Source organism: Lynx canadensis, chromosome D3 (assembly GCF_007474595.2).
Source record: "Lynx canadensis isolate LIC74 chromosome D3, mLynCan4.pri.v2, whole genome shotgun sequence".
Classification (NCBI taxonomy): Eukaryota; Metazoa; Chordata; class Mammalia; order Carnivora; family Felidae; genus Lynx; species Lynx canadensis.
This window is the reverse complement of record NC_044314.2, coordinates 40,670,789-40,777,165: the sequence shown is the minus strand read 5'-3', so window position 1 is coordinate 40,777,165 and position 106,377 is coordinate 40,670,789. Positions and strand designations below refer to the sequence as shown.

General features: G+C 39.6%; 2 protein-coding genes and 1 pseudogene across 3 annotated transcripts; all 3 read left to right on the top strand.

Moving 5' to 3' along the window:
• Positions 1-6,016: 6,016 nt before the first annotated feature.
• RNF138 (ring finger protein 138) lies at positions 6,017-37,785 on the top strand. Of its 2 annotated transcripts, XM_030336375.1 has the most exons (8): positions 6,017-6,091; positions 6,411-6,604; positions 18,121-18,286; positions 19,466-19,581; positions 31,057-31,113; positions 31,945-32,056; positions 33,605-33,712; positions 35,517-37,785. In XM_030336375.1, the coding sequence occupies exons 2-8, from the start codon at positions 6,495-6,497 to the stop codon at positions 35,583-35,585; spliced, it is 738 nt and encodes a 245-aa protein (XP_030192235.1). In that variant the 5' UTR covers positions 6,017-6,091; positions 6,411-6,494; the 3' UTR covers positions 35,586-37,785. The 2 variants fall into 2 exon arrangements, with proteins under 2 accessions (XP_030192235.1, XP_032451265.1); XM_032595374.1 differs by lacking the exons at positions 18,121-18,286; positions 19,466-19,581.
• A 9,452-nt stretch (positions 37,786-47,237) lies between these two features.
• LOC115528024 lies at positions 47,238-52,170 on the top strand (annotated as a pseudogene).
• A 549-nt stretch (positions 52,171-52,719) lies between these two features.
• On the top strand, positions 52,720-105,480 carry MEP1B (meprin A subunit beta). Its single transcript, XM_032595330.1, has 16 exons — positions 52,720-52,728; positions 78,281-78,337; positions 80,639-80,657; positions 81,516-81,560; positions 81,647-81,690; positions 83,593-83,671; positions 90,522-90,639; positions 91,688-91,866; positions 93,204-93,422; positions 93,983-94,135; positions 95,969-96,184; positions 98,075-98,518; positions 100,020-100,199; positions 102,372-102,498; positions 103,135-103,339; positions 105,361-105,480. The coding sequence occupies exons 1-16, from the start codon at positions 52,720-52,722 to the stop codon at positions 105,373-105,375; spliced, it is 2,109 nt and encodes a 702-aa protein (XP_032451221.1). The 3' UTR covers positions 105,376-105,480.
• Positions 105,481-106,377: the final 897 nt, after the last annotated feature.

Here is a 106,377-nt window from a genome sequence, read left to right as displayed (position 1 = left end):
TCATAATAGTTGTATTTGTTCTACATTGTGGTACACAAAAGGTGGTTGATAGGGACTACATTTATGATTTAGTCTAAGGCTGTAGGATCATGAGATATTAAAACTAGATCAGATTAAGATTCAACTAAAGGGATAAATTATTTGGAGACTGGAAAAATAGCAGTCTTGTAACATTGCCTCTTGGAGCACAGCTGGAAGGTACTTTGGATTGTCTCCTTTAGAAGCAATATATGCAATATGTATTGAGGGGGAATGGGTGGAATAACTGAAATTTATGTATAGAAAGAAGGGTGTGTATTTCTGCTGGAGGGTTCTTCTACTTCTCTAAAATTTAGGCTTTGTTTGCTTTTTAAAACTGGTGTCAGGCTTTTGCCTCTATTTTTATAGTGGAACTAATCTTGTTATGGTTGTCTTTATCTAAGCCATGTGCCCAGAGAATGTCGATACATGTGTGAAGTAAAGGGGGCCCGGGAAGGAAAAAAAAAAAAAAAGGTGGAAGAGAAAAGAAAGATGTTTAGATGCTTTAGCTTTAAATTTACATTTCTCTCAAAGATTAAAAAAAACACCAAAGAAAAGTTGAAATGTGAGTTAATTTGTTGGAATCTATTGCCATTTCTGGTCTAATTTATGGTTCTGCTTCTTAGGATGGCATATTTGATTCCCTGAAACGATTTCAGCTGCATTCAAAATGTCTGTTTCATTTTTGGTTTGGTCTCTCTACTGATTGGCTTTCTCTTTTTGGGCAAAGGAAGAGGCTACTGTCCCTTAGATGATGTTAACATACCTTCCAAGTTAGGCACTAATAGAAATTGACTAAACTATCGGGATCTCAATTCTACCTTCTTGAGAGAGTATAACTGGCACAAGTTGGGTCTATATCCCCTCTATTTTAATCAATTTTAACATGGAAGCTCGATTCAAAATAGGGCCACTAGGGCTACTGGTAGGAATATTAGTAAAAAATGATAGCTGTACAATAGCACATAAAATACTGCTGATAGGAAATTAAACATTATTAAATAGCACGAAAAATGCATATTCATAGTGACATTTATGAAAGAGTTGAAACTTAACTGTCGTCCCAAACTAGGGTGGACTAAAAAAGGGTAAATTCCTTTATTTTCTATACTTAATTTAATCTCACTTTTGTGTTTCCATTTGTGCTAATTTGCAGAGTTATGAAGAGAGTCTCTAAACTCACAATGACAAGTAACTCAGTTCCTTCTCTTTGGGGAAGAGGAACCACTTTTGCAGTGTTTCATTCTCCTCTGCCTTCCTATTTCCTCCTAAAGTGTTGATTCAATTAGGAAAATGGGTTGGAATCCAGTCAGGAAAGAGAGCTCTCAATAAGTAGTTCAAAAGAGGATGTTTAATATGGAAAACAATTACAAAGATGTCAGGAGAGCTGAAAGACCATGTGTGACAGTGAGGCAAACACAGAAGCTGCTGAGGAAAGGCAGGGACTGCCCAGCTGGCTCGAGGCTCCTGAACCGTAGAGCAAAGGGTGGTCTTCCAGAAGTTAAAACCATGGCAGAAACAAAGCCACAGCCAGAAGCAGAGACGAGAAATGTTTTGGCTTCTTCCTTCCAGTCTCTCATCAGTGTCTCCCATTGGCTGAATAGAGACAGAAGTCACTTAGCTGGCAAGGGAGAATGAGAAAATCTGCAAGGTTCAGCTCTAGCAATATAGACCAAAATGGGTGACAGGTAGGGAGGCAGATCTGATAGTCACCAAGCAAATGTCTGGCGTAGACGCTTTCTACTACAAGTAACGAAACAGCCAACTGACAATGGTTTAAACTAGAAGGTCTTAACAGGAGACAGGACAGTTTCAGGGTTGATTAGATTATTAGAATGGCTCAACTACCTAAGGATCTACATCCCTTCCATCTTTCAGCTCTGCCATTGGTCAGCATATTGGCTTATTCTTTGTCATGTCCTTTTCACAGTTTCATCATGGTTGCAGAGTCCCAGGCAGCACAGGTTGACAAGAAAACATTCAGATGTAGCATGGTATTGTTTATTCCTATTTGTTTGTTTTTCAGTCAGCAAAGAAAGGCACTTGTTGAAGCACCTCAGAAGAATCCCTCTCACACCTCCTTGGTCATAACTGCCCAGGCTGAAACCACTGGTAAGAAGAAAGGACCCATCCAGACTGGCTCATCTCAATCATGGTATTTCCCCTTGAGCTGGAAATGTCCTCCTGAAGGGCATAGCCAGGAAAAAGAAAAGGTACCCGAACAAAACTTATGATTTGTTACAGTGGGGGATGGAAATAGGGTTTATAAATGTTTGTTGATGGGAACATGGTGCCCTGTATGGTTTCCCTTCCACATTTTTATTCACTTGACCTCCTTCTTACTCAGCCTGAGTGTGGGATGAGGTGGGGAAAAGAAGAAATTAGGATTAATGCATCAGGAATGTAAAGAATGTTGTTTTTTTTTTGTTTTAAAAGAACATTTCCAAAACAGGCTTAATAATTAAATGATATGCCTTCAGCAGATAGGTTATTTATGTACATGACCAGGACTAATGTTAAAAATATTTAGCCACTAGAACCAAATGGGCATTGGACATTCAGGACAGACTATTTATTGCCCAATCAGAATGGGCAAGCTGAGAATGGGCACCAGAGCTGTGCTGGTGCAAACCAGCTGAATGTTGACACGGTTGACAATTAAAAAAGATACCAAAGGGTGGACAGTGAAACGTGAGCCTCACTCCCATTCCATCCCCCAGCTTCCCAGTTCACTTCCCCAAAAGCAACCACTCTTACCAGAAAAACAGACTGTTGAGGCTCTGTGGTAAGACAAAGCGAGGCTTTGTGAAGACAGAAATTAATTTTCTGAATTCACTTATCTCCTCCTTTTAGTACATTAATTGCCTGGCCTAGTGGACTTGGTTGGAGAGTTTTGCATATGGGAGGGCCCAGAAGGCAGTAAGTGGCAAGGGGGAAAGGTCCACATCCAGTCTAAGGGATTGTGGTTGGAAAAGAAAGGAGAAGTAGGGAAAAGGTTAGGTTGAGGGGAGTGCTGGGGGCCTGGGAGCTGAAAGCACATTACCTTATAGGTTGTGCAGAAGCAAACTAGGGGTCAGCACTACATGCAAAGTCAGGGACACAGAATGGCTAGATGAAATGATTCTCCCTCCCAGGCTGGGAGAGAAGAGGGCCCCAAGGGATGCCACGGATGGTGGCTATGTTGAGAGCAGAGCCTGAGGGGCCTTCCGTGTTGAGGGTCAAGGAATTAGAAGAGAATTGTGACAGAGCTACAGAGGGCTCTACGGTGTTGGTGAGGCTGAGTCAACCAGGGTACACACGACCGCGCCTTCGCCCAGCTGAATCAGGCAGAAGTAGCCTTTACCAACAGCTACCAGCAGCAGAATGTCCGGAACACAACGCATCTCAGAGTAGAGCCAAAATTAGCCTCCCTGCAGAATAGTCCAGCAAGAATTCAAAGGAGACCTTGCAGATGTCAGGACCAGGGTTCTCCAATAGTGTCTCAAGTTCATGTCAGCTACCCCTTGTCCTCCGTCTTATCCTCCCAGATGCCATTTTGAGGGGAGCAGACCGAGAGAGATGGGATATTAAAAGCTTAAGTGTTTTAACCTAAATGTAAAGAAACTGATTAAATTATGGCAACAGAGTTTAAACTAAACTAAAAAACATTTAGAGTTTTTCCCTTACTGCCCAAAGGCTGTATTTTATTTACACAGCTGAATGTATTTTGAGTAAATCTGTGACACTGCCATAAAAATATCATGTAATTTTTCATGTGAAATGCTGCCAAGAGAGAAAATTATGTCTTTTGGCTATTATGGTTTATTTGTCTAAGCTTAACACTCAGAGGGTAACTACATTTTCCTTATACCCACATTTGTGGAGGATTTCTACATACTATCAACTATATGTATGTAGAAATCCACCAAATAGTATGTATAAATTCACCAAAAATGTGGGTATAATGACTTCTTAGACTATGAGAAACAATGCAAACACGTTTGGATTAAGGCATGGGTAAAGCTGACATTGTAGAGGAAGAATGAAGCAAATAAAATTAAACTCACAAGATTAATGTTCTGGTTAAAGATTCCCAGTGAGTAAAGGGAAACATTATTTTTAATAGAAAATACGCTTTCCTGGGTGCCTGGGTGGCTCAGTCAGTCAAGCATCTGACTTCGGCTCAGGTCATGATCTCACAGTTTGTGAGTTTGGGCCCCGCATCGGGCTCTGAACTGACAGCTCAGAGCTTGGAGCCTGCTTCAGGATCTGTGTCTCCCTCTCTCTGTCCCATCCCTGCTCTCACTCTGTCTCTCTCTCTCTAAAATAAACAAACATTAAAAAATTTAAAAAAAAGAAAAAGAAAATACACTTTACTTCCTAAAGTGGTCAAAATGAGCAAAATATGATTGGAAATACATCAAAAACGTGAAGTTTGAAATCCAAGAACCATTTTATAAGTAAATTTGAAAAGTACCTGGACTAATGCTATTTGGTGTCTCTCCTGTCAACACCTGTTTGGTGTTTCTCCTCCCAGGAAATCTGAAGCTAAAATTAGCTTTCCTGCTCTGCTTCCACTGTTCCTGCTAGGGAGGAAAATGTTGTAGTTTGGTAAAGGGAATTAGCTGTTCATTGGACAATTCAGTAAATATTATTCTATGAATTGTCATTTTAAGATGCATAGTGAGACCCACTTCCTCCATAAGGTTTTCTCTAAGTCCATACACATCCAGTCATCCCACTTTCTATCCTCATTATAGTCACCGTTTATGAAAAACAATACTTCGGCAAATACCATTTTTTTTGTCCTTTTATTTCATCAGACACCCAAGAGTGTAAACTAGTCAAGAGCAAAGTTCAAGACACCAGCATAATAACATCTAACAGTTCCAAGGACAATGGCTTCAGTTTATGATTCACTTAGACTGTAGTGGAGAGCCTTAACAAAGCATGGCAAGGATAATTTTCTTTTCTTTTCTGAAACTAATTGAGGATGCTCTATAATGTTCCAGATTTTCCTTAGCTCCTTTCATGCGGTTGTGATCCCATCCAGATGTATCTGGCCCATAAACAAAAATATAAATATTTAAACTAGTGAATAATGATGAAATGTTTAGATCCAAGTTTCTACCTCAATTTTCTTCAAAGCCATCAGAAAACAAGGTGTTGGGTGGTGGAAGAATGCATCTGCGAGAGTAACCCGTCAGGCTGTGTTAAGGGGGAAAGTTCAAACCCTCTCAGGGGAGCTTATTATTTAATTTTTCCTCCTCAAAGGATCGAAATTGCAGAACGGATATTTACTTGTTTCGTAACACATCTCGACATGATCAAAACATTTTGTCAGGGACAAATAGTAAGGTCCATACCTTTAACATTAGGGAATATTTTTTGAGGAAAAATTCCTGGAAAACCCAATATATTTGATAGAAGCGGCGAGAAATGGTGTCCCCGCTAGGGGGAGACGTGGCGGGGGGGGGGGGAGCGGTGTACAGGTGGGCACCCAGCTGTTTATGTCACAACCAGCGGCGGGCGCGACGCGCCGGTTGCTATGGAGGCCGCTCTACCCACCCCGCCCTCTCCCCACTCCTGGGTCAGGTGTTCGCCGCCCCCTGGTGTTCGGCAACCCGCCCGGCTGGCTGCAGGCAGAGCAATGCCACGGGAGGGCTGCTGGAGGGGGCGGTGGGATCCCGGTGCACCATGAGCCTCGGGCCCGGCCCCCTTTCGGGCCGATAAATGCTAAGCACTCTTCTCGCCAGTCCCCTCCCGGCCTCGGCTGCCAAGGCAGCAGCGGCCGGACTAGAAGACCGAGGACGGCGCAGGGCCACTTCTCCACCGACCCGCGCGGGGAAAGCAGCTCCAATCCCCGCGCGTCTCCCGGGCTCCTAAGTGAGCGGCTACGCATGCAGAGTGGAGGGGCGGAGCGGAGCGGGGCGGGGGCGGTGTGGGCGGGGCAGGCAGCCTTGGAACTGGCTAGGTAGCGGGGCGCAGCTAGACGGCTGTGCGGGCGGGGCCAGGGGGTGGGGGTGGGGGGGAAAAGGAGTCAGGAGGCGGAGAAGAGGGCGGGGGCGGAACCGCGGACGCCTCGTGGAGCCAGGTAAGGGAGCGGCCTCGGGCGGGAGGCAGCTGCCTGGGGGCGGCCTTCGTTCTCGCGCGGAGGGGCGGCGTCCCGCGTACTCCGAGCCAGGGTGGAAGCGAAAGTGAAGCCGCTGACCGGTTTCTCCACCGTGGCCTCCAGCCAAGCACCTCGCCCCACCATTCCGCCGGGAGGAGCAGCCCTAAAGGCCGGCCCTCGCCCGGCGCGTGCGGCCGTAGCGTCTTAGCGTTCGGCCCCGCCCGGTCCCGCCCTGCCCCGCCCCCTTCCTGGCGCGAGCCGCTTCCTGACGCGATTCCCCTCCCCCTTCGGGTTCGCGTAGGGAGTCGGGCCCCGGGCCGCCACCGCCAGCTCGGCCGCTGTCGCCGCCGCTGCCGCCATCGCCTTGATTCCCCCATCCCCCGCCATGGCCGAGGAGCTCTCTGCGGCCACGTCCTACACCGAAGATGATTTCTACTGCCCTGTCTGTCAGGAGGTGCTCAAAACGCCCGTGAGGACCGCGGCCTGTCAGCACGTGTGAGTAGACGCCTCCTCCCCCGCGGGGAGCCGGGTGGTCGTTTAGGCCCGGCATCCAGCCCCGGACCCTCGGCTGCGGCCTGGCAGGAGCGGAGCCCACTGCGACCTGGCTGAGCTCCCCTCGGCGCGGAGGGCCTGTTGCCTCCCGCCCTCCTCCCGAGCTCCGGGCCAGCTTCCTGCGCCCGTCCCGGTGCCCGAGCCCCCGGCCCCCGGGTATCCATCCCTTGCTTTCGCGCCCCCGGGGTAGTGGCCAAGCTTGTCTCGGTCGTGCCTTCAGGCCCCGGAGGCCCCCTCTCCTCCAGGCCCGGGAGGAATTGCAGGGAACGTGGAGCCTTTTTGTTTCCTAGCAACCCGAGTGAGGGCTGGGGTGTCGAGTGTCAAAACCGGCCGAAGGTGCCCGCACCGGCGCGCTCGCCTTCCTCGCCCCACTACCCCCCACTCTATGACCTGCCTTGCTTTAAAGTTTTTCCTTCTTTCGGAACCTTGGTCCATTCTTCCCAGATCCAAGAACGCTTATCTAACTTAACCTTTCAACCCTGCTTCACAGACCACTCTTGAAAATGTTCCCTCTCCTTTAAAATTCAGTACATGTTAGAATGATCTAGAACGGGTTTTCTTCTCTCACGTTAGAACTGACAGGATTTCCGGGTATTGAAGTGATAGTTTCCTTTTGTTTTACCCTTCTGCTTATTACTTGGTTACTATGAAGGTGGAGATAGGAAAGGAAGATTGCTGTTTCGTGGAATGAACTGAAGATAAGGCAGTAACTCCAGGAGTGAGAGAGAACACAAAGGGATTAGATGAGGTGGCATGGTGCTGTTCGATTTGGCATACTTACAGGAAGTACTTCGATCATCCTACAGATAATTTTGGTAGAGTGTCAGTAAGAGTTGGAAGAAGCCCTTCTTGTAAAGATATGTAGCACATCTGACAAACCTGGCTGCCGATCAGAGTCCTTGAGGAACTTTGTAAGTAAACATACCAATACCTAGGCTCCATTCCAAATTTACAAAAGAATTTCTGGCAGGTGAAGCTTGGAAATCTTTATTTGAAGAAAGACACTCAGATTTGAAAGTTCTGTGTGCTTGCAAATAGCTGAAAAGAATGGGACACATTTATTTATAAATATATTTCTTTTTCCTTCAACCCTTTTTTTTTTTAATTTTGAGAGATAGGTTTTGTAATTTCATAAAGAATGGAATGAATTTTGGGTTCTTAATCAGAGATTTTATTACAGTTATTTGATACCCATTTTTCTCACTCTGATCCTCAACCTTGACTGCACTGTCTACCTTACTCCTATTATGCGGTCATTGTGTGAGCCAGGAGTATGTGACTTTATAGGAGTTGTGCCAGTTAAGTTTTGTTGTTATGGGACATGAATGACCGTCTGAAATTGCTTTATTTGGTGCAACAAATGCAGATTGTTGGAGAAATATTTTGAGATGTTATGTTAAGGGCACAATGTATGCTTTATTGCCTTTAATCTGTCAGTGTTCATTATTATAATTTGATGCCTTTCCTATGCTTGTGCTGGCAGTGGGTGGACAAAAGGGAAGGTAGGTCGAAGAGGAAGTGTTTCTGGACAGAATCCTTACCCTTTGGGTCATTGACCTCATAGAACTCATTGTAATCTGCAGCTCTCCTCAAAATTCCATGCAGTTTGCTCTAGTTCGCTTCCCTTGTGGGACATTTAAAAAAATATTTTTTAATGTTTATTTAGTTTTGAGAGAGACAGAGACAGAGCGTGAGTGGGGGGGGGGGTGGTCAGAGAGAGAGGGAGACACAGAATCTGAAACAGGCTCCAGGCTCTGACCTGTCAGCACAGGTCAGCACAGGGGCTCGAACTCAGGAACCGTGAGATCATGACCTGAGCTGAAGTCGGATGCCCAACGGATTGAGACACCCAGGCGCCCCTCCTTGTGGGACATTTTAAATCAGACTAATTTGGCTTGACATCTAGGGTATGGAAAAGAGTGGAGATGGTTGTTGAGGATCTTTTTCTAATCATCTCATTGAACTTGGAGATGACTAAATGTTACATTTACTAGACTAAATGTAAAAATGAAATGTAGGGTAGATTTTATTGGTAAGAAGAATGAACATTTACTGCTTTATCACCCCATCTCCTCCCTCCCCGCCCACAGACACACATGCTCTAAGGTTCTGCCTGAACAGTGAATTAAAGTAGGTGGTGGTGGGGGGGGAGTTTTATTTGGAAAGGATGGTAATGGTGGAACAGGGCCTTGATTGACTAGGAGTTTGGAGGGGAAATGCAATTGTTTTAAATAATCTAGTTTACCATGTCATTTGCTCTTCCGTTTTCACAAAAGGCAAACCTATGCCTTTAAAAGTGCTTATTATATTTAGCTACAAAATCAGTTTTTGATTCATTGATAGTAAGAAATGAGTGATAAGAATTTTGGATCACTGTGGATCTGTTAGAAAGTAAAAAATTGTCACTGCCATTTCAGTGACAGCAAAGGATTTGCACACTGCCTATTCTAATCAAAGGAGCAGGTTCATTATCATTAGAATAATTGCACCAAAATATAAATTCCTGTATAATCCTCTTTAGTTCCTTCAAACAGGAGATGTTGAATGTTTTCTGTATGTCAGGTAGAAAAAATACAAAGTGCTCTTTTCCTGGGGACTGTTAATAGACTAGTGGAGAAGACCTAAGCATGAATATGATCTGGAAGCAATTTAAGAGGAAAATTTTATGTGAGCATTGAGAGCAGGTGTCAAAATCAGCCTATGACTAAAGGAGAGATTTCCTCGATGAAGCAGTATTTTAGGTCAGAATTGATTATTCAGGGCTTATTGGGGAATACCCTGGTTAGGTTTATGGTATATTCAGAGGCAAGGAGGAGTTCTAGAGAATGACTATTTCCAGACTACAAATTTTGGCTGGAGCCAAAGGATGAGTGTAGTAGATAGAGTTTAGAGGTATTGGCAGGAACTTTCTGTATAAGCCAATTCGAACTTTTTCCTGAAAGCCAAAGAGATCTGTTCAATAATTTTTGGCAGAGGAGCAGCGTGATCACATTTCACATGATTACTTTAGTAGCAGGATCCAGCTTTGGTGTAGTGGTGAGACTAGTGAAGAGGTCAATCACTGATATGTCAGAGAAAAAAAATGGTTAGAACCTGAACCAAGGTAATGATAGTAGGAATGGACAGAAGAGATTCCTGACATTTTAAGGAAACCCATGTAAGATTTCATGATGTCCCATAGTTAAGTGTATGTATGTGAATGTGGAATACATGGAACTAAAGCTATGAGTATGGATGGTAGCCACTGAGGGAGGTCTGTAAGTTGGAAGATAGCAGAGGACCTAGATACGACAAAGTGCTAGAGACTATGTATTTAAATCTGGAGTAGAGAAAAGTGCAGCTTGAGAAGGAATGGACAGGATAGGGAGAAAACCAGGATAGAGTGTGACATGGAAGCTGAGAAGAAATACAAGGAGACAGTAGTCAGCAGTGTTAGTGGCCTTAGAGTGGTCAGATGCAATATTTTAAAAAGCAAGTAAACATAAATTAAGAACATTAAAGTTGAGCAGGTATTCAAAGTAAGGTTTAAGAAGAAGGTACCGTGCTCGCTTCGGCCGCACATATACTAAAATTAAGAAGGCACAGACTGGCATAGTAGTAAGGTATTTCTTTTGGTGTTTTCATTTGTAATCTTCAAAGGCTCTTTGAACCAAACCTCTCTTCTTTCCTGTTTTGAATGGTCAAGGGAATAACGTTTGTGCATGGTTAGAAAGTAAGCTTCATTGTGGTGAAAATTACATAGAATACATTGATGCCTTGCCATACTCTTGAAGTTGGAAATCTAATGTTTGTTTTTGTGCATCTCTGTAAGGAGGCATCTCTAAAACTGAGATAAGGGGAGCTTAGATGGCTCAGTTGGTTAAGCATTTGACTTTGGCTCAGGTCATGATCTTGCAGTTTGTGGGTTTGAGCCATGCATCAGAGAGGCTCTCTCTCAAAATAAATAAACTTATAAAAAATGATAATATAGGGGCACCTGGTGGTTTAGTGGGTTAAGTGTCTGACTCTTGATTTTGGCTCAGGTCACTGTCTCATGGTTCGTGGGCTCCAGTCCCGCGCTGGGCTCTGTGCTGACAGTGAGGAGCCTGCTTGGGATTCTCTCTCCCACTCCCTGCCCCTCCCCTGCTCTCTTTCCCTCAAAATAAATAAACTTTTAAAAAATGAGTTAATGTATCAGCTTTTACTTCTCATTAAGCACATACTTGTATGATTCCTTATTGACCTGCTTTGTATTGTCCAGTTCCTGAATTTTCAGTTTATATTTCTCATAATTTTAACAACTTTATTTTGTTTGAGCAGTCATACTCTAAATATATACTTTAAACTTTTCTTCTTTCCTACAGACTTATTATAATTCTGAAAGGTAGACTTGTATAGGTTTTTGCTGACTTAATGAATGCTGCTGTAAACCATCTTTTTTCTTTATTTTTTTAAAGATTTTATTTTTAGGTAATCTCTCTACCCAGCATGGGGCTTGAATTTACAACCCCCAAGATCAATAGTCACATGCTCTACCAACTGTATTTATAAAATGACATAATTAGAAAACAACTATGCTATTTAATTATGTAACAGAAGGTTGACTTAATTTAAAGTCCTGAAGACTAACTTAAAATGTGTGATTTTTTTTAGTTTAAGTTGTTATGGGGAATGATTTTGACTATAGACTAGGAAGATACAGGGTACTAGATTTTTAAATAAGATGTGGTGTATATATGCATAAATACTGGAATGTGTGTATATGTGTGTATATATATATATATATGTATATAAAAAGTACACACACATATACACATACATGGAATACTACTCAGCCATAAAAAAGGTTGAGATCTTGCCATTTGCTACAACATGGATGGATCTAGAGGGTATTATGCTAAGTGAAATAAGTCAGAGAAAGACAAATACCATATGATTTTACTTAACATGTACAATCTAAAAAACGAAACAAATGAACAAATACAAAACAACTCATAAATACAGAGAATAAACTCCTTGTTGCCAGAGGGGAAGGGTTAGGGGATGGGCTAAAAAGTGAAGAGGGATTTAAGAGGAATAAACTTCCAGTTACAATGTAAGTCATGAGGATGAAAAGTACAGCATAGGGAAGTCAATAATAAGGTAATAACATCCCATGGTGACTGATGGTGACTCTTCTTACTGAGGTAGGCATTGACTAATGTATAGAATTGTCCACTCATGATATTGTACACCTTGAATTAATATAGCATTGTATGTCAGCTATACTTCAGTAGTAAAAATAAAAAATCCATTCTCAAGAATACCAAAAACTTACTTTGACAATTGCAGCTTTATTTCTTTTGAAAATTAAAATAGTTTTATTTTTCTGTTTATAAAAGTGACATAATTTATAGTGCAAAAAGATACAAGGAATGAAGTGAAACTGACAGTGCCAGCACCCTGATTGTAGTTGAGAACAGTATGCTGTATCTGTTCCAAAGGGTGGCTGGCTAACTGATGGCTTTAACTGATTTATGTATCTTTATCTTTCTATCATCTATCTATTAATATTTGATTGACTAAATGGGATTTAGTGATTTAGTAATTTAGATTTGCATCTTTTTCCCTCCCCCTTCTACTTTGTTTTGAAACCAGTTCTATTTAGCAAATTCAAATAGTCCAGCCAAAGGGAGGTGAGGAATAAGCAAACAAGTTCTATTTACTTATTTATTTAGTTGGTTTATTTATTTATTTTGAGAGAGAGAGAAAGAGAGAGGAAAGAACAGATAGAGAGTCCCAAGCAGGCTCCTCACTGTCAATGCTGAGCTGGATGTGGGGCTGGAACTCACGAACCCCAAAATCGTGACCTGAGCTGAAGTTAGACGCTTAACTGACTGAGCCACCCGGGTGCCCCAAGAATAAGGAAGTTTTGTATCTGAGGAAGCTTGGTGCTTGGTGGTACAGAAGAAGGAACAGTAGAATTGGATATAAAAGACTTGAATAACTTTGTACTTAGAACATTTTTGGAATCAGCTGATTTGACTAATGTCCTCACTGTAAGCTCTGTTTTAAAGGCAGCAACCTAAGTCTCCTTTTACTTACTGAAGCCTACTATACACATTCACTATTGAGTAAAGGAACGAATGGGCTCCAGGCTCTGAGCTGTCAGCACAGATCCCAATATGGGGCTTGAACTCACAAACGGTCCTATCAGACCTGAGCCAAAGTCAGATGCCCAATGGATTGAGCCACCCAGGCACCCCTAATTCACAATTCTAAAAGTACGAAAGGAAATATGTCTTCCCAAATCACTATTACTTTATACATTCTTTCAGAGATATGTATATAAACAAGGTTACAAATATTATTTTTTGTTGTTCACAGAGCATTCTATATGCAATTTTTTGTGTCGTACTATTTTCATGTTATTATTTTGAGGATCTTTCTTTTCTCTCTTCTTTTCTTTTCTTTTCTTTTCTTTTCTTTTCTTTTCTTTTCTTTTCTTTTCTTTTCTTTTTTCTTTTTTCTTTTCTTTTCTTGAGAGAGAGAGAGCGCACATGAGCAGGGAGGAAGGGCACAGAGGATCCGAAGTAGGCTCTGCCCTGATAGCAGCAAGCCCCGTGCAGGGCTCAAACTCACAAACCATAAGATTGTGACCTGTGCTAAAGTCGGACTGAGCCACCCAGGCACCCCTGGAGATCATTCTATATCAGTACATGTATACATATTATGGTTGTAGAGTTTTCTTCATTTATTCAACCAACATTAAGTATCCATTATGTGCTAGTAGTATTATAGATACTAGGTCTGTAATATTCAACAAACCAGATAAAAATCCCTGACCTCATGGAACATATTTAGTGTTCTAGTATTCCATTGTTTGATGTATCATTATTTAACCAATTTCATATTGATGAACATTTAGGTTGTTTCTAATCTTTTACTGTTTTAAATAATGCTGCAGTGATTAAATTTGTATAAATGCCATTTCACATGTGAAAGTTTTTTCTGTAAGATCAATTCTCACAAATGAAATTGCTGGGTCAAAGTGTAAATACAAGGGAATTTGTCAGCTCAGTCACTCACAGAAGATGGCCACTCTAGAGTCTTTTGCATAGCAAATGTTTTATAATTTTTATGAAGTCCACTATATCATTTTTTTCTATTTAGAATGTGCTTTTAACATCAAATCTGTGTTGCTCTGTATTGTGAATATTTTCTCCTCTTTTTTTCCCTAAGAGTTTTGTAGTTTACTATTTTACATTTACTTCTGTATATTAGTTTCCTAGGGCTGCTGTAACACATTCCACAACCTTGGTGGCTTATAATAACATTTATTTTCACGTAGTTTTGGAGGCTAGAAGTCTGAAACCAATTTCTGTGGACCACAGTCAAGGTGCTGGCTAAGGCCTGAGGCCCTTCAGAGACACTGCTCCAGTCTCTGCTCATCTGAACTCTGTATGTATGTCTGTGCCAGATCTCTCTTTGCCTCTCTTACAGAGATGCTTGTAATGGCATTTAGGATCCACCTGGATAAGCCCAGCTAATTTCCCCATCCCCAAATCCTTAACTTTAATCAGGTCTGTTGTAATATAAGGTAATATTCACTTGTTCTGGGCATTAGAAAGTGAATATATCTTTAAAAGTTTCTTTTTTCTTAATGTTTTATTTATTTTTAAGAGAGAGAGAGAGAGACAGATTGTGAGTGGGTGAGGGGCAGAGAAGGAGACACAGAATCTGAAGCAGCCTCCCGGCCTGTCAGCACAGAGCCTCTGAGCTATCAGCACAGAGCCTAACACGGGGTCAAACCCACGAGCTGTGAGATTATGACCTGAGCTGAAGTTGGACGTTTAGCCGACTGAGCCACCCAGGCACCCCTAAAGTGAATATATCTTTATATGGCAATTTCCCAGTTTACTACAATCCAGGATCTGTTTTAATTTTTGTATAAGGTGGCAGACTTAGATTGGGGTTCATTTCTAGTGCCTATGGATGTCCAGTTGCTCTAACATCATTCACTTGTTGCACCTTTGTTAAAACACTTTTGCTTTTTTTTTTTTTTTAATTTTAAATAAACTCTATGCCACCCACACACACATGGGCCTTGTACTCACAACCCCGAGATCAAGAGACACATGCTCTGCCTACTGAGCCAGCCAGGAGCCCCAGTCATTTTTGCTTTTTAAGATCTATTTTTGCCAGTCTTTAAGAAGTTTCAGTATTTATTTAATAAAACTCTGTTTTGCCTTTATTACTTTATAATGTGTATTTCTACTAAAAATCTTTATGTCTATATTTTGAATAAAGTTCTAAGTTAATTTTAAACCTGATTACTTTGTTTAGTTTTTTATATGAATATTTTTCACTGTTTTTGACACTATCAGTAATCTTTAGTAATGTTCTTACTATTTGGAGAGTTTATATTGTACAGTTGTTATGTGTTGTAATTTTGGAGGTTAATTGAAGATTTTCTAACCAAACATTTTGTCATCCAAAGTGATTTTTATTTCTTGCTTTTCTGTATTTTATGCCTTTAAATCTTGTATTTGTAGCCATGTCCATATTTTTGAAAGTAGTAATTACTGTATTTGTTTCTACTTTTTAGTAAAACTTCATTCAGCATTGAAACATGTTTTATACTTTATAAAAATAGAATCATGCAGTTGTACTCTCTTGCATCTGGCTTCTTGAGCTGAACATTATGTTCATCCATATTCATTCTTATTACAGTATCCTATAGTTTTAATTTTGTGAATATGCTATAATTTGTTTATTCATTCTTCTGTTGATGGACATTTGTGTAATTTTCAGCTTTTGGTTATTACCAGTAGTGTGGCTATGAACTTTCTAGGAAATTTCTTCAGATCATATTTGCAGCTCTGTTGGAGATAAACTTTGGAATGGAATTACTAGTGGGTACCGTCAGTTTTCCAAATGGTTGTATTCTATCAGTTTACACTCTTACAGATTGAATGGGAGTTTAGGTTGGCTCACATCTTCCCCAACACTTGGTATCTTTCATCTTCTCCTAAAATTTTAGTTATTCTGTTATGTATGTAATGTTATCACATTTTTATTATTTTAGTTATTTAGTTAATAACTGGGCTTTGAAATTTTACTTTATTTTATCCCCTCCCTCTAAATATAGCATTTTTGCATCTTGGTTAAGATCTTCTAATGTTCTGTGTTTATATTTTATTTATAATTGTTAAATTAGCATATTGACTAATTTACCTTTAATTGTTAACTGTTCTACTTGATTTCTTTCATTCAAGCATCATCATTCAATGATGGTACATGATTATCTCTTGTAATGAATTTTGCTGGTATGAACTTTGACAGTTTTCAATTCTTTATTTAGAAAGTTAGCTTAATAGTTTGGTGACAGTTTTGCTTTCATCTTTTTATTATTTCTCTTTGGTAGCTTATTAGACTTGGCTTCTCTAATATTACTTATCAGTCTCTTCTTTTTCTCTCTTTTTCTCTGAACACTCCTTTAAATGTTTATATTTCTCTAGATTGTTTCTTTAGTGCTCTTTTGCACTTATCTGCTCTCCATATTTTTCTCCCCTAATTTCCAGATCCTTATTTCCAGGTCTTTACTGGATATCATGCATTGAGATATTTGTAGGCCCTTTGTACCTTTCCTCTGTCAAACCAACTCTTACAATATTTTTTAACTTGGTTAATATAGTCACCTTTTACTCAAGTCTTCTGGTTATAAATGCTTATTTTTCTCATTCTCCCACAAGTTATTCTCAAAAAATTCTGTTGATTTTATTTGTTAACATATGAAGCTCCCTGATAACTGTGTCTCTAAAATAGAAATCCCATTTCTCCTATTCCTGCCTTAGTGCAGACCTTATCATGGTCTAGACTGTGGCTCCAGTTAGTCTTGTTTTTTTGTTTTGTTTTGTTTTTTGTTTTTTTAGTCTTGCTTTTTTGGTTGTTTCTGATTCATCCTCCCTTCTTTTTTTTTCTCTTTTATGGTCCCTTTGATTAAAGAGTGCAAACACTGAAACAAAGAATTTAAGTTAAAAGTTTATTAAAAATTTACAAAATATATAGACCATTAAATTTTAGTTTTTAAACAATTGAACTTACAAATGATGGTTTTGTAACTTTGTAGTTTTTATACTTTCTGAAACTACTAAAGCTTGAAACAGCACTCAGGCTTTTGGGATGCCCTTTCTTTAAAAATGATTTTGATAAGTATTGACAAATTGTTACCCAGAAATGTAGAGCACTCATTTCCTTTTATCTTCTAACACTGGTTATTATTTCTAAAACTAGTTTTTAGTTTGACGGCTGAAAGATAGTATCTTGGTTGTGTTTACTTTGCATTTTTTGACTCCAGGTTATAATGAATATTTTTAATAATTTATGGTCTTAATTGGTAATCATATCAAATGCTATGTTAGTGATATTAGCTACTATTTATGGAGTACTTTCATAACTGTCAAAAATACTGTGATAAGCATTTTATTGTATTATCTGTTTTAATCCTCTGAATAACTGTATCAACTGTAGATACTTTTCATTTTGTGGGTGAGGGAACAGATTGTGGGGGAGAAAAGTGACTTGTTCAATGCTGCATAGTTAGGAAACTTATTTCCTATGATCTGTTACACTAGTCGCTCTCAACTTTAGTTAGATGAGGAAGATTGAATATTTGTACTTATAGGGGATTGGATTAAATGTATATGGACTTTGGACCCCATATATGATGGCTATGATTTATCTAGTTTTTTTAAAAGCAAAATGATCAAGTTGGGTATTTGGCTAGGTTAGGAGAGAAGAAATAAAAATTTTAGTGAGTTTGGTTCTAATTAGAATGTTGAGAGATGGTTAGAGCAGGATGGGTCCTTAAATATTTCTCAAACTATGTTTCATTGCTCACTACTGTGGGAAGTTTTCCTATTTCCTGACAATACAAGTTTGGGTAATACATTTTCCCAAGCAGAGAAACTTTAACTTTGTTTATCCTAGAATTTCCCAAATTTGTGCACTGTTTTCTGGTAGACCTATTCATATTCATGTCTTATGGAATATCTTGAAATACATCAACTTGAGATAAAAGTTGATGTAGTCTATTCTTTCATTTTATTAGGGGAGGAAATGGAAATCCATTGTGGCCAAACATGTTGCTTGAGATCACACTGCTAGTAAATGACACAGTTAGGATAAGCCAGTCATTCCTTTGTATCATGCTTCCTTTAATAATTAATATAATGTTAATACTTATTTTTCATATATTATGTTAAAAAGTTTAAAGCATAATTGAGTGTAGTTTCTTTTATATTTCCATCTAGTTCAGTTGTTAGCCTTATACTCTGAGAAATACGTGTACAGTTTTTAAAATTCTGCTGTTTATGTACATATGAATAACCTAACTCATTTAGCATGAATATATATCCATAACCACTTGCTTGTGTTTAATCATAGAAATGGAAAGAGTCTTTTTTCTGTAGTTAACATGTCACAAATGTTTGGTTTAGTTTCTGTAGAAAATGTTTCCTGACTGCAATGAGAGAAAGCGGAATACATTGTCCCCTCTGTCGTGGAAATGTGACTAGAAGAGAGAGAGCATGTCCTGAACGGGCCTTAGACCTTGAAAATATCATGAGGAAGTTTTCTGGTAGCTGCAGATGCTGTGCAAAACAGGTAGAGTAACTGTGACATAGCTCTTTGAAAATGAAGGTTCTACTCTACTTTGAAAATGAAATTCCTGTTTGAGTTTTCTTGGTAGGTGCTGGTTTGAAGAGAAAGAAGTTACTTAAATTAGGTAGAAAGGTGAAAAAAACCACCTGATTATAGATTTTACTAGATTATAAATGTATTGAGAACAGAGACTGAGAGATACAATCTGTGAATTTGTCATAATTTTTAGCATGGCATCTTTCTCAAAGTAATTGCTTATTGATTACCTACTAAGTAAACTAAATGAACAAACTGGCATTTAACTCATTTAAACCCCATTCTGGTACAAATTGTGATGGTAGCATCGTTATTGCAATTTTGTACATAGAAATGAGCCAAATAGAGGAAGTCTCTGGTTGCCCACTTTACTTGTGTATTTATGTGTGTAAGAAATTACAAAATATTTTGCAAAGACTAATTAATTTTTAAGGAACAGGTGAGAACATCAGGTGTTGGCAAATAACTGGCATTAATTCCCCAGTCTGGATTTTATTCTATCACTTGGAGAGGGAGTGAAATAGGGGTGGTTAGGCTTTGAGTATATCCATGTGTCTATGGATTTATTGCAGCCACTTTTTCAAACGGCTAATAAAGTCAGTGAGCAAAACCAGTTGCTATTTCATGCATTCACACAAGTCAGATCTGCTTTTCCATCTCTTTGAGGGAGGTGTTAACTGACAGGGCAATGAAGCGAAGCTGGAAAATACACTTGAGAGATTCTGGCTCTACTCCTCAGTGAGAAACTGAAAAATGTTCCAAGTGTTAACCTGGGAACCTAATTTTTTTTTAAAGCACTTTCTAACTCTGCCAAGTTGCAGTGAAGAATAAAGATATGCCCAATACTTTCAGGCAGTGTATTACTGCTTTTAATGTATTTTTTTTGTCTATTATTAGTAGTAGAGTTTCAAATATAAATTTATTTGCTAACATTTTTTGCAGTAAGTTCACATCTGCATCTAACAAACGTTATTACTTATTTTCAGCTTCTACTTAAGAATTAAATCATTTACTAAAAAAATCTTGTTTAAATGGAATACTAAGTTGGTAATGTTATATTTTGGTTTTTGGCTATTGATAATATCTCAAATTTATGACTTCATTTAAAATTAAAAGTCACATTACATTTTGATCAATAATTTACAGATTAAATTCTATCGCATGAGACATCATTACAAATCTTGTAAGAAGTATCAAGATGAATATGGTGTTTCCTCTATCATTCCAAACTTTCAGATCTCTCAAGATTCAGTAGGGAACAGGTAAGCAATATTTATTCTTAAAAAGAGAATTTTTATAGTTAAAATGGGATTGTTTGGGGTAACTGTGTGATAAGGTGTTTTTTGTTTTGGGGGGTGTGTGTGTTTAAATTCCCAAGTAACAGAAATATATTTGCCTTCAAGCTTGTTTAACTTCTCTAAGATTGCATCGGGGAGAGTGACTTCATGTTTAAGATTGCATCGGGGAGAGTGACTTCATGGTATACTTAAGCTTATGTTATTCAAAAATAATTCTTAAAAAAAAAAATCTACATTTCTTTGAATAAAAACAAACATGAGGGTTGAAGGCTGTTTTCTTTTGCAATTGAAATTACTTGAAAACTAAAAATCCCTTTCAACTAAAATCTTTTTTATTTGCTATTGAGCAATAGAGTTGTTTGAAATTTTAATTTTCATAGTAAAATGTCATATAAAAGTGAAACTTGGTACTATTAAATTCTTAGCCCTATTTTAGTTCCCCTCTTTTTTTAAAGTAGATTTTGTTTTTATTTATGTTTTATTGTCTCTGATGTGTGTATATTAAACATTTTTATGAAATGTATTTTACACAGAATAATGGCTGAAATGTACATGTGTGATTTTAATAGCATTAAGACAAATATCCAGTTACTCCTGACACAAATTAAAAAATAGAACATTCTTCAGGGTCTTAGAATCTTCTTGGGACCCCATGTCCTTTTGAACTGCATATTCCCCGACGTAACCACTCTCCTCTTTTTTAGGTTATTTATTCCCTTGCTTTTCTTTATAATATTACCACCTTTGCATATATCCTTGTGTAAGGAAAGGCAGTATTGGCAGTAGTCTAGAAAGGCTCCCAGGAGACAATGTGTTAAGCAGTCTCTCTCAAGATTTTATTTGAGTAGCATTTCATTTCATGTGTTGCTAATTTTCAGTGATTAACTACTCTTAAGCACTCATACTGTATGTAGCCTTCTCTACTCCTTATTTGAAACTGTTCTAGTGTTTAGTAATTTTCTGATTGCCTAGTCGACAATTTTTTTAATTTTTTTTTTAAGTTTACTTATTTATTTTGAGAGAGAGCAAGCGGAGGAGGGGCAGAGAAAGAGAGGGTGAGAGAGAATACCAAGCAGACTCCACACCTCCCCACTGTCAGTGCAGACAGACCCTGACATGGGACTCAATCCCATGAACTGTGAGATCATGACCTGAGCCCAAATCGGGAGTCAGATGCTTAAATGACTAAGCCACCCAGACGGCACCCCCCCCACCCGTTTTTTAAGTAGGCTCCGTGCCCAATGTGGGCCTTGAACTCTTGACCCTGAGATCAAGAGTCACATGCTCAAAGCTCCACTGACTGAGCCAGCCAGGTGCCCTTGCAAGATTCTTTTTAGATTCTCATTTTACTTGACTTAGTGTCATTAGATGAGATGGGTCACTCCTATTTTACAATTTTTTAAAAAAATCCCAGGTTCCTTCATCCCTGTGCTTTCTTTGTTATTGTACCTCTGCTATATTGAAATTACTCAACAATTTGTTATTAACCTAATAGATTATTCTTAAGTGTGAGGTGGTTTGTCTTGTTTAACATTGTCTCTCCAGTGCTTAGCAAAGTTCCTAGTATGTATGATTTTTGCAGTCACTGCTTGTTAAAGAACCAAAGTTTCTTCTCAGGAGTCTTGCCTTCTTCTGTCTTACTTGTCAGATCCAGTTTGATTCCTGATAGCAGTGTTCCTGTTCTGTGCCTTTCTTCTAAAAGTAGTGTCACTTCCCTAGCTCAAGCCCTCATCATCTCTCACTTGAACTATTGCAACAGTCTTTTTGTGGGTGGTCCTACTCGAATGTGTTTTACATTGCCAAATTGTTATTTCAGAAGTGCAATTCTGGTCTCTTTCTCCCTGTCCTTAAACCTGCCTCCTTGTACCTTGTCAGTAACTTAGCCATGCATGACCTGATAGCATTGTTTCTCATCCTGGGTTCCAAGGGCCACCAAGGACTCTGTGAACTACCTAAACTACCAAATGTTTTGTGTATGTGCATTGTTCTGGAGAAAGGATGTTGAGATTCTTAAGAAGTTCCATGATCTAAAATCCAACAACTGGTTTATAAGACAGAATTCTTTATTCTAAAGCCCTTTTTGATCTGGCACTTGCCTTGCCCCTTTTGGCCTTTCTCTTTCTTGGTTACCCATCATTGCATCATATGCCTTAGCCATGTTGAATTATTCGTACCATTTCCTTGTCATCCTTGAGAAGCAGTATGAGTTAGTGATTTAAAAAAAAAGTGAACCCTTGGAGAGACTGCCTGGGTCCCAGGCTCTGTCACTTAGTAATTGTATGATTTTGGCAGGAAACTATACTTCAGTTTTCTCATCTGTTTTAAAAAAGTGGATGGTAATGATACTATTAGTACCTCGTTGGGTTGGAAGCCAATAAATAGGTCAATAAAGGCAAAGCATATTGAATAGTAGTACCTTGTTCGGTAAATGTTAGTTTTTAAATATCACCCTCATTATTCCCTCATCTACATAGTTTTACCAGTAGTAGTCCCTTTTCCCACCACTCCAACTCACACTTTGCCAGTCAATGGACTTTTTCTTCTCTTTGAAGATTTAGACCAAGTGTTAGATCTGTAGAATCTTTCTGATCTCTAGAATTTCTTCCTTTGTTCTCCCACTAGACCCTCTAACACTTTATTTATTTGTTTAGTCTTTTTAAAATCTAGAATGGGCTTCTTGGTATTATTCATTTTTATATCCTGTGCAAATTCTAATTGCAATGGAAAAATTGGGTTTGTGTACGGATTGTTAGTAAGGAAAGTGGTGATGGAAGGAAAAGAAGGTTTTTTTTTGTTTTGTTTTGGGGGGTTTTTTGTTTGTTTTTAATGGCAGGGAATAGAAGATATGATGCCAGGATATAGTAAAGGTCTTGGGAGGAAAGAAACAGTATGTTCAAATTAGGTAGTTTGAGGAGAATTTAGTAAAGGGACTGTTTTCAAAGAGTAGGGTGTTGGGTGAGCAGCTAAATCACAAGGAGTGGTGAGTGATGTACTCTGGGTCAGGGGAGGGGAGGAAGTAAATACCAGAACTCGGAGACAGAAAGCTATAAAGCTATATGGAGAGGACAGTTAGTGAGGATGCAGCCAGCTGAGGCAGTTTTGCTGGGAAGGAGTCTGGGAAATAAGTGTCCTAGCTCTCCTGTTTTACCTTCCCAGTTGCCTGCTGGGCTGAACCCAACTGGGAAGCAGAGAGGGGAGCCTGTTGATGCAGGTTAGTCTCTCAGTACACAAAGCATGGTGCACAATGGAGAGAAGATCTGGAGGGGCAAAAGATACCCAGTATATAAGGATTTCAGTTAGTAGCCAAATATATTGTAATATCCTATACACTATATTTCTCAGCTTCCAAGTAGCTAGGACAAAGAAGAAAACATCCATTAAGTTATTGACATTATCAATGATATTGTAAACAAAGTAGTTTCTAATAAGAAACACAGCTATTTCTGATACTAAAAAAGTGATACTGAAATGATTTTGCTCATAGCATCCTCGAAAGAAGAAACTATGCAGTTAAATATCATCTTTCCTGTGGTAAATACAAAACACGTTACATAGGACTCTAATTTAAAGACCTTCATTGTAGCATATGATAATGCCTTATTGCAGTGTATTAAAACTTTCCTTCCAGAGGCTTTTCTCTGAATTTCTGATATTCTGGCTTAATCTAGGGGTGGTGGTCGAATGGACAGGATCTATATATTTATGCAGTTCTCCATGAAGATTATTTGCTAGCTGCTAAGTTTTTAATAAACATCTCAGTTTGGAGAATTTAAGGTCTTACTCTCTGTCAAGTAACTGGAGAGAGGATACATTTTATATTGCTGATAAAGAGCAGAGCCATGTAATTAATAGCTGAGGATTTGGTGGCATTTTATGAAAATTCATTGCCTTTTTTTTTTTAAGTTTATTTGAGAGAGAGAAAATGCACCTGTGGGAGAGAGCAGGGAGGGACACAGAAAGAGAGAGAGAATCCCAAGCAGGCTCTGAGCTCAGCACAGAGCTCAATGCAGGGCTCCATCTCACAAACCATGACATCATGACCTGAGCCAAAATCAAGAGTCGGATGCGTGGGGTGCCTGGGTGACTCACTTGGTTAAGCATCCTACTCTTGATTTTGGCTCAGGCCATGATCTCATGGTTTGTGAGTTTGAGCTCTACGTCTGGCTCTGTGCTGATAGCTTGGAGCCTGCTTGGAATTCTCTCTCTCCCTCTCTCTCTCTGCCCTTCCCCCACGTGTGTGTGTGTGTGTGTGTGTGTGCATGCTCTCTCTCTCTCCCTCTCTCTCTCTCTCTCTCTCTCTCTCTCAAAATAAATAAGTAAACATTAAAAAAAAAAAGAGACATTTAACCGACTGGGCCACCAGGCACCCTGAAAATTCATTACTTTATTAATAAAGACCTCTCCATGGCAAAGTCAAGGGACTCCCTAAGAGTAGAGCACATATGTTTTCTCAGGGTACAGTTCACAGTATTCCTTCATAAGTACAAATGGATGATTTAAACTCTGACTCCATGACTGTGGAAATTTTTTTTTTAATTTTAATATTTTTGTTTTTGCATTTATTCATTTTTCGAAAGACAGAGTGCGAGTGGGGGAGGGGCAGAGAGAGAGGGAGACATAGAATCCGATGCAAGCTCCAGGCTCTGAACTGACAGCACAGAGCCCGATGTGGGGCTCGAACTCATAGACCGTGAGATCATGACCTGAGCTGAAGTCGGATGCTTAACTGACTGAGCCACCCAGGTGCCCCTTGACTGGAAATTCTTAAAGTGGTGTTTGCATGTACCTATCTCAGTAGTAACAAAATTTCAAAATAAATCCATAGATCATTTTATTAGTTCAACATAGATTTATTATACTTTCTGAACTACTGGGCACACTCTACATGTTATAGAATGTACAGGGATGAGCAAAACAGACACAGTCCCCTTTTCTGTGTATGTAGTAGTATAACTTCCAGTTGAGTAATCCAAAATAAACTAGCCCACGAGTTTCAGTCAAATCATTCAGGGTAGAACTATGTACTATGGAGTAATAAATATTGGAGGATGTTTAACAAAATTATTGCATTAGTATGGGGTAGTTCATCATAATAAATATATAGCAGTGCTAGTTAAGTCCATTTGTAGCTCACAACAATAAAATTCTCGTTTTAATGTATAAGACTGCATGCTTTCTGTTTTCTTTAGCCTCCAGAAGTGAGGATGAGGAGGAGTGGGAAGGAAGATGAATGTAATCATTAAGATACCAGACACATTTTATCTTCCTTGGAAATTGTTTGGTCTGTTTGTAGGCTTTTCCTACTAATTTTGACTCCTTGTAAACATTAGTAAGTAGGTATCAGTGGATTCATACAGTTTAGTCCAAATATAGCTCTTCACAAAGACTGAATTGAAGTTGAAGGCAATCTTACATTGTCATCTTTTCTCCAAGATGTTGAACATTTTTAGTGGCTAAATCTTTATTAAGGTATCTGGTACAAGTATTATATAAAATGGGTTTTCATTATTCATAAGCCTTCTTTATATAATATGGATGATAATCCTTTATTACATGCATTACAAATATTTATATATATATATATTTTTTTTACTCAGAGCTAAATATTTTTTTGCCATTTTGTAAAACACATAAACATAGAACTTGAGGTTTTTCTTTATATTTTTAAAAGACTAGAAATGGGATACTGTAGTATTTTGAAAACTTTGCTTTAAGGACTATCACAGTTTAATTTAGCATTAAATGGCATAGTTATACATAATTTTAATTCTTTTTTTTCCTTTTTTAAAAAAGTTTTATTTAAGTAATCTCTACTCCCAATATGGGGCTCAAACTCACAACCCTGAGATCAGTAATTGCACGCTCTTCTTACTGAACTAGTCAGGCACCCCCTTACCTTTTTTTAAAATTTGGAAAACAAACTTAATATGAGCTAGCTAGCTATCCTCTTAACTGATTTTTAAGTGTATAAAATAGTATTGTTATCTGTAGGCACAATGTTGTACCCCAAATCTCTAGAACCTGCCTTGCGTAACTTATGTTTTATACATGTTGATTAGTAACTCCCTATTTCATCCTCTTGTAGCCTCTGGCAACCACCATTCTATTCTTTGCTTTTATGAGTTTGGCTAGTCTACTTAACTTCATGTAACTGAAATCATGCAACTGAAATTGTACTGTGACTGGCCTTATTTAACTTAGCATAACATGAGGTTCATTCATGTTGTCATCTGCAGGATTCATTCACTTGCAGGATTTCCTTTTAAGGGTGAATAATCCATTGTATGTATATACCACATTTTCTTTATCCATTCACATCTTTGTTTCTTTATGCATTCACAAGATTGTTTCTGCCTTTTGGCTATTATGAATAGCACTACAGTGAACATGGGAATGCTAATATTTCTTTACTGTCCTGATTTCAGTTGTTTTGGTGAGATTGCTGAATCATATGGTAGTTTTGCTTGTTTTTTTTTTTGTGGGGGAACCTCCATACTGTTTTCTATAGTGGCTGCATCATTTTTGCATTCCCACCTACAATATACAAGGGTTCCAGTTTCTCCACACTCTCACTAACACTTGTCTTTTGTTCTTTTGATAATAGCTATCATAACAGGTATGAAGTGATAGCTCATTGTGGTTTTGATTTGCATTTCCCTGATGATTAGTGACCTTGAGCATTATACCTGTTGCCATTTGTAGATTATCTTTGGAGAATTATTTATTCAAGTTTTTAGCCCATTTTGTAATTGGGTTGGTAGTGTCTGCTGTTGAGTTGTAGGAGTTTCTTATATATTTTGTAAATTCACTGTTTATCAGGTACTTGGTTTACAAATATTTTCTTCCATTCTGTAGGTCATGTTTTCACTTCTTGTTTCCTTTGCTGTGCAGAAGCTTTTTAATTTGAGACAGTCCTGCTTGTCTGTTTTTGCTTTTGTTTCCTGATTGCAAATGCGTTTGTTCAGTTTTTGGCTAGTCTTGTTATGGTGTCTTTTGACATACTAAAATATATATTATATTTCTGTATGTATATATAGAAATATAATTATTTTCTTCATGATTTTTGCTTTTTGTGTCATGCTTGAGAAATCTTTTCCTACATCAGGTTATAAGATATTTTTTTCTTTAACATTTTAAAGTTTTGCTTTTCACATTTATTTTGGATGTATAATGTGACAGGAAAATTTTTCCTCACGTGATTAGTCATTTGTCCCAGTACCATTCATTGGGTCCATTTTTTCTCACTGAATTACAATGCCATTTCAGTCCTACACATTTCTGTATTCTGTTCTATTGGTCTATTTGTTTATTGTCTAGTATCAGGCTATCTTAATCACTATGACTTTAACAGTGAGTCTTAATGTCAGATAAGGAAAATTTCCCGCCTTGTTTTACTTACAAAACACTCTCTGCTGTTACTGATCCTTTGCTATTCCATATGAATTTTAGGATCAGACTTTTGAGTCTCCTGAAAATCTCTGTAGAGATTTTGATCAGAGGCGATATAGAGGTTGAATTTATTGAAAATACATTAATTTGGAGAGAATTGACATCATATGGTACTGATTTTTCCCACCTCTCTCTCCCATTTTTAAAAAAATATGCTGGAAGAGGGGCGCCTGAGTGGCTCAGTTGGTTGCGCGTCCGACTTTGGCTCAGGTCATGATCTCACAGTTCTTGGGTTCGAGCCCTGGGTTGGGCTTTGAGCCCACAGCTCTAAGCCTGGAGCCTGCTGCACATTGTGTCTCTCTTTCTGCACCTCCCCGCATTGTGTATGCGCTCTCTCAAAAATAAACATTTTAAAAATATGCTAAAAGAAATCCGTTTAGAGCATGTGTAAATGTTTTATTGTATCTTTTCCGAAAAGTGTATAGTTTTTATTAATATACAAATGGATTTTTTTCCTGTTTCATAATCTAAGTGGTTATTCCTAGTGATTAGGATTAGTACAGGTTTATACATTAAGGTTGTATTTTGCAACTGTTGATTTATTAGTTCTAAGAGTTCCAAATAATGGTAGATGTTTTTAGATTTATTAAATGGAAAATTATTTTGTTTTTTATACAGTTTTGTCTCTTAGTGCTTCATGTCATAATTTATTGCATTAACTAAGATCTCTATCTGATATTAAATAGGAGGCACCTTTTTCTTGTTCTTCATTTTAAGTGGGAATGCATCTAGAATTTTCTATTATGTTTACAATGTTTTTTTTTTAACCTAACATAGTTATTCTTTATCTGTGTCATGATGCTATCACTCTCAACTTAAGATTTCCTCCTTAAATGGTTCTATTCAAATCAGAATCTTTAATGGAATTAAAAAAATATATATATATATATATACATCTGGCTCCATTCCCAGATATTGTGATATCTAGAGTCTAGGCATTTGTATTTATTTTTTAATGTTTATTTATTTTGAGAGAGAGAGAGAGTGCAAGCAGGGGAAAGGACAGAGAGAGTATGAGGGGAAAGAGGGAGAGAGAGAGGAATCCCAAGTAGGCTCCAGGCTGCCAGGGCCGAGGCCTGCGTGGGGTTCCAACCCACGAACCATGAAATCATGAACTGAGCCGAAATCAGGAGTTGGATGCTTAACTGATTGAGCCACCCAGGTTCCCCTAGGCGTTTGTACTTTTAAAAGCTTTGTGAATGATCAGAGGGATTTTTTTTTGTTTTTGTTTACATTATGGAGATTGAATTTTATTGGATGATATTTTTCTGCATCAAATGAAATTATCTTTTTTAATTTTAATTGTTAATATGCTGTCAGTGATAGATTTTCTGTTATTGAACCCATTGATGTATTTCTGGAGTAAATGAGTAGGCTACCAGTAATAGACATGATACAAATGACTAGAAAGGGCTGGAATGATGATAATGAGAGTTGTAATGGAAAACAGAACTATATGGGCAATGGAAGAGAGAGAAAGCATTTTAAAAGAGCGTTAAATTTGATATTAAAATGTTTTAAATCACTTTTGTGATTTCATATCTCATCAGTGAAAAAAATCAGGCATGCATTCCTACTGTGTGTATGTTTATTTAAAAACTATGCATGTATTTTTACAGTACTGATACTTTGTCATAAAGCATGCAAAATTTAAGTGAGATAAAGACGAAATCGTTATTTTAAAATAAGTTTTGCTTTATTTAATGGTATAAAATATTTTATTCTTAAAGTTTTATTAATACTTTCACTAAAACCAGTGTTGTTGACTGTACTTCCTAAATTTTTTTTTAATCTTAAACACTGTGACATAATCAGAGATTTGGAACTATGTTCACTTTATGTTGATACTTGATTTTGATGACTGTCATAGCTGAAAAATATACCTACCATACAAAAAAGATACAGATCTGAATGGAAGGAGTATGTCATAGGTTGAGATTACTAAAATTTTCAGTTTCACTCACTAAATGTCAAAAGAGCTTTTGTTGAAATTTTCATCTTCCTTAATGATGTTATAGTTGTTATTACAAAGCAATCAGAAGTTGTAACAATGTTTTTATTTTTTTAAGTTTGTTTATTTATTTCGAAAGAAATAGAGACAACACGAGTAGGGGAGGGGAAGAGAGAGGAGAGAAAGAGGATCCCAAGCAGGCTCTGTGCTGCCAGCACAGAACCCGAGACAGGGCTTGAACTCACAAAACTGTGAGATCGTGACCTGAGCTGAAACCAAGAGTTGAACACTTAACTGACTGAGCCACCCAGGCACCCCTGTTAAAATGTTTTTAAAGGGCACCTTCAAAACCCAGTGATTGTGTTGATTTGGAAGATATTTTTAATGTTCTTATTTTATTTTTTAATTTTATGTGAGAGAGAGCCCAAGTTGGGGAGGGACAGAGAGAGGAGGGAAACAGAGGATCCAAAGTGGGCTCTGTGCTGACAGGCTGACAGCAGCGAGCCCCATGTGGAGTTTGAACTCATGAACCGTGAAATCATGATCTGAGCTGAAGTCAGATGCACACCTGACTGAGCCATGCAGGAGCCCCTTTATTTGGAAGATTTTTGTTTACTTTTTAATTTTTAAATTTTTAAAAAAGTAAACTCAGTGCCCACTGTGGGGCTTGAACTCATAACCCTGAGATCAAGCTGCATGCTGTACTGACTGAGCCAGCTAGGTGCCCTTATTTGGAAGATTTTTAAAGCAATTAGAAAAATCTGTTACAAAGTTTAAAAACACTGATGTGAGATTTTTTAAAATAAGTGATACATACTGTTTTTGGTGACAAAATCGTAACATCTCTTTAATAAATGCAGTCTCTGACTGAGTTATTTTAAAAAGGTGTTTAGTCTCCACATTGTTAAAATACCACCTTTACCTGAAGAGACAGATGAGATCTGCTGGAAAGGTGCAGAAAATAGTGGTTTAATAGTCTTTTTGGGTGTAGAAACTGGGAAGCTTGCTTGCTCGCTCAGCATAAGATCTGTGTGGAGAGCTAACATGGTTTATCTTCATAGAAGGAGCTGTCATTGGAAGGGTGTCTACAGTATATATACAACTTTCTTGTATATAGCTTTATTATGAAAAACAAATTTTAAAAAATCAAAAAGAAAATTACATCTGTTATTGAGATGGTATAGTAGTACTGCTTGTTTTTTGTTTTTGTTTTTGTAAAAATATGAATAACCAGTTTTCTAAGTTTAACAACTCTTTTAACTCTGGTGTTGAGATATAAGAGAAAATCTCTGTAGGGTACAGTTTTCTTGCCCACTTCTTGTTTCATTTCTGTTTTAATGTTTCTGCTATTGAAAGGCCTTGTTTCTATAAAATTGACCACACTGATGAAGTTCTGTAATGCCTAAGTGACAGTTCCCATTTAGAATATACCCACTCCTTCCTCTGGATTTCTCTAATGCTGCATATGACATTTGGCTCTGGCACAGGGTCCAAGTGAGGATGTCAAATGGTTCTGTATATTAAATGTTGGAAAGCCTAGTTCCTTTTTGGAAAATATGAACATAATGATTTTCTTAAATATTTTCAAAAATATTTTCTTACGCCTACTCCACGTTGGAGGCCATAGCTTTAAACCATATCCTAGTTACAAGTCAAAAAGTTCACAAATTCTTGCCTCAGCCCCAGCATTCAGTAACTTAGTAGATTAGGTAGAAGAGTCTCTTACTGTGAAAGTCTGAAGGACCTGGGGAAATATTATCATGCTATGGATTTAAGATAATCCTGAAAAATTCTATATTATTTATTTGCAATTGCATAAATTAATTTTAAAGGACATAAGGACTTAATAAACAGTTGTCTTACTCAAACTTATTTAAAAAGTAAATGATGCCATAATTGTTTCATAGTTCAGAACTATTTGAAGTTCAGGCTTTAAAACAAATTCAGACTAGTCATTCTCATTAGCAATTCAAGTTAATGAATCTGTAATGTGCTTTATTACTTGAAGTATTAACTATTCCCCCTGTATGTTTCTTAAGTAATAGGAGTGAAACATCTACGTCTGATAACACAGAAACTTATCAAGAGAATACAAGGTAAGCTTTTGAAAATTCTGCTACTTTAGTAAATTACATCTATCACTTTATAAAAATAGATTTTTTAAATTAAACTTTCTTAGTGAATTCATCAGACAATGCTAGAAGTTGGGAATTTAGAAATAAATGCTGCAGATGCTTTTACAGATCACATTAAATTAGAATAGCTCTCCTTTTTAGCTCTCCTTTTTCACTGTGGTCAGGTTTCTTCCATGCATAATTTAGGTAGAGTTGTCAATATTGAACTGTCTCTTGTTGAAATTCTGAGGTATTAAACATTGATGTGTGATCCTCAAAATGTTTTGAAATGTTGATCATTCTGATGATTGATGCTTTTGTTTTTCACTTTTCTTATGAATTTTGTATGTTTGATTGCTAGAGACTGGGATAAGCTGAAAGATATGATCTTGATGGGAGTCTTTTAAAAGTTTTGAGTTCTTAGATAACGGGGGTGTCCAAACTGGGACACCACAGGATATGTACAACTTTCAGGGGAGTTATAGTGACATCTGTTGGCCTTACACAAATGATTAAATTTAAGTTGTTTGGACCTAACTGCTTCATAAGTGGGACAGCTAGGTTTGTTTTGTTTTAGGCCTTGAGGCACCATGAAAAAAATGTACTGAGACATTTTAAGGGTATGTAAACTGAGATTGTTTGGGAACATCTGTTGTAGATGATTTATTGAAGATAGTTTTTTCAAAATTTTAAATAGTCTAATAAGTATAACTTTTTAAAAAAGAAACTTACAGTAATTGGTCAGAATAGGAAAGCATAATTTTTATGTTACAATTTCAAATTAAGTACAATTCATTTAAAATTGTTTTATAGCTCTTCTGGGCATCCTACCTTTAAGTGTCCCTTGTGTCAAGAATCAAATTTTACCAGGCAGCGTTTACTGGATCACTGTAACAGTAATCACTTATTTCAGATAGTTCCTGTGGTAAGTACATATGTTTAAGATGTTCTTCTGCATTTTTAAATACACTGTTTCATTTATTTCATTTCATGTGTACAAGGGAAAGGAGTTGATTTAAATTTGGATGGGGCATTATCATTAAGGTAGGTTTAGGTCAACAAAAAATTGATGACTGTGAAGCAAAACGAGATATTTAAAATTCCAGTAACTCACTTATAAAAAGGGAGATGCTTATTGTAAGGGTAATGTAGGAGAATAGCCCGGAGGAGAGTGAAATAATGAAAGGTGAGCTGGGGATTCATTTGAGGAGTGGCAGAACCAAACTTTATTGGGGCTTCTCGGTTTCTTAGTCTAGAGAATGCAAACGACTGGGTCTGATCTGGTGGATCTGCTGCAGGTGAAAACGCTTATAAATAAGTACAAAGTCAGTAGGTATTTTTAATTGTATCCTTGCAGAATCTAGTGTATGAATGCATAAAGTAAGGAAGGAAAAGAATTGTACTTTCTTTTTGATGCATACATATCTTTTTGATGCCATTTTGAGGCTGTGTAAGAAAGGGGTGAGACCTTTTTGATGAATGAGGGAGACAGAGTGGAGTGCGGGATTCCAAGATTGTGGTAATGGTCCTACAAGTCCTCTTTTGGAACATGAGTTACATAGGTAAGTGATTTCACCTGTGGATGGAACAGGAGAAACTGAACTGAACTGGAAGAGATACTTCCTTTTCAGCTGTACATTTTGATACATAAATATTTTCTTCAGAAATAAGAGTAGAAGGAAAATTTTATAAATTAAGGATTATAGATATTTCTACGCAGTTTTACTGGATGTACTAGAAAAAAGTGAGAAAGAATACACCTCAGTAACTGTTGAGGCCGCCCTTAAACTCTCACATAGCCCACTAAGGGAGATACCACCTACTTTGCTCATTAGGAGAGGGTCAGTTACTGTTAAATACACATACAATTGCCAAAGATATCTCCAGGAGAAATCTCACATTTAAGAGATTTCATTTGTTTTATATCACACTAGCAGATTTTTGTTTCTGCATTGTATTTAACACAGCACAGACTTTGGCTAGAGTCCAATTACCAAAAGTTTCTTCTTATTTCATTTCAGTATATCATACATTCACTTTTTAGTATGTCCTCATTAAAACCTTAAGGATACAATTTAAAGTTTACTTCACTTTCATTTTACTTGTAAAGAAGTCATAATAATTATAGTTCTTTGTGGCTCAAATGAGATTACGTACTTGTTAATGATAGCAACTATGATTGGTATTAATTAGCAATTTTGATTGGGTGTGTTGTTTCTATTCAAACAGTTGTGTAATCAGAGTTTAAACTAATAAAATGTATAAGATCTTTTTATTGTGTTGAATTATATTACTATAATTTATCTGAGGTAATTTGGTCCAGAAGTGATCTTTTCCTAAAATTTGGATCTTAGAAATGGTTTTCATATAAATGTTTTCGGTAACATAAGCCTGTGTTATTTTAATACTTTCAATTATTTGTATGTTTGGTTATTTTCATTATTTTTTATTTAAAACATTCTGTTTCTTATAGACGTGTCCTATTTGTGTGTCTCTTCCTTGGGGAGATCCTAGCCAGATTACTAGAAATTTCGTTAGTCATCTAAATCAGAGACATCAGTTTGATTATGGAGAATTTGTGGTAAGTGAAATTCTTTAAGCTTAAGAAAATACTGCTTAAATATTCAAGTTAAATTAACTTTTTCGATCTAGACTTGAGTTTTGAGACCAGCTGTTGTATCATACTGGATGGTTATAGAGCAGGTTCTGTTGTTTTTGTAATCTAGGTGAACTTTGGTTTGTGGGAGTGATAAAAGGTGAATTTACTATTCACATCCTATACTAGAGAGATAATTAATATAAGAAGAGCAGACTCCCAGATTGTCCAGATGATGACTTATATGAAAACTGTCTAGATTTAAGGGATAACTGTACCTGCTTAGAGAAGTAAAAATGGTTCAACAGATGGAGAGTGTATTTCTCAACTTATACTAAGTTGCTTATTATAATAGATTTCTTGTATCCACATGAGGTACAGTCTTTTTTAAAAGTGAGGGAGCTTAATTATTAAGTAGAGCCAGGTTGAGTAGATTCTGGTCTTAGTTGATGGCTTTTAACAGGGTGCACAAGGGAAGTTACATAATGTAAAAATGCATCCCTAAAGCAAAACATGTGGTTACTTTCTACCTTCTAAATGTGTCATAATTTTTTTAAAAAATTAGATGATTTGTTGTATTGTGAAATTACATTTTATTCAACTTCAGTGAATTAAAACCTTATCTAATTCAATATTGATCCTGACAAAGAATGGCTGATACTTGTTTTCCAGTTTAGGAAATAAGCACAGGTATGTGCAGTTCTGACAATGGAATGAACAGAATTTACACTTTGCTCTCCAATGTTGCAGTTATATCATTCTTGATAAATGTTTCTTTATTTTGTGGAATTTGCATATTTAGTCATATTGTTTAAAAATAACTCAAATGTATGTAAAATTCAGATGTACTTATAATTTTAGCATTTTTATGAAATAATTATAGATTCTTAAATTCTCATTTTAAGTAAATGTTTACTGTGGAGAACTATGATTTGAAAAAACAAAAATCTATCTTATGAACCACTTTTGATCTAATTGTCAGATTGGGTTTTTTTTTTTGCCACAGAAGAGTATGTAATTTTAATTATTAGGACTGTCAAGTGGAAGCCTATTAAAGCAAACCGATAGGACATAATTGATAGTAAGCAGAATTGTTTAAGTGAAAGTAGTGATATAACTAAGATTGAGCAATAGTTTTTAGCTTTGTGTTATTATTAAGAAGCTGCTATTCGGGGTGCCTGGGTGGCTCAGTCGGTTAAACATCTGACTTCAGCTCAGGTCATGATCTCACGGTTTGTGGGTTCATGCCTTGTGTCAGGCTCTGTGCTGACAGTGCAGAGCCTGCTTGGGATTCTCTCTGGCTCTCGCTCTCTCTCTCTCTCTCTGCCCCTCCCAGACTCACACTTTGTCTCTCTCTCAAAATAAATAAACTTAAAACAAACAAACAAAAAAAACTGCCATTCAGTGCTCTTAATTCAGTAAATGCTCATTTTCTTTAAAATGAATTTATTTTTAGACATTTGGCATTCTTTTCTAGAGATGACAGAATTTATCACTTATGATTGTGGGTTACCTTTAACTGTACTTTTAATTAATGGCCTTATCATAAGGTCATTATAACTTTGAAATTTCATTCTCTGCTGATCCTATGTATTTATCAATTATTCTTAAATAATTACAACTGAAATTAATTACTTATTAAAGTTCAGGTATTTAAATCTTATATTTTAAAGGAGAGTATATATTATAGTATAAACATAAACCATTTCAAGTATGTGTAATGTATTGGGCAAAGTATTGAGTAGTAAGTATGTTTTTCCTTTTGACATGTTAATGTCATTGTTTTTAGAATCTTCAGCTAGATGAGGAAACCCAATATCAAACTGCTGTTGAGGAATCTTTTCAAGTAAACATCTGAAGGCTGTAGACGTCTCTGCATCTTTGTGCCTGCAAGTGCCATCTTTAAGGGGAAAACTACATGAAGTCACTATTTCAATAACTTGATGTGTGTATTAATAAAAGTAATTCAGTCTTTTGATTTAGTTTTTCAGTTAAAAAAGGTGAACCATCTAAAAGTGAAAGTTAGGACATATTCTTTAAAAATATTGAAAGGATTATATTTCATTAATGGAAAAAAGGGATTCCCTGTTGTACTTAACTTTTTTATATTATACATTCTTGACTTTTTCCTTATGTTGCTTTTGGAATTTGGTGCAGTTCTCCCATTGATGTTCTTGTACACAGGTAACACACAGTAGCACATCCTGAAAGATGTGATTGATATAAACCTACCAAATCTGAGCCAGTTATCAGAGTTGCAGAATGGAGACTTGAAGTGCTAAATGAAACAATCCAAAGGAAACTTTTTTAATACAGATTCTAGCTGAAGAATTCAACTATAAGAAAATTGTATTTATATAATGTTTAGTATTTTTGAAGACTAGTGAGATTTCTTTAATAATTATAACTCTTTAAAAAGTGAAAGTTCATTGTAAAGATATTTCCTTTTTGCTCTAGAAGGAAATATTAAGAGAAAAATTTCTTTGGTGGGCAGTTGGTAATTTCAAATCCTGTTTGTTTGGCTGACTAATTTGTAAACCTAAAGTATATTAAGCTGAAGTACAGCTCTTTGGCCTCAGAGTTTTCAATTGCCAGTATTTCTCTTTAGCTAAGATGAAACTTTTGTTAGAAACTTTCAGTTGGTGATATCATATTCTACGTCTATGAGGTTTGGCTTCATCTCAGTTTAGAAATTCATTCAAAGCTAAAGATGTATATGTATATATGCATATGCTTTTGTATGTATATATACACACATATGCATGCAGTTTGTCAGGTTATCTACAGAATTTCTATTAAGGTTTTTTAAATATACAAGCAATATGGGATTGACGTATTTATCTGATTTGATTAAAATTTTGTATATCACCCAACTTTTAAAAGGTAACAGTCAAATGCTAAGTGGTCTAGTTGGCTACTATTACACCTTAAAATTGAATTTACACACGTACATAATTACCTTGTTTATATGGTGCTCATTTGTTAATCTCAAAGATAATGCATGACTATGAAGTAATGAGATGGATGCTACCAGCTATTCTGTTTCACTACTTTTTAGTCAAAACTGGGTTTGTTCTTCATATTTATTAATGAGAATCATAAAATAACTTGTACTAGAAGGCCTAAACCACAGAATGAAAGATAAAGAGTGTTACTAGTTGACATTCCATACTAACATGCATTGTTTATGCTCTCTTTAAAATAACTAAAAGAACATAAAAGAAAATCTCAGAAGTAGTTTGCTGCTAATATATACATATATTGTATGAAAGGGTATATTTTGGTTTTGTTAAAACCCTTGTTGACTTTTCTACAGTGAACGTTTTTTTTAAACTTGATTTAATAAAAATGTTAATTTTGGAAGTGGAGTTTTGTAAAAACCTTTTTCAGTCAAACAGTAATGAATATGGGTAGTAATAACAATCACCAAAAAAAGCCATACATCTTAATAACATATGCCTTTGTTCTGTCATTCGAAAGAGTGATGTTTACTATGTGCTTGAACATTTTCTCTGCAGTTACAAGAGTGTAATTGGAAGAATAGCTGTTTAATGAACTCTTTTAAAAAGATTTTTGACCATAGGTTTTTCCAGTTTAAAGCAATAACTTTAGTACTTTCTTTCAAAGTTAATACTTCCAGTATATCAAGTTAAACCGTTCTGAGATTTGAGAACTTCTTTAAAGGACAATTGTAATAGAGATCACCTTGATGAAATTGTGTTTTGAAGTTTGTGGATTAGTTAAAATATCAATAATAGTCTTGTGTGTCTTTCCTATAAGCATTTTCAGAAGGAAAATATTGACTGCTATTATCTGGGAACTCCTCAGTATGGAAATGTTTGTTTAAAATCTCACCTTTTGTCAGTGGATTAGAAATAGGGACAGGCTTTACAGATTTACAGCTTAAATTCAAGGAGGGAAACTCTATTGATACTCTGATACCTTAAATTTCACAATACCACTTATATTTCCCTCAGCAAATTACAGTTTATGTTGTTAAACAGAGTCTTATTTGAGATGTATTACTTTATTTTTCAATTAAAAGTGGTTTTCTCCTACTTGTGTGTCTAATTAAAATTTTGTCTAGAGGCAAACATGATAACATTTAATTCTCATAACTCACCCTAGAAGACATGTAGGAGATAACCCACCATTTTGTACTTAAAAAAGTGGCTAGGAGAAGGCTATGCTGATGCAGTATGTTGGATTTAACTTGATAACCCCATTTTACTTCAAATGGTAAGTCAATTTAGAAGGCTATTCTGTCAAGTGTTTATGCAGCAAGATTTCCAAGCCCTGTTAGCAACCAGGCAGAAAGCTAGTTAACTGGTTAATAAACACTTTTATATGGAGAAATTACCCTTAAGTAAGATATCAGGGCTGTAAGAACATATTGCCAAGTACAATGTCAGGTATCTTTTGGGCTGCTTAACAAGTATCAGTTATCTTCATTGAATCTTAACTTTTATAGAAATCCAATAGGGCTGCTACTCAAAGAATAAACCCTTTGAGGAGGTGATGACATTTTAGCCTTTGTAGAAGGTGTGACCCAGAAAACATGTAAATACATGTAGTATAAAACTCATAATAGAAATATGAATAAAGTACTCATTCCATGATACCACTTAGTGTCAATATAATTTTCTATTATGCAATACAATTTTGAAAAAAGGTGTGGAATGGAGAGGAGTTAAGCAATTAGAATACAGGAGCCTCAAGAAAATGGGTATTACCACCTGATTCCCTCCTAATCCAACATCAGTTGTCCAGTCCTGGGGCTGAGAGAAGGGACAGTCACCACACTCACATCCCTGAAATTAAAAAAAAAAAAAAGTGTATTGCATTATGTACGTTAACTTACAAACTTGCATTAAACTATACTATACAGTTTCCTGTATTAATAGGAACCCTGGAGAGTATAGGTGAGGGATCTACCATTACAGAATTCAAGATGATCAGGGAAAGGGAGTGAATGTGGAGGAGACCTAATCAGATGAGTTACAGCCACTCTGTGCAAGGGAAGAAGAAACACCTGAAACGTGAATGAAGACATTTCCTGTCAAATGCAAAACAACGCATGATAATGTGCACAAAGTGAACAATTGCCTGTTGTAATTGGAGCTTAGATCAAGAGAAAACATTACTAGAATCCCAGAAATCCCCTAATTTCTACTTGCAGTCACAACTGGCCACCGCCACTAACTTCTAATACCACAGATTCTGCCTGCTTTTATGCTTTATAGGAAAGGACGCACACAGTAAAAATCTGGCTACTTTTGCTCAACATTGTTTTGAGATTTTTATATGTGGTTTTAATTTAGTCAAAAGCAGCCTACAGTAACTTGTCTTTTGTCCAGAACAAAAAAGCTAAAAAGTAGCTTGAGAAGCTACTTTTTAATATATGTGAATGTTAGATGCATTGCAAGTGGTTCTTTGATGTATGCTGGCACTTGTGGGTGCCAGATCTAGGTAAAAGCTGAAAACTGGCTGGCCTTCCCCTCATGAAGCTGCAGAAAGACAGGTGGACAGTGTAACCAATGACGTTCCACAGCTTTTGCCTGACCTTTCTCATAAGCTATGTGTGGGATGTTCTTTTTCCAGGGCATTTTGTAGGCAGTGGATTCTAATAAGTGTAGGGACTATTTTCCCTGGGAATTGAGTCTAATGCTACCAACAGAGTTACTGTGAATACACAAGAAGAGATACTGAAAGTGTTTAAAACAACCAAGACTAGTTTCTCAGGTTAGCCTGGTTTTGATGATTCTGCAGGCTGATCCATGGTTTTGGACAAATTACTTAGCCTCTCACATTTGTGGGTCTGAGGATTGAGTGAGTTTATACACAAAATTCTTGGAACACAGCCTGTTATCTTACTGTGTATTCAGTACACTTCTACCAATTATGTTTATATCTGTCAGGTTCTCTCAAATCCTAGTAGGAAAGTCTGGGATGATGTTTCTTTCCTTTTAGCATACAGGTTCTAAAAGGTTATGATTAGTCTTTGTTATCTGCAACTTTTGCAGGAATATCTGAGACCTTGTGTTTGTCTCCAAGAAGTACAAATACTCCAGGTAATGAGGACTTCTAAGTAAAAATATCTTTGGGGTGCCTGGGTGGCACCCCAGTTGGTTGGGCATCTGACTCTTGATCTCAGCTCAGGTCAGATCTCAGGGTCGTGAGTTCTGGTCCTGTGTTGGGCTTCACGCTGTACAGAAGCCTACTTTAAAAGGGGGGGGGTGGAGGGGGGGCACGTGGGTGGCTCAGTCAGTGAAGCATCCCACTCTGTTTTGGCTCAGGTCATGATCTGGTTTCGTGTGTTTGAGCCCCACATCAGGCTCTTAGCTGACAGTTCAGAGCCTGCTTGGGATTCTCTCTTTCCCTCTCTCTCCACCCCTCCCCCACTCATGCTGTCTCCGTCTCTCAAATAAAACTTAAAAATATATATTTTTTAAAGTATAATCCTTATAAAGAATAATCAGCTCATAATCCTACTGAGCAATCAGATATATGTCCAGGATTTATTTATTGATGAGAAATTTAACCCCCTACACTCCTCCCCGGTTTTATTGAAATATAGTTGATGTACAGCACTGTGTAAGTTTAAGGTATACAGCAAAATGACCTAGATTGTGAAATGATTACCAGAGTAAGTTTAGTTAACCTCCGTCATCTCCTGTAGATACAAAAAACAGGGTTTTTTTCCCCTCTTGTGATGAGAATGCTTGTGATTTACTCTTCCCACTTTCAAAGATACCATACTACAGTGTTAACTATAGTCCTCATGTGCATTATCGCCCACTTTATTTTTAACATGCCTGGTTCTTAGCCAGCAATTAACTTGAAGAAACCACTGTCTAGGAGAAAACTTACTTTGAAACATTAACAAATCACTTGAATAACATATAAGTTTGGGTTATTCAGTAGTATTGAGAATATTACTTCATCTAACTTTGTTTTTCTGTTTCTAGATACAATTGATATAATACACTTTTGAAGCATTTTTTTTTATGTTTATAAAGTGATTTTAGGTTCATTAGACCAACAATTCTCAACCTTTTTGGTCACAGGACCCCATTACACTCAAATTATTGGTGTAAAAAAATTCTGCCATAATTATGATCCTAAATATAAGAAAACAGTTTTCTTATATTTAGAACAAAATATTCATAGAAAATGTTTTTGTAGAACTGACACACTTCCTACCTGTTATCTATTCCTCCACCTAAGCAAGAGGTTTCCTAACACAAATTTATGTATTTATTAATTTATTCCTTTAAAAAAAAAAGCTTCCAACAAACATCCTACTAAGGTAACATCCTTTTTTTTAAAAAAAAAAATTTTTTTTTCAACGTTTATTTATTTTTGGGACAGAGAGAGACAGAGCATGAACGGGGGAGGGGCAGAGAGAGAAGGAGACACAGAATCGGAAACAGGCTCCAGGCTCTGAGCCGTCAGCCCAGAGCCTGATGCGGGGCTCGAACTCCCGGACCGCGAGATCGTGACCTGGCTGAAGTCGGACGCTTAACCGACTGCGCCACCCAGGCGCCCCTACTAAAGTAACATCCTTAAGCAACTTGGTATGCAGTTTCTTTTAAAAACTTTGTACTTAAAGTCTTGATTATCAATCCACACATGCTTCCACTCTCTACCTGTTTGTTGTGGGGGACTTCATTTCTGTGTCCTAGCTGGAGCTTTTTGAAATTTAGATACCTCAAGAAGGTGCTTTAGGGATTCTGCAGAAAAACAAGTATTGTATACCAGATTAGGGAGATATAAGTTCCCAAGAACTTCCTTTCTTCCTCCCTCCATCCCTTCTTTCCTTCTTTCCTTCCTTCCTTCCTTCCTTTCTTCCTTCCTTCCTCCCTCCCTCCCTCCCTCCCTCCCAACCTCCCTTTTGGAACTTAAGCTATGTCTTTAGTTGGCAACCTGCAGAACTCCAGCAGTTTATGGGGAAGACTAAGCTGAACAGAGATGATGATTTAGCAAAAAGAAAACAGGAATTAAGTCTGTGAAGGTAGTGCTGCGGAGCTGAGTGGAAGAGCACTTTTCTGAGCTACTGAGATTTTCCAGAATGTTTTCAGGCTATGGCATATCACATCCAAGCAATCTCCACAAAACAACTTCATGATTCTATATTTTAGTCTGATCAAAGGTAACAGGATCACCACCTGTGATTATGTGTTTTTGAGATATAATTGACATAACATTAGTTTCAGGTGTAGTAATGAAATATTTGTATATATTGTGAAATGATCACCACAATAAGGCTAGTTAACATCCATCACCACACACAGTTGCCAGTTTTTTTCTTATGATGAGAACTTTTAAGATGAATTCTTTTAACAAAGTTCAAACATACAATACAATATTATTAACTATAGTCACCATACTGTACATTACATCCCCATGAATTACCCGTTTTATTTTTAGCATTTATTTATTTTGAGAGAGAGTGGGGGAGGGGCAGAGGGGGAGAGAGAGAAAATCCCAAGCAGTCTCCACACTGTCAGTGCAGAGCCCAACATGAGGCTCAATCCCATGAACCGTGAGGTCTTGACCTGAGCTGAAATCAGGAGTCAGATGCCTTGCCGACTGAGCCACCCAGGCGCGCCCCGACTTACTCATTTTATAACTGGAAGCTTGTACTATTTGACCACCTTTATCTGTTTTGCCCATCTCCCCCTCTTCTGGCAAACGCCAGTCTGTTCTCAATTTATAAGTTTGGTTTTTGGTTCGTTTGATTGTTTATGTTTATTTTGAGAAAGAAACGGGGAGAGAGGGAAAGAGAGAATCCAAGCAGGCTCCACACTGTCAGCACAGAGCCTGACCCAGGACTGGAACTCACGAACCATGAGACCATGACTTGAGGCAAAATCAACAGTTGGATGCTTAATCAATGAGCCACCCAGGCACCCCTGGCTTTTGTTTAGATTCCACATAGAAGTGAGATTATGTAGCATTTGTCTCTCTCTGACCTATTTCACTTAGCATAATGCCCTCAAGTTCCATCCCTGTTACAAACGGCAAGATTTCCTTCTTTTTTGTGGCTGAATAATTCCTCTGTGTGTGTGTGTGTGTGTGTGTGTGTGAACACTTAAGTTGTCCCATGTCTTGGCTACTATAATAATGTTGCAATGACATGGGAGCGCAGATATATCTTTGAGATCCTGATTTTATTTTCTTTGGATATATACCCAGAAGTGGAGTTGCTGGGTCATATGGCAGTTCTATTTTAATTTTTTGAGGAAACTCCATACTGTTTTTCACAGTGGCTGCTCTGATTTATGTTCCCACCAACAGTGCACAAGAGTTCCCTTTTCTGCACATCTCACCAACACCTACCTGTCTAATTTTTCAAAAATCTTTTAAGTTTATTTTTTTATGTTGAGAGAGAGAGAGAGCATGAGTAAGGTAGGAGCAGATTTGGTATCAAATAAAAGAAATTATCACCAAGACAAATATCAAGGAACTTTCCATTTATGGTTTCTTGCAGGAGACTTATGGTTTCAGGTCTTATGTTCAAGTGCTTTAAATTTTGAGTTAATATTTGTGTATGGTGTAAGATAGTGGTCCGGTTTCCCCAACACCATTTATGTATTTTTTATTTTTTATTTTTAGTGTTTATTTTTTGAGAGAGAGAGACAGAATGTGAGTGGGAGAGGGGCAGAGAGAGGGAGACACAGAATTTGAAGCAAGCTCCAGGCTCTGAGCTTGGTCAGCACAGAGCCTGATGCGAGGCTGGAACTCATGAACCGTGAAATCATGACCTGAGTCGAAGTCAGATGCTCCACCGATTGAGCCATCCAGGCGCCCCTCCCCAGCACCATGTATTGAAGAGCCTGTCCTTTCCCCCACGATATATTCTTGGCTCCTTCGTTGTAAATTAACTGACCATGTATGTGGGTTTGTTTCTGGGCTTTCTATTCTGTTCCATTGTTCTATGTCTCTGTTTCCATGCCAATACTATATTATTCTGATTACTATTGTTTTGTGATATAGTTTGAAATTGGAGTGTGATGCCTCCAGCTTTGTTCTTTCTTAAGATTGTTTTGGCTGTTCAGGTTCTTTTGTGATTCCATGTAGATTTTAGGATTGTTTCTATTTCTGTGAAAAATGCCATTGGAATTTCAATAAGGATAGCATTGAGTATGTAGGTGCCTCTGCTTTTGAATTCATAAAATAAGAAACTCTTGCAATATCAGGAAGATTTTGACTTCATCTCAAGTAAAACTTCATCGTTTTCTTCAGTCATTCCTCATGACCTGGTTTTAGTGTCACTTACCTTTTTGGTCTTCATTAGCTGATCCCAGTTCAGTTTTTTTTTTTTTTTTAATTAAAAAAATTTTTTTTTCAACGTTTATTCATTTTTGGGGCAGAAAGAGACAGAGCATGAACGGGGGAGGGGCAGAGAGAGAGGGAGACACAGAATCGGAAACAGGCTCCAGGCTCCGAGCCATCAGCCCAGAGCCTGACGCGGGGCTCGAACTCACGGAGCGTGAGATCGTGACCTGGCTGAAGTTGGACGCTTAACCGACTGCGCCACCCAGGCGCCCCCCAGTTCAGTTTTTTTAATGCTCTGAATTATTGGCTCCATGACTGGGATACAGTGCTTTAAATTTTTTCTTTTTTCTTTTCTTTTTAAGTTTATTTATTTATTTTGAGAGAGAGAGAGGGAGAGCATGAGCTGGGGAGGGGAACAAGGAGAGGGAGAGAAAGAATCCCAAGCAGGCTCCACACTCAGCAAGGAGCCTGATGTGGGGCTTGATCCCATGACCTTGGAATCATGACCTGAGCAGAAACCAAGAGTTGGCCGCCCAACTGACTGAGCCACCTAGGTGCCCCTTAAGTTTTTTTCTGATCAATGCAGAACGATTTGGTACTGTTGTATGATTATATTAGAAACCATATTTTAATCAGAATTGCTCAATGTATCAACAGTAGCCAAATTGGAAAGAACCCAAATGTCCATCAGCTGATGAAGATGTGGTATATATGTATACATATAGTAGTATTCCATTATATATATATTTATATATATATATACATTCTTTTTCATCACCAAGCAGTATTCCATTTTATATATCTTATTTTATTCATATATATATATATGTATATATATATGTATATATATATATATATATATATATATATATATATATAAAATGGAATACTATATAATGGAATTCTTTTTCATCTCCAAGTAGTATTCCATTTAATTTATTTTATTCATATATATAATGGAATACTACTTGGTGATGAAAAAGAATGAAATCTTGCCATTTGCAACAGCATGGATGGAACTGGAGGGTATTATGCTAAGCAAAATAAGTCAGAGAAAGACAGATATCATATGATTTCACTCATATGTGGAATTTGAGAAACTTAACAGATGATCATAGGGGAAGGATAGGAAAAATAAGATAAAAACAGAGGGGAGGGGCGCCTGGGTAACTCAGTTGGTTAAGTGTTCGACTTCGGCTCGGGTCATGATCTCGCAGTCCGTGGGTTGGGGCACCGTGTCCAGCTCTGTGCTGACAGCTCAGAACTTGGAATCTGCTTGGGATTCTGTGTCTCCCCCTCTCTCTGCCCCTCCCTGTTCTCTCTCTCTCTCTCTCTCTCTCTCTCTCAAAAATAATAAAACCAGAGTGGGGGGTGAACCATAAGATCTCTCTCTGTCTCTCTCCTCAAAAACAAATGAATGTCAAAAAAAAAAAACAAAACCCAGAGAGTGGGGCAAACCATAAGAGACTCTTAAATACAGAGAACAAACTGAGGGTTGATGGGGGTGGGGAAAATGGGTGATGAGCATTAAGGAGGGCAATTGTTGGGATGAGAACTGGGTGTTATATGTAAGTGATGAATCTCTGGAATCTACTCCTGAAGCCAAGACTACACTGTATGTTAGCCAACTTAAGAATAAATTAAAGAAAACCAAATTGCTCAGGTATACGAACATTGATAGCAATTTATATCAGTTACAACCTGTAAAATGTTTTTCATAATTTAGGACCTTCCATTTATGACTAGTGAATTTTCTTTTTCAGTTTTGGCTCCTTGTTGCTGCATACATGTTTTGAATTTTAATTTTGGTATTCAACATATTAGCTATCACTCCAAGATGTATTTGCAAATTGGATAAATGAGGCCTTGACCTTGTTGCACAGGACGAAACCAGCCCAGGAGCAAACCATTAAAGACGGCTTTAGTCAGGTTTCATCCATTAATAATAGAGTATGGTTATCAAACCGCTTATGAATAAATTTAAACCCTCTAGTCTCCAGCTCTTGCACATTGTTCACAAGCCTAACAGTTCTCAATCTACTGGTCCAGTAAATGTGTTCAAAAAAGAAACGTATTCAGTTCAATTTGTCTTAGTGACTATACAGTGGGTCCTTTATTTTACTATTTTCTAATTGCTTACAAGCCAGTTACTCTAGAATTTTGCCAAGCAACATAATTCTCACTGGTAATTTCCAGAGAACTCTGCCTCTGTCTTTGGAAAGTTGGTTCTATTAAGAATTCTTAAAGGTGTCTGCATGTGGGATGTTGTATGCTCTTCATTAGTGATAGGTGTATGATTTCAATAGAGCTGGAGGTTTTTATTTCTTCCGTTTGTTATATTCTTGAATATTAGGGAGGACATTCTGGTTCTGAAGAAGTATTTCTTGCACAAAATTCAGCAGTTTGATCCAGATAAGGTTTCTTAGGTACTGAGTGGTTGGTGCTTATTGAGGGCCTATGATATCATGAGTACAACACTTTTCAGTGCAAGCATGTCTAAACAGAAGTGAAGTTCAATGTCAGGCTTATTCCTTTCAGATTTCTGATAAATGACCCTGCAGCTTATTATGTGATGTAGCCAAATATGATGTTAAGGAGGTAAGTTGATCTGAGGTTAATGAAAGCTAGAATACAGGAAAGGTTATATTTATTTCATAACAGTTTGAGTTGGGTTTAAGACATCACATTATTTAATCCAGGGATGGAAATGTACACATGAAATCAAGGCCTGTCCTTTTGTTATTCTAAACCTGGGACTTACTGGGGGCACCTGGTTGCCTCAGTTGTTGGAGCACGTGACCTTTGATCTTGGGGTCGTGAGTTCAAACCCCACGCTGGGCATGGGGCGCCTAGGTGGCTCAGTCGGTTAAGTGTCTGGCAGGTCATGATCTCACGGTTTGTGAGTTCGAGCCCCTAGGCTCTCTGCTCTCAGCACAGAGCTCCCTTCGGATCTCCTGCCTCCCTCTCTCTCTGCTCCTCCCCCACTCACACTCTCTCTCTCTCAAAAATAAAATAAAAACATTAAAATAAATTTAAGCCCCATGGGTTGGGCATAGAGATCACTTAAAAACAAGAAAATAAAAGAAACCTGGGACTTACAGGCTTGTCTCTTGTCTTGCCCTTATCATTGCTCAAGGATTATTTGTGGTAGTTCCTTGATAACATCACAAATTTAAAAGTGATTATTGTCATGATCATCATAGATTGATATTCAACCCACCTTGGGAACATGACAGGGCTGGGCCCCCGGCGTTGTCTGTCTTGGGTTATCTGTGGACCCAGGTCCAAAAATCAAAATCTTGAGGTGAAGCCAGAGGTCAGTTCATGTATGACCAGTTCAAAAGCACTGAGCCAAGAGGGAAGAGATGAACTGCAGTGCTGTGGTTCGGCGATGGACATGTTAGTCCCGGAAGCAGACCCAGAGCAAGAAAAGAAGGAATGAGGTCTGAGCACGCGGTGCTGTGGGGTTGGCTCAGGTGAACCTTAGCAGAAGTGGATTCTCAGAGCACGGGCATCCCTTTCATTGTTTTCATGCCACCTTATGATTGGATATGAAGCTTTCACATGGGAGGCTCTCAGCCAACAGCTGTCCTTGTCACCATTGTCATGGGGTTGTCCCTCTTATACTGAGACTCGGTTATCTGGAACTAGAGATATGAATACACATGAAATATTATTTACTTGTATTCATGTATCTTGAGCTTCAATTTCTCTAGTAACTAAGTGTATATTAAGTATTATTTTCCTTAGTAGAAAAGATGGAAGTCAGGGTTTATATCCTGAGAATCTTAATTCTGAAAAGTCCCTTATTTCCTAGATGGCGGTCTCAGAGCTAGTTAGTACTTGTTTTATTTTACTGTGTTGAAATACTGCTTTCTCTTGGCCTATGTGACACTCAACTCTCCTTGGTTTTCCTTAGATTCCCCTCCTACTCCTTCCCTGCTGCCTCACCGTCTTTGACCAGGCACTTACTTACATGCTAGAGTTCTGGAATGCTCAGTCCTTTCCCCTCCTCTTTTCTCGCTGCATTCTTTGTCCCTAATCAGAGATCTTATGTTTGCACATCAGTGATCATATTTGTGCAGGTTTCAGTTACCGTCTTTATGTTAACCGATCTCAAATTTTCCTCTGTGCCTCTCCTCTGAGCACCGGCCCTGTATGTCTATTTGCTTAGCATCTCTGATTGTCTTGCAGGCACCTTAAGTTCACGATAGCTATCTTCTCCTCACACCGAGATTTCTGTGTTCCAGAACTCAGAATCATAGTACCTTCTAGCACTTGCCTAAGCCGAAAAAGCCTGGGAGCCATCCTTGGAACTTGTCTTTTCCTCACCTCACATATCAATTCATTATCAAATGCTGTTATTTTATCTCCTAAATAGTTCTTTGCTTTTCTTCCTGTCTACTCTCCTCCCACTACCCAAAGACATCATCCCTACTTGTGGACCGCGATCAGTCTTCCTGAATCTGCTTTTGCTCCCCTTAGTATACATATCCTCCAGGTGGTCATCATTTGCTGGTTAAAATCATCCAGTGTTCTCACGAGAAAAAGAAAAAAAGTTCTTAACGTGGCTACAGACTTCCCCGGTTTGCTTTTTCTTTAACCTTCCCAGCCTCATCTAACACCACCCTCCTTACTAGAGACCAGGGTGGGATAGCCACAGATTCCCATCCCCTGAAGTTGCCACATGCATCCCCAACACAGTCTTCACACATGCTGTTTCCTCAACATAGGACACCTCCCCCCTCATGCCCTTCCCCGGCTAGCTACATACGATCTAATCATTGGAAAGCTCACTTCTCACCTTATTTGTTCACGGGCGTCCTGACGTCCCTATGCTCTCAGAGCACTCACGTCCCACCTCCCCGACAGCTGTTTTCTGTGCTTCCCAATTAAACTAAGTACTTACACTTGAGTCCTTGGATCAGCGTCTACTTCTTATGAACCTCAAACCAAGATATGCAATAAATCTCACAGTGTGTCTCAGAGTGTGGTGCCTGGCCTCACGGTCTCAACATTATCTGGAAATCTGTTAGAAAAGCAAATTCTTTTTTGGAATACAAATTTTTTAAAGTTAATTTATTTATTTTGAGAGAGAGAGAGATAGCGTGAGTAGGGGAGGGACAGAGAGAGAGAATCCCAAGCAAGCTCCACGCCGTCAACACAGAACCCAATGCAGGGCGCTTGAACCCACGAACCATGAGATCATGACCTGAGCTGAAACCAAGAGTCAGATGCTTAACCAACTGAGCCACCCAGGCTCCCTAGAAAAGCAAAGTTTTAACCCAGACTTCTGATATAGTAGCTCTGAAGTTGGGGTTAGCAATCTGTGTCTTAACAAAGCCTTGAGGTGATTCCCACGCACCTCGAAGTATAGAACCACTGGAGTAAGTGATACTTTGTGTCCCAAACAGAAAACCCATCTCTTTCCCCCTTGTTCCAAATATATCTCTAAAAAGTTAAAAAAAAAAAAAAAGGGGGGGGGGTGGTGCCTGGGTGGCTCAGTCAGTTAAACATCTGACTCCTGATTTTAGCTCAGATCGTGATCTCATGGTTTCAGAGTTCAAGCCTGGCGTTGGGCTCCATGCACTGACCCTGTGGAGTCAGTGCTTGGGATTCTCTCTCTCTCCCTCTCTTGTCCCTCCCCCACTAGCACTCTTTCTGTCTCTCTCAAAATAAATAAATAACTTTAAAAAAATAAAAATAAAAAGTTAAAAAATATAATATTCAGAATTTTTAAAAGAATCTTAGCTATTTGGGGGCACTAACCATTTTGAAAGGATTCTTAAGAGTTTTAGACCATCACTGCTTTTTATTCTTCTATACATTCCATATACAAGACTGATCCCATTAAAAAAAATTGATGTTATTCAGACATGCAGTTACTTTGATTTCTTTAACTATTTCCCACTTTCCTTTCTTACTGAGATCGGTTTATGATAACGTTATTAAAATTTCCTTTCTAATACCTTTTTTGTTTTTAATGTCTTTGGTCTGGGGATCATGCTACCTTTATCTGAACTCTTGAAATCTGATTCTGTCCCCCACTAATTCATGAGTAATTTTCCTTTAAAGATTTTTTTCCCAATCTATTAACACATTCCATTCAAAGTTCTTTTCAGTTGTACCTTGATAATTTGACAATCTGCCTTTTTTTAGGAGATATTTATTCCCAACAATGTTACATATTTTCACTGTCTTCCAATATTGAATCTCTAACTGAATCTCTTTCATATCTTGTGCTTCTGTAATGAAGCCAGACACTTGCCAGTTTAGCTTCTCTGGTCCAAATATTAGTGGAGTTTTGAACCCAGGAAGATTAATTTCATCAACTGTCTTCCACTATAAAAACGGTGGCAGACAGTTTTCTTGTCCATAGGAATGTAAGAACATAAGGAGAAATATTTGATAATCTTAGAATTTGTTATTTTTGAAAACTATAAATTGTGTGTACTGTTTTGTTCTTTTGTTCTTTGGTATTTACCAATTTCTGCACACTATGAAAATAATAAATTCCTTAGCATGGAAATCAATGCAATTTTCCACTAGTCTCCATTACACAATCTACAATCTGGTTTAAGTTAACTGTTTGAAATTCTCCCCAAATACTCTTCACTTAGTCTCTTTTCTTTTTTCTTTATAGTACCTCTCCTTTAAGTTTTTTTTTTTTTACATTTATTTATTTTTGAGAGACAAAGAGAGAGCGCAAGTGAAGGAGGGGCAGAGACAGAAGGAGACACAGAATCTGAAGCAGGCTCCAAGCTCTGAGCAAGCTGTCAGCACAGAGCCCGAGGCGGGGCTTGAACCCATGAACCATGAGATCATGACCTGAGCCGAAGTTGGATGCTCAACTGACTGAGCCACCCAAGTGCCCCCTATAGTATCTCTCCTTTAAATTCTTTTCCCATACCTCATTTCAAAATTTGATTCATTCATAGCTCAACAATATAAATTAAATGACTAACCTAGATATGTTCTAGTGCTTACGATGTATCAATGAAAAAAACAAAAATCTCTGCCTTCATGAACCTTATATTCTGCTTGATCTTTAGGCAGAATTTATTACTCAATAGCAATTTATTTATACCTCTAATAGAACATTACAATTAATTTGTATTAAGTCTCTTTCCCAACTAGACCAGTTGTTTTCAACACTGCCTGCTCACTAGGACCACCTGGGACCTTTGGAAAAACAAGCATACTCAGATTCCATCTCCAGAGGTTTTTATTTATTTGGTTTGGCGGGGGGGGGGGGGGGGGGGGGGGGGAGCGGGGGGAGGCCCACATGATTCTAATATACAGCCGGGGGTTGAGAACTAACCACTGCACCAGAATAGACTATGAAGTTTTTGAGGGTATGATAATGTTGCTCATTTGGTATTGCCCAACCTAACACACAGTGGGCAATCAACACGTGTTTGTTGAACTGTTTTGTGGCAGTAAGGAGAAATGGCACCGCTCTCCCTTCACTGAGGGACTACGATGTTGAGATAATAGTCTCTAAGGGGACTTGAAGGAATTGGATTCATTTTAGGTAATGATTACGATGCATAATCAATAAAAATTAACAGGCAATATCCAGCTCTTCCTGTAAGTGGCCTGAGGTCATCTCTGGAAATGGTTTGCTATTCACTTGACCAGAAGACCCTGCAAAATGATTCAAATCAAGAGGTTCAAGTCTTCGTGTTCACCTTGAGAACACACATGAAGCTGCCCAAGCCATCAAGGGTATGCATATCTGAAAAGCCACCAAGTACCCAAGGATGTCACTTTACAGAAGCACTGTGTGCCATTCCATCACTACAACGGTAGAGTTGGTGGTACATGTGCCCAGGCAAACAGTGGGGCTGGACACAGGGTTGGTGGCCCAAAAAGAGTGCAGAATTTTTACTGCAGGTGCTTAAAAATGCAGAGAGTAATGCTGAACTTAAGGGTTTAGATGTAGATTCTGTGGTCATTGAGCACATCCAGGTGACAAAGCCCCTACGATGAGACGTAGAACTTACAGGGCTGGCTCCTGGTCAGATTAACCCTACATGAGCTCTCCGTGCCACAGTGAGATGATGCTTGCTGAAGAAGGGCAGATTGTTCCTAAACCAGAAGAAGAAGTTGCACAAAAGAAAAAGATATCCCAGTGGCGCACGGGTGGTTCAGTCAGTTAAATGTTCGACTCAATTTCAGCTCAGGTCATGATCTCACAGTTTGTGGGTTTGAGCCCAGCATTGGGCTCTGCAGTGATGTGGAACCTGCTTGGGATTCTCTCTTCCTCTCTCTCTGCCCCATACCCCACTCGTGCTTGCTCTCTCTCTCTTTCTCACAGAATAAATAAACTTAAAAAAAATTTTTTTGAAAACCTGTTATAAAAAAAAAAAAAGATACCCAGAAGAAACTGCCTGTCCCCAACTCGTGCACACACACACTCTCTCAAAATAAATAAACATTAAAATAAAATAAAGATTACATGGCAACTGGGGATAGAGGAGAACTCTAATTATGTGTAGACTCCAAAAAAAATGTGCAACCTTGCCATGATTTTAAGCTTTGGGGACAGTTATCCTGAAGGATATAAAGTGTTGTGATACATTTTCATGATTCTGTGACAGGAAAACTGGCAGCTCTGGGGGAAGGAAGCACGCATTTCTACTTTTTATCTGTCACCTAAGTAACGTCTTGTTCCTAAATACCAGGTGGAGTTAGCTGTAGCGACGAACATGCAGAAGGTAAGAGGAATGGCGTCTAATTAAGGGTGTAGGCAAGCGGCACACTGAACAGGCCGGCTAAAGCACATCCACTTAATAGCCACAAGGTGGCAGCCTAGAACTAGGACATGACGGCTGAAAGGTTCGAAGACCGAACACCTTGAACACTTTCCAGAGCGGAGAATGGAGAGCAGGTCTATTGAGGCAATCCAAAAGGAAAAGAAAGAAAGAGATTGTAGTACTTACAGCATTCATCTTTAGAATTTTGTGTCCCCTGGAATAAAAGCCAGACACACACACACACACACACACACACACGGCAAAATCTCATCGAATGCACGCTTAACTTGCCTCGCTCGCTGAGATTCTTTTATTTATTTATTTTATTATTATTTTTAAGTTTACATCCAAGTTAGCTAGCATATAGTGCAACAATGACTTCAGGAGTAGATTCCTTAATGCCCCTTACTCATTTAGCCCATCTCGCCTCCCGCACCCCCTCCAGTAACCCTCTGTTTGTTCTCCATATTTAAGAGTCTCTTATCCCCCTCCCTGTTTTATATTATTTTTGCTTCTCTTCCCTTGTGTTATGTTCTGTGTCTTAAAGTCCTCATATGAGTGATAACTTGCCTCACTCTCAAGAAGCCCTACATGAGTTTGAGATGTTTCATGCATGAGTTGGCTGTTTCCTCACGTGTTTTCTCAGGTGGACGTCACTTCCTTTGTACCATTTAGGGTATGATTTTTCAAGACTATTTAAGGACTTCCTGAGAGAAGTTGTGCTTTTATTTGATTTTCACCTAACATATTTACTTTTTTTTTTTTTTTTTTTTTTTAGTTTGAGAGAGAGAGAGCATGAGAGGGGGAGAGGGGCAGAGAGAGAGAGAGGGAGAGAGACAGATTGAGAATCTTAAGCAGGGTCTAGATCCCACAACCCTGGGATCATGACCTGAGCCAAAATCGAGTCGGATGCTCAACTGACTGAGCCACCCAAGCACCCCTAACGTATTTACTTTTGAGCTTAACCCTCTTATAATATGTTACTCTACTCTGCTTATGAAAATATACTTTTACAAATGTGTATGTAGATTATACATAAATATATCTTATGTGTTATAAATATATCTAACATATAATGATAAATTGGGAAACCAATGTTTTCCATCATTCCTTGCATGCAGTAGGTGCTCAATGTGTGTTTACTGAACTGGAGGGGAACAGAGGTAAAGTGTCTAAGAAAAGGAAGGTACAGACTTAGCAGCAGAGCAAAAATTCAACACAACGTAGAAGTCATCGAATGTCATAGAGCAGAGGCCACGGTACAGAGGGTCATACACTACTCAACATAGTGTAGACAGGTAAACAAGCAACAGGGGAAAAAGAGAATTCCCACTTCTCTGCCTCTTCTCAGAGCAAAACTACCACATCCAGGAGGCCGAGAGACTCAGGGTCTCTTCCTCTGGTTGGATTCAAACTGTCACCATGTCTACATGTCTTTCTAGTGATTTGAACACCAGTTCTTCTAAGATGAATATGAAACTTTAGTAAAAATAAGAATACCATGAAGCTGATTACCGGAAGGCAAAGTTTTGAGGGTAAGCATGCAGTTTGAACTCATATGTCCAGTACTGTGCACAGAGTAAGTACTTAATAAAGACTGATTACAAACCCAACCCTTCCAAAGAGAAGTTCAGGAGATAAGCACTGAACCACATGAATGTAGGGAATTACTGGAGGACTGAAAAGGAAATGTTATTTATGGTAAACCATTTATATACTCCTTCAAACATAGCTTTTGTTAAGTATCCAACAAATCACAATCACATTTGAGCAAAGTCGCCTTTCCCCAGACACACACTAGGCTAAAAGCAATGTCTATAGAGAGGGTAAAGGTTACCATATCACCCTGCCTTCAAGGAACTTGTAACTTAGTGGGAGAGGATGATGTGTCCATAAAAAAAAAAAAAAAAAAAAAAAAAAAAATTCAATGATGTATGGCAAAAATAAATGCTGTAGAATCCGAGAGGAGGGAGAGGTCATTTTTTTTTTTTTTTTTTTGACGTTGAAGCATTCATAGAGGAGACTGCCATTGACCTGGACTTTGGAACATGAATCAGACATAGATAATACCAGGAGGGGGAACATGGTTAGAGCAGAGGGCCAGGGAACAGGCTCGGGAAGGTGTACTTAGGAGGGTGAGGAGACGAGAGTCACAGAACAGAAGTTCGTGGAGGGTGTGGCACGAGATAAGACAGAGATACATATGGGGCAGAGCTGAGGCTTCCTGGGGGCCAAGCTCACGAAGTCTGTTCTTTATCCTAGAGGCAATGAAGGTCTTTGAAGAGGGTAGTGAGCCGGTGGAGGCTGAACTCTTGAAAGATTATGCGGTGTATGTTGATTTGGGAATGATGAGAGATTTAGATGGTATTTTATTTTGTTTTTTAAAAATTATCCAAACACCATAAAATACAATCTGTAGCTGCCATGTGTATGTAAATGTTCAAACGTATTATAGTCAATAGATTTATTACACAATTATAACTAAGTCACAAAATAAATAGGAGAATCATATGTTATTTTAAATACAGTATTTTAAAATTCAGATGTTACTGGGGAGTGGATGATGAATGAGAGGAACAATGGCTATGACTTCATTTGGAAGTCACATTCCCAACCTTACCTGGAGGGCTGAGACCAGAATCTTAGTTTTGAAAGGCGTTTTCTGTGGCCAGCAGGGCAGTGGGTCGCTATACACTATGGGGTGTCAAAGGGCCAGCTAACCTGAATCAAAAGTTCTCTTGTCCAAGATCTCCAGCCAACTGCAGCACAAACCATTTTTTTTTAATGTTTATTTATTTTTAAGAGAGAGAGAGAGAGAGAGAGAGAGCACACGAGCACAATTGGGGGAGGGGCAGAGACAGAGAGGGAGACACAGAATCTGAAACAGGTTCCGGGCTCTGAGCTGTCAGCACACAGCCCAACACGAGCCTTGAACTCAGGAACAGCGAGATCATGACCTGAAGTCTGACACTTAACCGACTGAGCCACCCAGGTGCCCCAGCAGCACAAACCTTTTGTAAAGACAAGTGGTATCCACATTTTCACTTATGTAATGGAAAAATACATCTGCTATAGTCTGGCAATTCATCAAAAGATTAAATACAGAGTTACCTTATGAACACAACAATTCCACTCCTAGTATATGCCCGAAAGAAATGAAAAATATAGCCACATTAAAAACTTGTGCAAGAATGTTCATAGCAACATTATTCATAGTAGACAAAAATTGGACACAACCCAAATGTCTATCAAATGACGAATGGATAAATAATAAAATGTGGCATATTCATATAAATGAAATATTGTTTAACAATAAAGAACTGAAATACTGATACATTCTACAATAGGGATGGATCTTGAAAATGTTATGTTAATTGAAAGAAGCCAGACACAAAAGACCACATATTGTAACATTCCATTGATATGAAATGTCCAGAAGAGGCAAATCCACAAATCAACAGAAACAGAAAGGAGATCAGTATCTCCAAGGGTCGAGTGTGTCATGTGGAAAAGGAGAGTGACAACTAAAAGGTACAGGGTTTCTTTTGGGGGTAATAAAATGTTGTAAAATTGATTGTGGTGTCAGTTACACAACTCTGTGAATATACTAAAAGCCACTGAATTCTACACTTCAAAAAGGTGAATTATATGGCATGTGAATTTTATCTCAGTAAGACTGTAACCCAAAAAAGGCAACAGACACATGAAAAGATGCTCAACATCACTCATCATGGGGGAAATACGAATCAAAACCACAATGAGATACAGCCTCACCCCTATCAGAATGGCGAAAATAAAAAACACAAGAAGCAACAAGTGTTGGTGAGGATGTAAAGAAAAAGGAACACTTATGCACTGTAGGTGGGAATGCAAACTGGGGCAGCCACTGTAGAAAACAGTATAAAGGCTCCTCAAAAAATTAAAAATAGAATTACCATATTCCACTACGAGGTATTTACCCAAAGAATCCAAAAACATTAACTTGAAAAGATATATGCACCCCTATGTTTATTGCAACAGTATTTACAGTATCCAAGAAATGGAAGCAACCCAAGGGTCTATTGATAAATGAATGGATAAAGAGGTGGTGGACAGATACAATGAAGTACCACTTAGCCATAAAAATAAGTGAGTTCTTGCCATTTGCAACAACATGGATGGATCTAGAGAGTATAATGCTAAATGACATAAATCAGAGAAATAAAATGCCATATGGATCCACTCATATGTGGAATTTAAGAAACAAAACAAAGAAATAAGAGACAAACCAAAAAAACAGACTCTTCACTGTAGAGAACAAACAGATGGTGACCAGAGGGGAGGTGGGTGGGGAAATGGGTGAAATAGGTGAAGGAGATTAAGAGTCCATTTACTGTGATGAGCACTAAGTGATGTATAAAATTATTGAACCACTATATTGTCTACCTAAAATGAATATAACACTGTATGTTAATTATGCTGGAATTACAAAAAAAAAAAAAAAAAAAAAAGACTGACCAAAAGAAAAATGCCTGCTGCAGTACCATGGTACTGGAAAGGATTTCTTTCTTTTTTTTTTTTTAATTTTTTTTAATGTTTATTTTTTTTTTGAGAGAGACAGAAACAGAATGCGAGTGGGTTAGGGGCAGAGAGAGAGGGAGGCACAGAATCTGAAGCAGGCTCCAGGCTCTGAGTCATCAGCTCAGAGCCCGACACGGGGCTCAAACCCACGAGCTGTGAGATCATGACCTGAGCCGAAGTCGGATGCTCAACCGACTGAGCCACCCAGGTGCCCCTAGGATTTCAAGATATCATCTAACATAGTTTAATCAATTAGATGTAGTTCATCTAATATAATGGCAACCAATTCATTGAGCACTGATAACACGCTGGGTGTTTGGATGTGATATTGTGAAAGCCCTAAGGAATGGCACTTGGCTCAAACTGGATCAGAGAGAGTTCCCTGGAGGACATGGTGCCGAAGCTGAGAGTTGAAGGGTAATCAGTCATCGGCATGGTGGTACTCAACAGTTTTGCAGGGGTAGTTTTGGGGAGCGCTGTGCAGGGAAGCCGTATATGCTTCGTATAATTGGTGAATAAAGTACCAGATTAAAAGGGGCAGGAGACGCAGCTAAAGATGTAAACATAGCATGAAAGGCCTTGAGTGCCATGCTGTATAGACTGGACCGTGGAAGCGTTTACTCCAGAAAGTGACACAGTGTTTGCATTTCGGACAGATCACTCTGTACATGGGGAAGAGAGAGTCACAGGAGGCCATATTGACCGAGAGGATCAGTTAGGAGGCCAAAGTCCAGAAGAAAGACATGCTTGAGAGAGTGAAAGGGTACACAGTTGGAGGGATGATAGAGGAGATAAGGGAGGAGAGAAAGGATTTCCAAGATGTTGAGAAAGGAGTATGAGGAAGAAGAAGAAATTCAGAAATCTAGCACTGTGGTTGATGTGCCCAGGTGGAAGGAGCCCTTGACTGCAACAAGCTTGCGGAAGGTGGAGTTGCCCAGAGAAGACCAAAGTGAATTGAGTTCTAGACCTGTTGATTTTGAGAGATGTCCACATCTTGGATCTTGGATCTGAAGCTTAAGGATAAGAGGTCAGTGAAAGCACAAGAACAGATTAAATCACCCAAACTGATGTGTGATTATATTGAATAGCTGTTAACATTCATTACCCACTTTCTGGGAGTTCATATGCATTAACTTATTTGATCCTTCCCACAAACATTTTCAGTCGATACTTTTACCCTATTTATGGAGATATGAGAGATTAGGAATAATAATTTCTATAACCTCCCCCCAAACCTACCTGTCTGCTTCATGTACGTGGTCGGTTGGCTTCAAGTATTTGGTCTACGGTGGATGAAGGTCACTCTGCTCGGAGTGCAATCCCTCCGCTTAAGTACTAGATCTCATCCTTGCTCACTTTGGACACTGTTTCAACAGCTGTCCCCTCTCTCCATCCATCACAAAAATTTCCCTCTCCACTGGATCATTCTTGCCAGCCTACAAACACAGTGATTTCTCCCAGTTCAAAGAAAAGCAGATCAAAACTCTCTCTTGATCCCCATTCTGCTTTCTTGCTCATGTCTCCTTTTTCTTCTTCCTTTTACACCTCAAAAGAGTTGCCTCTATGCATTGTCCCTAACTTCTCTATTTCCTTCTTATTTGAACTCAGTTCATATAACTTTTATTGCCAAAATTATCCTTAGCAAGTGGCCAAAGACCTCTGTTTCATTAAATCCAAGGATCAGCTCTCAGTTCTCCTCTAATGTGACGCATCTGCAGCATCTGACTCAGTTGATTGCTCCCTCTCTCTTTTTGTTACTTGCTTTGGAGGCTACCACAGTCCCTTGGATATTCTCTTACCTCTCTGGTCACTCCTTGTTAGCGTCTTTTGCTTATTCCTCCTCATATCCCTGAGCATTTAGTGGGTAGGGTCCCTGCACACAGTCCTTCCAGATCTTCGCTCTTCTACTTTACGTCTTGTTGGTCTCATCCAGCCTCATGGTGTTAAATACTCTCTGTATGTTGTTAATCTCAGAATTATATCTTTAGCCTATGCCTGTTCCCTAAATTCTGTATTCACAGATCCAACTGTCATCTTCGATTTGATGTCTAGAGGAAAACTCAAACTCAACTCGTCCAGACTAAACTCTTGATCTCCCTCTTCCCATCCAAACTTGATTGTCTTTCATTTCTTGCAATTTCAGTTAATTGCAACCTCTAATATTCTGGTTGCTCAGCCCAAGAACTTGGACTCATCCTTCATTCTTCCAGCTCTCCCATAACACACATCCCAGTCCAAATTCTGTTGACTTGACCTTCAAAAGACGTCCAGAATCCCACCTCTTTGCTCCACCCCCATTGCTGCTCCCCTGGTCTAAGCTGTCATCTGCTTCTCTGTTGATTTTTGCAATAACCCTTTAATAATCCTCATTTGCTGACGTTTCAAGCTATTCCCAGTATAGCAGCCAGAATGGTCCCGCTAAGACTGATTTGATCTTGTTATTTCTTTGCTCAAAATCATCCATTGAAGGCTTATCCCACACAGAGTAGAAGCCGAGGTCTTGGCGAAGTCTTATAAGCCCTCCCCTCTCTCTCCACACACACACACACACACACACACACACACAGTTGCCTACTTGACCCCTCCTCTTTCTACTCTCTCCCTCATTCACTCCAGCCAACTGTCATCCCTGCTGTTCTTTGAACGTATCAGGTGTGCCTTCAACTCAGGGTCTTCCATTTGCTACCCCTCTGCCTGGAACTCTCTTCCCATAACAATCCCCAAAGCTCGCTCCCTCACTTCTTTCAGATTGTTATGCAAATGTCAGCTTCTTGGTAAACCTTGCCCTGAAAATCCTATTGAAAATTGCCACCAACACTCTTTATTCTCTTTCCTAACCGTGGTGGGTTTGCATTACCAATTTAGCTTATATTATTATTATTATTATAATTATTTAGCCAGACCGGTTTCCCAGAGTGCCTTCCCTACAGAGTTGTCAGGCTGCATGAGATGTGGAAGGCGCCGGTGAAGGAATGGCCATACTGGTTTCGCACGTAGAGGACGGGTACAGTGTGCAGAGCGCTGGTGCAGCCAGCTGTGGTGTCGCTTACCTGTGGGCTCACCTGGCTGGCACCAGGCTGTGGCTGGCCCCACAACTCTTACAGCTCTCTCTCGCTGGAGCCTCCTTTAGTGTCTCAGACTCCTGGGTCAAGGGTGTGTGTAGCTCCCTGATGAAGGGTGCTGGCTTCTCGCGTAGGACTTTGCCACATCACTGAAGACAGAAGCTTGGAGGCAAGGAGAGATAGTTGATCATTCTAGTCCATCCTCTGGGTTTCATCTTCTTCCCTTACTTCACATCCGCCTTTCCTTGCTGGCTACCTGCCCTGCTGACTTGAGGCACCAGTGCCAGGCACAGAAGCAACAGTGCCATATAGACCCATTTCCACAAGTGCATGCAGTCAAAGACTAAATGCATGTGCGCACATGTGTGTGTGTTTAATTTTTTTAAATGTTTACTTATTTTTGAGAGACAGAGACATGGAGTGTGAGTGGGGGAGAGACAGAGAGAGAGAGAAAGACACAGAATCTGAAGAGGCTCCAGGCTCCAGGCTCCGAGCTATCAGCACAGAGCCCGATGCGGGTTTCGAACTCACAAGCCGTGAGATCATGACCTGAGCCGAAGTCAGACCCTCAACCGACTGAGCCACCCAGGCGCCCCTGCCCACTGTGACCATTTTAAGCTACTGATGTGATATCGGTAAATGGGGACTGGGGAAGAGATGCTAGCAATTAGCTCTCTCGGGCCAGTCCTAAGCAGCTCCTGTCCACCACTTGCTACTCTGCGCCTCGTCTAACAGACCCATTGACATTTTTTCCGTTGCTCTCATCACCTTCTACCATGCTACATATTTTAGTGATCTGTCTCCCAGCTTGGAATGTAAACTCTATCAAGGTAGGGGTTTTTGCTTGTTTTTGTTCACTGCTGTATCTCTGGCTCTCAGAACGGGCGTCGCACTCACTAGCTGTTCCATATGTATTTACTGGAGGGGGTGAGGGAATGAATGAAGGAATGCAGCATGGGAGGGAGGAATGGGGCACTTAGGAAAGTTATAAGGGATTTTCTCCGAGAAGCTCCCCTACCCCCAGTATCTCCTTGCTCTGGAGGTTAGATTCCCAAAGCTCTGCTCTTTGGCCATCTTCTGTTGCAGTCACGCGATATAATCAGTATGTTTTCAGCCAGCCAGAACTTCTGGCAGAAGGTCTCTTCGAAGACACGGCTGTTGTTCAAAATCTGTGCCCCTGGTGCTCAGGCTAGTACCTAGCACTTGTAGGTGCATAGCATGCATTTGATGAAAAATTGAATTACAAGGAGATTTAAGACATTTTAGACATCCCAGCAATTTATCTCAGGCTTTCCTCAGAGGTATTCTCTCTTAGCATTTTCCGTGGAATCTTAACAGAAATTGGACTGTTACAATGCTAGTTTTGTCCTTCAGTTCTCTAACATGTAGGCCTGTTTGGGGGATCGGAAGTAAATATTAAGTAGTATTGTATAATGAGACGAGTCACATTTGGGATTAACAGAAAGTTGATTTGCAGCCCAAATTTTTAGTCCAGAAATACCACTGTCAGGATAACCGATAACTGGACCAGGCTACTTTTGTTTATTGATTTTCCTAGAAGGTGTTGTTTTATAGGATCTCGACTTTTGAAAGTTTGACTTCCTATCCATCATTCATTAAATTCTGCCTTGCTGGCTTCAGAAAAAATGTCATCTGGCCAGAGAGTCGTCCTTTGGCCACCTCATGTGAATAGTGCCCCTCGGTCACTCTAGCCCTCCTTCCCTTCAGTTATACCGTTCTTGAGGGCATGTACCACTTCCTGACAGGGATTTCCGTGGTGACGTATGTGACGGTTGTCTTGTCTCCCATGAGTACATAAGTGCCGTGAGGGCAGGACCTGATCTGTTTCGTTCACTGCTTTATCCCCAGTGCTGCCAATAACACTGGTGTAAAATAGGGGCGGGAAACCTGTGGACTGGATGGTTACGAGCTTTCTGGAGCAGTAGGTGGACCTGAAACTGATAAAGACGAGAACAGGAGGGCTGATACTAGGACTGCGTGGTAGCCTCCTCTTCTTTTTTTCTAGTTTATTCATTTATTTTTGACAGACAGAGAGAGAGCGCACACGCAGGAGAGGGGCAGAGAAAGAGAGAGAGAGACACAGACTCCAAAGCAGGCTCCAGGCTCTGAGCTGTCCACACAGAGCCCAATATGAGGCTCGAACCTGGGAACCCCAAGATCATAACCTAAGCCGAGTCTGACGCCCAACAGACTGAGCCACCCAGGTGCCCCCTTCTCTTTTCCTACATAGATGGACAGATGGCTCTCCCATGGCTCCCCTAACCCTTCCCTTCTGACTCTTTCCAGGTCTGCCCCCTTCCCACCATTACTCAAGCCTTGCTGCTAACGTGCTTGAGTCTCTCTTTGCTTAACAACCTTTGTTAGAACCTGCTGCTCCCTTAAGTCACTCCCTACCTTTCTCCTTTTTCTCACCATCCAAATTCCCTAACATGCGGAATGTCCTGATAACTTCCATCTTTTTTCCATGTATTCCTCCTTTAAACTTTTGCAATGTGTCTCCCGTTCCCAAATATTTCTGGAATCTTCTCCTTGTGCAACTATATCCAAAATGGTTTTTCTTAACCTTTTGAATCTATCCTCTAAATAGCAGAGTAAACGATCTGAAATGAAAACTTGATCATCACCATTTCCCACTTGAAACCTTCCCAGGCTTTCCATCCGTTTGAAGATCAAGTTCAAGCCTGTTTTTCATGCCACACCGCCCTGTCCCCCCACCCCCCAGCTCTGATGTGGTTGGTTCCTACCACTCTCCTCTGCTCAGCTCACCATTACTCTGTTGGGCATTAAGCTTTCCATCTGGACCCATTGTTTTATCCTTGCTTGAACTGTAATTCCTTTGCTCTGGCTGCCTTCTGTCTAAAATATCAGAGCTCCCTCCCCATCCCCAACTAGCTAATTGCAAATGATGTTTTTTAGAAGAACATTTATTTATTTAGTTTTAAGAGAGAGAGAGAGAGAGAGAGAGAGAGAGAGAGAGAGAGAATGAGTGGGCAGGGACAGAGAGAGAGGGAGAAGAGAATCCCAAGCAGGCTCCATACTGTCAATGCAGAGCCCAATGTCAGGCTCAGTTTCATGAATTGTGAGATCATGACCTGAGCCAAAATCAAGAGTCAGAGGCTTAACCGACTGAGCCACCCAGGTGCCCCAACTGATGCTTCAATAATTTATTTATTTATTTATTTATTTATTTATTTATTTATTTATTTTTTATATATATATGAAATTTATTGACAAATTGGTTTCCATACAACACCCAGTGCTCATCCCAAAAGGTGCCCTCCTCAATACCCATCACCCACCCCCCATCAACCCTCAGTTTGTTCTCAGTTTTTAACAGTCTCTTATGCTTTGGCTCTCTCCCACTCTAACCTCTTTTTTTTTTTTTTTCCTTCCCCTCCCCCATGGGTTCCTGTTACAGAGATCAAGATGCTTCAATAATTTAAAAACATGTTTTTTTTAGTCAGTAGAGCATGTGACTCTTGATCTCGGGGTTGTGGGTTTGAGCCTTACATTGGATGTAGAGATTACTTAAACACAAAACCTCTAAAAAAAATAAAGATAAAAATTTTTTTGAGCAACTATGGATCAAGTTGTCTTAATATCATCTATTGAATCATCTGTCCACTGATTTTAAATGTCGCATCTAGCATATTCTTAAACTTGCGTATGGTTTGGGGATTTATATTGTTTTATTAATATGTTCCTATTTTTATTATTGTAAATTTCAAATGACTTTTCATGTCTAACATCATCAGGTGAAAGCAAGCTTCTCTACTTTCTTCCCGCATAGCCTCTGACACCCATCCCCTTCTCTCAATTCATTTTCAAAATTTTCTTGACTGTTTTCAGATACTCATTTTCCCAGGTGAGCTCCAGAATCATTTTTCAATTTTTCCCTCTTCAAAAAATGGGATTTAGATTGAAATTGTACTATAATTATAAGCCATTCTAGAAAGTATTGTTTTGTTATTACTGTAAAGTCAGGAAGAGGAAAGCAGAGGGGCCAACAATTGTTCGCTATAATTCTCATAGTCCCCACCCAACATTAATTTGTTCTATACTTTATTTTTTGATATGGTGTGATTGTTTTTTTAATGTTTATTTATTTATTTATTTATTTAGAGAGAGAGAGAGAGCATGTGTAGACAAGCTGGAGAAAGGAAGGGAGGGAGAGAGAGAGAGAGAGAGAGAGAATCCCAGTTTCTGAGCTCTCAGCATAGAGCCCAATGCGGGGCTCAATCTCAGGAACTGAACCATGAAATCATGACCTGAGCCAAAATCAAGAGTCCCAGGCACCCCTGCAATTGTTGAGAAATAGTTTCTTGTCAAGCAAAATGATCTAAGATTCAGGAATTGGCTAAAGAGATTATGAGGTTATCTTCTAACAGAGCTCTGGGGACTGTCAAGAGAACGCTCTCTGATTTTGTAGGGGTGCATACCTTTGATTGTCTCCTATTGACGAAGGCAAAATGGAAGTGGTAGAAAATGGTGGTCATGCAAATGGCTCTTGGCAATAGAAGTGCAAACGCTCTTGTCCAGTAGAGATACAATTGGCTTCTGCCCTTTAGAAGGATAACTTCAATATTATACATCATTTTCCTATATAATATCCATCAGTTTTGCAAATATTATTAGCATACTTATTTCAGCATTTCTGATTGTCTCTATAAATGACTGTTCTTCAAATTCTTCTTAAAAGTGGTTCTTGCATCTTACTGGTTCTTTAGTACTTAACGGAATACAATCTCAGACATGTGTACATTTATATTTACATAAGCGTCATAATTTTACTTTTTTGAAAATTACACTTAAGCAGTATTGTGCCTTAACAGACTATGTGGGAAATGTAATTAAAGCAGAATTCTTTTGCCTATAATCTTTGGAGGAATTAATCTATATATGTCATATATGATTATAAAGCAATTCAATGGTACAGAAGCCAGCAATCTTGAGTATCTTAAACCCAGGCAAGATCATAGTGTCCAACCCCTTACCTTAAATTAAAAATAATACTAATGGTAAAGACAACTTTTCAGACAAAAACAGCAGATATTACAGATATCACAACTTTTCAGACATGAGCAGATATCACAGATACAAAGGAAGAAGCATTTAGGAGGCTCATTCAAAGATTTACTCTCAGTAGGGGTATCTTATAGAAAAAGAACGTTTAAAAATATTTTATTATTTATGTATTTATTTTGAGAGAGAAAGAGCATGAGCGGGGAAGGGGCAGAGAGAGAGGGAGACAGAGGATCTGAAGCAGGTTCCGTGCTGACAACAGAGAGCCAGACACGGGGCTTGAACTCATGCACCGTGAGATCATGACCTGAGCTGAAGTCGAAAGCTTAACGGACTGAGCCACCCAGGTGCCCCTAGGAAAAAAGAACACTTTATAATTACTGTAAGATCAAATACATCAAGAAAAAAAAGTTTGGTATTGGGGTGCCTGGGTGGCTCAGTTGGCTAAGCATCCGACTTTGGCTCAGGACATGAGCTCACAGTTCGTGGGTTTGAGCCCCGTGTCAGGCTCTGTGCTAACAGCTCAGAACCTGGAGCCTGCTTTGGATTCTGTGTCTCCCTCTCTCTCTGACCCACCCCAGTCACACACACACACACACACACACACACACTCTCTCTCTCTCTCTCTCACTCTCTCTTTCAAAAATAAACATTAAAAACAACAACAACAACTTTGGTATAAGGCACCTGATATTCCATTGGGTGGGTAGAGAACTAGATTCTGGGGACAAACCTTAGTCCCACTAACCTTCATCAGCAGATGGCCTGTGCATTTTATCAGCAGTGCTAACTTCACCCCAGGAAAAAGTTCTTCCCAAGTCCAGGTTTGGGACCTTTTTTTTTTTTGTTTACACTATTCTTACAGTTAAGCATAAGAAAGTACACCAAAGTTCTGAGTTTACTTGATTTCTCTAATGCTTTCAAATAAATACAGCAAATGTTCTGTATTTGTCAATTGTTTTTCTTCTTTTTTTTTGGCTTCAAGCAAATACTTAGTCCAGCTGACTCTAAGGTCCACAATTAAACAAAAAAGGCCCTTTTCTTGCCCCCATGTTTTGGTTCCTTTCTTCAGAGCTAACTCTTATTGACGGCTTCTTGTGTATCTCTTACATATGGGCAGGGCACAGACAAGCAGACCTATCTGAGATCTCTAGTATCTTTCTCCTTTTCAGCTCTGAAGATGGCCCCTTCAACTGTACCACCAACCACAGGTGAATGCTCAATGACATTCAGATGGAAGAAGGACAGCTAGGACAATTTCTCCTCCACGTAACTTGTCACTACTCAGGGTGACAAAGGTGGGCTTGTCCAGTGCTTTTTCAGGAAACCAGACAGAGCATTTCTGATGAAAAGAGGAAAAGCCAAGAGACATGACCTGGGAGAATTCCAACTGGTGGAGGGCCAGGCCTGCCTGTTAGAGGGTCAGAGAGCTGGGCAGAGGAGAACCCAACTAACCTCCTAGTGCTATTTGCGAAACCCCAAAGGAGTGAGGCCCTGCGTTCAATTTCAGGCATCTCCACCAAAACAAAAAAGGCTGGAATTCTTTGATCTTTCTGAGAAGCTGAAGTGCCCAGGGCCAGGGAGTGAGGTGGACTTTGAGGGGTAAGGAAGAGTGGGGGAGGATTGGCAAGCCTTGGGAGGGTGTATGGGGCAAGGGATGGAGACGGTAGGAGTCTTCCAAGGGCCCAAACTCTGGGGCTGTGCTCCTTTTGAGGGTCCAAGAGGACAGGTTTACAATTTCAGGCCAGTGCGGTTTTGAGACCTTTGAAGGCCTGGGTCCATTTGATTCTTTGGAGAACCCCCTCACCCCCTGACATTTCTTTCGTACTTTTTCTTTAATGTTTATTTATTTTTCAGAAAGAGGGAGGAGAGAAGGAGAGAGAGAGAGAGAGGGAAAGCACAAGTGGGAGAGGGGCAGAGTGAGAGGGAGACAGAGAATCTGAAGCAGGGTCTATGCTGTCAGAGCAAAGCCCCATGGGGGTCTCGGACTCACAAACCATGAGGTCATGACCTGAGCCAGAGGCAGTTGCTCAACCGACTAAGCTACCCAGGCACCCCTCAAACATAATAAAATGTACTAAATGTACTGACATTACACATTCCATTAGTCTAGTTCCCCCCCGCCCACAAAATATTACATGTATTTATATAATTCTACTTTTGAAAATATTTGGCTGTAACTTTAATTTTTTATTGTTTTTCTTCATAATCATGTTTATTTGAGATTTCTTGCAAAGTGAGAAAATCTGATCTGTAAATTTTTCAAATGCAAAAATATTTGTGAATATTAAATGTAATGACAGATGCATTTGACATATGAAATTTGGTACATTTAATTAGACATTTATTAATTGCACATCTGTAGCTTTATTTTTAGTTTAGAGCAAAAAATTTTCCCCCTAGCTCTGTCTTAAGTGTTTTTGTAGACAGCATTGTTCAAGCTCATTGGCCCTAGGCCCTGTTTCTATGGTGCCTAATGGATAAAACAGCTTGCTTACAGTCCTTGGGCTTGATGGTTTGAGCTGCTTCCTGGAAATGTCAGGAAAAAACTGCCTATCCCTTCATGAGAATTCAGTGTGATGTCCATCCAGGGAAGATGAGGCACGATGGAAAGAAGCAGCTCTCTCACCGTAACATTGTTTTTCATTCTTATTAGGTTTTAAGTTCTAATTCCAATGTAAGTAGCATACAGTGTTATATTCATTTCAGGTATACAATATAGTGATTCAAAATTCCATACATCACCCAGTGCTCATCACAAATGCACTCCTTAGTCTCCATCAGCTATTTTACCCATCCCCCACCACCTCCCCTCAGGTGACCATCAGGTTTTACTCTACAGTTCACAGTTTCTTGGTTTGTCTCTCTTTTTTCTCCTTTGTTCATTTGTTTTGTTTCTCAACTTCCAGATATGAGTGAAATCGTATGGTATTTGTCTTTCTCTAACTGATTATTTAGCTTAGCATTATACTTTCTAGATCCATCCATGCTGTTGTCACCCTAACATTTTTGGGCCATGGACACCTTTTGTTAGTCTGGTGAAGCTCCTGAGAAGCTCCCTTCTCAGGATAATGTTTTATTTATTTATTTATTTGTGCTTATTTTTTTATTTTGAGAAAGAGAGAGAGAGCACGCATGATCAGGGGAGAGGGACAGAGAGAAATAGAGAGAGAATCCCAAGCGGGCTCTGCAGTGGATGGAGCCTGACTTAAGGCTCAATCTCATGAACCGTGAGATCATGACCTGAGCTGAAATCAAGAATCAGATGCTCAACCAACTGAGCCACCCATGTGGCCCCAGAATAATGTTTTAAATGCATAAAATAAAATACGTAAGATTACCAAAAAACCTACAATTATATTGAAATCTAGTTAACAAAAAGAATGCTTGTGATACAGTAATACATGTGTTTGTTAATGTAGTAAATGACTAGACCTAGCTATGAGCTCCATGACTGCCATAATTCAAAGCAGCAATGAGCATACACAACATTTCGAGATATTAACACTTACTGTGATCTGATATGAAAATATTTGTTATTTTTATTGGTGACAGTCACAAGTATTGATACCTATTAAGGTTTGCGCTTATTTTGCAATGGAAGGAAATCCTACATTTTAATTAAAAGTCAATGAAATTGAGATGTAATTATTTTACATAATTATTTTCTCCATCAAATTCACAGAACTCCTGAATTCGATTGATAAATGTGGATCTCAAGTTAAGATCAATGGTGGCTGAGAGATATCCCACCATCATGAATTATTATATGGGAGGATTACAGACACCAAATGACTCTCGACCTTACCAGATTCTGGGGCTGAGTCTCTGCTTCTCTTAGCCCCCAGAACCACTGTCCCCAACTCTCCTGTTGTAGTATTAGTCAGACCTTTGGATATTTGAGATGTTTGAAGTGATTTCTAATCTCTAGTTCAAGGCTAGAGGTAGGACTCTGAACTGTACTCTATTCTTTGAGCAAATGATTCCCCAGACAGCTCTCCTTAGGTATCCCACCTTAGAAGTTTTTAATTTCCCAAAATTTATTTCACCTTTAGCTCTAAAGTTCACATTTCATACCAAACCACCACCAACAACCTACCTTCCCATCCATCCATCCATCCATCCATCTAAACATTTAATCATACATTTAATAATGATACCATGCTGTAAAGATATGAATGTGTAACTTATCTCCCTTGCTCATAACCTCATACCAGGAAATATCTACATTAGTGCAAAGGATCATCTATGATAGATCCATTCTCTAGGATTATCAAAGCAAATCAAGTCACATCACTATGCAGGACTAGTTTTTAGGGCCAATTTGTGAAATAGGCAGGTTACTCTTGGCTTTTGGTCCTCAGTCCTGAAATGTCTAATGGTTGGCAGTAAAATCCCCCAACATATGTGTAAGCTGACACTCATTTCCATGACTGCTCATTACCTCTCTTTCTCCTCTCTCTTCTCTTAGATGAAGATGGAACCGCAGCCTGTCCTTCCTGTCTGTTTTGTCAGAAAACGGCAATGACTTCATCTGCAGTGTCTGTGAGGTTTTGTTCTTTCATGTTCTAGGCTGAGGCATAACCCTACAGCACGCTCATCTGGAGAGCCAACTCCATGGAAACATTGACAAGTAGCTTCAATTATGACACTTGAATGATGACTCTTGAAGCCAATGTTGTTCTTTCCCTTTTATTCTTACCCTAATTGCAATGAATCACATGTCATCTACTCCACGCACACCTTGCTCTTCTGGCCATACAGAGCAAAGGCAACAACTGGAGGGCCCAGAACCCACAGCAGCACCTGTCAAAGCATAAATCCCTGGTCACAGAGCGGCTGAGCATTATTTATCTATATCCAAAGATTCCATGATGGATGTGTGAGGAATCAGATGCTGCCGCTTCTCACCATTATGGCAGGGATCTGAAAATCCAGAGCTATGACTGTCTTCCCCATCCGAGGGCATAGTCTTTAGTTCAGAATGATGGGGTTCCCCACCTTCCTGTTAGCTTATCAGGTACCTTGGTGACCAGTAAACTTGCCAAAAACCAGGCTGTCACCTTCTCCCTTGCACTGGCCCAAGAGTCCATCTTCCCTTTTCAGTTGGCTTCCTAAATCCATGTATAGACTATGAGCAAGTACTTCACTGTTGGACCTTGGTCCTTGGTACCTACCTTTCTTTGTAACAATGATCAGGTTGAGTCTTTACAGATGACTTTAATGCTGAGTTGATTTAAACACCCCTATAAACTTTTTAAGAGCAGGGATCATGCCACTTGTTTCTATATCTCCACATAGCACAGGGCCTGGTTGTGGCTTTCTATAAATATTTTGGAATAAATATGTTAATTAAAGTATACTTTGGTTTTCTCCAATAATTTCTCTTGTTCATGAACTCCCCTATGTACACATCTCTGGTCCATATTCTAGTGTTGTCTATATTCTAGGCACTAACTTTATATACATGATTTTTAATATGCTGAACATACTCTTTTTTTTCAGGAACAGATTTATTTTCTTAATTTAAATTTTAGTTAGTTAACATACGGTGCAATATTGGTTTCAGGAGTAAAATTCAGTGATTCATCACTTATATACAACACCTAGAGCTCATCACAACAAGTGTCCTCCTTAGTACCCATCACCCGTCTAACCCATCTCCCACCCCCCTCCCTCTATCAACCCATAGTTCTCTATCATTAAGAGTTTTTTGTGGTTTGTTTCTCTCTCTTCTCTCCATCCCCCCTGAACACACTTCCCACATGTGTATCTGTTTTGTTTCTTAAAGTCCATATATGAATGAAATTATATGGTGTTTGTCTTTCTCCGATTGACTTATTTTGCTTAGCATAATACATTTTAGCTCCAACCACATCATGGCAAATGGCCAGATTTCATTCTTTTTGATGGCTGAGTAATATTCCATTGTGTGTATATGTGTGTGTGTGTGTGTGTGTGTGTGTACAGACCCAGAGAGTTTCACTTTCCCATGCTCAGGTAGCCATTAAATTGATGAACTTCTTCTATTTTTTTTAAGTTTATTTATGTTTTTAGTGATCTCTAAACCCAATGTGGGGCTCAAACTCATTACCCCAAGATCAAGAGTCGCATGCTCTTGTGACTGAGCCAGCCAGCTGCCCTTAAATTGATGAACCTCTTATCTAAGGGCCCAAACCCTTGTCTTTCTGAGTCTTGTTCTACCTTCCTGTCATTATAAAGCAATAGTTCTCCAAGTGTGGTCCACAGACCCCTGAAATGTCCCAGAGACCCTTGTAGGGACCCACAAGCCAAAACTATCTCCATAATAATACTGACATTTTGGCCTTTTTTAAAAACTTAAGTTTATTTATTTTTGAGAGAGAGAGCCAGAGAATGTATGCTCACAAGCGGGGGAGGGGCAGAGAGAGAGAGGAGACAGAGAATCCCAAGCAGGCTCCTTGTTGCCAGCACAGAGCCCGATATGGGGCTCAAACTCATGAACTGTGAGATTATGACCAGTACTGAAACCAAAGTTGGATTCTCAACCCACTGAGCTACCCAGGCCCCTGGGTTGTTGTTGTTGTTGTTTTTTATTGTTGTTGTTGTCTTTTTAATGTGTTGACAATTGCACCTTGATGCAAAAGCAGTGGCAGTAGTAGCCATTGTATTTTTTTTGTCTTTTAAGCAGGCTCCATGCCGAGCACAGAGTGCAACAGAGGGCTTGAATTCAACACCCTGAGATCAAGACCTGAGCTGAGACCAAGAGTCAGATGCTTAACTGACTGAACCACCCAGGCGTCCCTAGTAGCTGTTGAATTCTTCAGCACCATGCCCTTGCAGTAAAAACAACCACAGTCTCACTTGAAAATGTCCTGATGAAGCTATAAAAATTAATTTTATTAAATCTAGGCCCTTGAGTGCACATCTTTTTAATATTCTGTGTCATAAAATGGGAAGTACACACAGAGCACTTGTGCTGCATTCCAAAATATGATCTTTGTTTTGAGCAAAGCATTTGTGTGATTGCTTGAGACGTGAGCTGCTCCAGCTGCTTTTTTCATAGAACACCGTATTTGCTTATAGAACAAGCAGTAGGCAGACTGTGATTATTAGGTATTTCGCAGAAATGTTCTTGAAAACGAATGGAGTGGGCTTAACCTATCCAGGAAACCAACTGACGGTATTTATTACCAATGCTAAAACTTGAGCTTTCAAGAGAAAGAATTTTTGGAACACCTGTGTCCAGAAATTCGTCCCTGCGAATTTAATGGTTTCCGAAATCTTTATCAGCTTTTCGGATGAGATTGGTGGTGTCGACCAAGAGATTTATCTGATAAGGGATACGAAATGTGTCAACATTGGGAAGATCCAGATTTTCTGAAGGACAAGTGGTGTTACAAATCATGCATAGGGAGGGGTGCCTGGGTGGCTCAGTCGTTGAGCGGCCGACTTCGGCTCAAGTCATGATCTCGCGGTCTGTGAGTTCGAACCCCGTGTCGGGCTATATGCTGGCAGCTCGGAGCCTGGAGGCTGCTTCGGATTCTGTGACTCCCTCTCTCTGTCCCTCCCCCGCTCACGCTCTGTCTCTCTCAAAAATAATAAACATGTAAAAAAATTAAAAAAAACAAATTATGCATAGGGAAAGCATCCATTTGAAATGCAAGATTAGACCAATGGATTTTAATATAACAAAGTATGAAAAGTTCATCGTTGTGATTGAAGAAACTGTGGCATATGAAATTTGGGTGTAGTATTTAAGAAGAACAGCCACAATCATCTAAAAAGGCTGTTAAAATACTCCTCCTCTTTTCTTTTTTCTTTCTTTCTTTTTTTTCTTTTTTTGGTAGCCATGAGAGGATTTGTTTCTTTTAACGTTTATTTTGAGAGAGAGACACAGAGTGCAAGCGGGGGAGGGACAGAGAGAGAGGGAGACACAGAATCCGAAGCAGGCTCCAGGCTCAGAGCTGTCAGCACAGAGCCCGACGCGGGGCTCAAACTCACGGACTGTGAGATCATGACCTGAGCCAAAGTCTGACACTCAACCTACTGGGCCACCAGGCGCCCCTGCTCCTCTTTTCAACTACATTTCTGTCTGAGGCTGAATTATCTTCATATGCTTGAATTGTGACAACGTATCACGGCAGATCTGAGAATTCAACTGTCTTCTAGTAAGCCAGACATTAAGAGATTTGCCAAGATGTAAAGCAGTGCCACTCTTCCCATTATTTTTTGAATATGTGCTCACTTTTCATTAAAATATATATTTTAAAGTTTATTTTTGACAGAGAGAGAGAGCATGCGCGAGCGAGTGGGGGAGGGGCAGAGAGAGGGAGAGAGAGAGAGTCCCAAGCAGGCTCCACCCTGTCAGCGCAGAGCCCGATCTCACGAACTGTGAGATCATGACCTGAGCTGAAATCAAGAGTTGGATGCTCAACCGACAGAGCCACCCAGGCGCCCTTAAAATATATTATTTATATTAACATATAATAGGTTTAAAATTTATTTAAAATTACTTTTAATCAATTAATAATATTTCAAAAATTTTTCAGTGTGAATTTCTAAGAAGGTCAATATTGATAGATAAAATAATAAAATTTCTTTGTGAGTTCTCAGTCACTTTTCACAATGAAAAGGGGTTTCAAGGCAAAAAATTTGAGGACTGCTGTAGAGTAAGGCACATGTGACAGGAGAGGACAGGAGGCAAACACTTCCAGCAGAATGCCCGAGACGTTTCCCATTCATGGGAGACTGTGGTGAGATCAATCGTACATTCCATCTTTCCTTTCTCAGTCATTTTTGTGGTTAAAGCAGCGTAAGCTGAATGTTACTGCGGGTTAAAAGCTGGAGCCCAAAAAAAGAAGGAAGAAAGAAGACTATCTTTCTCTCAATTTTTTTTTTTTTGCTTCTGTCCAGCAAATCTGCTCCCACCTGCAGCAAATGCTTAACGTCCATTAAATTTTTTTTAATGTTTATTTAATTTTGAGAGACAGAGACACAGAGAGAGAGACAGAGCATGAGCAGGGGAGGGGCAAAGAGAGAGGGAGACACAGAATCTGAAGCAGGCTCCAGGCTCTGAGCTGTGAGCCCAGAGCCCGATGCGGGGCTTGAACTCACAGACTGTGAGATCATGACCTGGGCTGAAGTCAGACGCTCAACCAACTGAACCACCCAGGCACCCCAATGGACACCCATTTTAGGCCTGTTCTGGCTTGGGGTGAATTTTTAATGGCACCACGCCCGCTGAGCTACAGTACGGTTGCCAAACTTTTCGGGCCACCTGGTGATCCTCTTGTGATGGTGGGAGGAAGCTGCTATCTCATCATCCTGCTGCAATTCTCCCCCCACTGTTTCTTTGTGGGCTAGCTCCCAGCATCAAAAAGCTCCCTGTGTAAAGCCAGTCCAGAGGGGTGCCTGGTTGGCTCAGTCAGTAGAGCATGTAACTCTTGATCTCAGTGCTATGAGTTCAAGCCCCATGTTGGGTATAACAGTTACTTACAAAACAAAAGAAAGCAAAACAAAACAGTCCAGGAATTTGAAGTAGGATCATATGGTGTAAGAATAGAATTGTTCCTCACCGCCTCAGCCAACTGGCTTTGAAATCTGAAGAGCAACTCTCGGTCCCTCGGTATTTTCCTGGTGTTACAGATGTGACCATGTTGTCATTGATGTTCACCATGGAACATGATAGATAGCATCTTTGTCTTCAGCCAGGGGTGTGGCTGGCAGTCCAGCCAATTGTGTTGAGTTGGCCGTAATAGCCACCTTTAGTGTAACCAATAGCTAGCCCATAAACAGGAGACTGTGAAGAGTCTGGGAAATAAAAGAAGAGAACAAAAAAGAGAACTGATGGTTCATTTTATGTGACAACTTGGCTAGTCCATGGAATCCAGATATCTGGTCAAATACTAGTCTAAACGTCACTGTGAAGATACTTTCCAGATGATACTAACATTTAAATCAGTAGACTTTGAGCAAAGCCAGTTTCCTTTCTTTGTGTGGGTGGGCCTCATCTAATCAGTTGAAGGCCTTAAGAGACAAAAGACCAAGATTGCCAGAAGAGGAGAGAATTCTGCTAGCAGACTGCTTTTGGACTCAAGCTGCAACATTGCTTTTTCTCTGGGTCTCCAGTCTACCAGCCCACCCTGCAGACTTTGGATTTGCCAGCTTCCACAGTTATGTGAGCCAATTCCTTAAGTAAATTTCTCTATCTATATACAGATCCTATCGGTTCTGCTTCTCTGGAGAACCTTGACTAATACAGTAATATAGCACGATTTTGAAAAATCGAGTAAGAGATGGGAGTTTGGGGAGGGGCTTAGAAGAATGTGATTTATTGTGCTCAATCGCAGGGGGTGCAGATGTCTTATGAGCTCTTTTGCCCTTTAATTGGCTGGGGCCATAATGAATTTGTATTCTCCTTGCTGCCCGGGGACTTCTTTAGTCACCACACCTCCATTTTCTTCCTTTTTTCCTAGTTCCATTTAATTTAATTTAAATTCAATTACATGCACCTCCCTAATAAGTTTATAGAAGTGTTGATAAGATTTCATAAAGAGCCACCATTGGGGAACACATGACATAACTTACAAAAACTTTTCGTTGTTGTTTTTGGAAGAAGAACTGGGTGAAGGAAGTGGGCGTTCTAAGAGGAAAGATATGGATCTTGTGTTGCAACCTCTGCACTATTTCCTATTAGAAAGCTTTTCATTCTTGAGATCTGCCATCCTTAGGTCTAGAATATTCTCATATTCCATGGGGGGTTTTGAGAATCACATTCCTGAGAGAAATGCGCTTTCCTGATAGTTCCAGGAGCTCTCAGAACAATCCATATGGCTGGAATCTTGAGCACGGTTCGCGATAGTCCCCGGGAGAAATGAAGACCAGAGGAGGACCAGCACCCAGAGGCAGACACGCTCTCCAGGAGACGAGTGGGGCTGGAGCTATGTTAGACCAGCCAAGGGTAGCCTCTGCATTAGAGCCTCAGTGACCATCCCAGGAAGAATGAAATGTAAAATCTATCCATTAATTGCAGTCAAAACACATTTCCGGAGTTGGATTTCAGCCACGCCCCCATGACTGTCCATGAGATTCCTAGAGGGGCTGTCCATGTGCTGTGTTAGGTAGGGTCCACAGCAGACTACAACCGTCCTTGGAACTGTTGCCTCCCACCTCCCTGATTGCAACTTCCTAACTTGGAATGTGAGCCGTCTGCCCTAATGCATGGCTTGCAGTCAGGGGTCTCAGTTGCACGTGGCTCACAAAAGCAGATATGCGTAATAAATACTTTTATTTTTCGGTAACTGTAATTATTGTTTTGAGTCCCCATCCACATAAATGGGAGAAATTTAACTGCTGCCGATTAAGGATTCCCATCTTTTACTCTGAGGCTCATGCCTAAGCTCGACAGCCCAAGGCCCCATCTCATCCCGGTGGCATCCCCCCTCAGGCACGCTCTGAAACATCTGTCTCTCGTCCGGTCGTTGGTTGTCCTTCTATGCAGCCCTCTATGGAGACACTCGGATTCCTATCCACATGGCCCCGCAGGTGTGGGGCTTTCCCTGATACTTGTGTGCCACTCTGGTCTCTTAGGAGTTATTCTCCTTCCTTCCAAGACATTCTTTTGCAGAGTGTTTTTGTCTCCTTGCGGCTCTAGTCAGGAAACAGGCCCATTTGATTGGGGATCCCAGAAACCATCCGCAGAATCCTTGGGAACAAGTGAGGAGTTGGGTTTGTAACTTTCCCTCTGAACACTTACCCTCCCCTCAGAGGTTGGGAATGACTGGCTCAAACTCACAAAGAGCATCCTCCCAAGTCCTTTGTCTCTACCATGCATCTTTTGACATCCTTCCTATGAGCGCAGAGTGGGGCAAGGACCAATCCTGAGTGGGGAGGGAATTGCTGAGGGAAAAAGACGTGTTGCAAAAATATTATATCTCACCACAGTTGAGAGTGGAATCGTGGGAACACAGAGAGTAGGTTGTCTCTAAAGAAAAGTTATCCCAAGAAAACAAGGAAAAAGGGAAAGAACTGAGAGATGGATTGGAACACTAGTTTATCAGAAAACCGGTGACCATTCCTAGCTTTGGACCCTCCCCCTTAGGTTTGCTTGATGGGAATTTTCACGAGTGAGGTATGTTGCTATTTTGCTACTTTATATATAATGATCAAAATATGCCAGATTTCTAATACATAAATGGATTTTGAAACTCAATACATTTTCTAATATATGAATGAATGATTAAAAAAAGCCATGGACATAACTGGATATATGAAAGCAGCACAGGGTTAGATGAGCAGAAGGAGCTTCACAAACGTTACTATTTGAAAGATTAAAAGTTAATTTCAGGAATTCACAAAAGGAAAACATAAAAATAAATAAATAAATAAAAATTAATGTGATATTTTCTTTTGCTCAAGTGGTCGTCAATAATTCTGAGGACAAATATGTATAAATTAGAGAACTTATTTCATTAACAGGTCTCAGCCAGGCACTTAACTACTGAACGTTGACTCAGGGGGAAAAAAAAAAAGCCAACAAACAAGGCTGCAGAGCTGTGTTCAGGATACTGGACTTTAACTCTCTGACTGCAGATAATACTACTACAGCGAGCTGACCTGCAAGATGGATCTTTGAGATCAAAGGCTACAAATTATGATGTTTGCCTTTTAAGAAGTAAATGCTACTCTGACTTTCTTAGTTTGCACATTTCAACTGGAAGCCACAACATGGATTCATGGTATCTGCCTTGGTTTCTGTTCTTTGCCATTCTCTTCCTGGTTCCTGGCTTGGTAAGGAAGCTGTGTTTGGAAAACAATGAGAAAAATTGGGGGCCTATTGCCTGTTTGTTCATGTTTTTGCTTTTTAGGAATTTCAAGATGTGAATGAAATGAGCAGGGCGAGCTGGGGCAGGCAGGGTCACGGGGTGAGAAGCAGCCCCGTCAGAGAGTCAGGGACATGGACATAAAGTTATATATTTCTTTCAGTTTCATTTTTGTGTAACAAGTTTTCTCCCGATAAGGTGGAAAATGTGCAATTTGAAAAGCATTCCATTTTTTACTGCCAAGTGAAATGCATATTACTGTTGCGGTGCCGTAAGACATGAATGGTGGATGTCACAGGCAAAGCCAGAGCTTACGGTTTTGTAGCATGGGGTTTCTCGTCTGCCTCTTTGTCAGGTTAGACCAATCTTCCTACAGTGACAGGTAGTTTGTACCGTAGACCAACCCAAAGTTTTAAACCTAGGGGGTTAAAATCCAAAATGCCTAGGGGGAATTTTAGTTGTGATTTTAAAATAAGCTATTATATTGAGCTGATATTCTATGAACAGGACCTACAACATTGAGAACAAGAGATGCCATTTAAGACACATTATAACTGTAGTTATGAACAAATACTTGATAATGAAAAATTTTTTTTAATGTTTATTTATTTTTAAGAGAGAGAGCATGAGCAGGGGAGGGGCAGAGGGAGAGGGAAACACAGAATCTGAAGCAGAGCTCTTAGCACAGAGCCCGATGCAGGGCTCGAACTCACAAACCATGAGATCATGACCTGAGCCAAAGTCAGACCCTTAACTGACTGAGCCACCCAGGCACCTCTTGATGACTTTTATCATTAGGCACATTAGCATTCCTCTCTGAGTGTGCCTACGTGTGGCTAATGTGTGAGACAAACAGGCACTTCTTCATATCAAGAGGGGTAACTATCTAACCAGTTCATTCCTACTGCTTGCCAAACAGTCCATATGATTCTGATATTTAGATATGTAAGCTGTATTAACCTATTTTACAGATAGTCTGAGTTTCTGGAAGGTGAACTGACTTGCTGTGAATTGGTGGAACCAGGCATAAAACCCAGACCTGCTGCCTGCCAGTCCCATGAGCTTTCTCACTAGACTCTAGACTTCCCTAAGAAATTTCTCAGGTTTAAGGGGTGCCTGGGTGGCTCAGTCAGTTAAGCATCTGACTTCAGCTCAGGTCATGATTTCACAGTTCGTGGGTTCGAGCCTTGTGTCAGCCTCTGGGCTGACAGCTCAAAGCCTGGAGCCTGCTTCAGATTCTGTGTCTCCCTCTTTCTCTCTGCTCCTCCCCTGCTTGTGCTCTCTTTCTCTCTCAAAAATCAATAAACATTTAAAAAAATTAAAAAAAAGAAATTTCTCAAGTTTACTTCATTTTTTCCATTGGGCATATAGTCTAGGTTTTTCATTTGGTCACTTGTAGAGAACCTATTTTCAGAAGTGTTTTTTTTTTTAATGTTTATTTTTGAGAGAGAGAGAGAGAGAGACAGAGCAAGAGCGGGGGAGGGACAGAGAGAGAAGGAGACACAGAATCCGAAGCAGGCTCCAGGCTCTGAGCTGTCAGCCCAGAGCCCAATGCGGGGCTCGAACCCACAAACTGTGAGATCATGACCTGAGCCAAAATCAGACGCTTAACCGACTGAGCCACCCAGGCGCTCCTTGGTGTGTGTATGTTTTTTTTAACATTTATTATATTTTTGAGAGAGAGAGTGCACACACCTGAGCAGGGAAGGGACAGAGTGACAGAGAGAGTCCCAAGCAGGCTCCACGCTGTCAGTGCAGTGCCTCATGTGGAGCTTGAACTCACAAACCATAAGATCATGACCTGAGCTGAAATCAAGAGTTGGACACTTAACTGACTAAGCCATCCAGACGCCCCTTAAAGTTTTTTTTTAATTGCAAAGTATATCCATTGATTTTTTTTTTTAACATTTCTCAAGCAGCGTCTTGAGAAAAACGTGAAAGTAAACCATGATTAATGAGGTCTTCAATAAAATTTCTTTATAAGAGGTTGTTATAAATTACAATAATATTTCAACAATGGGGATGAATTATTAGGTTTTTCAAACATTGCTCCATGAATCCTTCAGAGAATCATGTTTAAAGTGAACATTTATCTGAGGGCTGGAGTCTTACATGCTGCCTTCTTTTCAATCTGTGAAGTTAGTTCCTTGTTTCTTTCACCTTCAAATCCATACAACAGCCAATTTTATTTTTTACATGAGATAAGAAGACCCTTTCATCCAAAAATTATTTTAGACTCCAAATTAGCTGTCTTATATAAGCCAGAAATTATTAATATATTAATATTAAAGAACTCCCCTCCCTCTACAAATTACTAGATATAAATTGGAACCAAGAGGGTCTTTTGTGTCATGGGTGTCATAATAATGCCTTTTTTTTTTTTTTTATGTGTTTGTTTCTCAGCCAACTCCAGAAAACTTTGGTGAGTCTATTTTGAGTTTTGTTCTAAGTTATAGTAAAAGAAAGTCGTGTGGATGATAGAACAACAGGACAGAATAACTTAGGACACATTTAATGCTAGGCACAATGCATAATTACGTATGCATAATTGTATAATTGCATTGAACTTTAGTCAAACACTGGCTTCTTTTGATTTATTGAGAACTGTTTTATGGTTCCTGTTCCAGGGTTCCACATACCCAGCAGAAAAACAGATGGTGATATAGGAAAATCCAAACACAATGACTCACATGAGACATCCCATAAATGCTTGCTGTTACTATTTTGCTATTTTGCATCAAATCAGGTGGACCCGATGTCCATCCTATTCTGTTGTACCCTTAGAGATTTGGCCCTATTATTTACTCCTTTGCAACTTACAAGAGTAATTCAAATTTAAATTAGGACTTTTGCTTGAGAGTTCCAAGATATGTTACTAGCAAAGGGATATATACATATGGGTAGATTGGGCTGGTTTGACCAGATTTAAACATTTGCTTCTCATTTAATCTAGTCATCTAGTCTAGTCTTTCAAATTCAGTTTAATATTATACAGAGTGACCAATTTCTTATTCCTGAAGTCATTTGACATTCAAGGGACATGGATAGGACAAAAGCATATATGCAAAAGCCCCATAGCCCCAAGCCTGGCTCATGGGAGGTTCTCAATCAGTCAACCAGTCAATCAATCAATCAATCAATCAATGTATATTGAATCAGAACCTAGTAGTCACTTACCTGATACAAAGAACTTTCCTTACTTTTAATTTGGTAATTGATAAAGATTGTCTTCTTTCAAAACATAATGCTCAATGTGTTTTTCTCTTTCCTTTAGTTAAAGATGTAGATGGTGGAATTGATCAAGATATATTTGATATCAATGAAGGTTTGTAGATTTTCTTTTTTACATATTTTAGTAAGTAGAGGGTTTGAATCCAATTTGCTAACATGAATTTTTATCTTCCCTCTTAGATTTGGGGCTGGATCTATTTGAGGGAGACATCAGACTTGATGGGGTGAGTTGAAACAAAGCAAGGAAGAATCTTCTATTAACTACTGCAAATTAAAGTACAGAGTATATGAGAATGATTGGACAACATGGGCTTTGTTAAGCCCAACTGTCTCTAGAGATACAGTATCATAGAGACAGATGTATTCAATAAATACATTATACCCTGAGGGACTTGCATAATAATGCCTTCATTATCCATTACTCAGATTTCTGTGTGGTTAAAGCTATCGTCACTCACTATGTATGCCTTGATCTTATTGGTCCGATGAATTTTCATTATTGGGACAATATGATGCTTTCATTTTTATTTTCATTTAAGTTTATGTATTTATTTTGAGAGAGAGCACAAGGGAACAGAGGAGGGGCAGAGGGAGAGGAAGAGAGAGAATCCCAAGCAGGTTCCACGCTGTCAGCACAGAGCCCCGCACAGGGCTGGAACTCATGAACTGTGAAATCATGACTTGAGCCAAACCCAAGAGGCAGGTGCTTAACCAACTGAGCCACCTAGGTGCCCTGATGTTTTCATTTTTAAATAAAACCTCCCTGATTTAATCTAGTTGAGGCCAAATTAAACTGAATTTTTAAACATATCAATGAATCAGACTTTTTACTCTAAAAGATAGATTTTGTGACTTCTGTCCTGACAGCTAAAGATAGTGTTGCCAAGTAAAGATCTTGCCAAATCTATGCGTGAAGAGTATATGGCACACGGATGAGCATAGATTACTTACAGGTAGTTCCGCTGGGAACTTCAACTCAAGAAGCAGAGCTGTGGTGTCTCAGGTTTAGTCTTGGGCTTGTTCTATCTGTACTCTTTCCCTCTGGATCTCACCTTGTCCAAGGGCTTTAAACGTCATGTCTATGCTGATGATTCCGAAGGTGTGACTCTTATCCATTTCTTCTCCTGCACTCCAGACTTGTCTATCCAGGTGCCAACTGGTCAGTTCCATTTCCGCTTTTATGAGGTGCTTCACATGTAAGGCGTTCTCAACTGGACACCAGTTTCATGCAAACTGCTCCTCCTTGACCTTCGCTCTTGGCAAAGTCATCACCCTACTCCTCTGAATAAGTAAAAAATCCAGGAGTCACCTTTGCTTCTGCTCTTTCTCTCACCCCTCCATCAGATCCATCAGTAAGTTCTGTCATTTCCAATGCAACACATGCCCCAAATAACCCACTTTAATTTGTCTCTCTATTTCAAATATTGCTCCCCTATAATTTTTTTCTCCCTGTCCCTGTCCCCAACCCCCCCAGCAAAGTAGTCTTTTATTTACTTATTTTTTAAGTTTGTTTATCTTGAGAGAGAGAGAGAGAGAGAACACAAGCGGGAAGGGACAAAGAGGGAGAGAAAGAGAGAGAGAGAGAGAGGATCCCAAGCAGGCTTTGCACTGTCAATGCGGAGCACAATGTGGGGTTTGATCTCACGAACCATGAGATCATGACCTGAGCCAAAACTGAGAGTCAGATGCTTAACCGACTGAGCCACCCAGGAGCCCCACAAAGTGGTCTTTTAAACCAGCAATGATATCATTTCACTTCCGGGCTTGAAACTCTTCAACAGCTTCCTACTGCATGTAGAACAATAGCCAAACTTACCCACAGCCTTCAAGACCTTGCATAATTTAACTCCTACCCACTGTCCTCCCATCTCCTCCCCTTCTCTCTTACTGCGTCTCTTTTCTCTCTTAACTCTTTAGGCTACTGGCCTCAAAACAGACTCAGAACATACCGAGTGTATTCGCCCCTCAGAACTAGCAGCCTTCCTCCACTACCTTTAAATTTATCCTGCTTAAACCTACTTATTTTCTTACATTTTAAATTTCATTTATTTCTAGATTAACTATTCATTGTTCCTTAGGTTTTTGCCTGATTCATTTAATTAACCCTTCACATTTATTTTTGACAGGCACAAGATAGAAATTCCATCATCGGAGAAAAATACAGATGGCCTCATACCATCCCATATGTTCTAGAAGATAGCTTGGGTTAGTATATACCTTGAAGAATCCATAACTGATGTATATTCCTGACAGAATATAATCACAGTATTTTCACGAATAGGCTCTTATGGGCTTTCAGGATTTATTTGTTGCTTTATGTGGCTATGGACAAATATTTACTTATAAAAATAAGCAAAATGAACAATGAAAAGAACCACAGTGATTTTGTCTGAAATATTTGCTGAATTTTGACCAAGAAAGGGATTAATGCAACCAACATTTATGGAGAGCCTACTTTGTGTTGGCTGCTGGGGACACAAAGATCAGGAAGGTAGTCTTTATTTGAAAGCAGTGTTTTCCTCTATGGTCAGGTTTTACGTATGAGTTGAAAACAAAAACAACCAGGGGCTCCTGGGTGGCTCGGCCAGCTGAGTGTCCGACTTCAGCTCAGGTCACGATCTTACAGTTTGTAGGTTACAGCCTCGCATCGGGCTTGCTGCTGTCGGTGCAGAGCCCGCTTCGGATCCTCTGCCCCTTCGCCCACAACGCTCCCTCGCTGGCTCTCTCTCAAAAATGAACAAACATTACATTAAAAAAAAAACAACCCAAAATAAGCAAACATAAAACAACCAAACAAAACTTTAGGGACTGGCATTGGTTTGCCAAAATTTTATTTTGCCAAGCGAGGAACTTACCCAACAATAAGAACCCGCTATCTTTATCATCATCTTTTCATAACATAAATAATATTTTAACACTAAAAAGTCAGAAGAATCCAATCCAAAACAAAAGACATATAGAAGAAATTTAATTGCAAAGGAAAACTCTAAATGTGGTCCTCATTTTATTTATGGTTTCAGTTGCCAGAATCATTTTAGCAACTATTGTTTGGGAAACTTTTCTTTTCTTTTCTTTTTTTTAAGTTTATTTATTTATTTGGGGAGGGAGGGAGAGAGAGAGAGAAAGAGAGAGAGAGGGAGAGCGAGTGCACAAGCAGGAAGGAGCAGAGAGAGAGAATCCCAAGCAGGCTCTGAGCTGTCGGCTCAGAGCCCAACGTGGGGCTCAGTCTCACAACCATGAGATCATGACCTAAGACAAATCAAGAGTCAGATGCTTAGCCAAATGAGCCACTGAGGTGCCCCTGGAAAGTTTTCTTAAAGTTCATACATTTCAGTGGAGATTCAGATTGGCCAAAAGTTAATTACAATAGAACGGGATACATATTTTGCTTAATGACATGTTGAAAAGCTGTGGGAGCGCATTGCAGGGGCATGTGACTCAGCCTAGATGTAAAAGCATCAGGGGGCAGGTGACACTACGTAGCAGGGCTACCAGGACATTTATGCAAGTTGTACATGGTACATAGGCGCCTGGGAAGGGGGAAGTGGGACTGAAATCAGGTTTGCATTTCGTTCATCAAGAGGCATTTGTTTCTTTGCATGAAGTGCTATTTACTACCTGCCACGTCAAGACTTGCAGCATCTGCCCAGACGAAGTGCTCCTTTGTAATCCGCAGAAAGGCGTCATGCGGGCCAGCACGGCTTCTGATAGCAAGGGAAGGGTGCTCCAGGCAGATGGACCACTATGCGCAAGGGCATGGGGAAAGGGTAAACCCTTAACTGGAATTTTGGTTGGAAATGGGGAGTTAGTGAGGTTGAACAGGTAGGCAGAATCTAGTTTGGAAAGACTTGAGTGTTTCCCACATTAAAGAACTTGGTGTGCATACTGATGGTGACATGGAACCTCCAGAAGTTTTAATGTGGGTGTGAGATTGTGATCAAGCTAGTTGCCGTAGAGAAGATGTATCATTAGTGGGGGGAAAAAAAGGAAAAGAGATCAAATAAGGAATCTATAGAAGAAATTCAGGGAAGGATTGAGAGTTTCTGAACCAAGTGTCTCTCAGCGAGGATAGACAAGAATGGACAATTCTAAGACAGCCTTAGGAGGCAATTGTTAGATTTAGTGATTGACTGCAAGAAAAGGGATTGAGGTAAAGAGATGCTGGTGCTCAGGATTCAGTCTTCGGCAACTGAGTGCATGGTAGTGCCTGTAACAAGAACAGGGAATATGTCTGAAAGAGGGTGAGATACAGAAGCGTGGTGGAAATTGGCATGCAGAGTTCGAAATGTATCAGGCCCACTGTGATGGAGAGATCATATGAAGTGTTGGTGTACAGCCTAATCATTCAGGATAGAGAGAGATTTGGGTGTTCTTAGGCTGTGGGAGGTGGTTGAAGCCACTGGTGTGATGAGCCCCTTGCACTGGTGTGATGAGCCCTGCATATAACATGTACTCCTTAGATAGATGGAGCGTATTGAGTGGCCCAAGAAGATTGTATTGAGCGAGAAGATGGCCGAGATTGGAATTCAGCTTGGGAGAACAACTTTCTGGAATTGATATAGACGGAGGATCTGTTAGAAGTGACTGAGAAGGGAGGACTGGCCAGAAACATAGATGAAAAACCAAGAGGAGGTAGAAAAAGCCAAGGCCAGAGGTGGGATTAGAAACTATAATGTGGAAGGGAAAGATAGTCACTGACTTTAGGAATGGGGGGGAAATCTGAATGCCTTTAAATATTTATAATATTTTTTGTCTTAATATTTTGATTAAAATATAAAAATTCTTTTATTTTCAAATTATTTATAAAAATTAGAAAAATTGTTCTCCTAAGGTGTTCTATGAAATACCAGTGAGCTTTAAATTTCATTGTATCTCTTGGCTACTTTTGCCCTGAATTTTAACCAAAGCTATTGTAACTTTATGAGCTTTATGTACCTGTTTTTACACATTATAAAACAACATAGTGAATGCCTTGAGGCCCAGAGCTATTTTTCATCTTGCAAATCTGAGGATTGGCATAGTCTCTGACATTTTATAGGCAGTTAATACATATTTTTAAAACTAAATTGATAAACTGGGGTGACTAGCTAGCTCAGTTGGTAGAACATGTGACTCTTTTTTTTTTTAATGTTTATTTATTTTTGAGAGAGACAGAGTGTGAGTGGGAGAAGGGCAGAGAGAGAGGGAGGGAGACACAGAATCTGAAACAGGCTTCAGGCTCTGAGCTGTCAGCACAGAGCCTGATGCAGGGTTCAAACTCGGGAATGGTGAGATCATGATCTAGGCTGAAGTCAGTCGCTTAACCAACTGAGCCACCCAGCTTCCTTGAGCATGTGACTCTTGATCTGAAGGATGTGAGTTTGAGCCCCATGGTGGGCATAGAGTTTACTAAAAAAAAAATTATATATATACATATATATATATATGTATATATATAAATTGATAAACATATACGAATCAAACATGTCAGGTAAAAAATTCAGTCCACATCTTACCATCCAAACTGTGTACATTTTTATATGGGTATAACTATAGTGTTTTAAAATTTTTTTAGAGGCACTGGGTGACTCAGTTAAGCGTCTGACTTCAGCTCAGGCCACGGTCTCATGGTTTGTGGGTTTGAGCCCTGTATCAGGCTCCGCACTGACTATGCAGAATGGGATTCTCTCTCTCTCCCTCTCTTTCTGCCCCTCCAACTTCTCTCTCAAAATAAATAAACTTAAAAAATTGTTAAGTTGTTTTGCTTCATTTTTTATTCTATTTATTTATTTATTTATTTATTTAAGAGTAAACTCTATGCCCAACTTGGGGCGTGAACTCATGACCCAGAGATCAAGTCACATGCTCCACCGACTGAACCAGCCAGGAGCCCCCGTTTTAAATTTTTTAATCTGCTTTTTTCAATTGATATTACAGCATTATTTTGTGCTAGTTTTATAACATGATTAAACCCCAAATTTTTAGGTCATTTTTTTAATTCTATGATTTTGATTCTTTCTCATTTGGAAAATACTTTACCCCTGTTTAATATTGTAGCATTGAACTTACTCTCTATGCTTAAAGTGAGAAGAGGATTTCCTCATATTTCTGAAATTTATACCATCTTGAAATGACTCTGACTGAGGAAATCACTAAGCAAAGCCACCCTTACAGGTAGCAAAAGTAAATACCTATGAAGGGTTAGTAAATACCTATGAAGGGTTTACTGGAAGTGACTTCGGGCTCTCCAGAAATCGCTCTTAACCAACATATTCAATTCTGCTTTAGTCTTTTTGCTTACATTCCGGGTGTTACCTGGCTGTTAGATGCAGCTTTTCTGGAAGGGGTGACTCTTGAGGCAGCCATGGATAGCTTCCTGTGAATAAGTGATCATTCCTTGCCTGGGTGTCAGACTTGACGTGTGTGGGGCAGGTAGAGAGCAGACAGGGTAAAAGGAGGGGGGATGGAAATGAAAATCAAGGTGCTAGAAACCTGAAAGGGCTAAAGAGAAAAATAATCCTGAGCAGCTGCTTGCTTAATTCCTAGGCTTATCTAGGACCTGCTTTAGCCTTCAGAGCCTGGGGATTTAAATAACATGATCCCGGGGTGGGGGTGGGGGTGGGGGGCTCCTGCATCTATGAGTCAAAGATAATTATTAGCCTTTGGTAATGAAGGCACACAGTAAATGAAGAGCTTATCTTGGTAGAGGGCTATATCCCTTTCACAAAACTTTCACATATGTTTCCTTATTTGACTCTCAATTCAATGAAGGGTAAAAACTATCCTCGTGGGGCGCCTGGGTGGCTCAGTCGGTTAAGCATCCGGCTTCGGCTCAGGTCATGATCTAACGGTCTGTGAGTTTGAGCCCCGCGTTGGTCTCTGTGCTGACAGCTCAGAGCCTGGAGCCTGCTTCGGATTCTGTGTCTGCCTCTCTCTGCCCCTTCCCGACTCCGCTCTGTCACTCTCTGTCTCTCAAAGATAAAAAAAAAAATAAAAAAAAAAAAAGCTATCCTCATTAAACTTTGATAAAAGGCCTAGACCTGCATGCTCCTTTTACAGTCTGTCCTTAAAACAGGCTTGTGGTGGTGGGTATCATCATGTCTTATTGTAAGGAAGTGTTAGATTTGAGATAAGAATGCAAACATGATATTTATAGTACAGAAAATCCAGAAACACTTTAAATATCTGACAATAGGAAGTTACTTGTATATGTTACAGCCATATAAGGTAGCCATTAAAATGATAAGAAGAACACTTGATAAAGCTTTTAATGATATACTATTTAGTGAAACACATAGTTTATAAAATATGTAGACTGATTTGTATTTTCTAAAAAATATGTGTATATTGTGAGTATATAACATACAAGCAAGAAGCTTGATGAGAGTGGCTGATTATTTCTGAAGTGATAAGATTTTATAATTTTCTTCTTTTTGTTTATCTGCATTTTCTAACTTACTTGCAATGAACATGTTTTATTTGTGTGGTATTATAAAAGGTGGAATTCTGGGTGCCTCATATAAATGCATACGGATTTTAGGGCCCCCTATGTGAGTCCTGTTCTTGATCCTCACCGAAACAGAGGACCTTCCTACTAATTGTTTTCAAAAGTGCAATGGTCATGTAAGAAGGGAGGAAGGAAATGAACATTCGATAAATGCTCATTTTACTTGGAACTGCCCCTCTGCTTTCTCCTATCCTCACATTATCTCCTGAAAAGTTGATTTTATTTTATTAAAAAAATTTTTTTAATGTTGATTTTATTTTATTTTTTATTTTTGAGACAGAGAGAGAGAGAGCATGAACAGGGGAGGGTCAGAGAAAGAGGGAGACACAGAATCTGAAACAGGCTCCAGGCTCTGAGCCGTCAGCACAGAGCCCGACGTGGGGCTCGAACTCATGAACCGCAAGGTCATGACCTGATACGAAGTCAGACGCTTAACCGACACCCCTTATTTTATTTTATTTTTAAGTTTATTTATTTATTTTGAGAGAGACAGAGACAGCGTGAGTCGGGGCGGGGCAGAGAGAGAGAGAGAGAAAATCCCAAGCAGGCTCCACACTGCCAGCTGCCATCACAGAGCCCAATGTGGGGCTTGAATTCACTAACCTCAAGATCATGACCTGAGCTGAAACCAACAGTCCAACACCTAACTGGCTGAGTCTGATGCTCAACTTTGCGCCTGCAAAGTTGATTTTATTTCCCCACTTAGCTGATAATTTTAGAAAACTCTGAAGGTGAATTGAGTTGGCAAAGGTTACGCATCAAAAGTGATGAGGATGGGAAAGAACTTAGGCGTCTCTGGCTCAGAGTCCAAGTGCTTTCCACTTGGCCACACTGTCTCCCACTTCCCAGGAACCACCATCCTTCCCAGGAACCCCTTCCTCCGGGGTTGCCCTCCAAGCTTCTTTTCCTGAATGCCTTTGTTGCTTTCATGCCTCTGCCTTTTTTGAAACAATGGTTAACTTTAATTTGGGTCCTGAACTCGAGAATCTTATGAACAGTTTCCCCAGGAAATGCACTTTGCAGATATAGGTATAGACAGCTACAGATGAGATATAAATACACAGGTGATATATAGATGATATAGATACAGAATAGATACAGATGATAGAAGTACAGATATGGATGCTGCACCTACCGTTCCGGAATATTCCTGGACTCCCATCTCAAGGTCCTCAAATTGCAAGCTCTGCTGTGAGGCTTTAAATACATACTGTAGCTTCTCAGATGAAGCATGTGACAGTGATGGTTCACTCTGGCTGCCTGTGATCCAAGGTATTTGTGCTCTGAGGTAAGGGTATGGTTTTTGTTGTTGTTGTTCAGTAACGCACCTTTAGTGGTTCCAAAGAAACAAATATGGGGCAAAATCAAGGATCTGAAGAAGACCCAAATACTTGCATATGATACATACTTAATTGGGACTGAATACTAAATTTGGTAAAAATAAAACACTAAACATTCAGGAAGGGACTAACTCATGATAAACAATGTAATGCATAGCCCATTTCCATGGTGAATCGTTCAACGGTGATAATGTAATAAGTGTATTTTTTGTTGGTTTTCTTCCTTCAGAAATGAATGCTAAGGGAGTTATCCTTAACGCATTTGAACGCTATCGCCTAAAAACATGCATTGACTTCAAGCCTTGGACTGGAGAAGCTGACTATATATCAGTGTTCAAGGGCAGTGGGTAAGGTGGAAAGTTTGTCTTCTAAGGGTTCAAATGCCAACCATTGCGGGTATGGCCTGTCACAACAATTGCCCTAGTCCCTGACCTTGAGGGTGGGTGGGGGCTTCCTTAGCTGTTTGCTGGAGCATAAAAGACAAACTACACCTAGTTTCTCTAGCCATACAAATAATATTTTCACACACGCAACCAGACTATCCACATTAAGACAAGGAGGGTGGGATTGCATGCCATCCAGCCCATAACTTAAGGAACTTCAACCATCCGTAGTTTACATAGTTTTTATTTCCCTCTTTCAGCAAAACGCGTGTACACACGTGTATTTCAATTTATTTTCTTTTTCTCTCTTTCTCTTTTTTTAAAGGCTTTGGATATTTTTTATTTGATTGTGTAATTCAAAACATGTAGCACTAAATTGTGCCAGGCATTATTTTAAGAGTTTTATAAGTATTAACTAATTTAGTCTTCAGAGCTAACCTGCAACATAGGTTCTGGTTTTCTCTCCCATTTTACAGATGAAGAAATGGACTCAGCTAGAGGAATGGCTAAGTCCTGAGTCCATGCTCTTTTTTTTTTTAATATAATTTATTGTCAAGCTGGCTAACATGCGTTGTATATAGTGTGATCTTGGTTTTGGGGGTAGATTTCCCGTATTTCAATTTATTTTAACCTAACTACACTTACTGCTTGAGTTACACTGAGTATTATTTGCCTGGGGCTTGGCAATTCCATGTGGTTGCTACACCTATAAAACTTTATGAGTGGTCATCAACATACCAAGGACCATGTGAAAAACTTGGACATTGCTAGAAAAAATCAGGACTCGGTTGATCAGGAGATGCCTTGCTCCCGTGTAATATTTGGTGGCAGGACCACTTCTCCAAAAATCATGTGATCTGTGAGGTTATGAGAGGGAGGCAGTGTCTTGATAAAAGAGTGAAGGATGTAGGTGGGTTAAATGAGAGGACCGGGCACTGGGGATTGTGCCCCGAGGCCTCAGCCTGCATGGTGAGAACACCCTCTCCCTCTGTCCCGTGAACTCTCCCGTAAGCTGCTGGTCTTCAGTGGGCAACATGCATGTTGGGAAGCAAGAACTCTCCATCGGGGAGAACTGTGACAGAATAGCGACAGTTCAACACGAGTTCCTCCACGCCCTGGGGTTCTGGCATGAGCAGTCTCGTTCCGATCGGGATGACTACGTCATGATAATGTGGGACAGGATTCTGTCAGGTACATTTCTTTTGTTTTCTTACATTTTGGGCCACAAACTGAATTTCTAAGCATGTGCTATCTCCTGCCAACCGTTAATAATGGGAAAACTGAAGTGATGCTTTACTTCAGGTGCATGAGTTCACGTGCCTGAAGGTTGTTGGGGCACTGATACCACAGACCCCTGGTGCATTGGAGCTGGACGGGATCTAAGAAACTGGGGTTTCCCGAAACACATTTTTAGGGAGTGCTGTCCCACAAAATGCTCCCAGATGTGTGCGGAAAGAGATCCGCAGTCCAATTAGTTTGGGAAATCCTAGGTTAAAATAAATTAAACTTGAGTTACTGATACCGCTTTACTGTTCAGAGTCTCCGTTAGAGTAACACATATTGTAAATCTCCAAATACGAAGCATTTCCCGAACTGACTTGATCATCGCCTTTTTTTTTTTTTTTTTTTTTTGAGTATTTGTGTTTATTGTTCTATGGATCCCATACTGGAAAACACTGCAGCAATTGATGAGCCGGAACTTTTTGGGACTTTCTATTCCAAGTCAGAAATGTCTTAATAACATTGTACAACTGAAGCTCATGTTTTCCACAAGGACGCTTAGTGTCCCCATCTGTCCTGCCTGCAGAGGGTACGGTGGAGGGAGTGGTATTGCTGTCCTATGAGGCATTGTGGGGGCTGCTCGGTACTGAGACCCCTGAACATCACAGCTCAGTGATATTGCTGTCTGGTGATCTCAACTGGGGTAAGGCACAGCAGCGGACTACAAGATTTCTGGAGCAAGACAAGTGCTTAGCTTCAATCCATCATCTCACTCTTTAAGATTCCCTGGGTCTTACTTTGACAGAAACTTCTGTCCAGATTTGATAACACATCTATAAGCTTTGGAGATCAGTTCCACCTCACTGTTTCCCCTAAATCATCCCATTTCAAGTTGCAACCAGACGCTCATCAGTGTGATGCTAAACAACCAGGTATCTTCTCTGAATGTATTCGTTTTAAAAACTTGCACACGTGTTCCAGTAACCGTGAAATCCCTGAGTACGTCAGTTCTTTCTAAGGACTCCTGCCTGTATTATCATTCCGAAGTCCCTTCCCACCACACTTCCCAACGTCCTCTTACCTCCACCTCCATCTGCTTTGGGTGCCCCCACCCTCCCACGAGCACCTGCCAATGACCTTGACTGTGTCGATAACACCTTTTAGAATCTACCTTTCTAACAGAAGCTCTTAGAGCCTTACACTAAATGCTAATGTCCAATCTTGGGCAGTGATGGAAGCCTAGAGTAAGGTAAGCTAAATTTTGTGAACATCGAGTAATTAAAGATCTTTTTAAATTTAACATTTAGGCAGAGAGCACAATTTTAACACCTATGATGACCAAGAATCAGACTCCTTGAATGTTCCCTATGATTACACGTCAGTAATGCACTACAGTAAGACGGCTTTCCAAAATGGAACAGAACCAACAATTGTAACACGAATCTCAGACTTCATGGATGTGATCGGCCAGCGAATGGATTTCAGCGACTATGATCTCTTAAAGTTGAATCGACTGTATAATTGCTGTATGTGGCAGGTTCTTTGAAATGTTTTCTGTGTCTCTCTGCCATGGAGGGGAAAATGAGGTGCCGTGCCATTTTGTCCGGCATTGCTGGCTTTTCTGCAATTATGGTTAGAAAATTGATAATTATAGTTTTTATAGTTGAAGTTTGATATTAAAAAAAAAATAACAAACGTATAAACACCCAAATCCCAATCCATACCTGGGAAGCAATATTTTTCTTCTTAGAAGTTCTGGCCTTTAGCTCTACAAACAAATTGGGTCCTATAGTAACATGCCCCATGTCGATTTTTAAAGAAGGAGCCATCATATCAATGGGATTTTATAATCTGGGTTGCTGTTTAATAATCTGGGTAACGAGAAGAATGTAGACTCACGTTCCAGAATCAGCGAGGTGTTCCCTTTAACGCCATCCTGGCATTTCCCAGTACTTCCATGACAGTTTTTATTACCTAGGTTATCATGTTGTAGGAGTGTCAATAACTGTGTGTGTGTGTGTGTGTGTGTGTATGTGTGTGTGTGTGTGTGTGTGGTTTGTTTGTTTGTTTGTTTTTGCTTTTGTAGCCTCTTCCTTGAGCTTTCTGGACTCGTGCAACTTTGAACTGGAAAACGTGTGTGGTATGATTCAAAGTTCAGGTGATAGTGCTGACTGGCAACGGACTTCCCAGGTCCCCAGGGGCCCAGAGAGCGATCACTCCAACATGGGCCAGTGCAAAGGTAACAGGAGTGAGATACTTCTAGATTTTACACTTGATGGCTCCAGTCTTTTCCTTGGCCATGAAAGACTGGGATTTTGTCCCTAATTTCTATCTGAACTATTAATGATAACCCATTCAGTTGCTACTAAGGAAACAGTTCTGTGCCTTGTAAGGACATGGTTCATTTCTTTGCTTTTACTCTCTGACTTATCTTTCTGTGAGTCAGAATTGGGCTCTGTGAAGCCTCTCTACCTATACGTGCCCACAGCAGGAGGGGACAGTATCTCCCGGAAAGACTCTTATCTACAGGGCAGTGGGGTGGTTTTCTCAAAGCTTGCCAGATACAAGACACTTTGCAGTCAACGGCACAATGTTGTGAATTAATCACTTTCAGAATTCCAGCTGGTTGTGATTACATGCTCCTGTTACAAGAATCCTTAAAATGAAGAGTCAAAGTACAATTGATTTAATTTTTTTCAGATGAGTATCCTTTTCCATAATAATTTTGTTTTAAATTAAATAGTCATTTATTTGGCTACAAGTACTCAATTTTTATTTATTTGCTCACTTCTGGCAATAAAGATGTAAAACTAGACTTCAAAACTTAGGGTCATTGCGTGAGAGCTCAGCCAGTCTAGGCAGTGGTTGAGGTCCCTAACAACAAAAAGTCTTTTTCTTTTTCTTTTTCTTTTTCTTTCTTGGAGGATGGTGCGGTGGGGTGGGGGGGATGGCGGAGAAGACAGATGTTAAGGGTACAAACTTGCAATCAGTAATAATAAGCCCTGGAAATCTAATACACAGTGTAGTGACTATAGACAGGAATATTATATGCTAATCATCAAACTTATTAACAACTAGAACTTAATTATTCTTACAACAAAAAAGGGATAATAATTATGTAACATGTTAGGGGTTGTTAATTATTGCTACAGTAGCAGTCATATTATAATATATAAATGTGTCAAATTAACATCTTGTACACCTTAAATTTGCACCATGCTATATGTCAAATATATATCAATAAAAATACAATTTTTTTTAAAAATGCAGATTAGGGGGCACTTGGGTGGCTCAGTTGGTTAAGTGTCTGACTCTTGATTTCAGTTCAGGTTGTGATCTCACCATTTGTGGGATCAAGCCCTGCATTGGGCTCTACTCTGACAGCATGAGCCTGCTTGGGATTCTCTCTCCCTCTCTCTCTGCCCCTCCCACACTCATGCTCACACTCTTTCTGTCTCTCTCTCAAAATAAATAAACACTAAAAATAAAATAAAATGCAGGGGCACCTGGGTGGTTCAGTCGGTTAAGCGTCTGACTTCAGCTTGGGTCATGATCTCACAGTTTGTGGGTTCAAGCCCCCCATCAGGCTCTGTGCTGACCGCTTGCTCAGAGCCTGGAGCCTACTTCAGATACTGTGTCTCCTTCTCGCTCTCTGCTCCTCGCCCCCTTGAGCTCTGTCTCTCTCTGTCTCTCAAAAAATAAAAATGTTAAAAAATAAAATAAAATAAAATAAAATAAAATGCAGATTTGGATAGTGGGTAGTGGTCCTCCATAGGCCAGAGGAAGGAGAAAAGAAAGGAGGGAGGGAGAAGGAGAGAGAGAGAGAGAGAGAAAGAGAGAGAGAGACTAGACCAAGTAGGTGACGCTTTTGTCTGATTTTGAAAGCTATAGTATGGAAAAAAGGTGGCCTAATGTCTCTTTTAGAAACTGCCTGTTCCTGGAGCTGCATTTAAATGCCCAATATAGTGTTTGACACACAGCGGGTACTGAGGGGAACTACTGTGCCCACAAGACGTGCATTCCTATATCTAGTATCTGTTTTCTCTCAATTCTGCTTTTGTTTTCATAACAGGTTCTGGTTTCTTCATGCATTTCAACAGTAGCTCTGTAAGTGTGGGGGCCACAGCAGTACTGGAAAGTAGAACATTCTACCCTAAAAGAGGATTTCAGTGCTTGGAGTTTTATTTATATAACAGTGGAAGTGAAAATGACCAACTGAACATCTACATCAGGGAGTATTCTGCAGACAACGTGAATGGTACTCTAAAGCTCGTGGAAGAAATAAAAGGTACAATATTGACATTCTTATTGTCTGAGTCCAGATAAGGCCATCTTAATTCTTTAAGTCTCTAGCACTGAGGAGGTCCGTTCTTGGCTAGTAATACAAATATAATGAAAACTAGGCAAAATGGGAAGAATTACTGAATGTAAAGGAATTGTGGGATGGACGAGGAAGGAACTGGCCTCGGGCAGGACTGGACCTGTCCCTGAACATGGTTGGAGACCTCTCATGTTATGTCAGATGGGCCCGGTCCACAAAACTGGTGCTTTGGGTATTTTACTTCCCAGCTTACAGTTAATCAAATGTGCCATTAGCCTGGAAAAGGGACACTTCCTCTAATTTCTAGCTTGAAAAAAAAAAAAAAAAAACCCAGTGAAGAATTCTAATTGTTATGATTTGGGTTAAGTGCAACTTCTAGAGTAATTCCTGAGCGAAGAGAAAGCAACACTCATTCCAATCATGTGGCAGAGAGATGGGTCATGTTGACCAACTTTAAAAGCAGATGGTTAAGAAATTTCAGGAAGGGAGGGGCCGTGGGCTGCTAACTCTACCACTGTCTCTCCACATATTGACCACTTGGTTTGAATGAATTGAGTAAAACCTATTATAAAATCGATCTACATTATGCTATGTGTCATACCATTTTCCTCCCATTTAACAATGGGAAACAGTCTGCAACACAGATGATACTTTCTTTTGTGAACACCTACAATAGGGTCTTAATATCATTTTATATAAACATATACATATATGTGTATATCACATGCTGTACATATATAACATAATTATATATACTCTACAATTCCATATATAATATCACATATATGTGTATATATATATATACACATTATATATAGTATTTTTTTAATCCTTTCCATTAACAATCTCTGGGTGGGTGTTATCACTAACGATCAATAGCACAAAGGGTACTTAAGAAACTTGCTTATGAGAAAGAATTTAACAGAATTTAAATGAACAGTACTGATAGTAATGAAGTGGAATCTCTCGTGAAAGATTTTTGTTCAATCCAGAGTCTATCCACGGACAATAGCATTTTTTGTAATTTGGATATTTTTGTCTTATTTTCACATAGTTGTGCTTCACATTAAGTGCCAGTACGTTTAAGTTTGAAGTCATCGTGTGAACTACCAGTTCGACATGAATTCCTGAGCTGTTTTCTCTACTTGGGGGCTTCTGAAATTTTTTAAATGTATCGCTCCTTATTTGGGCATGTGATGTAAGAAAATAAGACAAGATAACATAGCCTGTGCTGCTAGCTAAGGGTAGGGGATGATAGCGAAGGGGGAAGTATGCACCGGGGAGAAGGCTGATGCTATCAAATACTAGATAAATATTTGTAATGTTGAGTCACTGGTAAATGATCTAAGGACTCAATTGTGGGTGTGGGCTTTCTAGGGTTGGGTGGATTTCTGTGTAATACTGCCAAAACACTGACTGAAAGTTGGGCATGTGAAGGAAGTATTTCAGTCAAACTATAAATACGTTAAATAAGGCTTTGGTTCAGTATCCCAGGAATCCTGGGCACAGTGTAGATATCAGTTTTAACTAGCATATAATGGGAGACAACTCCTATTTAGGGCATGGAATACTCATAAGTTAGATGTTGGTGTTTGCTTACCCTTCGCTGGACACAGGTGACTACCTGAGAAACAAGCAGATAAACATCCAGATATTCCAGGGAGCAGTTTGACTCCACAGGAATGCCTTGAAGTGAATGGGCTTGGGCTGGAGAAGTGAGAAAAACACACTGCAGACCTGTAGGAACCAATAGCTCTAGGATGATAATCTGGCCTGCGAAGGTTAAAACTCTAATGTTGATTTGCACATGATTCGTAGTCCTTTGTCTTCTTTGAAATAATAATGTCTCTTTTGCAGATATACCCATTGGAAGCTGGCAACTTTACCATGTGACATTGAAAGTGACCAACAAATTTAGAGTGGTGTTTGGAGGGGTCAGAGGCACTGGTGCATCATTGGGTGGCCTGTCTCTTGATGACATCAATCTTTCAGAAACACAGTGCCCTCATCATATCTGGCATATAAAGAATTTCACACAGATTATTGGCAGCTCGAAAGAAACTATATATAGCCCTCCATTTTATTCTTCTAAAGGTTATGCCTTCCAGATTCAGTTGAATCTGAATCATTCGACTAATGCAGGAATATATTTCCACTTGATCTCTGGAGCCAATGATGATCAATTACAATGGCCATGTCCTTGGCAACAAGCCACGATGACACTCTTGGATCAAAATCCTGACATTCGACAGCGTATGTCCAACCAGCGGAGTATAACTACAGACCCATTTATGACCACCGGTTTGTGACTTATTTCCTTTACTGCTAATACACGGTCATTTGTCTAGGAGGGATGGACAATTTGGGAATGAGAGACTGCACAGTCAGGTACTTAGGGATTTCTGAGCCCCAGGTTTTAGGAACACAAGACATTGAAGGGAAGGGCTTCAGCAGGTGTGGACAGAGTACCCCAGGCAGGCCACTGTGAAGAATGTCAAGAGGCACTGTTTCTGAAAAATAGAGAAGACACTGACTATTCCCGGCAATTGATCATACCTGAATTCCAGTTGTCCAAGGAGTGTTGGTTTTGCAGTCTGGCATGCCTCAGTTAAAATCCTAGGTTGCTTCTCATTAGCTATGTGATGTTGATTAAATAGTCTTTTGGAGCCTCAGTTTCCTCAGCAGTAAAACTGGGGCAGTAATAGTAACCACCCCTCGCCACTGGGACTGTCAGACAAAATTCAGCTCTTGTAGAAGGGGATGGTTTCTGATGAGAGGAAAGACGTTGAGCTCCTGGAGTGTTGGGAAGGCTGTGAGAATGGATCATAATTTCTTACTAAAGAATTCTGGAGAGCTCGCCAATGGTGACATCATTCCCCATCTTTTCAGTCTCAAAAAGGAACTGCTCCCAGAAGGCAATGATCACATTTCTAATTTTAATAATCCTTTGCCTTCTGGGAGCCTAATAAAAAATGAAATTATGGCAAGGTGACTATTATTGCCAAATCTGAATTCTATATATGAAAAAAAATGGACCTATGTGACTTAGGAAAAAGAAAAACCATTAATTTGTTAGGAAAAAAAAATATTCACAAAGAGGATTGTAGGAACTTGATGCTCAGATTTCTTCACTTTTTTTTTTTTTTCCCAAAGCATTTTTGCCTGAATGACATTGAAAATGGCTCAAAGTTGGGTGGGTCATCACCTTTCCCCAGAAGCAGTGCTTCTCACTGTCTTCTAGAAGGACTTTGCTGTTAGGTGAATAATTCAGTTAATGAGATGAATTGTTCTATGTTAATATTCAAAACTCTCTCGGGACACCTGGCTGGCTCAGTGGGTAGACCATGTGACTCTTAATCTCGTGGTCATGAGTTTGAACCCCACATTGTAAAGATTACTTAAAAAATACAATAAAAAAAAAAAACCTCTCTCAGAAACATATTGATTCAACTTAGTTAAAAGGACCACCTATGACTCGAGGCCACTGAGAAATGGTTTTAATGGGGAGGGAGTTTCTATACTGGTCAGGAAGTATAGGTGTGATACCGCATCTAGGAAACTTTTGGTATCTCTCCACTCAGATTCCAGAATGTGCTCCTCCTTACTAGGCAATCTCATTTTCTTTAGGACAGTATAAATGAACAAGCTTCAGTGACTTGCCAGAGAATACATCACAGGTCAATAGCATCATTTAATTATTTTGAGCTCTATTCTAATTGCGTTTCACATTGCCCGTTCTTTCCTACCACAAAAAGCTATGATGATGCTAAACACAATCCATTAATATAAATTGCTTTTTCAGATAATGGAAACTATTTTTGGGACAGGCCATCCAAAGTGGGATTAGTGGCTTTTTTCCCTAATGGAACGGAGTTTAGAAGAGGTATGGGCTTTGGAACCGCTGCCTTTATAACCTACAAGAGGCTGAAAAGCAGAGATTTTATAAAAGGAGATGATGTTTATATCCTACTGACCGTGGAAGGTATGTCAGCAAAAATAGTTTTATACAAGCTATTTTTGTTGTTGTTGTCGTGGCCATTGATTATTGACTGCGTTCTTCTGGGTTCCATTTTTAGGTATAGGAGTAAATGGGCATGAGTGGGAGTTTTTCTTTCTGGCATAAATTATTTACAATAGGAAAGTAATTTAAATAAAAACAGTGACCATTCCAGGATAAAGAATTTAATTACCGCTACATGGAGCAATGGAAAATTAGGACAGAAATTTTCTCTAGAAACAAGTTAAAGTATAGCTACTATACCCTAAATTATACTCTAAGATTCCAGAAATAGAAATATCACACAAGCACATGAAATGAAACTGGAAATGAACTGTCTCTATTGTGTCTTTCAAATATACATTCATACATATATACATATATATGAAACCACAAATGTATATTTTATGTATCATATATAAGCATACACATATATATTTTGTCAGTAATAGCATTAATCTATTGTCTTTTAAATTTCTTACCCATGGCAGCTAGTAAATACATTTTTCAGGAATACTGGTGGTTTCCGTGTTTCATGTAGCACAATTTAAAGTCATTTACTATTAAAGACCCTCTTACAGCTCTGTAAATCAGAATCTTGTTTGTGATGAAAGGTGGTGCAATTAAAATCCATGAAATCTTTTTTTAGTTTATTTAAGAGAGAGAGCACGCGAGCATAAGCAGGGAGAGGGGCACAGAGAGAGGGAAAGAGAGAATTCCAGGCTGGCTCCACACTCAGCATGGAGCCCAATGCAGGGCTTTATCTCACGACTGCGAGATTCATGAGCTGAGCTGGTACCAAGAGTTGGATAGTAGAGGCACCTGGGTGGTTCTGTCAGTTGAGTGTCTGACTCTTGCTTTTGGCTCAGGTCATGATCTCACAGTTGTGAGAATGTGGAGACTCTTGGGATTCTCTCTCTCTCCCTCTCTCTGCCCCACCCCTGCCTGCATGAGTACTCTCTAAACAAACAAACAAACAAACAAACAAAAAAAGAAGAGTTGGATGCTTAACTGACTGAGCCACTCAGCTGCCCCAAAACCCATGAAATTTTTATGTCAGTGTCTATTAGAGTAAATCTAGATGATACTTTTTGGAAAAAATTATTCAAGAATAACTTTGCTGCAGGGTGTCTAGCTGGCTCAGTTGGTAGAGCATACAACGCTCGATCTTGGAGTTGTAAGTTCAAGCCCCATGTTGGATATAGAGGTTACTTAAAAATAAAATCTTTTAGGGGCACCTCTGGGTGGCTGAGTTGGTTGAGCTTCCAACTTTGGCTCAGGTCATGATCTCACGGTTTGTGAGTTCGAGCCCTGTATCAGGCTTACTGCTGTGGGCACAGAGCCCACTTCAGATCTTCTGTCCTCCTCTCTTTCTGTCCCTTTGCCACTTACACTCTCTCAAAAATAAATTAACATTAAAAAAATAAAACCTTTGGGGTGCCTGGGTGGCTCAGTCGGTTGGGCATCCGACTTCAGGTCAGGTCATGATCTCACGGTTCATGAGTTCGAGCCCCACGTCAGGCTCTGTGCTAACAGCTCGGAGCCTGGAACCTGCTTTGGATTCTGTGTCTCCCTCTGCCCCTCCCCCACTAGCACTCTGTCTCTCAAAAAAATGAATAAATGTTAAAAAATAAATAAATAAAGTCATTAAAAATTTTAAAAAAAGAATAACTTTGTTGAGGGACAAACAACTGCTACTTTTATGTAGCAGAGAAAAAGTCACATAGTCATCACCTCGGTTCAACACTGGATGAGAAGCAATAGAAAACACTACAAGCATCAGAGCCCTGGTTGTTAGGGGGGCCTGGTAGCTTGTGTCAGATATCCACCAACTTGCTCTCCCTGAGCAAGAATCCTGTGACCTTGGGCAAGCCCATCAGTCACCTTGCATTTCTGTGCTTTATCTTCATGTCTGTCCCTTGAGGGTGGATTATAAGGGCTTAGACCCTTTCTAGATCAAGCAAGCCCAAGCTCAGGTAAGCATGTGGTTCAGTTGATGACCCCAAAGGCTGGTCCAGTTCCTGTCTGTATCTAGATTTCTACCTATTAATTATTTTACTGGCTGGGAAACCTAAGCATCTATTTTGAAACTTAAGGATCAAATGCTTGTTAAAGTCAAACTGATGTCCGTCCATGCTCTCCCTCTGCCCTCCTTAGACATATCCCACCTTAATTCTACACAAATTCCACCAATCCCAACCTCTAACATCAATGACCTCTGCACAAACTTCAAATGTGAGAACGACGGCATCTGCGTTGTCCGAAATGGCAAGGCCGAGTGCAGGTAAGGGGTAACTTGGACAAGATCTCCCCATTCTCCTGTTAGAAATGTTATCATTTACACAATATAGGATTAGATACTGATATTTTCTGTGAGTGAAATCAGTTGATTCTCATCTCAAAGCCATTCATGGGATATTTATTTTTTGGTCTCCATTTGGGACTTTGGATAGCCACAAGAAGAATAAAATTATTTATGAAGAAATAGTACATTGTATTGTAATTGCCTGAAAAAGTCCTCATGTGTTATAGACCTTATTAAGTCCTCACAACAGTCTTGTGTGGTAAAGTGTGACTGTCACTATTTTTTAGATGGAGATTGTTCTCAGAAGTTCTGGGATGAGTTTGGCCAAGAGGTACGGGGGGGAGGTTAAGGGACTGAAACACTGAGAACCAAATTTTCTCCGTTACCTACACCACCTTCCTTTCCTACCTCAGAGCCACTATTTTGAGTACCAGATGAGCAGTGATTCCGTGTCTTTACCACTGGCCTTGCCTGGCCCTCTGGAGCTAGTCTATCCATTCCCCTCCAGTTGAGTTCCATATGCCAATGACCCGAATGTTGAGCCGCACCCTTAATGGCGAAGATTTTCAGACTGAAATATCAACTCATAACTCTGGGTCATGTTCCGACGTGCAGGTGTCTGTCAGGGGAAGACTGGTGGTTCCTGGGCGAAAGGTGTGAGAGGAGAGGCTCCACCCAGGATACCATTGTCATCGCTGCATCTTCTACCGTTGCTGTGTTTGCCCTGATGCTGATAGTCACCCTCGTCAGTGTCTATTGTACCAGGAAGAGATATCGTAGGAGGACAACTTCAAATACAACAGACATGACTCTGGAAAATGTAAGTTGAGCCTGGTATTTGGTTATTCAAAACCTACTGATGAAATCATATGCAGAAGAATTAGGAATTTCTTACATACTTTAAAAAAAAAAATCTCTTTATTCCCTATGTTGGATAACAGCTTTGAAACTATACATTCCTGTTACCTTTGCTATAAGTCAATGGTTCTTGGAGTCCATGAAGGCTTTGGGGGAGGAGTTTATATCCTCCTGGACTTGTATCTAAAATTGTGTCTGGTTGTACATTTTTTCGGGGATGAGGGTCTGTGACCCTTCTGAGAGGCAAAACTGATTTTGCCATAAGTTCCAACCTTCCTGTTAGAGGTGACAGGTGATAAGTGTTTTTATTCTAAAGGTATTTCAGGGGTGATTGAGCTCAGGTTTGTTGAAAGGGAGTGCTGGCATGTTTGATGCTTTTCCATTAAAAAAACGTTCCAATTCATTCTGGCTTCATGTGCAGTAACTAACCTTGAGGCCAGATGTTTTTAAAAATTTTTTTTAATGTTTATTCATTTTTGAGATAGAGAGAGCATGAGCAGGTGAATGGCAGAGAGAGAAAGGGAGACACAGAATCTGAAGCAGGCTCCAGGCTCTGAGCTGTCAGCACAGAGCCCAATGTGGGGCTTGAACCCATGAACCGTGAGATCATGACCTGAGCCGAAGTCAGATGCTTAACCGACTGAGCCACCGAAGTGAGTCCAGATTTTCAAGTAGAGGGTTTAAAGTCTTGCCTCAGAAGGTCTCTAAAATGTCAATAGCCTCTTGTAGGTCTCAGATTGGATTCCCCGGGAGACAGTGCTCCCAGCAACACAGAGTAAAGGAGTAACAGAGTGAGAGAAGCTGGACAGGGCAGAGGGTGAGATTGCACTGTGGTGACCTTGCACTTGAGGCTTCGGCCCTGCTACAAGGGGCTCTGGAGCTGGGATAGTGTCTTGAATTTAGGCAAGGGGGCCAGGCTGTTGTACTCTCCCTCATCAACAGCCATTGGATGGGGGTTGCCCCATAACCAGAAAAATGGTTATTGAAGACACACTGTTTTAAGACTATGACTTTTTGAAGTGGAAAAACTGGTATTGAGACACTAAATTTGCAAAGTTAGGTAAAAGATGGACAATGATAAGGAACGGAAAGCATACAGTTTTATTCTATACATGGCTGTCACATTTCCTCAACGTCAGGAAGTGTTTAAAGCTAATAGTAAAGCAATGGCCCGATTATTTCACAAGCTTATTAGAAAAGTACTTAAAATGTATACAGGTGTTTTGCTGTGTTTGCTTTTCAGACATGTATTTCCAGCTTACTTTATGACTCAAAATAGAAGGGACAGATTGGCCAATGACCTAGTAGGCCAACCTGGTGGAAGCTGCACCTGCAGGCATAGTACACTGGGCCAGTAGGGATGCACGTGAAAACTAGAGTCGTGGTTAGAAAAGAGAAGACAGTAGCTGGTGGATAGGACCACCATGTTATTCTTTTGGAAACTGGAAAATATAAATGCTGTTATAAGAGCGGATTTATGAAGCAAAAATTGGAAGGAGTTAAAGAAAATGATAAAGAGAAGAGAAAGAAAGAAGGAAGTTAAATCAAGAAAGGGGAAAATTATCAGAGTAATTGGGTCATGGTGGGGCCATTAAGTAAACACACACACACACACACACACACACACACCCCTGACCACCGTATTCCCAAGAGCAAGAAATCAACTTATATTTTCCTCAGTCTAGGCATTTCTACAGTGAATTCACTGATAACAGAACCTCCAGATCTAGTTTAGGTCTCCAGACAGAATGCCCTTCTTTCGGAGGCTGCACTGTGTGCTCCTCTTAATGTTTTAGTATCTGAATTATATGAGCAGGCCAGGCCAGTGCGTCTGCCTGGAGACTAGGCTGGGGCAGTCCACCAGCTGGGTGGATGCCAGGAGCCAGTTGATGGCACTTCATTTAAAAATTAGACTTGTGATTCATTTAAATGGCAGTCTTTAAATTTAAAAATTAAATCATCAATTGCTCTTTCCCTTTTTAGCAGCATGCATTTTGAAGATTAACTCAACAATATGGCCAGCAAATGAAATTACAAAGGATTCTTCATCATGGATTTCACCTAGAATATATTACAACTGCCTTGTTCTTCTGTAAATGGATCTTCTCTGTAAATAGCTGGACATACTATAAATCACTATTTTGTTAAAAGTCTAACTGGTGACATGTTTGTGTTTTTGTTTTTCAAAGAGGGGAATTAACTGAGGCTCCTCTGGAAGTATAATAATATCCACAAAAAGGAGCACAACAATCAGAGATAGCTTTCCAAATTCCTGATCATTCCCAGGGGGAGGGGGGAGCAAGTGTAGTGGCCTCATGAGTGATTGCCTAGGAACCCACTGGAAACACCCGATGGGAATGATCTTCCATGTGCAACCTCAACATTTCTGTGTCGTCCTGTCCCAGGATAGGGAGGGGTGGTAGGGCAGCTCCCTTTCCCTCTTGCCAAAGCTCGCCACTCTCTTGTTTTCTTACATTGGCCCTTCAGTATGTGAGCTGGGTTTAGAAGTTGTTTGAACATGCAACTGTGATCAACAAGAAAACTTTTGACTCCTAGAACAGTGGGTTCTCCAAGTTCTGGATCTCAAGAGTTTCTATATTCTTCTTCTCCTTTTTAGAAAAAAAATTTTTAATGTTTTATTATTTATTTTTGAGAGAGAGAGGGACAGAGTGTGAGTGGGGATGGGGCAGAGAGAGAACGAGACATAGAATCCAAAGCAGGCTCCAAGCTCTGAGTTGTCAGCACAAAGCCTGACTAGGGGTTCAAATTCACGAACCATGAGATCATGACCTGAGCCTAAATCAGGAGTTGGATGATTAACCGACTGAGCCACCCAGGAGCCCTCTTCTGCTTTTTGATGTTTATTTATTTATTTTGACGGGGAGGGAGGGAGAGAGATAATCCAAGCAGGCTCTGTGCTGTCAGTGAAGAGCCCGAAGTGGGGCTCGAACTCATGAACCTCGAGATCATGACCTGAGCTGAAATCAAGAGTTGGATGCT

Excerpts from the sequence above, each read along its gene's own strand:
- RNF138 (XM_030336375.1), top strand. The coding sequence starts at position 6,495 with ATGGCCGAGGAGCTCTCTGCGGCCACGTCCTACACCGAAGATGATTTC. Across the intron at positions 31,114-31,944 it reads ACTTATCAAGAGAATACAAG|CTCTTCTGGGCATCCTACCT; the intron begins GTAAGCTTTTGA and ends ATTGTTTTATAG. Across the intron at positions 32,057-33,604 it reads TATTTCAGATAGTTCCTGTG|ACGTGTCCTATTTGTGTGTC; the intron begins GTAAGTACATAT and ends TGTTTCTTATAG.
- MEP1B (XM_032595330.1), top strand. Across the intron at positions 81,691-83,592 it reads GAGACATCAGACTTGATGGG|GCACAAGATAGAAATTCCAT; the intron begins GTGAGTTGAAAC and ends TATTTTTGACAG. Across the intron at positions 90,640-91,687 it reads TCAGTGTTCAAGGGCAGTGG|CTGCTGGTCTTCAGTGGGCA; the intron begins GTAAGGTGGAAA and ends CTCTCCCGTAAG.